At 40.1% G+C, this 144,179-nt stretch overlaps 1 protein-coding gene and 1 long non-coding RNA gene across 2 annotated transcripts in view; one reads left to right on the top strand and one right to left on the bottom strand.

Annotated features, from left to right (window-relative positions):
• The window catches only part of LOC136875104 (zinc finger protein 83-like), a 57,325-nt gene extending 50,470 nt beyond the window's left edge, over window positions 1–6,855 (top strand). Inside the window, exon 5 of the mRNA XM_068227900.1 lies at window positions 5,886–6,855. Coding sequence (XP_068084001.1) covers window positions 5,886–6,855 — 970 coding nt within the window. The remainder of the gene's footprint in view (window positions 1–5,885) is intronic.
• A 39,123-nt stretch (window positions 6,856–45,978) lies between these two features.
• On the bottom strand, window positions 45,979–102,833 carry LOC136875103 (uncharacterized). The gene is made up of 3 exons (XR_010860364.2): window positions 102,725–102,833; window positions 73,698–73,780; window positions 45,979–46,077 (listed from the first exon to the last, which is right to left on the bottom strand). It is a non-coding gene; the product is annotated as an uncharacterized lncRNA (long non-coding RNA).
• Window positions 102,834–144,179: the final 41,346 nt, after the last annotated feature.

Below are 144,179 nucleotides of genomic sequence, written 5' to 3'. Positions count from 1 at the left end.
AAACTATGTTGCACATTTGGATTTAGCCCTGTTCTTCCTGAGGCCAACCCTAGGTGGAGGGATGTAATCACTATAACATGTTTCTGTAGTGGTGTTGCAAAGTTTGGGCTGGGAAGGCTTGGGAGAAAGGAGACAAGCTGCTGGACTAAGTGGCATGTTCCAAGCTGTCAGTGGTGAGATGGCATGAGAGGAAATCAGTAGACGAATAAGTTTGGTTGGTGTCTTTAAAAGTAGGAAAGATCACAATGTGAAGATAAAGTTGGAATTCAAGAGGACAAATTGGGGCAAATATTTGTTTATAGGAAGGAGAGTTAGGGATTGGAATAACTTACCAAGGGAGATGTTCAATAAATTTCCAATTTCTTTGCAATCATTTAAGAAAAGGCTAGGAAAACAACAGATAGGGAATCCGCCACCTGGGCGACTGCCCTAAATGCAGATCAGTAGTGATTGATTGAAAGCAGAGCTGGAAATGGTTTGTAAATATTGAAAATATTCAGTGATATATTATAATTCACTAGCTGTAAATGTAAATGTGAGAGCTGAGCAAAGAAGCTTGTACAGTGTGAATATCAGCCTAATAATATGGCTTTCACTGCATTGGGAAAGGAACATCAACTGCAGATATGATATGTGGAGTTTAAAATTTACTGTCTCCACCTGCGAAATTTCAAGACTATAGCTATTGTCCCCATTTCTGCCATCAAGGTTAATTTTGCCTCAGACTAGTCAGCTGCTCCCACGCGTGCTCAGATCGAACTATCGTAAATAATGCCTAAAAATATATGTACACCCTGTTTTTCGATGGGGATCATATAAATATGTACAAGGTGAGATCATCTAAAGGCTATAAATAAAGCAAGGCGAAGCATGATGCCAGTTTAGAGGCAATATGTGTTTATAAAAAATAAACAGAAGAAATATGACAAATAGCAAAAGAACATATCATGAGGTTAACACGGCTCATAATATGGATTGAAGCCCCAATGGCAAATAGCCATTCACTAATATGTGTGGGAATGTCTTCTAAAAGATATTACAGGTAACTCCTTCAGGTGGGAAAATTGTTCTTGGGGGGTATTTCAGACAGGGTTTTACAAGAGACAGAATTATTCTCTCAGCTTGATAAAGTCCATCTTGAGAATCAAAATATCATACAAATATACCATTTTATGCCGACTAAGATGCTTAACATTACAAAGCAAAAATTCTTGAATTTCATTGATTTTAACACATAGGCTAGCGTGCTCGCACCACGCACCTGGCTTTGTCTTTGATAACACTTTCAACTGTAGATGAGTACATTCCCCTTTCCTGCACACTTGACATTGCAGTGGGGGTCCCTAACCTTAAGAAAAGACGTGATTTAATGCACAAGGGGAGACAAGAAGTAATCTAACTCTACAAAATATAACACGCTGATCGGTGAATCTTCCTACGCACAAATATATACATGTCAGTCATGAGAGACCACGTGAGCGCAACAAAATACTGTGGATGGGAACCACACACAATAACATCACAAAAATGGCAAATATGCACAATTTAAGAAAACATGATCATACATTCCAGGGCTCAACGAGAAGAGCATGTGGCATTTACGCAACTTTCTCTCACTCAAAGACTAGATGGAAAATATTAGGAAATCAATTTACACGTTAAGCAACACTTCTCATTACATGACATAAAATCAATCAACTGGTGGACGTTGCAACAACACACACAAATCAACGTGGATTCCTGAAATAAATTATATAACACAAATTCATAAAAATACCAAAATAGGCTTTAACTTTCAACACATAATTCAACCTTGGTCCCTGAGTAAGATTACATGACACAAATATTCCTCAGGGCGGTTATATCATTAAAGAAAATCCAGACAAACGTCGCGATATAAAAATCTCGCGTTCTGCAACAACTGTAGTGACAGGGTCAAAATCCAATAAAATCATCACGAAGTTCAGGCTGCTAAAATAAACTCTCCTCGGTAGACACACTTATCACTGTCGCCAACAACACGGCGGAATGACTCAGAAGCGGTGGTTAAGTCCCCCAAAATAATGCAGCAAATATAAGAAACATAGGGTTCACCTCTTTACACACGCTGCTCAACAGTCTACCCGAGGCAAGTCCCACAATCATGCAAATGCAGGTCTTTCAAATGAGGAATGCGTCCTCTTACTCATAATCACAAAAAGATCACATGTCCTAAAGTTGCCAAAAACAGATATAAATATAAATGACGTCGTTTAACATTCACTCAGGAGACCGCGCTGGTCATAAACCAAAGCACTCGCGCTCGTAAAGTAAAACTTGAATAATAACTGGCCAACTCGGTAATAATGCCATAAGTAGAAACTGACAAATCGATCATATCTGAACGTCTGAAAGTTACTGAAATATCTCCATATTCAACGTAAGGAATTCCCATTAAGAGTAATGATAGATTTTGAAGAACATTGATTCTAAATATTCGGAACTTGAAAAAACGAAACTACGTTCGAGGAACTCAGTCACTAATATACACTCATCTTTATATTCAAATAATCATGAAGATGACAATCAATCATTACTGATCTGCATTTAGGGCAGCTGCCCAGGTGGCAGATTCCCTATCTGTTGTTTTCCTAGCCTTTTCTTAAATGACGCTACCAACACTTGTGGATCCAAACTCCACCATCTCACACATTCCAATTCACACATCATGCAATAAATCCCAGAAAAAGCTGATGGCATGTTTCCGTACATTTTGAGTTCCCATTAATAATACTTTAATCTAGTCCTTCCTGACTTTAATTTAAATCCTTATTTACACTTAAATCTCCGATACTTGCACTGCGTCACAAACATCAAAGAAAAACAATTCAAAAATATATGAGGCTAAAACAAAACAGACTCATAAAGAGAATTACGTTAACCACTCGGCCAAAAATCTAAATCAAATGAAAAGAAAGCAAGCTGTGACCTCATGCAATCGGTCCACATATACGTTACAATAATATTTACATGTACAAGCTTCCAACCCTTTACTTCGTTGCTGGTTCTGCTTCTGGAGATTGTCTAAAAATCCCCTCATTCACGGTGTAGAAAACGAGGTCAATATTAACCTGCCAGTTACTAGAATGCTACCGCCGGTGTAATTTCAACTGACCGTGATTCAGCCACAGAACAACTCTCCTCATCTAACTAGTTCAAATGTTTTCCATTTAAATGCTGGACTGGAAATAGTGAAGTTTATGTCCTCGAACAATCTATTTACACAGGCAAGCATTGAAATGATTATCTGAAACTGTTCTTTCACTCTGGAAATCGAAATATAATTGCCATTCTCCCAAAGTTTAAAATCTTATATACTTAAATGCTGTCTGAGCGTCCTCAACAAAAGTTACACGTCCCCACACGATGAAGATAAATAAGTCCAGACCCGCGCTCGAGAATATAATACTTCATCTCACTACGTTACCTGCGCAGAATCTTGCCGAATAAAGGGCCCACACGCTAGTCGCTTTTATTAATTCGTCTTCTCAGATGCTGTTGTATGCACGTTTGGGGCCATCACTTACATAGACCAATGCCTAGCCAAAATGACTCTGACGCTATCAAATCATTGGTTCAACACATCGCGTACCTGACGCTTACTTAAAACACATCTTCCTATCTTTCCTATCCGCTCGCCGGGCCTCCAAAATGTTTTCCGCTGGTTCCACCGTTGAAGTTCCATTCTTTCCTTGTTCTGCTTTGTGTACGTTATGTCGAAATCCCATCGTCTAAACATAACTGGCGAGCAAAGAGAGCTGGGCTCCAAGCTTCCTGCAGAAATTGCGACATGTACTGCTGAATGTAGATGTTCTCTGCCAGTTACCAAGATTTAATGAAAAGGAAATATATGCTGCACATTCGGAAAATGACCAATTAATTAAATTTGCACTTCAATAAAGGCACACTATGTAATAGGTTCAGCTGTAGAAAATGTTGCATTTCATTCTATGAAAGATCAAGTTGAAGAATCAGTTGTGGCAAATGACTGTGATAATCCTCATGACCTCAGTGTAGCCTTCGATGGTACGTGGCAAAAGAAAGGATATACCCCTCATGATCGAGTATTAGCGGCCACTAATATTGACGCTGGAAAACTAATAGATATGTACATAATATCCAAGTACTGTGGATGAAAGATGATTGTGCTGCCAAGTTGGGTGATGGAGAAGGAGTGAGAACGGATTTCAGCGTTCCATCCAGTGACATAATATTCGATAAACCTGATGGCGATAGCAAGGTATATAATGACGTGATTATCTCAAATTGTATGGAGATACCGTAAAAATAAGCTAGAATTCCTGGGCCATGTGCGGAAAAATGGGACCACGACTGAGGCGACTGAAGGCAAGCATGAGGGGACAAAAGTTGACAGATTGCAAGCCAATCAGTGGTGAAAACACACTAACTGGCTCAGCTCTTGACCACCTTCAAAACTGCTATGACGTAGCAATCAGGCAAAACTTTGAAAGTTTTAATGCTATGAAAAGAGTAGTGTGGGCTCTGTATTTGCGCACACTGTCCTCAAATGAAGAGCTCAACCATGGATTGTGTGCGAGGTCCGGTAGGTTGGTGCAAGTATAATAGTAGCTTGATAACTATGAAAGAATATCACCTCTTGCTGTGATGGAAATACTAAAGCCGGTTTTTAGGGACTTGGCGCACCCTGATCAGCTGAAAAAACCTCTGCACGGCCGGACAAAGTCCAAATGAGAGTGTAAACAATGTCATCTGAGACGGATTCCCAAGACAGTGCTTATGGGTATTTATGCCCTACTCTGGAGTATTTGATGCAGTAGCAACATTGAGTGACGGAATGTAACAAGATTTAACGTTTTGAAAAACCTGGGTTTGGGTATCGGGAGCCGAACTGTGGCTACATTGCTATGATGCAACAAGGAAAGACCCCGAAATGCTAAGCGGAAGTTCGAGGAATTATCCAAACAGCCCGAAGAAGGCATAGAGCTGCCAAAAGAAATCCGGACAAATGTGAAGAGGAAGAAGATGACCCAACTTGTGGGACAGGCTTATTTTGACATTCTAAATTTGTACGCTGTTTTCTCGTAAATTTACGTTTTTAATTATTTTTTTCTCAGCTTCTGCAACATATAGGAGATTGAAACTATCACTATTTGTTTGTTAAAGTGTTGTGTGTATACTCAAGGTCTCTAAATACCTGGTTTCAAATATTTATTCACATTAATGTAGGCTAGGTTCTGCAGAATGTACATTTTTCTACCTAAGAATATATATTTATTAAACTGGAGGCGCAATTTAACTGAAATATGCTTCAGTATCTAGTCAACATAAATATCTTAAACACACAGAAATTTCATGCATGTGTCATGTGAAATCTTTGAAAACAAAGGTACATGAAGCATGAACCGGAGGGGCAATTTCACTGAAATATGCTTCAATATCTAGTCGACATAAATATCTTAAAAACACAGAAATTTCATGCATGTGCCACGTGAAATCTTTCAAAACAAAGGTACATGAAGCATTGATACTTCAGCATTGTGGGATGAGGCATTCTGGGTTCCCTTAAATGAGCTAGGCTGTGGGTTTTTCCATTACGAAATTATCAGATGATTATTGCACGTAATATCGTGACGTTAGGAATTGATAGATAAGACGCAACGCAACGTCGTAAGAAGTGAGAGATTTTTAAAATCAAGACTACACCCTGAATTTGAGCTCAATTTATGTTCAGTCTCAGGAATGTGATATTCATTAATAACGATCTCTCAGTAGGAAATCAGTGCGTGAAATGTTCAGCAGCTATTCATGTGAGTGAGACCTGACTGTTGAAATATTTTTCACATGGTTTTAATTTGTCACTGTAGATCGAGCCCGGAGGTGAGGTATCCAGATCATGCACATCCGGATGGTAGACGACATATCACGGGACACAATGAGGATCGTCCCTTCAGGTGCGATCACTGCGGAAAGCTTTTCAGTAGCGGAAGCAACCTGTCTGAACACGCCATGATCCACATGGACAAGTCGCTCCACGTTTGCGGAATTTGCCAGAAAAGCTTTGCTAATAGAAGCACGCTAACGGTGCATATGCGATTGCATAAAGGTGTCAAGATTTATCAGTGTTCAGTATGCGAGAAAATGTTCAATAGTTTGTGGCTCTTGAACAACCACGTGCGCACACATACAGGCGAGAAGCCGTATTCCTGCAATATTTGTGGCAAGGCTTGGAGCCGTAAAATCAACCTAACCGAACACATGCGAACGCATACAGGGGAGATGCCGTTCAGTTGCAACGTCTGTGGAAGGGCCTTTAGCCAGAAAGCGTACCTCACTCGACACAGTCTGATGCATACAGCAATGAAGCGCTGTCACTGCGATATCTGTGGGAAAGCCTTTAGCCATATAACCAATCTAACTAAACACAAGCTGACGCATACAGGCGAGAAGCCATTTTCCTGCAGTGTCTGTTATATGAGTTTTAGCGAGAAAGGCAGTCTAACCCGACATTTACGGACCCATACAGGTGAAAGGTCCCACCAGTGCAGTATCTGTTTCAAGTACTTTAGCCGGGACAGCGGTCTCAGAACACATTTGCGAATGCATACAGGAGATAGGCCATATTCCTGCAATATCTGTGGTAAGACCTGGAACCGGAGAACTAATCTAACTGATCACTTGCGAACACATACAGGCGAGAAACCATACCGCTGCAACGTCTGTGGCAAGTCCTTTAACAAGAATTCCAATCGAGCCAAACACTTGAGGACACATACAGGCGAGAACCTCTCCCCTGCCGTATCCGCCGGAAGTCCCCAAGCAGCAAATTCAATCTGAAGGAACACTTGACTCACACGGACGAGAAGGTGTTCGAATGGGCAGTATGCCAGAGATGGTAAAAGTTCTTTGCAATTAAACGTCCACCTATGGGTGCTTAGAGAAGCCGTATTGTTGCGATACCTGTGGCAAGTCCTTCAGCCACAAATTCCATTTAACCATGTCCTTTACCCAGAAAGTGATTCTAACCATAAATTTGTGGACGCAAATGGGCGATTAACCCACTAGTTCGAACTCAGCACCATGCTGTCCACCCACACAGGCGACAAGGCCAACGTTTGTTTATTTCTATTGCATAGGCAAATGTTAGAGTGTATTTTCAATAACATTTCTGGGCATTTGAATTAATATTCCAGGTTCGATGTGTCCATCATGCAGTGTTCGTGAATTTTACCATTGAGCATTTAATAATTATTTTAGTGTAATTTACGAGTTTATCTTTAAATATTTGGGATGTATGTTCGTGTTCTATTTATGCGTGATGGATTGTCGATGGTGTGCCCTGGAGTGGAAAATTAGGATAATGGTTGAAGTGCATGCAAGGGATTCTTGTAATTGCTCGGCCATGATTGGACCAGTGAATTAGAGTAGCTAACCCACTCCTATTAGATGAGAGGTGTTGATCCAAATTTGACACAGGGAGTGGGTAACACATAGAATTCCGTACGATTTAGCAATGCTGTACCATTAGTCCAAGGGATACCCATGTTTTAAGGTCAAGTTTTACATGTAGTAGTTATAATATTTTGTGTTCACAGTTTAGGAGGACGATTTTAGCAGATGTATTTGAACTCCCTGATCATTAATATTTAAGGCTTACCGAAGTGTCGAGTTTACTTCAATATTATTTAGGGCTTCATTTGGCGTAAAAACAGAATTATAGTAGCACAGGATTTATTTTCATAGGTTTTCATGGATTTATTCGAATAACCGACTACAACCTAACAATGTATTCCATGACAGAGATTATTTTTAATTAACTGTCGTAGGGAGATCGCCAATAGTTTAAAGATCACATAGTAAATCCAGGATCGTGTTTCTTTACCCATTAGATGTTAGTCTGATTAAAAATACAGTATATTCTCATTTTGTTGGAATCGGCTTGCGTGTGTTCAGTTACAAGTATTCAACTTGAAGTTAACCTGGAATTTACAATTGTCTGTGTATTAACTTCATTCATTCATTTAATTTAATTAACACTTGTTTTCTGTGAACACTCATTGTTGTAAATGCAGTGTAGAATAGTAATATTTATTGGCACTTGAAGTCCTCTTGCTGTGTGGGGATCACATTGGGCAGCAGCCACGTTCAGTTAACTTCGTGAAGTTTCACTTTGCTTATCAGACATGTTTACTTAATGTTAATTTTTAATTATAATGGATGATAAAGATAAGACAGTGATGTTAATTGGACGTTACTCAGATTCAATAAAGGGCCCAGGTAAATTGTCCTGTGCTGATTGTCAATTAGTGGACAGCCTTAATTTAAAAGAACATCTGCAGATCAGTTGCTTATATTTACTTATTCTAGAAATGGGGAGCTTACCCAACAGTTATTTACGGGTGCTGAGCAGACCGACTTCAAACCTGTCTTTGTTTCAAGGTTAACCTCAAGGTGGTTTTCTGATAAATAACCCTTCGGGAATGCTGTAGTGGTGAATATTATTAACATTCTGAAATCTTTGTTGACCTCAGACAACTGTTTATATTCATACTTGTAAACAAACCCGCCATCAGGTTTCTCTGTTTCTGATTGAATAAACATAGTCATATTAGAAAAGCTTCTTATTTAAGTAAGTAGCCCATCTTTGATACCTGATAGATATGCTTGCAAGTGACAATGAGCCATTAACCTCCCTGAGTCAAAAGAGTTAAAACTTCATGAGGAGACCTGGAACAGGTAAATATCCATACGACATGAAGAAAAGGATTCAGTATTCAGGATGTCTCTTTGACACTTCACCACTTGCAATGTTTGGATATAAGAGATATTTAGCGCCTGATTCTTGTTTTCATTAGTAAAACGCCAGTGGACATTTCTCTGCCATCAAGTAAACAAGAATAGAGCAACGTAGAACTAGTATACTGCAGATGTGGATATATGAGTCCTTACTAACAGATGCCCCCTCCAGCACATGATTTTCATGAATAGCTAGGGGAGAGAAGTTTAATTTATTTGCTTTCAGAACAGGTTGACAGACACAATGTTATTGTAGAAGGGCTAAGGGGGGATGTAGATTTCTACTACTGGTCTGCTCATAATTAAAGAAACAAGCAAGTGGCATGCAGAAAGGGTGAGCACAGGTGTACTAATTCTTCAACAACAATTTCTTTGATTTTCATACCCTATTATGACTTAATTCAGCAGTCATTTTCAATAGTTTTCTCCTGCACTTATGGATTCATCCCTGTTGTAAGATCCTTGTGTATCATCCAGGTTTTGTCTTATTCCTGCATCCAGATGGCCACTCAATGAGTGTTACTTATCACCCTTCTGGAGTTATGAATCAGAAAAATGGTTGCCCTGGGCTTAGAGCAAGCGGATGTAAAGGATCTGGGATTCATGACGAGATAACTCATGAAATGTCTTTGCTCCTTCCATACACAGAATGTTCTCTCGCTGGAAAATGGCGCAGAGGACCAGGTTGCTCTCTGGTGTACATCGTGAGGTGTGACAAGGGTGTTCTCTTGTGGCTGAAGAATGTACTCCCCTGGTTTACAAGTCATCAAACAAATCTCGCAATGGACGGCCTTTTACTCCAGCAAAAATCTGTCTATTATAAACGAATTTATTGGTCAACATGATTGCCATCACAAATAATAAACTTGAGTCTGCTGAGTTCTGCAGAATATGATATGCATTTCCCAGGTATTCATGGATTTATTAGAGTACTGAATGATCCTTCTGGACATACGAACCTATGCAATATCCAAACCATGGACATTACCACATTTCGAAACTTTGTGTCAATAAAATATTCACTTCGACATTTTTACAAAAAAAGTCTGTACATGCTACATAACCTCTGAAATATCTACCAGGAACATACTGTATTTTAAGTATTGAATAGGTGGAAATCTAAGTTTTATTATTCTCCTTTTAGTAGACTTTCAATATGAAAATAAGTGATGATAGTCTCTTGCAACGTACTGAATCTCACAAATTGAGTCGAATGTTCCATAACTTCATGGACAAACATATCTCTACCACCAACAGTTACCAACTTTCTCACTTCCAAATACAATATTGCAGATGCATATGTTACCTACTTCAAGGTGGACCCCATAGCTCACTGGACTGAACCTTGGTGTTATCACGTCCTGACAAATTTATCACAGAATGACGTTTCACTGATAAAAATATATCCCGCAGATATTAACTATTAGGTGTTCCATTACTTATTCCCATTATAAACAGATAATTGTTTTATATATTATTTATGTTTAGTGATGCAGCCATGCACTAAATAAATAATAGTTATTGTCATCAACAAGTTACAGGTTGACCAAAACTCAACAACTCAGGTACGCAACGGATTGTACATCTGTGGACATGAATACTCGAAATTAACATATTTCACGTCCTCTAACGTTCACTGTTCTACCGTAAGTATGATCGTGACTACGTCTGAACGAATTCCTTGAGAATGTGGCATATTGAACGCCCCTATCCGGAAGATAGTTATGACAAAATTTCTACTACAACGCACAACACAAGCTAACATCGCATATTTCTCCACGGGTCTTCTCAGCACACAAATAAGGAGCTGCAACTATAGTAAAGTACCACTAAAATAAAACAAAGTAAAACCAGCAAAATGTTAGCAAGGCAAAATGCACTGAACTACAGTGTAAAATTATTGGAATACTTGGACCTTCTTTAACTCATAGCTACTCCTATTTTAAGCTCACCGGCGTCCTCTCTTATGTTTATTTATTCATTATGAACTTACTGGTTTCCTGTACGTAAGTTCATATAAACTGCACCAACACAATATTTTTCAGACCAGGAAGAAAAGTTAAGTTCAGCTTACAGGGAAAAACGCAGTGGCTACATATTATGCCAGTAATCTATAAGGGGTTAATCCCAAACAGCCACATGCCACAACTTATCCTCCTTAGCTCCGTATTATATTAGAAATATTTCCGAACCACCTCTAAAATTTAAGTGTGAAAATTGTAATTAATTATGTACATTACAAAATATATTAGGTTATAGGTAGAGCCCTGCACATCCGCATCCGCGAGTGGTTATCCACATCTGCGAATGACTATCCGCGCATATTTAACTAGAGTATACGACACCCAAGGTATTGAAATGGATAGATCTGTTAACTTAACACAATAGCCCGAAACCTGTCACGAGAAGCCCTACAGTCGCAGGTTTATGGGGACTTTTTGCAACAACTACCGACGTATTGACCTTTTCGTTGACTGAGGGCAGGAGCCAGTTAGGCTTAGGTCACATTTACAGCTTTATGGTGTCAAGGCCCTTATTATATCACCATTTCCCCATACCAATATCATTGGTGGCTTGACCACAATAAATATAAGCACATATCTGAGTGAAAATCAATAAACTTCGTTATTTAGAAAGTATTTGCAAAATTATTCGCACTGCCATGCAGTTTGCACCCGCCAAGACAGTAACTTAGCGGATATCGGCTCTAGGTATAGGCCTAACTCTTTATTGTATCTGGTCAAAGGACGTAATTGGAAATGATGTTGATTTCTGCCCTCTTTCTTTCATTATTGTTTTGTTGATGTGAAAGATCAGTCTGAATTTAATAAATAAATACATACACACATCTTCATTATAGACTGTTATGCATTTCAGCATTCAGTCGGCAAGCGTCTGTGAATTTGATAATCACCACCACAATCCTCTGTTTGTAACTAGTCCTGAGGCCTTGCATACTTTTCTACCTCTTATAAATCGTTAGAAATTGAGTCTAACCAGTGTTGTCTTGGTCTCCCTTTACTTCTCCTTCCCTCCATAACGGAGTCGTTATTATCCTAGGTAAGCTATCCTCCATTCACATCACATGAAGCCAGCACCAAAGCCAGTTCATGCGTACAGCTTCATTTGACGAGTTCATTCCTAACATAGCCTTTATTTCTTCATTCTGACTACCCTTTGTTCCTACCTGTTTGTACCAGCATTCCTGCATTCCCATTATTTCACCATTCCAGGTCTAATTTCATTTATTCCTGCTACTTTATGCCAACGGAGTTTCTTTACCATCCTTTCCACTTCCTCAAGCGTAATATCACCAACATCAATGTCCTCCTTCCTATGTGCTCGGTTGTTTGCTATGTCAACGTGAAGATTTCCATTTACGTTGAGAAGATTTTTCAGTATATTCCTTCCACCTCTTCAGTGATTCCCTGAGATTACTCCCTAATATTACTCGTAGGAAGAGAGATCAGTAATGGGTTGTTGTACACTAGTGTCCAAAAGTTAAGCATAATCACTAAACGAGGCCGCATAGGAATGTCTGACGGATTGGCCAAGAAACGGAAGCAAAATCACACACACCTTGTCGAAAAACACAGTGTAAGAAAGGTTCTGATAGCTAAGGTACACCTCAACAACTAACAAAACTTGGCAATGTCTTACAAACAAAATATGCTGTTAATAGGGTGTATGGCCACACCTGCTTCGCGGCGACGTTCCTTGCTCTCTATCAGGTGGTCCAAGACTTCTTGTGGCAGTCGATTCCATTCCCCCGAAAGGAAAATGCGAAGATCTTGGAGGGTACTTGGTGGAGGCTGACAAGATGCAACTCACCTCAGGACAGTCCGTGCGATGCATGTCTTCCCCAGCCAGAAATTCATCCACTAGAGCAGCGCGGCGAGGTCGGACATTATCATTCATCAAGAGGATGTCTGGACCAACCGCACCTCTGAAGAGTCGAACATGTGGTCTCACTACCCCATCCCTGTATCTCCGAGCGTTAACAGTGTTCCTCGGACTACCCATGAAGATGTGCAGATCCGTACGGCCATTCAATATGATGCCGCCCCACACCATGACGCCACCACCACCACCATACTGGTCACGTTCCACGATGTTCCTGTTGTTTTGTCGGCTACCCGGTTCTCTCCAGATTAATGTGCGACGGGAGTCGTTCGGCAAACTGAAGCGGAATTCATCTGTGAAGAGCACGTGCCTCCATTCATTCATGGTCCAGCTTCGATATTGAGGGCTCCACAGTAATCGGGCCCATCTCTGTGACGGAATGAGCAGGCCGCACACCGAGAGCCCTGCTGTTGTGAGGCTCCGGTACACAGTTTTGAGGGAAACAGCAACCCCTGAGACGGCTGCAGGCTCCGCCGACAATTGTCTTGCAGATGCACTCCGTCCTGCTGTGGGGTCGACCTGGTACTGGCCGAAGACTAACATCTCCTGTGTCTCCAAAGCCTGGAAATGACACCTTGTGGCACATTCAAGGAGACGGCGACTTCGGTCTCTCTGTCCTGCTTCCAGGTGGCCGAGTATTCTACCCTGAAAACGGGGTCCAAATGGCGTCATAGTGACGCTGTCACGTTCAGCACGAGGCTACACCCCGCACACTATTACAGGGCAAACACGACTGAGGGAATATGGGGCTCAGGCACAGGTTGTGTTTACCTTGCGGTCGCGCCGCCTGTCAAAGCAGGGAACACTCCTTTCCTATACCGAGCGAACACATAAGGTTAGTAGGTGCATATGTTGTGCGATTTGCGGTCTATTTCCTGTTGCCCTGCTTACTCGTAACTCATGCTTAACTTTTGGACACTAGTGTACAAAGCTATCACTGTTGACATCTCTGGATATTGTTAGATTCATTTCCTTCCATTGGTTGCCCATTATTTTTAAGATGTCTTCTAATGTTGCTAAGATCATTCAACTACTACCGATATGCATTTAGGGCAGTCGCCCAGGTGGCAGATTCCCTATCTCTTGTTTTCCTAGAAATTGGAAATTTATTGAACATCTCCCTTGGTAAATTATTCCAGTCTCTAACTCCCCTTCCTATAAACGAATATTTGCCCCAATTTGTCCTCTTGAATTCCAGCTTTATCTTCATAAGATGGTTGAATGTGAGATTTCTTTCATTGTCAGTAAAATTTCATCTTTGTAGACTGCTGTTTCTGAGTCTTGTATGGTAGAAAGTTTTTGGATGAGGTCACTGATAAGGATTGCATTTTGAGACATTTCCCAGATATTGATGGCAAAGTGATTCCTCAATATCCTTCTACAGAGTATATCTGGTCTTGTTCCCTTTTTGGAATCAGTTTACCTTTTCACAGCATTTTGGGGAGCGTCGAAGAAGTATTTGTTTAGCTGGGTCATTCAGGAATTTGGAATTACAGTAGAACCCCTATTTAACGTTCTGACAGGGTCCTGATCTTTTAAACCTTAAATAGGGCTTTACCTTAAATCGAGGTTTCAGTAGAAAGCACACCTTTGCCTGTATTAACATAAATTGTACCGTCGTATATTACTTGCACAGTGACAGCAATAAAACAAGGAGGTATCTACCCTACACACTCTTCTGTAGGTACATTTTGTTCTACATTTTGACAGATTTTTGTCGATGAATGCATAACCAATTCGGTTTAAGGTTCATGTGACATTATACATGATTTTTCATGAAAGTCTGGAAATATACCAAACGCGCACAGAAACACGTAAAAATAAGTATGAAACAGCAATCGGTATGTTTAACATTTTTCCAAACAGCGGCTTACTCATTAGCATGTATTTTCTAATTCCAATAGTCTGAACACGGATATTCAGTTTCGTTCTTGGAAACTGTAATAGCATCATCCGGAGGCTTGTGTCAAACAGTTTCTTACGTCAAAGGCGATCACCTAATCTTATTATGAAAATATTTCAGGCTCCATGTAGAATAATGATAACATTTTCACAGTAATCTTACATGGGAACAGCCTTTCTGAAATGTAACAAAATGGGAAAGTACATAGCCTTGCCTCTGAAATTAGTTATGCACACTGTACTTTAAGTACGACATTCTTATTTTATTTCTGTACATAGTATTAAAATTAAGTAATCGTTTACTTCAGCCTTTATTTATAATGAGTTAACAACTGCTGTCTTTGCACTTATTGCAAAAACTTGTTATCCCAATGTTTGTTTACCCCAGTTGGAGTTGTGAGCAATCTCACTCAAGATCAACTCGGTCGCGCATGGCGAGGAATCGATACGGAAGGTGACCAATTGCATTCAGTATAAACGGTGGAATTGTGTGTATGTATAATGAAAACGGAAGGCAACTAACACGGCCGAATTTGCCTTTAATAGTGGATGAATCAGTAAAAGTGTTCTCATTGTAACCGAAGGATATTTCACAGATTAATATAGGAATGTTGAGAGGTTATAAGAACATTGGGGTTCTCTTCTACTAGAGCGGCCGCAGTCAGGTGTGTATCCTCTCACTGTAGACTGCGCTCTTCAGCAAGCTTATGACGTGTTCTCTTCTACTAGAGTGGCCGCAGTCAGGTGTGTATCCTCTCACTGTAGACTGCGCTCTTCAGCAAGCTTATGACGTGTTCTCTTCTACTAGAGCGGTCGCAGTCAGGTGTGTATCCTCTCACTGTAGACTGCGCTCTTCAGCAAGCTTATGACGTGTTCTCTTCTACTAGAGTGGCCGCAGTCAGGTGTGTATCCTCTCACTGTAGACTGCGCTCTTCAGCAAGCTTATGACGTGTTCTCTTCTACTAGAGCGGTCGCAGTCAGGTGTGTATCCTCTCACTGTAGACTGCGCTCTTCAGCAAGCTTATGACGTGTTCTCTTCTACTAGAGTGGTCGCAGTCAGGTGTGTATCCTCTCACTGTAGACTGCGCTCTTCAGCAAGCTTATGACGTGTTCTCTTCTACTAGAGCGGTCGCAGTCAGGTGTGTATCCTCTCACTGTAGACTGCGCTCTTCAGCAAGCTTATGACGTGTTCTCTTCTACTAGAGTGGCCGCAGTCAGGTGTGTATCCTCTCACTGTAGACTGCGCTCTTCAGCAAGCTTATGACGTGTTCTCTTCTACTAGAGCGGCTCACTGTAGACTGCGCTCTTCAGCAAGCTTATGACGTGTTCTCTTCTACTAGAGCGGCCGCAGTCAGGTCTGTATCCTCTCACTGTAGACTGCGCTCTTCAGCAAGCTTATGACGTGTTCTCTTCTACTAGAGTGGCCGCAGTCAGGTGTGTATCCTCTCACTGTAGACTGCGCTCTTCAGCAAGCTTATGACGTGTTCTCTTCTACTAGAGCGGCTCACTGTAGACTGCGCTCTTCAGCAAGCTTATGACGTGTCCCATAACCATAAATAAACATTTGAGAATTTTAACATTTCCCTAACTTCGCCCTTTTGTAAATCACGTTCAATCAAATATAAAATTCCATTGCTCTTATCGAATAATTTTTGAACTGGAAATTTTTCCGTTGAATGCGAGTTTATGCTAAATCGAGGTCATGTGAAATTGGGGTTGTCCTCAGTGCCACCTGCTCCAGACAGTGCCTTTCTTACATCCTGTACCTCATGTTTTGTGAAAACCATTCCACCTAGTGACCTGAACTCCAACATGCTGATATTAATTTTCTTGTGATCCATTATTCTTCACTGTCTTCAGCAGGGTTATTTTCCCGGGAAGAATTTATTTTTAATCTCTTTTTTAGTTTGCTTTACATCGCACTGACACACACGCGTCTTATGGCGATGATAGGATGGAAAAGGTTTAGGGGTGGTAGAAAAGCGGTTGTTGTCTTAATTAAGGTACAGCCGCGGCATTTGCTTAGTGTGAAAATGGGAGACCATGGAAAACCATCTTCATGGCTGTCAACAGTGAATTTGAATCCACTACCTCCCGAATGCAAGCTGGCCTTTACGTGGCCCAAACCACGCGAGCAAAAGCTGTATATTTTTTCTGATGTTGTTGTCGAACAATCTTGGAGAGGTAACGTTGTCACGTCACGCGCCTTATAAAGCTGCCTGTAGGGTTCGTGGTCCTTTGGTGGTTTCTGTGCCAAACATTCTGCTTGGCTTTTAAAAGTTCTGATTTGAAAGTAAAAAAGTTCTTATTCGTGTAACAGTCTGGAATATTTTATTTTTTCCTTCTTCTCATTTCATCTTTTCATTCTGCATTGTGTTCCATTACTTTTATTTTAAGGCATATTTGGTACTAAGGGGAATGCAATTTCGGTTAATTTCTTCTAATACAGGTCAGCTTGATCCGCCACATAGCTCGATGAAGCTTGAACCATGCTGCAGATGGCAGTGAAACAAACAGAAATGACACAGATCCCGTGGACATCATAAAAGAAGGAACATGCTGTGTGATCACTATGGAGAGCGTCTGTGAGGAACCTGCATGTATTATATAAATGAACGTTAAGAACGACACAGGGCAGGGATATTAATCGCTTACAATTAAAAAACCCTGACCTGGCAGGGAATCGAACCCGAGGCCGCCGGATGATAGGCGGACACGTTGCCGCCTACACCATGGGGCCGAATAACACCCATGAATGCTCTGCAGTGTGTTCCCACGCTGGCCTCAAGATTAGTAAGGAGTTCTTGTGGTAGGGCTTTCCATTCCTCCACCAGTGCGGTTCACAACTGCTGGATGGTCTTTGGTTCATGTCGACATGTCCCACACATGCTCGATGGGATTTAAGTCAGGGGAACACGTAGGCCATTCCGTTCGCTTTATACCCTCCCGTTCCAAGAGCTCCTCCACCTGCGCCCTAGATACATGTTTCCCTCGGCATTCTTAGGTGCAGCGGAACTAGGACCTGCTGGCCGGGTGTTAGGATGCTGGCACCAGAATTACATTGTTGTGGTTTCTAACCACATGGGTGTAGCTGATAAGGCTGCCAAAGAGGCCTTTGCCTTGCAGGTTTCCAGGCAGTCATATTTGCTCTCATCAGAGACATTTGGTTATGTCCCATTGGGAGGTGGTGTGGCAGGCCACTCCTCTCTCGAATAAGCTGACAGCGATAAAAAGAACTACGAAGGTATGCAAGACTTCGCTTCGGACTTCTCAGAGAGAAGCAGTGGTATTATGTCCTCTTCGGATCGGTCACGACATACCTACTGAAGGGTGAACGTACTTGCGGCGGTACACATCGTTATGGAGTGCGTGTGCCGTAGTCTAAAACCCCCGAGTGCACTCTCCCTTATCGTACGAGATGACGAGCAGTAAGCAGAGAGTGCTCTTCAACATTTACTCAGAGGCCTACCATAGGCATCGTTATCAACGGGCAACGTCTAAACAACCTCCGTTATATTGACGACACGGTATTGCTAGCAGACAAGCACTTCTTTATACCAGGCGAGTTGGCCGTGCGGTTAGTGGCGAGCTTGCATCCGGGAGATAGTGGGTCGAATCCCATGCTGCAAGCAACTTTCACTTTGTCTAATAACACTTGAAGGTTTTGCACAATGCAGCGGTCACCTGCTGCTGTGGTCGACCCCCTCCTCTCTTTCGGGCAGCGGTGCCAGTGGTTCGGAATGATCTCCGCGCACATGAAACAAAGACAGATAGATATTTATTTCAATAATTAATTCCAACGAGCCAAAGGCTCATACAGAGCAATTGTACAATGAATAATATATTATGACCTTACAATGACCTGTAGCAATATGTCGGCCGGTCATTGAAAGTCATAAGTGAAATGAAATGTGTATCAATGACTTGGAAAAAGGTGTAACGTGTCAATGTGCGGCTTACGCGCATATTTATAAAAGAACCGATACAACTCGTAAGTGTAGAATAGACATAATGGATGAGAGCCGGTGGATCGAACTCAAGACCCCGTGGTATATGTCGAATTACGTCAAGATCAGCTTCATCTACAAGCAAGAGCTCAGTACAATGTCAGCATCAGCTGAGAAGAATGTGGCTAGACATGATATCTAGTTTGAAGTTGTAAAGGGGGCCATGGATTAGCATGAAACTTCATATGGCAAATCATCTAATGGGCCCGTGCTGACGTGTTTCATAGTAAGAAGAAGAACAATAGTGTGTGTTTTCCTTTAGCAACTTCTATGATGAAGGTTAGAGTTGTTATTCAGTTCCTCAAATGTCAAAAACACATGTATAGCTAGCATAGGATTTCTCTGCTTATGGAAAGCAACTTATTATTATTGAAAATAGTAATGGAAGGAGTTCGTGTTTTACTTACTGATTACTGTATGAAGCAAGCTGAAAGATCTGGTTCTGTAATTGATAAACATAAAGAATAAGCCCAGATATAAGTTATATAATAGCCAAAATCATTTGCAAACCTCGAATTATATGTTTCCTCAGGCCAGTATCAAACTGGAATAGTGAAGATACAATTAGTGTGAAATTGTATTCCTAATTATATTGTACAAGTTTCAGGTGGCGGCCGGAGATGTTAAATCACTATCTGACCAGGGAATGTAAATGAACAACATGAAGTGCTAAACCAATATAGTGCCCTGGCGGACTCAGGCCTCTGCCGGAATGGACGGAATTACAAAAATGATGATTAAACCGCTGCGGAATTACCATGAAGAAGCCAGATAAGTTATTGTACTTGTCTATCTTTTGCTTTCCTAGAATGCTTTAGTAGCGTTAGTCCTTTTGTCAATGTCACGCAGGTGACAAGGGGGTGTTAACTTGAACGATCTAACAGATTTTCGGTTGTATTTGTCGGGTTGCGATTGATCATACGTGGGTAAATATTGTATGCCGTCAATTACCGTGGATGAGACGTTTTACTGCGTTGTGTCCGTATTATTTATCGCTGTGAAACAAAAATAATATCATTTACTACAGGTAAGTTGCAGTGTGACAGTGTGTGTGAAATATTGGTGCGTGATCTTGGTATAATTCCATGATGTGATATGGATGTTCATTAAGGTGTATTAGGTAATGTTCATGTATAATGTTAATAAGACTCTTCCTTAATATTGCTTGTGCAGTTAGGATGTGATGATTTTGTGCGGTATACAGTGAGATGACGAGCGTAGGGTCGTCATAAAGCGTGGCGGACACGAGATAATTTAGGTTGATTTTTATGGTTTACGTGTCGAATTATATTGAGTTTCGAGACGTGTTAAGTTGTTAATGGTGTTGTTAATAGAATTTCCGCCGCATATTTTGTGAGATGATTGACAAGCTAGTCCAGCGTTAGGCATTGGTATTGAAGAGAGTCATCAAGTACATGAATTAATAAATTAAGATTCGTAGTTGCAAGTAATGAAATGTTGGAATATGCGCACGATTAGGGTCTTAAAATGCAATTCAGTGATAGTTATGTTTAAGATGAGAGTCACCTATTGCGATCGATGTACATGTAGTAGATGCTTATAGTAGATTCATGCTGTAGTAGCATTTCAGCTGATGGTGAAGGCAGACCTCGACGCAGTCCAGACGGCACCAACTTATATTTTCATGCCAGTAGATAAAGATTCATTTCAGGTGCAGCCCAGCAGCTTGATGGGTGGAAACGACGTGCATTTTACTCATTTATGTGTATTGTGTTGCCATGTGTGATCATTTATAAATGCTGAAATCTGTTGGGGGGTTCAAGTTAACCGATATTTAGTTAGTCAGATAGGAACAATGATGACTATGAAAGGCAAGGCGGAGTAGACAGGTACAATTAACATTTGCGACGGCGAGTGAATGATATAATATGACCCGATAGACTTTGGTATATCCATAAGATTCTACATTTCTGTGAATTTGTGTTAAATAATTATTTCCGGTTTATGATGGACAATGCAAGATGGACTCGGTCCTTATTTAATGTTAATGAGTGCATATGATTTATTTTACGTTGTTCATTTCAGTTGTTCATATTCAATCAATTGATTTTTTTATATTAAAATGTGATCCTTCCAATTTCTGTTGCGATTTATTTGAAAACTTTGCCTTAGTGTAGAATTTACATTTTATGATTGGCAGTATCTATAGCTCAGTCGTCGTTATCTGAATGTGACCGAATACTCTTCGAAGGGCCATGCCCTGAGTGGAGTATCATGCGAACCTTCTGAATACTAGTCGGCAAATAATTTGATAGTTCATGGTTATCTACAAACCACGGCGTCCACGAACGGTCACAATATTCAATGGTGGATCTACAAACTCTGATATTTACAATGATATAATCAGGTGACTTAAACAGTAAAAGTGGAGACATCAATACAGAAAGTGTAAAAAATAAAATACCATTCTATAGTTTCTTGATTATACTAAGGTATATTTATTACTACAAGTGAGTCACATGCAACGAGATGATTGACAAAGCGGGGCGGGTGGTTGTTTTAAACATTACCTATCTATATTTCACCTATGATGTATCTATTCCATAGATTTTCCTTTGCCTTTCGTTTGGAAGTTATTAAAGTAGGGGCAATTTTTATGTCAGGAGGAAGTTTGTTGTGTGCTGGAATTGCTGAGATTTTACAACTATTCTTCCAATATTTTGAAGAATGGATGTGATACAAGGCCAAGTTATCTGCATGTCCAGTTTGATACCTGTGGTTGTCTGAATTGGTTATTAAAGTAGTGTTGTGAAATATTATGTTTCTGTTTATTTTATAAATTAGTATGACAGTATTAATCTCTGTAATTATGCTGAGAGGTAGAATTTTTCTTCTGAGTGTCCTGTTTTGTATCACCATTAGTTCATTCAAGGAAGACTTTATACAGTGGGACCAAATTACACATAAGTACTGCAAGTGGATATGTACTAGTGAATAATAAATATGTAGGAGGAGGTGTTTAGGGATTAAATATCTAAGTCTTCTTAATAACCCAGCAACTGGGTCGAATTTCTTAGTTACGTATTCAACATGATCATTCCAGGTCAGGTTCTCATCAGTAATTAATCCAATATATTTAACTGTATTTACTTTTTGTATTTCCGTATCATTTATGAGTAATTTGTCACTATTTGAGTGAAGGATTTTCTGTTTTGAAATAATTATGTATTTAGTTTTCTGTAGATTCATTGTCAGTTTGTTACCCTGCTACCAGTGTAAGAGAGTATGTCCTGCTGCATGTTTTCTAAAACTGTGTCCTTACTTTTGCCCTATAGAAGGTATTGGTGTCATCAGCGTATAATGTGATATAGCCATTTAGATTACATGAGGAAATATCATTTGTATAATTGAGAAATAAAACAGGACCCAGTATGGAACCTTGTGGGACACATTGGCAGAGCTCGAGTAATTATTCACGGTAACAAGTTGCTTTCGTCCTGTTAAGTAATTTCGAAACCAATTCAGGGCAAGGCCACGAATTCCAGCCTTTTCTAATTTTCTTAGAAGAATACTCTGACTGCTGTGAGCATATGAAGTTGCTTTGCGTCACACCGGTGGCGACAATGAAACCGGAAGGGGCTGTTTAAGGTACAGTCGCAGTGTTTGCCTGGTGTGAAAATGGGAAATCATGGGACTGCCGAAACCACAATCTCCCTAATACTGGATACTGGCCGCATTGAGCTCTCTCTGGGCCATGTTGTAATGATTAATACTACCACAGTAGACCGTAACAGCTAGCTGATTGACTCACCCTCTCTTTCCTTTTGTTGAACTGCCTCGTTTTGTGAGACCAGACCCATATGACGCTGACCTCACGCCAGGTGTCGGAGCAGTTGATATGTTACTCTAATTTATCTATATCATCCGTAAGTTTTGCACAGTAGTGATTTTAAGTGTCGAGCTTCACAGGAAAGGCACGAATGTTTCTACTTTTGTGTATTCGAGGAGTTGGAAGAGAGGGTTTGCAGTTCGATCGTACAGTGCGACCTCGGTTAGTCTTAATATAATATTGCAGCCTGTCCTTTCGCTGAAGGACCCTGGGTTCGACTTGCATAAGGTGTTTGCGTTTGTCTCAGTTCGCACTTCAGAAACATAATAGCGGATACATCCCTCCATATAGGAAGGGCATCCAGCTGTAAAACTTGGCTCAGTCCATACACAGTGCTGATGCCAAGGAGAGAACATTTTGTTAATATTAGTTTGGAAGTAGATGGAAACCCTCACTCATCTCTTAATGTTGTAATCAAACTATAATATATTTGGTTGCCTGTAGGACTCCTTTCTTCTCTCTTTTCTTCCAAAATTGGGGAGGTTCCGTTATGTGTGTACCTCATAAAAAACCCATTCTTGTAGGAAGGGCTGGGGGTTCAAAATAAGCTATTTGATTTTGTTGCTACATAATGTGATATTTAATTAAAATTAATAAAGTTTCCCCACGGACCTACTATGGTGTCATAGCAGACAGAGAGCAGATGGATAGGGTGGTACTCACCGGTTTACCGGCGGTCTTGAGCAAAATAAAATTGCTCTCGCGGACCAAACACTCTCCACAATCTCACTTTTTATCATATCATATTTCATTCATCACCTTTCCATATCACATCTGAATTGTAAACCCTGTCCGCGGTCAGATTATTGATCATTGGTCAGACCATAAACCTAGTATGGGGGTCTTCTATTGAAAGAATCCACCGGTTTGGACAGGTATTATATAGTCATCCAAGCGAAGATGCCATTTGGATACGGTGGGGTGTCAGAAGATTAAAGCTAGTCGGAGCGCCTAGAGACATAATGAACATTCATGTAGACTAGTCAAACTACGAAAGTACTCTTAAGTTCAACAAGCCAGGACATTCCTCGTATTTGGCAACATTAAATATCAAGTCATTGATGAAGTTTGGTAAGTTAAAGCACCTAATTGATATTTTGGATCAACGCAAAACCTGATCACAGCTCTTCAAGTATTACGTAATACTGATCAGAACCCATTTGATCAAGTGGGTACCGTGTCTACAAAGGACCTCGAAGTGAAAGAGTTATGAGGAATGTTCCTCAATTTGGAGTAGGCTTCTTGGTGTACAATAGAACTCTAGATTCCATTAGTGATTTTTCCTCAAATTCCCCACGGGTAGTATTGTTAAACATTAGAGTGGAAAACAAGATATGCACGTTGATAAATATTCATGCACTAACATATGAAAGAAACAGAACTGACAAGAAGGGAACAGATCAATTTTGGGATGAACTTGAGCAATTGGTAACGAATATGCCTGATACTAATATTAAAACTTTACTTCTGGATTTCAATGCAAACATTCGACGTGAGAGGAGACTTTGTGTAGTGGTCGCGCGCTGGTCTTCAACGGAGATGGATTAACCCTGTTATTGTTTTTTTTTTTTTGCTAGGGCTTTACGTCGCACCGACACAGATAGGTCTTATGGCGACGATGGGATAGGAAAGGCCCAGGAGTTGGAAGGAAGCGGCCGTGGCCTTAATTAAGGTACAGCCCCAGCATTTGCCTGGTGTGAAAATGGGAAACCACGGAAAACCATCTTCAGGGTTGCCGATAGTGGGATTCGAACCTACTATCTCCCGGATGCAAGCTCACAGCCGCGCGCCTCTACGCGCACGGCCAACTCGCCCGGTCTGTTATTGTTTAACTGTGTGCTAGGAATAAGATACGTCCACCGTATATTTGAAGAAATATTAGACTAAATTGTCTTGTATTTGCTGATGATCTAGCATTATTAGCAAATAGTATGGAATAAGCTAAATTTCAAGTAGATGAATTGGAACGATTAGCAGCGAAGGTTGGGTTGAGGAATCAAGTTGACACTTCGCATATTATGTTAAATTATCCTCAGAAAATAACGGTTGTAGACGAATTTAAGTATTTTGTTGAGATTATAACCTGGAATGATAACAAAAAAGCATCCATAGATAGTTGAACTCAAAATTGAGGTGTGCACACCAAATTACCTGGCCAAGTTACAAGATTAATACATTATTACTGCATCGTTAAGCCAGCAGCAAGTGAAACATTATTGAAACTGAGTATCCAATCACCAACAGACAAACTGCAGAAAGTTGATAGAAGAATTCTTTGGATAAGTATTAATAAATACCAGATCAATGGCCAGTGGAGACTTTTGCTAAATTCAGTACTTTACAGGGAAATGAATCGATCATTGACACGATGCAATTGCGTTCTTTGCACACAATACCGCTTACCAAATAGTAGACTCTTGAAAGCTGTTTTTGATTTATTTTGGAATAGTAAAACAAAAAACACATGGTTTAAATAAATACAAATATATTTGGATGAATTGTAAATTACTAAAAATCAAATAGAAAATATAGAAAAGATACTGATTCTAAATAACAAGTACACAAGACTATCACTTGAAATATCGCAACGTAAGTAGTACGTTATATCTGCAGAAGAACAGGCGCAACATCATCCAGAATGAAGTTTTGAAAAAGGAAAAATTGTCAAGTGTTAAAAGCTGAACCTTTTCTTTGAAGACATTGTAGTATAAGGTTTGATTTTGGTGCTCCAAAGTGGGCGTAAACAGTGTAAATTAATAAATAAAGTGTACATACTTCACCACTAACATCCCGTGCAGCGTCCCTTGGCAATAGAACAGGATAGCATGCATTTGGGATATAAATAGCTACTTTCTTCTTAATATTTTGTATGTTCATGCTTCACGGGCTGAAATATACATAGATCTTCATTACAGACTGTAATGCTTTTCAGCATTTGGTCTGTAAGCCCATGTTTATTTACTAACCTCCGCCACAATTATCTTTTTGTAACTAATTCTGTGGCCAATTTAGTTCTATATATTTTATTCTAAATCGTTAGTAACTGAATCTAACCATCATCATCTTGGTCTCCCTTTACTTCTCTTATAACAGAGTCCAGTATTCTCCTAGGTAACCTATCCTCCTCCACCTCACACGACCCCACTACTAAAGCCGGTTTATGCGTAGAGCCTCATCTGCTGAGTCCATTCCTAGCTTATCATTTACGTCCTCATACAGAGTATCTTCCTGTCATAGTTCTCACCTGCAATTGTTCTCGCTACTTTCTTGTTTGTTACTTGTAACTTATGAATAAGATATTCATAGCCCGCCCAGCTTTCACTCTTCTAAAACAAAATGGTCTTAAAACAGGCTGGTGTCCAGGAGCTGACTTCCTTCTTACAGAATACTGCATTAGCTTTACTTAGTGCTGACTCAGTTCAATACCTTCTCAGTCTGTCGAACATACAAGTTAAATATAACCATACCTGTAAAAAGGTACATTATTAAACATGGAATGAAATAAAAGTGTTCTTTCAGGAACAAAACATGTCATTATTTGCTAAATAGTATTTCTTATTTTATAATTGTTTTTCTACGGGTATCTCATAGAAAATTTATAAATCTCATTTTTATCCTGTATTGGCATCACCTCAACTAAGATTTAGGTTGAAGGGAGAATCCTACCTTCCGGTACTTCACAAACGTATATTCATAAGGTATTTCTCCATTCCTTTATTTTTCAAAAATATTTTTTTCTCTTTTTTTTATTACAGACTCTCTTTAGCAACTCAAAGCTTTCTACCAAAATTTAACCTCAACTTCAGTTTTCCTTAAGGACTTTAAGTCCATCGTTATCCAAAAGTCCTTTGGAGTACATACTGAAAAACTATAGCACCTTCTCCAGCATTTTGAAGAAAGAAGGTTTTATTATAGCTTTATTACAAACTATCAAATGTACCGGTGCTTCTCTACGGTATTCTACCTTGTATACGAAGTTCTACGTAAGTTATTGTACACGGAGTGAGTAAGATTTCATTAAATTGCATGTCTCTTAACGCTATCCGAGAAACAAAACGGGGAGGACCCCATACGTATTTTCCGATGTAAGGTGCATGTTGTGGGAATTTTGATGGTAATGGAACGTCACATTTTCTACAGCCATTCAAACCGAGTTCTGGAGTTTCTACAATAAAGGCAGGCTAACATGCCAAGTGCCATTCACAATAGAGATGGATAGTTTATTGTATGAATGACAGGTGCCATTTCCTAATACCCGTCACAATGGAGATCGAGAGATTTGATTATAATTGAGAAATGCTGCACCATCTAAAGTAAAAGGAATCGAGATACGACTGTAAGTCGTAGGAAGCCTGTAAACTTTGATTTAAAAAGAAGTTAGTAGGTTACGTCGGATGGGTCTGGACCACCTCAGACTCTGCGCTAGCTGCGGGCTCCAGCGCGCCTCCCATACCGGGGGCCTCTCACTGGCCAGGGACCTAAGCGCGTGTGGAATGTTAAATACACTTTGCAGAGTATAAGCATAAAGAGCCAGTGCCTTTTATTGTGTATGCTGACACGGAATGCATACTGAAACCTGTGTCAACTTGTTTTCCAAATGATAACACGTCGCATTCAACTCCAATGCACGAACATGTGCCATACAGCGTAGCATATTATTTACACTGTAGTTTTGACAGATTTGTGCTCTTTCAAACTCTATCGAGGTAGTGATTGTGTTAAATGTTTCGTAGATGAGATGTATAACTTAGTGGACACGCTTGCGCCCTATTATTTTGAAACGAAACCGATGTTACCATTGACTGTTGAGCAAGAAAAAATTCCTCTCGTCTACATTATGTCACATATGTGAGAAGGAAATCGCAGATAATAAAATTAAAGTTGGCGATCATTGCCATTTAAGGGGGATATACAGGGGATCACCACATCATTCGTGTAACTTACAGTATCGTAAAATTTCTACCTTGCCGTTAGGATTCCATAATTTGACTGCCTGTGATGGTCATTTTATAATTAGAGAACTGCATAGGAAGAGAGGGGATGTTGCGACGAATCTCGGAGTGAACATTAAACTGTTAGCAGTGAACATGGAGCGATACAAGGGATTTTCAAATTTTATTCGTTATAACCAAAGGCAATGTGTTGAACTAAGATTTGTAGACACATACAACTTCGTTGCTTTTTCGCTGGACAAAATGGCACTATTACTTAGTGAGGACTCAAAGCTTGTAACGAGACGGTATTTCACCGATGATTTACAGTTTAAACTCGCTTCTCGGAAAGGGATATTTCCATACGAATATGTTACTAGTATGGAGGTGTTAGACGACACTAGTTTACCGTCAAGGAGTTCATTCCTTAGCTCCTTAAAGGGTGAAACTGTGTCGGAAGAAAGCTAGTCGTTTGCTCACCTTATTTGGAATAACTTGAACTGTAAATCGTTGGGTGAATATTCTGATCTTTACTTGAAAATCGATACTTTACTCTTGGCCGATGTATTTGAAAACTTTAGATTGAGTGGAAAAGAGACATATGGTATTGATGCCGCTCATTTCTACACGGTACCGTCTATGGCATGGAGTGCTATGAAGAAAATAACAGCTGTCCAGCTAGAATTACTTCAAGATGTCGACATGCTCAGTTCTTCGAACGCTCTATACGCGCTGGTAATGTGCAGTGCGTTTCGCGGCATGCAGTAGCAAATAACAAGTACATGTTAGCATACGATGAGTCCAAACCGGAATCATACATAATGTACTTTGACGTGAACAATTTGTATGGATTCGTTATGCAACAGTTTCTTCCAACGGGCGGCTTTCAATGGGTAAAGAACGTTGAGAATTTAGACATTATGAATGTAGGAGATGAAGTAGATGGGTTTATGGTAGAAGCTGATTTAATCTACCCGCCAGAACTTCATGATAATCATGCCGATTATCCATTGTGTCCTGAAAAATCTACGAAACTAATGAGCATTCTTTACGAGAAACGGTATGTTATTCATTATAGACTATTAAAACCGTGTGTAGAATTAGGTATGAAAGTAGCTCGAATTTACAGAGCGACTCAATTTATTCAGAGCGCATGGTTAAAATGCTACATTGATTTGAACACAGGGAAACGAAAGTTAGCAAAAACTTTGATCGAGAAAATTTTCTATATATTAATGAATAACGCAATGTTTGGTCGTTCATTAATGAACGTAAGGAAGCTGCGCGACGTCAGATGGGTCACACAGTGGGAGGGTCGTTCTGGTGCATGTACGTTGATCTCAAGAGCAAACTTCAAACGTCGTATTATAGTAGACGACCAGTGTATGATTATCGAAATGAAGAAACTTCAAATTCTTCACAATCAACCGGATTACCTCTGTGCTACAATTTTAGATTTGTCAAAATGAAAATGAACGATTATCACTACAACGTTATTTTGAGAAACACAGATTCAAACTCACAACTACTATACACTGACACCGACAGTTTGATATACAATTTTTCATTTGATATATACGAGTTTATGAAGGAAAATTCAGTTTTGTTTGATACAGGAAATTATGATGAAAATAATCCTTTCCAAATTGAAAGAAAAAAATCAGGTGAAATAGGTTTAATGAAGGATGAAAACGGTGGAAGTATTGTTCAAGAATTTGTAAGTTTGCGACCAAAGATGTATGATATTAAGTTGTGTGAAAAAGAGAAACCTACTTGTAAAGCTAAGGGTGTTATAAAATGTTGTCGATCACCTTACAATTGATCAGTATAGACGTTGTCCGTGTGAAGGTGAGCGACTTCTACTTCTCATTCCGTGTTCACGGTTCGTCAGAATTAACTAGCACTCACAGGTAATGATGACAAAAGGTACATCACAGACAACAAAATTAATACATTACCATTTGGACATTACAGTCTTGCAGAGAAAATCTTAAATTAACAACTTATAACCAATGTATAGCAACCATTTTTGGAGGAGCTAACTTCCATAGTAGGCTCCCTTTTTTGTGAGCACCTCCTCCACTTCCACATCGGTTTACCCTTCCGTATGTAAAAATAATGTAATTTACTCTGTAGGTGATTATCATGTAATAGCAGGAGAAGCTCCTGTTTTTCCTGTATTTAATTTATCAATCTTTTTATTTTACAGAGAATTGTATTCTTATAGAATTTCAAACTAGGTAAACATTGAACTTTCTTTTTCTTTTATTCAATATATTGTACTCTATTTTTACTTTCTCTTTTAAAGTGCATTGTAAACCTTTATATTATATTTTCTTTTTTCGAAAAATAAAAGCCAAACTAGACGATCAAAAGTCGTTGGAAGTTTTCTTTCAACTATCCTCCGCCACCACTCTTTTATTCCTTGTACTCTGACTAAAGTAGGAGTAGGAGAATTGAAAAACATATATATTTCTTTTTAAATTACATTCTAATTTGTTGAAATATAAAACTACAGAATTTTTTAAAATAAGTTTTTGATAGAATCTTCATAACTGCCACCACGAAGAGAGACCTGCAGAGGAGAAAAAAAATAGTTGATAGCAGAATAAAACAGACAAGCAAGCAAGAAAAAGGAAACCATCATCTATTTTCCTTCACCTTAATAATTGTTGAATTAGTAGCTGATATCAAGCTCGACCTTTTTGTTGTTGGCTCCTGAATCCTGACAAGCATGGTGTAAGTTCGCCCTCAGATGATCTGGTAGATACTGCCTGAGCGCACTTAACTGATGTTCGTACATAGATAATATGTTTTCAGGGAAGAAAGCCCACTCAAATTTATTGAATCTGCTCACACCTTCTTTCTTGAATTTGTTTATTACTGAACACACTATTCTCATCACACCATCTGATGATTTTAACCAACTATGAACTGCGTGAACGTTGAACACAGCACAGCTGCCTGAATGTCTTGCAACATGTGGTAAATGACGTGGACAGTCAACAGGGAAACACTCGTTACGCATTGATCTTAAATCGGGTACACCTTCTATAGTGTTCAAGTCAATTATGCATGTACGAGGATACTAACGCAGTGCTAATAGACGTAATCCATTAACACAGTTGCACACAACCAGATATTGGTATTGTTGATCACTGAGAAGATTGAATAAAGACGTAAGCGTGAAATCTAAATTTGGTATACTCATACCTAATAGAGCTGTAGATAACACATCTGTAGACGAATCTATATTACAACAGGCTATCTCGTAACCTCCAGTAGGTAACCTCTGAATGTCAACTATCACTCCTCTGGGTTTTGCGCTCATGGTGTGCTTGATATCGAAGAACTGAAGCAGAGAATCCTCTCTCTCGTTTATATACACAGTTAGGAAAAAAGGAAGAAAAACTCACGCAAGATTATTGGAAGAAAAATACTTCATTCGTTAGTGGTTTATAATTTATTATGCGGTCATGAATAATAATGCAATGCAGATTAGTGTTGGCTGGAATAGGTTCCTTTGTTTCAATTTCAACGCGAACATCTACAGAGGAAGATTTTATCGATTCTAGCTGTTCCATGTAATTAATAACAACAATAGGACAATGCGATTGAAATTCACTTCGTGATATGTTCGGTTCGGAACGATTATCATCAAGCTGATAGTACGTATTTCGAAACATGATGAACATATCATACAATTCACTGCAGTCGCATTTGTTAAAATTAGCAATAGCTTTTTCATTGAGATAAAAGTTTGAATTTAAGAATACGGCAACGGGTCGAATATTACAGTGATCGAACTGAGAATAAGAAGCATTAATTTTCTTTCTGTCAGTTTGGAAAGCAGGCAGGAAAACTCTCGGTTTTTCTATTTGTGACGTAGTCATAAACGTCCAAATAATTTTCACTGAATTTGGATTAGTAGGCAACTCGTTATAACCCCACGATCGAAATGCTACAGGAATAGAAGGATTCTTTTAGTTCAACTTTATGCGTTTAACTTCTTCCTCGTCGGACAGTATTAGAGTTGGTAGCTTTATATACATTTTGCGTACTTTGACCTTAGATGGATCATCCACGTTTGCTGAAAACAGTGCATATTTGTCATCTCTAGAATAAAGATAAATTCAAGTTTACAGTTTATGAATGGTTTCCTGTAGTCTTCAAATAAACCGCAAAAACACGCAGTGGGGTGATTGTATGGAACAGCTTTGTAGTTGCGTGAGCAATATTAGCTTCGTTTGGTGGTGTAGAAATTGGGGGAAAATAACCGGCTTTTTTCAGCGCTAGCATTTCATTTTTAGAATAAGAGGCGAAAGCTTTTATAGCACTAGTCGTACCTACACGCCGAGTTCTTTCAATCTCTTTCCCATTTAGTTCAATACGAGTTTCATCGAAGAGATTTGCTGCAAAGTTTTGATCGGGAGCGGCTGTAGCTGAAGGTGTATTATCTGCGCTTGATCTAACTATTTCACCTTCGATGTGAACATCAGCTTCAGAAAGTACAGGAACTCGAATGTTATCGTTGTTTTCATATTTCGTGCCTGCATATGAACGATAGCTTCTTACCTCCTGCCTGGCTACTCCGTTATCAAATACAACTTTCTCTGTTACGTTAAACATATTTCTTGTTGATGTTACCTTGATTACACACGAAAAGGGAATAGAGTAGTTTCCGTAGGAGAAATAGAACTTATAGTAGTCAGTAGTCTAGCGATTGCAAAAAATCTTTATTATTTGCAGTTAATCTTTTCTTGTAACGTACACGCTGAGATTGTTTTTTAGCTTGACTCAATATTTTACTACTCTGGATGTTTCCTCTTTTAATCCTCGGTTTTTTGACTGGTTGTTGTAAATTACTACCATGATGTTGTTGTTCAACTGTTCCTTACTCGAATGATAGTACATAAGTGTACGCTTTATTTTAAATACGATTACTGTATTTTCACTGGACGAATAATTAACTCTACTGTTACATCCTCATTTTGTAAGTCGATTGGGTTTTCGAACTGATCTTCAAGTACGACGGATATATGTTGAATAACACTAGTGTTTACCGGTACGGTTGAACTACAATAGGATAGCCTGCTGGAACAAGCGGTTTAAAATTGTATAACGTATGTGTTTGTTTACCGTTGAGGTAGGAACCGGAACCTAACACGAGATTACAACATTCGCGAATCGAGTTTACGTTGTTAATTTTAATAATCTCCCCTGAAATATGTAATTTTTAGCTTCATATTTTTGACGTGAAAATCCTAACAAATCTGCAATTGAGTCGGGAACATCAAAGTCTACGTCTAGGTTTGAAGACATTTTACAGCGAAGATAGATCTTTTGATAAGTAATAGTAATAAGTTTACTATCTCTCCCTAGAGGCTCATTCTCCTCTTCGAGAACAGGAAAGTTGTTAATTATTGCTTCTTGAACTAGAGCTCCTATTTCCGAAAAAGTGTAACTACCTCCCGGTAATGTGAGTACAGTTGTTTTGTCTCCCTTCATTTTAATACCAATCTGGTTATTTGTGCTATTAACGTTCACGTTACCTATTTCATTCAGCTGCGATTCATGGTTAGCACATTTCTCATATACATTTAACAGATAACCTAAGCTAGTACCAACACTGTTCGGTACAATGAAATCAATGTCAAATGGAGAATGCATAGTAGGTTTGTTGTTAATAGTCGAGATGAAAAACTAAGTTTTGGTGTGTACTCCTGCAGAAATAGTTTCACATTTTTAATAGTTAGCAAACTTTCTATTTTTGCCACGAGATCTTCGAATTTGTAAACACCTTCTGCTACACTCAAAATGATTGTTATATTATTCAACTATATAGCAAACTTACTATTTTTACTAGTGACATTTCGAATACTATTAGATGTAAATAGTGCGGCAAGTACTATTTCATAGAAAGAAGCTCTATTCAAATAAATCGGGGTTTCTAATACTACATCAATCTTCGAGCCTCTACCCTCGAGTGTGATTCGTCTTTCATAAGGCATCGTGAACACTGAAAACAAATCCTACAGTCGTGCTTTATTTATACAGTATAAAAATAGTAAACACAGATGACCACAAATTGATGAATTAAAAGTTTGACAAGAATGAAAATTATACCGAATGTAACAGTTTTTAAATATTCTTTAGAGGGAGCAAAACAAGTGGATAAGGCGGCCGCCACCGCCACACACTCCTCCTCACGCTGGCTAAGAATGCGAGCCTAACCTCACATCCGCCATCTTGGAGGGGCTTAACCTAACTTTTTATGTGTAAGAGAGCTAGCCTAACCTCAGTTTTACGGCCGGATATCCTTCCTGGCGCCTACGAGAGTGGGCTTAACCTTAAATATGGTATTTTGGAGGGGCTTAACCTAACTTTTGACGCACAAGACAGCAAGCCTAACCTAATGGAAGAGCGTAACCTCAGTTTCACGGCCGGGTGCCCTTTCCAACGCCAATTGCAAAAGATGGCGGCTATACGTGGCTCCTTATGAGCCACCGCCTAACCTAACTATTAACGCACAAGGCAGCAAGGCTAACCTCATGGAAGGGCCTAACCTCAGTTATACGGCCAGATGCCCTTCCCGACGTCAATTGCACAAGATGGCGTCTATACATTACTCCTTAAGAGACGCCTTAAGAGTGCTTGTGCAAGAACTTTTGACACCCAAGACAGCATGACTAGCCTCATGGAAAGACCTAACCTCAGTTTTACGACCGGATGCCATTATCGACGTCAATTAAACAAGATGGCGGCTATACATGACTCCTTATGAAACGCCTTAAGGTGCTTACGAAAGATGGTGGTTGCAAGATGGCTGCTATACATAGGCTCTTAGGAGACTCCCTTGGGGGGCTTGCGCAAGATGGCGGTTGCTCTTATGAGACGGCTTAAGGGTGCTTGCACAAATGGGCTGCTGCTCTTATGAGACGCCCTAAGGATGCATGCGCAAGATGGCAGAAACAAGATGGCGGCTATACACGGCTCCTTATGAGATGACTTAAGGGTGCTTGCGCAGGATGGCTGCTGCTATTATCAAGAAAGCTAGCTTAGAGGCTAACGTGCCGTGCTGGTTCGATTCATTAAATTTGGGACTTAAATGCAAAATGTTAAATATCTCGAAAACGGTGCGTCGTGGAGCAAAACGGACAAAATGTTTCTGCCCAATACGTAGGTTCGCAGAATAAGGAACATGATAGCATAAGAAGAAACTAGTCTAATGATGAGATCAACGGTTCGGTTCCTACTTTGGCGTTAGCAGCTATCTAATTCTACAAGATGGAGGCTATACATAGCTTCTTATGAGACAGCTTAAGGGTGCTTCCACAAGATGGCTCCTGATCTTATGAGACTCCCTAGGGATGCTTGCGCAAGATGGCGGACACAATTTGGTGGCTGTACATAGCTCCTTATGAGACGGCTTAAGAGCGCTTGAACAAGATGGCTGCTATACATAGGCTCTTATGAGAAGCCCTAGGGGTGCTTGCGCAAGATAGCAGCGATTAGATGGTGACTATACACAGCTCCTTATGAGAAGGCCCAGGGGTGCTCACACAAGATGGTGGCTGCTCTTATGAAGAAAGCTAGCTTTGTGGCTACTGCGAAAGATGGCGGCTGGTGTTATGCATGCGGTGGAGGGCAATTTGAAATTCTACGTGCTCTTATTTGTAAAATTCCACGTGCTTTTTTGACAGCTCTCATCTTTAATCAACAGAGCATCGTGCTGGTATCTTTACAGCACTAAACCTCATACTTTTGAAATGTGGTGGGGGTAATTTGAAAAACTACGTGTTTTTATGACAGCAGCCATCATTAAACAAAAGCGGCTATACATGTGCTGTAAGGCCTCCTCTTATGTCAAGGCATAGCTTTATATCTCTATTGAAGAAGTTTAAACCTGCATCGCGAAGGTAAGAGTGTGCAGCGATAACATCATTATATATATTTAGACTTGCAGATGGCAAAATAAGTGATTGAAACATAACAAGACTAGAATCAAACGCTGTACTCGATACAACATGTGTTCAGAACATTGTTTGATGTGTTCAGAACATGTCAGGGGGTACATTTGTTCTAAGAAGATTAGATCGCAAAAGAAGTGATTGAAACATAACAAAACTAGAATCGAGCACTGTACTCGATGTCATTAACTTCAGCATGTGATTAGAACATTGATTGGTGTGTTCAGAAAACTAAGTAAGTGATCAAGACTAGAACAGAACACGATACACGATACAACACGTGTTCAGTACATGTTAGGGGTAACTTTGTTCTAAGAAGATAGATTCGAACAGAGACAAAAAATAAGACTAGAATTCTGAACAGCTTGCGCAAGATAGCAGCTGTTATAACGTCCCCTCCTCTTCCCGCTCGTTTAAGGCGTATCTCTATCGAACGTACAACGCGATCTTATGCATAAGGCAGTGCAATACTGCGTAGCCAACTCACTCGGTAAACGATAATATGAATACAACAAAAGTACAACTTCAAATGATTTGCATTCTATCATTTGTCTTGTGCCAAAAGCAGTCGAACAAGTTATCGCATAAACGTGTAACCTGAAATATCGGTTCGGAAGCTTATTGTTTCAATCTGTTTGCATGGGTTACAAGCATGTAGCTCATGCATAAAGTAAAATTAAACAGAACGGTTAGTGCTTATTTTTAAGTCCCTAGCATTTGAACAATTTACCACATAAAATATCGGTTCGGAAACATATTATTTCAATCTGTTGGCATGGGTTGCAAGCATGTAGCTTGTGCCCGCGAAGGCTACTATGTAAAATGCTGAACCGGAAAAATAATTGTGCTACACACATGATAGGGAATGGAACCCAAGGGTTACGTCTTATCAGAAGGGCAAATGGATGAAGGGACTCTTCCTCCTCCTTACCGCACATTGTGCCGAACCAAGCCTGTCTTGGTGGTGCACTTCCTTTATTCCTACTTCTCCTTGACTGTCGTTGTCGCCATTAGCGATAACATTACCCGAATGTGACGTGAAACTTATAGTTTCTCATTGAAGATGGCGCTCTAGCCATCTGTGTTCATACACAGTCTCGTTGACACAGTCTGTCTCTCGCTCTCCGAGTGTTAAGTTGGTCTGCTCGCGATGCCAACAATGGTCGGATCAAACATGATAAGCAGACTGGAACTTAATATGCGCTTCTTGATCTGCGAATTGCTATTATCGTGGATTTACTTGTTTCAAGGCTCGGTTCTCTGCTTGAAGTTATTATTTTGATTGAGGTATATATTTCGAGACTCCTGATTACTGCTCCAAGGTATTCGTTCATTTTATTTCATTTTCATGCCAGTTACAAAAACTGTTCTGTGTGATTGTATTTCGGTAGTCTTTTATCACCTGTCTTTGCAGGCTCTTTATTACTTCATTTTATGTGTGTGTCTTAATTTTTTCTTTCTTTGTGTGCACACGCGTGGGAACGGAGAGTGGTATTTAACTATCTGTTTGTTTGGGCTTGTGTGTGTTTGTGGGTTTTGAGACCATGCATTTTGTTTACTCATCATTCGGAATCATGGCTGAGCATTGGTGTATTGTGTGATTTGACGCTACGGGGTTTAATCCATGTTTGTCCACGTGAGGCAATTTGGATGTCCCGTGTAGCGGGTCGAAGAGTGTTGTGATTGCTACGATTATATTTTGCGGCGGTCCAGCATTGTATCTGCGGTGTTCGAACCATGCTCGTGAGCCCATGATATCCTTCGCTATCCTGTGCGATAGTATACGTCGCGTGCCTTTACACTCCGGCCTGATCTGGGTCGATTTTATATTGGGTCTCTCTTCTTGTTCATACGTGTGTGTGTGTGTGTGCGTGTGTGTGTGTGTGTGTGTGTGCGTGCCTGTGCTGTCTGCTTGTGTACGGTCTATAGTACTCTCCTTATCTCGTAATTTCAACTTTAATTTTTCTTTATTTTATTTTACTTTTCGTTTTAGTTGGCCGATTTGGGTCGTGTGTAGTGTGCTATTTTATATTTCTAGGCCATTATTTGGTCCATTGTCGGCGATTAGTTTTTGTTTTTGTAACTGTGGCAACATCTTCTTCTCCTTCGCTTCTGCTCCTTTTGGGAGGCTGTGCTTTGCTTTTGTTGGGACGCGCTGGCATCGAATGGACGCTCGCTTGGAGCGCGGATGCAAACTGTGATATGTGTGCGGCCTGTATTACCGCGACTGTATTATTCCTTTAGTGGTTCCATTTTCTGATTCCTTCGATAATGTGTTTCACGTCACATTATTTTTCTCAAACGAATTTGTAAATTCTATGTAGTCATACGTAGGTGTGTAGTGGGATCGTATGTACTGTCGGCGTGTTACACGAAACTCACTATGTCATTGAACGGGATACTACTTGATGTTTCAATTTTCTACAGTTATGTAAGTAATTTTTAATGCAGCCTCACATTTCTGTTTTCATTCTAATATTATGTGTGTTTATAATAAACCCCAGTTTCCTTGATCCATCCTTTTATTCATGGGGTTTACGGGTTCATGCCTTTCTGTCCTTTCGCTTCCCTTTGTCTACGCACGGATCCAGTTCCGAACTGTTTTAGCTCGTTCTAGTCCAACCACTGCAATTTACGAAGAGAGGTAAGCGAGGTAAGTATCTGCGCGTATTTGTCGTGTACTGTGTTGATGTGTAATGGTAGCAGGGTCTGGGGGTGGTGGAACATTCCTTGTAGGGCTAAGGGGCTAATAGGCTAAAGGACTCCGGTCTCTCAAACCACCATTTACAAATGGAACTTATTTCTACAGGGGTATTTAATACCTAACCTACTGGCCCTTCAGGGAAAAAGAACAGGTTAGATAACTGGCCCAAACACAAGTTGAATGGAGGCACACTGCGCTCCAAGATAATGAACACTTAAAAACCTGAAGGGCTCTAGGCCGATGAAACAGGGGCTATTCCCAAACTACTGAGGTGACTCGTATAGAATTTGCTTTAACAACTTACAGAAGAAAAAATTACAAAACGTAGGCACCTCAAACCAAGATGAAGGGGGGCTCGAGAGGGTAATTCACTCTCTATCCCCGATTTAAGGTTAAAGCTCTATGAAGTTTTCACATTAGCCGGAAGAAGATTTACATTTTAGAAAAGATGGTTACATAACTAAAGATTCGGACCTTTCCCTCGGATTAAACTGCGAGGTAGCAAGAAAGAATGAAGTTATGTGGCCATTACCTTACAGATGTTCTGGCTGCCGACAAAAGAGGCCGCCCATCTCTTGCTTAAAACACACACTCAGATAGACGACGATCAATTGGTCAAGAAACGTGAAAAGCCGCTATGAACCCTCCGGGAAGGTTCGAGATCATTCAAGACTAACCCAGCCACACCCTCACAATTTAATTGGTTAATCTCAAAGTTACACTCAGAATCGAACAAGAAACATGTGATAGGTTGAAAATTAACTACAGAAATTAGTGATTGGCTATATTGAAAACTGGCGGAAAGAAAAAGGAAATATTGCCAACCCAAAAATAAATGAACATCAATCCTTAAAAAAGAAATACAAAACTTCTTTAAATTATAAGTCCTTAGTTCACATATCAGAGTGCATGATCATAGTCTTTTGGTAGTGTCATCTATAGAACAATGTCCAAACTTCTTGACGAAATGGCAAACAAAACAAGGAGAAATCAACTGAGGTTAGGAAACTGCACAATAACAAAATTACAAAACATTTCGGTGGTGACATCTTCTGATTAAAGTTCTAAGTTCCTGTTGTAGTAGTTTCCACTTTACTTCGGTAGAGTAGTTCATTTAGGCGCTAAATTTGAATGCGCGGCCTTGAGGTGTACCTCCCTGTACAATTATTATTATTATTTGACTCATGCGTCCATAGACTGGTTTGATACAGCCCTCCATGCGTTCCTACCCTGTGCTAACTTTTTCATTTCTGCGTAACTACTGCATCCCTCATCTGCTCTAATCTGCTTGTTATATTCATACCTTGGTCTACTCCTACCGTTCTTACCACCAACACTTCCTTCAAAAATCAACTCAAGTCCTGGGTGTCTTAAGATGTGTGCTATCATTCTATCTCTTCTTCCCTTCAAATTTAGCCAAATCGATCTCCTCTCTCCAATTCGATCCGGTATCTCTTCATTCGGGATTCGATCTTTTCATCTCACCTTTAGCAATCTTCTGTAACACCACATTTCAAATACTTCTATTCTCTTTCTTTCTGAGCTAGTTATCGTCCATGTTTCATCTTTCTCGGTATCTGATCCCAATCACCTTCAGAATCTTAAACAGCTTGGTCAAATCGACATTATCGAATGCCTTTTCTAGATCTACGAATGCCATGCACGTGGGCTTGTCCTACTTAATTCGATTCTCTGAGATCAGATACAAAGCCAGGATTGCTTCACGTGTTCCTGCATTTCTTCTAAACCCAAAATGATCTTCTCCCAACTCAGCTTCAACTTGTTTTTCCATTCTTCTGTAAATAATACGTGTCAAAACTTTTCAGGCATGAGATACTGAACTATTGGTGCGGTAGTTTTCACACCTGTCAGCACCGGCTTTCTTGGGAATAGGTATACCAGCATTCTGCGGAAAATCGGATGGAACTTCTCCTGTCTCACACATCTTACACACGAAATTGAATAACCTTGCCACGCCGGTTTCCCCTAAGGCAATCAGTCATTCAGAGGGAATGTCATCAGTTCCAGGTGACTTGTTCCTATTTAGGTCACTCACAGCTCTGTCAAACTCTGACCCCATAATTGGGTCTCCCATTTCATCAGCATCAACAGCCTCCTCTTTTTCCAGAAACAAATTATGTATATCTTTACCTTGGTACAATTATTGGATATGATCCTGCCAACTTTTTGCTTTTTCTTCTTTCTCTAGAAGTGGCTTTCCATCTGAGCTCTTAATATTCATACACCTTGATTTCCTTTCTCAAAGGTTTCCTTGATTTTTCTGTGTGCAGCTTCCACCTTCCTAGGGCCATACAATCTTCGGCATCCTTGTACTTCTCCTTCAGCCATTCTTCCTTAGCTACCTTATATTTTCTAGCCAGTTCTTTCTTAATCGCCTATATTCTTTTTTGTCCTCTTAATTTCTAGCATTCTTGTATTTTCGTCGTTCATAAATCAGGTCTAGTATCTCCTGAGTTATCCACTGATTCTTAGTTGATACTTCTTCCTTCCTATCATTTCCTCAGCAGCCCTTCTAACTTCATTTTTCATGACTATCCACTCTTCCTCTATTGTGTTTCCTTCAGCCGCATCATTAGTCCTTGTGCAACATGTTCCTTGAAACAATCTCTTCCACTCTTTGTTTTCAACTTGTCTAGATCCCATCTTTTTGCATTCTTTCCTTTTTTCAATTTCTTCAGCTTCAGATGGCATTTCCTGACCAACAAGTTGTGGCTAGAGTCCACGTCTGCTCCTGGGAAGGTTTTGCAGTCCAACACCTGGTTTCTGAATATCTGCCTAATCATAATGAAGTCTACTTGATACCTTCCAGTGTCTCCAGGTCTCGTCCACGTATACAGCCGTCTTTTGTGATGTTTGAACCAAGTATTGGCAAGGACTAAATTATGATCAGTGCAGAATTAACCAGCCGACTTCCTCTTTCGTTCCTTTGTCCCAATCCGAATTCTCCTAATGTATTACCTCCTCTTCCTTGGCCTACCATTGCATTCCAGTCTTCCATCACAATTAGATTTTCGTCACCTTTTACATATCGTATTCAGTCTTCTATCTCTTCATATGTTTTTCGATTTCCTCATCATCAGCTGAACTAGTAGGCATATAGACCTGCACTATTGTAGTGAGCATTGGTTTGGTGTCTATCTTGACGACAATAAAGCTTTCACTATGCTGATCGTAGTAGCTTAACCGCTGTCCTATTTTCTTGTTCATTATTAAACCAACTCCTGCATTTCCTCTGTTTGATTTTGTGTTGATAATTCTGTAGTCGCCTGACCAAAAATCCGGTTCTTCCAGCCAACCTACTTCACATATACCAACTACATGTAACTATAGTATATCCATCTCCCTTTTCAGATTCTCTAAACTACCACAATGATTAAAACTTCTAACATTCCACGCTCCGACTCGCAGAATGAGAGTATTCCTCTTCCTGATGATCGCCCCCTCTCGTGTGGTCCCCACCCGGAGATCCGAATGGGGGACTAGATTACCTCCGGAATATTTTAACCGGGAGGAAGCCATCATCAGTACATCATTCATACAGAGAGTGCTGCATGTCCTCGGGAGTTAGTTATGGCTGTAGTTTCCCGTTGCTTTCAGCTGTGTAGCAGTATCAACACCGCTAAGTCATGTTGAGTATTACTACAAGGCCATATCAGTCAATCATCTAGACTGACGCCCTTGCAAATTCCGAAAGACTGCTACTGCCCTTTCGATGAGCCATTCTTTAGTCTGGTCTCTCAAAAGATGCCCATCCGACATGGTTGCACCTGAGGCTCGGCTACATGCTTCATTGGGACGCGCAACCTCCCCTACGCGGAAATATCACATGGTTATTATTATTATTGTTATTATTATTATTATTAGTATTATTAGTATTATTATTATTATTATTATTGCATTTCCAAATGCACTCGGTCTCTATATTGTTTAAAATTGCTACGCAATAATAGACATTGAACACTTAATCAGAGATTGTGTTATTTAAATTTCTCATCGTTGACCTTAAGCGACGCCAAATTCAATTCTTCTTGCGCACTCTGACGGCGTAAGGCGAAGCTTCGATTCCGACTTGATCTCTTATCCAGAAAGGAAGTACCGATTTAGTCTCCATGTTTCCCCCTTAATTTCGCTGTCAGTCTCGTGGCCTTCCCAAACACCACACTTGCTGGCAGGGTTCAATGCTGGGCTCTTTCCTGTTCGCTGGCCGCTACATGTTGGTTTCTTTTCCTCCACTTAATAATATGCTTAACTTGGAAGGGTAGTCTCGTCTGCATTGGGGTCGTTCATATTTTGAAGGTTCCATGGCCTCATTACCAGTACACACTTTCGGGCTTGCTGTAGGGAAAGGGCGGCGGGCACAGAGACGCTGCGAGGACTCAGTTTTGGTGTTGACTCGCCAGGATCCACCGAGGTGGAGCTCTTTTCAGGAGACCTGGAGCTCCCATCGTTGGAACGCAATGCCGTGCTCAGTTTTAGCAACCGACCCTCACCCAGGCGTGGTCCGCGAACGGAATGTGCGTTCGAAATGTCGATGTTCATGTATCCTGCAGTCCATATGTCGACGCACGAGCCGAGTGATCTACCGAGCATTGCCGTTATGTTCATTTTAAAGCCGCGACGTGTCCCCTCATACAATACCCCCCTCGACTGAGCGAGGGGGTAATTATCGAATGCCTTTCTGCTTAATAAAACGCTTAGGTAAATTCATCGAGTAGTCTCACACTGCGCGATTTATTTCAACGATCCATCGCCACACACACATTCTCACTTCCTAAGCAAGGGCGGTGAACTGGCGCCTGCAGACACAAAACCTCCCGTCACATGCTCTGTTGTGTTCTTGATAGGTCCAGCTCTTCCCAAGTGACGGGGCGATATAGATTCGGCCAAGATTTAATTATGTTTATAATTTAGTTCTTTATTTGATCGGCATCTGGGCCGACGAATATTGTTTATGTTAACTTGTAATTATTTCTCATATGCACGGTACACAGTGTTATTTGAATGACATTTTGCGTCATGTTTATATCTTATTTTATCATTTGACTTCGGATAGTATGAATATTTAATCATGTGCTTAAGTGAATAAATCTACTTTAACCCCTTTCTTATTCACAACAAATGCAACTATTTCCCATTCATATATACCACTGGCATTTACTTCTTAGGAAGTTAGCTTTTGACTGAACGAACTGCGGATCTCACCGAGCCTGGCGTGGGATGGGTTCGGTTGCAACAAGGATTCATGCTTCCGTACACTGAGACTTCACAATGACCAGTATCAGATGAGGATTTGATCAATGAACTTTGGGGCTCACCAATATAACCACGTTTCATGTTTGGTGTGGTGGATGAAACACGGAAAATAAAACTATTTTCACAGTTGCAATGAGGCCTGAGCAAGATGACGAAGAGACAGCAAGTTTGTAACAGAGGAGAGAAGTCTTTCTCAACCAATGTACAGGAAGGGGGAAGAGGTGGACTCAAGGAGCGCAGGAGAGGTATCACTGAAGGTAGATCAGCATCAGGGAGAAGAGGAAAGTAGTACATAGGAAGAGAGAGGTAGAGGAAGTGGGCTCTACAGGCATCAGGGAAGACGAGAAGTGGCAATCTTCCACGTTGGTACCAATAATAGTCGGGGATACGTGGGATCTAGTTACTGCAGCACGGAAGAAGTTTAAGGAAGCTGTGGGGTACTGTGTAGTAGGAGGGATACTGTCTGGAGGGTAATTACGGACTTAAAGAGACTATGGAACGGGTATGTGGGAAACTGCGAGCGAGATTTGTTGATGCTAATGGCTGGATAGGAGATAGAGATCTGCGCTCAGATGGCCCGCACTTGAACTTGTAAATTAGAAAGTTTCTTTAGAGACGTTAATGCGAGGTACGTTCAGGGAAGCGGGGTTGACCAGGGAACGGCGATAAGGGTACAGTGATCTGGACGTCGAGTAGGGATGACATAAAAATGTTAGTATTGAACTTAAGAATTACTGTAGAGAAAGCGATAGACTTAAACAATTTGATAGAATATACTTGCCATGTATAATAATAGGAGTTGAATCATGACTGAAAAATAATATCATGGATGCAGAAATTGTCTCACATTGCTGAGGCGCTTATAGTAGATAGGATAGGAACGGTATAAGCGAGAACATTCATTCTGGTGAAAGAAGAATTCGTAAGCTACTAAAATGTTAAAGATGACAAACATGAAATTCTTAAGTGTAAGGCTGCTCTCTAAAGGCAATAGGCAACTTGATGTTTTGGAGCGTACAGTCGTAAAAAGAATAACCTGGGCGCTGATTCGGAACTATTTGATAAGATTATCAGCTAGGTGGGAAACGATATGGAAGGAAACGTGATTGTGGCATGTGTTCTCAATTGGGTAGGTGATCCGAACGCAGGAAGCATGATCAAACAATTGGAAATAGGTTACTATGGGAAGGGCAGCCGATTCAGAAAGTGATGGAACCAACCAGAGGGAAGGCTCTTCTAGATGAGGAGCTGGAAATCCAGATGAGGTCTATAGAGAAACCCAAGTAATAGATGATACTAGTATGAAATGTCGTGTAGCCTCCGGAGAGGCCTGGTGCAATTCTTTAATTTGACGCCTGTAGGCGACCTGCGCGTGGTGATGATAATGAAATGCTAGAATGACGGCACATACACCAAGTCTCCATGCCAGGGTAATTAACCAATTATGGTAAAAATTCCCGACCCTGTACGGAATCTAACCTGGGACCCCTGTGACCAAAGACCAGCATGCAAACCATTTAAAGGTGGAACTGGACGGTGGTATTAGTCGTCACGAAGCTGTTCTTCTCGTTGTTAAAAATAAGTGATAGAAAGGACGGTCGTAAAATAGGACTATTAGGCAGTACCATATGGCTGGTAAGACAGGCATGAAGGAGTTTTGAAAAGTGTGATCAGCGGGAAACGGTAAATAAACATGTTAACAGTCTCTGGGATGGGTTTAATGCAATTGTCGAGGAATATGAAAAGAGCTTTATACTTTTAAATGTGGTAAGGAATGGTACTGATGCCCTATAACGTAACAAAGAAGTAAAGAGACTAGGAAGAAGGTGTAGGTTATAAAAAAAATGAGTTAGGCATTGTCGTGGAGTAAAGAAAAATTGAAGGAATTTATTAGAAAATTGAATCTAGCGAAGAAGCCAGCTAAAGATAACATAATGTCAAGCATAATTGACAGTCATACAAATTTAAGTGAAAGATATGGGTAGGGATTTTAAATAAAGGATGCAGATCTCTGCACAGGGTTATGCGGGTATTTAGGGGTTGTAGTAAGGCTGAAAAGGAGATACTAGGTAAACAACGGATACGGTATCTTCCATATGAGCGACTGCCCTAAATGCAGAACAGTGGTTACTGTTTGGTAGATATGTAAACACAAACGGAATAAATGAAAATATATATACTCTCGCAGAAACAGTGACGAAGTTTCGGACGCTATTGTCCATGAAACAAATAACACCATTTCAAGATTTGTACTCGACATTTTCAACATAAGTGCCTTTGTGGCAGTAGCGCATCTGTACATTTTTGCATTCACACTTCAGTTTTCCAGGATTCGACTGCTGAAAACCAGTATACCTTAATGTTCGCAGAAATAAATGGAAAACATTGTCGTATGTCATAGAAAATATGACCCTGGAGTATTGCCGAGTTCTCTAATTCAAAAATATATTGCACTTTTGTGACTGTACTTACCGGGTAGCATGGCATACTTCATTGTCGATGTGATGAAGTTTAATAAGGGTGAAGGAATGGGTAAAAAATAAATTCAACTTTAGAAACAAAACAGAATATCAGTTAAAATTCGTTCAATGGCACAATGTTAATCATAATAAAATATTGTTACAGCTGATCTCATCATCAAATATTAGCTAGCAATTATTTTTAACACTGAACACATCTCAATGCTTCATACTTCCGGCTCTGATTGCTTTGTCAAGCCTAACTGGAAACAAGAAAATAATTATTTCATGCATAACTGGAAATACAAAAATAATTATTCATATTCAATTAGTCTGTTCAATATTACAAGAATTATAACATATTTAAATCGCGGCTGATGGCATCATGAACACCATAAAATATCACACAATGCTAGCACTTTTTTAACATATTACATTTAATTGCAGGTAAATCAAGGCAAGACAGCTGTTTAAACATCCAAGACAGAATGAATCCTGGTAGAAAGTAGGCTTACAGATGTTTATTTACGTAAATGAAAGGAACATGAAAGCAGATGTCACAGTCCTGCTTCCATTAGAACACAAGCTATCCAATGAAACACTTTGTTACTTCTTGTACACGTACTACTGGCATTAACAACAACCACTATAGCACAGGGCAATGGTAAGAACACAGTCACATGTCTGCAACATACCACATACAAAATGCATCGACGATTCACATGAATATCGTAAATATCAGTATCATCCATACTATTATTACTCTAATTATTAGCCATTCACTGTCATATTAATGATTCCTTAATGTGATTATATTCACTGTTAGAGATCAGAAAGGCTATCATCATACGAGTGTGAGTCAATAAAAAAGTTGCAAAACAGAATTGAGGCAAAATTAATCAAAGTAACTTTCTGACATTCATTTCAGTTTTCCACATATTCAGCCTCTACATTCAGGCACTTATCCCAGCTCTTTACAAGTCCTTGAAAGCCAGCAGCAAGGAAATCCTTTGGTGTCTGTCGCAACGAATGTGTAATCTCATAGATTACGGCATCATCTGTATCAAAATGACCGCCACCCAAATGATTTTCAGGGATCCAAGCAGATGAAAATCAATCGTCACATGCCAATCATTACAGATGAGTTGAACCACACGCTGCAATGTGGTTGCAGTTGACACCTCCGCAGGACGACCAGGACGCTCCCCATCTCTGATGCTTGTCCTTCCCTGGTTTACCTTCGGGATCCAATTGAACACAGCTTTCCATGAGAAAGAGTTTTCACCATAGACGGGATGCATTTTACGATGCACTTCTACTGTGGGCAGTCCATTGGCCTACAAGAAACGCACAACTGCATGCCGCTTTTCTCGTGTATAGTCATGCAACAATTGTGCCATCGTGCACTAAAAGCCTCTGACTGAGTGCCTGCGAGATGTACGACAAGCATACATTTACTGCCATCTGCGTAATTTCAAATGGTATAAGGCTCAGATGTTTGTGACTTATTTATTGACTCACCCTCGTACGTTACTTGTGGCTAATTATAATGATTTATTAAATTTAGGCATAATAATTTATTTTTATAATGGTTAACATAATGGAGAGATACCATAATAATTATTATTAGCGTTGGTTAGTTACCATCCTGCAAACAGCTGACCTACTTTTGAACATTGTACCTCAGCGTAACTTAACTCAAGAATTGTGGAGGTCTGACCCGACACTGCACAGACTGGAGATAACACTACCAACAAGATCACTAACACTACTGTTTACATGGAAATAAATCACATAACCCAAACTTGGTGAGTGGTCTGGTGTAACATTCACAAAACCATCAACAGAATAGAAATAATATATGGTTTGGGAACTGTGGATCTCACTGAACAGGCATAAGCTAATCTAAGAGCTCATACCACAGCACAAGATTCCTAGAGAAACATTACGCACTACGTACAGGCAACTGGGACTGTCAAAATTGTTCATCAAAATAATGTACTATGTTTGATACTGAAATAATCAGGGTCTGGGGACATGCCAATAAGATATCTAACCTAGCCACAGGCTAATTTATATAACCTCTCAGCAATGACAACTGGTGTACATGGGTCAATATGTATTCAAGAACACACACAACCCAGCCTCATGTAAAAATAAGAAACATCTGGACATGCTGGGATTTATATCATACAAGGACATATTGGTCATCACCACTGGTGCCTATGAACAATCTTATAAACCTCATTAGGGTGCTTGCACTGCCTGCCCTCACACGTCGCATTATTCATTACTAAACTCAGTAGGGTTCACTACATCATCATAGACTCACATTACTAGCCTCACTAACGTCATCGCATATTCACATTACTTGCCTCACATCAATGAGTAACTAACATCAGCACAGATTCATATATTTAGCCTCACATCTAGGACGCACTAACATCATTATTTTACACGGTTACAGTTTACGGTGGGCAGACATCGGATTTTTATGCAAATGACGATAAGTACAGCTCCGAAACCGACAAGAAATTGCGATTGAAGGCAATATTCGACCAATTATTCAGTTTAAGTATGCATGTATACATTTATCTGAGATTAGTGCATGCATTGCAAATTTCGTACTTGATGTGCATGTTTTCGGCTTTTATTTTACATATTTTAACATGTTCTACAAATAATATTAAAAAGGATTAAGTAATTTACGCGTGAACACTTTCGGCAATGAAACAGTTCAAAGGGCACAGGTATCTATCAAGAGACATTCCAAAATCATACCAGGATTAATCAAGAAGTTAGAAACACGTGTATTGTGTTTTGGAAAACGTGATGTGTGAACTGAAAGGTTTCCCAGGAAACCTCAGATGGTGAGTATCTACCAGAATGCTTAACACCTAAACTTGCTCCCAAATTCAATTACTCTCCTGTCACATCCGTAGATGTAGAGATATCATTCTCCACACGGAAGCTAGTTTTAACAAACACCAAAGAATGGAAACAGAAGACATGGAAAAGACTGTTGTAGTGCACTGCAAAGAAAAGCAAAGCAAACAATAAGGACATGGATGTAATCATGCATCTGTTATATGTTAATAGTTTTGTAACACAAAATAAAGAGCGTACAACATCCAGAAGGTCGACGATGTTTGAATTTCTTAACATAAAAAGGAGAGTAACTACTTCTTAGCAAATTGACCCTCTATGTCCATATCTTAAGCAAAGGCACTTCATCAATGATATAGCTATTAGGTGAAACGGAATAAAATGCAACTTATATCCACCCAAAACAACTTCAAATGATCAACACAAACACATTCAGTAATACAATATATTTGTTAGTTCCGTCCAATATGAAATTATTATTTGCGAATATTCCAAATGTTCGAGTCCCTCAAACCATCAGTCTTTATTTGATCAATTCCGCAACCAGAGGTTTGGTTAGAGTATATTTTTAATCATCATTATCGACAACATGGTGCTGCGATCGAATGACTTGCCAAGAAAAATACACAGTGAGGCTTCTCGCCAGTGTGAGTCCTCACAGGCATTTTTCAGTTCCACGAGTGGACATCTTATACATTAATCAGCTCCTTTTTGCGTTCTAGAACGCTACCCCCCAACATGCGTACCTGGGTGAAGGCGCTGCTATGCCTTCTAACCTGCATGCAACCGCAAGTGTTTGTTTCGATTGCGTATCTGGCTAAAGGCCTTGCCACACGTATTGCAGGAATAAGGCTTCTCGCCTGTATGAGTCCGCAGGTGTCTGGTTAAATCGCTTTTATTGCTTGAGGCCTTGCCACAAGTATTGCACGAAAAGGGCCTATCACCTGTATGCGTCCGCAGGTGTTTACTCAGATTGCCTTTATGGCTTACGGCCTTGCCACAAACATAACATTCGTACCGCCTCTCGCCTGTATGCGTTCGAAGGTGGTCTCGTAGACCGGCTTTTTGTCTAAAGGCCTTGCTGCACATATTGCATGAGAACGGCTTGTCGTCTGTATGCGTTAACATGTGGTTAGTTAGCGCAGCTTTCTGTCTAAAGGCGTTACCACATATATTGCAAGGAAAAGGCTTCTCGCCTGTATGAGTCCGCATGTGGTAAGTTAGACCACCTTTCTGTAAAAATGCCTTACCGCATACATTGCATAAATGCTGCTTCTCACCTGTAAGCGTCCGCATGTGGATACATAAAACTGCTTTCTCGCTGAATGCCTTATCACATATATTGCAATAATTTTGCTTATCACAAGTATGCTTGGGCAGGTGCCTGGTTAGATCAGCTTTGTATCTGAAGGTCTTGCAACATATACTACACACATGCGGTTTATCATCTGTATGCGTTAGCATGTGTTTAGTTACATAGTAAACTTGGCTAAACTTCTTATCACAGATACTGCAGGAGTACGGCTTTTCTAGTGTATGTGTGCGTATATGATTCCTCAGATTGCCGTTCTCAGGAAACGACTTGAAGCAGATGATGCAGCAATGTGGTTTCTCACCTGAATGCCTTCTCACGTGCGTGATTAGATTGCTTTTAGAACTACAACCTTTGCCACAGACATTGCAGTAGAACGGCTCTTCTATATGAGTCCGCATGTGCGCAGATACATGGGACGAAGTTCTAAACATTTTCTGGCATACAGAGCACTGAAAGCTCTTGACGTCTGTGTGCAACCCCATGTGCACTCGCAGGTACCTACTTTTTGCAAAGCGTTTCTTGCAAATTCCGCACTCAAAAAACGCATGGTTCATGTGGATCATAGAGTGCTCAGACAGACTGCTTGGAGTACTGAACTGCTTCCCGCATTGATCACATATGTACTGACAATCCTCTCTGTGTTTCTCAAGTTGTCGTCCGCCATCCGGAGGTGGATGATCTGTGTTTTTCACCTCTGGGCTCGATCTACAGTGACAAATTAAAACCGTGTGAGCAATAGATCAAAAGTCAACTCCACTAGAAGTCTCAAACAGAGGAATGGTTACAGAACATTTCACTGCTATCCCTTGCTGAGAGCTCGTTACTAATGACCATCACATTCCTGTGGGTGAACATCACAAGTCAAATTCAGAGTGTAGTCTTGAATTTCAAAAGCACTTACTTGTTACGAGGGGGTGTTGCATCTTTTCACCCGAATGCCTAACGTCGCAATATACAGCGCAATAATCTTCTGACAAGTTAGTAATGTACGAACTCATGGACTACCTCATTTAAACAATAAACGAGAAGTGGTCTAGTCGAAAGGAGAAGCTACTGAAATTCGTAAAAGACTACTCTCCTACAAAAGGCACGGCATATGCTTTGGAGTTCTGGCGTTATTCAACCACAATGTGGTTTGTGGCAGGTGTGTAATAATTTACTCTACAATCCCTTCTCGTTTGAGAGAATCACAGTGTTGTAGGTACTAATACAGTTGAAAACGTTATTTAGCGACAGTCGGCCATGGCGAATAGTTTATACATATTATTTACTCTGACACAAACGTACTGTAACACACTCAGCTCGACCGCAAGACGAGTTGACTATCACTACGCAAAAAGTACGAAGAGACAGAATGTGCGGCGGTAATGAGAATAATCATTTGTCGTTTGTTTTGACTGTCATGCTGTATGCCAGGGTAAGGGAATTTATGTACCAGCGAATGAACGAAGATTTGGGAATTGTAAGTTATTTTGATTAAAATTATTATCGTGAATGTGTGAGTAGAGTTTTCTTTATGCTGCACCGACAAAGACAGGTCTTATGGCGAAGATGCTATAGGAACGGCCTAGGAGTGAGATGGAATCGGCCCCGGCCTTAAATTATGCAGAACACAAACATTAGCCTGGTGTGAAAATGGGAAACACCGGAAAACCATCTTCAAGGCTACTGACTGCTGCGATCGCACCCACTAACTCCCAAATGCAAGCTCACAGCTGTTTACCCCTAAGCGCACAGCCAACTCGCCCGGTGTATAGTTCTCCTGGTAGGGTTGTAATGAGAAAATATTTCTACGGAAAGGAAGCAGATGTATGTTATTTTTAACGGTACGCACGAATGTAATACTGCTGTCAGAAGTAGCATATAGTAGGATATAAGGAAGACAATACAAGGAATGATGGCATTGATGAAAGTGAGCTTGGACGATGTAAAAGTTGCCGATCTGAAGTGCGAACTGGAAGAACGTGATGAGGAACCAAGACCGTGTTACGGACAGCACTCCAAGCATTAGCAGAAGCAGCAGCAGGTAATAACACAGACAAATATATTCTTGTAACAGCGAGTGATGCTAACAGATTTCCACAGATTTTGAAAGTACGTACAAAGTTCTAACATGAAAAGCCGAAAATTTTACCTTTGTGGAGAAGAAGCTAGCGAAATGTTCTCAGAAGCAAGCTAAAAATTACAGATTGGTAGAATCCAAGATAACTGAAATTGATCAAGGACTAAAACAAATAGAATCTGATGTAGAGCTTAAAACAATGGCTACAGAGGACCGATTTGCATCACCAGAAAAGGAGTCCATATGACAGAACAGGCCTACCGCTGAATTCAGAACAAAGCCAGATATTGTTGCCGGGAAGGTGAGTGTGAAACCACCGCCTAATGTTTGGAAAACTCCGTTGTGTACGTATCGGAGGCAATATTAAGCCGCAGCCGCCACCTGTGGGTTGACTAGAGAAGGAAAAGGCACTGCCTTGGATATTCTGGAGCGAGGTGATGCGTTCGATATACTCCGAGCGATTCTAGACAGCGAGCGATCTAATTGCAATTCTCTGGTGGCCCGATCAGAGATAGGATACGGTGATAAAGACTTACAAGGATTTAGGCAGACATTGCGCGTCTTCCTTCTATCCTTCAGCTACAAACGATTTCATAGAACAGCTAAAATTATGTAGAGTCTTTTTTGATAGATATATCCAGCTGAGAATTCCAACGAGGCCTACGTCTGGCGCACCCAAATAGGTTAGATGATGCTCTGGCTGGTGCATTATAATTCGAAGTTGCTAAACAGACCTCGAATCTACAGGCGCAGCGTCGACGGCAGGTTGAAGAAGAGCCTCTAGGCGGAAAGATAAGGAGGATTGCTTTGATAACCCAGTCCAATGAGGATGGACAACCTCGAAGTCGGGGGATTTGCTGTTGGAGTTGCGGTGAGCTTGGACATGTCAGAAGCCGCTGCCATAAAGACTCAAAGTTGCAGGAAAACTAAAAAGGGCCGGTGCTATGGGGCAAGCACCGCGTGTCAGCCCTCCAGCCCAAGAAAGGTGGTATATATCGTTTCACTCGTGCATCGGTTAGACATTACTTTCGTCGACGGTAATGTGAATTGGTTTGCTCATACTTCGCTCCTGGACACCGGGGCCAAACCACACATATATAAGTAGGGGATTACTGAACCGTCTAGTAGTCAATGGACGTCACCGGTGGTTTTAGTGAAGAAAAAGGACGGGTAGATAAGTTGTTGGTAAGCTTTCTGCCCCTGCCAGCTGCTTTTGTGTTATGGCTAGAGCCAGATTGTTGGCTCAGCAGAATTTTCTGGCCGGAGTGTCAGAAAGGTGAGATATATACAAATTGAACAGTAATGGTCAATGAACGGATCGTAGGGTCAATCCATCGTTAAACTTCCTTTCCTTGCTCACCTAGCTTCCAAAGATTAACTGGAAATTCCAAACAGTCAACATATTATTAAGTCCAAGCAATGTCGAAGGTAGGAGTAAAGTCAACAAACACCACTGATGTTTTCAGGATCAAGGGACGCACACTATCAGCTAAGATAGACACACCGCAGCGCGAGGTCCAATTTGTTTTCCGCTATGAACTGAAAGTTCCACCAATTAATATCACAACGCGCAGTGTCTACTTTCTTCTCGAGAAGAATTAAAAAATTTCATATTCAGTCTGCACAATTCCAGCCATCAACCATGCAACATGGTTTGGTTACTTAATACACCAAGTACCAAATTCTCTGCTTAAGCTGATACAGTGTGTAGTCGATTCTTCTTCTAGAGAGTATCAAATACACACTTTGTTATTCAGACATTGTACATACTAGTACAATTTATATATGTGTCAGTTTACATTGTGTTCATTCTTAGTACTATGGCACTCGGTCCACAACCGTTATATATTACCAGGACCTACTGAATTCGACGAGTCAAAATCATACTGAAATTTTTAACCTACAACACAGAGCATCTCATTTGTACTTTTATTCCAGACTTTTTAGCATGTTTAGTGTACTTGTATTATTTATTGCTCACCTGTCACACGTAATATTTCAATTTCATTTGCAATATTTTGATCGCCATAGCTCTTGCCTAATTCAACCACACTTCATATTGTAAATTATATATTCATAAGATTCTTACTGCTTAGAAACATGTTTTAGGATTTCGTCAAATATTATGTATGTTTAATATGGCTGATGATGTCCCATGTAATTCAAGTAACATTGTAAATACAACTCAGTATCAAACTCTCCTGTGTGTAATTCATATGTTTTCAGGATGTAAGAGATACCACTTGGTCACGGCATTTATATTCTTGTCTGAAGCCTCGCTCATCAGATGGAAGAGCTTATATGAGTAGGTAAGAAGGGCTATGGGGTGACAGATTTCTCCCTAGTTGCTTAGTTTGTTAGGTTTCAAAATAGAAATGATCTTCACCTTCTTAATGAGCAGTCAACAGGATGTTGGTGAAGAATTTTGTCATTGTTCAGCACTTATTCGGTCATGAATAAGAAACTGAATCCAGGAGCATTTAGAGTCAATGTCTGAAAACGTGGAGCAACGTGCAGAATCGGATGTCGGAGATAAGAGTAATTTTCAAGTTGTGCAGCTGCTGTCGAATGTACCTGGTATTATGTTTCTTATCAGGAGATAGGAAACCTGTCTCATTTACTTTGATGACGTCTTTGCCATGTGTAAGAATTTGATGAAAACCTATCAAACCTGAACGAAGTCTTTAAGCGACTGAAGGGGGCCCAACCTGAAGCTGAATCCAAAGAAATGCCAGGTCTTCCGAAAAAAAGTCAGTTATTTGGGAGATGTCGTTTCCAAAGACGGTGTAGTCGTAGGTCAAGAGAAGTTACGTGCACTAAAAAACTGGCCTATCCCCAGAGATGTATATGAACTCCGGAGTTATTTACGACTATGCCCCTACTACGAAGTTTCGTGCCCGGATTTGCTAACAAAGCTAAACGGATGAACAGGACGATTGGAAAACAGATTTCTAAAGTTGTAGCCGACAACCAACTTGACTGAGATGAACACCTGATATTACTTTTAATGGCATATCGGCCTACGGTCCATGAAACGACAGGATAGAATCCAGCCTGTGGTCTCTTCACTAGGAAGCTGCGTTTACCCTGCGATCTGAAGTTCGGCAGTAGACCCGGCGAGCACCAGATGGCTGGGGATGACTACGTGAGGTGTTGGGTCAGATTCACGTCCTCGATCGAAGAAAAACAAAAGCTGCTAGTGGCCGAATGAAACATGATTACGACGCGCGGATTCGAAGGCAAGGAATTGATGTGGCTCTTTAATGCATGGCATCTGTAAGGAGGAAAAATCATCTGTCCGTAAGACTGGGCAAAACACAGCGACTGTGTAGTTACGTCCTTCCCAAAATGGCGACGGGGAAGGGTATTCATACGTAAATCTGGGCCCAGGATGGCGACAGTGTAGTCAGACCCCTCAAATCTGTGAGGAGAGAGGGCATCTGAGAGTAAAACTGAGCCCAAGATGGCGACTGTGTACATAGGGCCCTCTAAAATGGCGACGGGAAGGGCATCTGTCCGTAAAACTGGGCGCGGTGTAGTTAGGCCCCTTCAATATGGCGAAGAGAAGGGCATCTGTACGTAAAACTGAGCCAAGATGGCAACGGTAAAATTAGGCAACTCCAAAATGGTGACGGGAAGGGCATCTAACCGTGAAACAGGCACAGGATGGCGACTGTGTAGTCAGGTCAATCCTAAAAGGCGATAGGAAAGTCTTCTAACCGTAAAACTGGGTCCTGTGTACTTAGGCCCCTCCACGATGACGTCAGGAATGACATCAGGCCGTAAAACTAGGTTAGACCATATGTGCCCCCTCTGGTGGGAGAATTAATATGGCGTCGGGAAGGACATCTGTCCATAAAACTGAGCCAAGATAGCAACGGTGTGTTAGGCCCGCCAAAACGGTGACGGGAAGGGCATCTAAGCGTAAAACTGGGCGAAAGATGGCGACTGTGTAGTCGGGTACCTACAAAATGGCGAAGGTAAGGGCATCCTACCGTACAACCGGGCCCTGTGTATTCAGGCCCTTCCACGATGACATCGAGAAGGGCATCTGACCGTAAAACTATGCCCTGTGTTGTTAGGCCCCTTCATGAAGTTAGGCAGGTACTCTTACGCGAATCTCCCATTGCCCTACTACTCAAGATGGCCTCGTGAGCGTCCCCATTGCCCTACTACTCAAGATGGTGTCGGGAAGGGCATCTAGCTGTAAAAGTGAGGTTTGGCTCCTATAAGATGGCGACTGTGAGTTTAGGCTTGTCCTCTTATGCAAATTTCGCGTCGGGAAGGGCAATTGACCGTAAGGGTGAGGAATAGCCCCTCCAAGACGCCGACTGTGAGGTTAGGTACGGTCTCTTACGCAAAATCCCTGGCGGGAAGGGCAAATGGCCGTATAAGTGAGGTAAGTCCCTCCAAGATGGCGACTGTGTGGTTAGGCATGCTCTCTTATGCAAAATCCACGATTCGGCATTGCCCCACTAATATACTAGGGGTCAATGACCTCATACCCACGTAAAGCCACTACTAGGGGTCAATGACCAAGTGTGAAAATGCAGCACTCATTGTTTTAAAACATACATCGCCCTCCTACTCTCATGAATGTAACACGTATTATACTTTTACATTGTTATCATACCATTCTATTATCATGTCACAATTTGGTCATTCCTAAGTATATAGTTTTCATGCGCAATCAAACAGAGCTGCCTTGAATATAGTACAGTAGGATTATACAAGGAAGTACCATGTATTACTTCAGTCTATGCCTTAACTGCTTTCTTTAACAGAGGTCATATGCAACGTGGAAACTACTAATCCTGACGAAATCTTGGAGAAGCTTAAAGATAAAAAGCAGATGATGTTTAATTCCCTAACTTTTGACTTTTCCACAACATCTCCAGGTAATGCTGTCCTAGACGTTACGATGGCGACAAAGAACATGGCTTTTATTGCTAGTGGCTTTACGTGGCAAAGACACAGATGGGTTTATGGCGACGATGGGATATGAAAGGCCTATGTGTTGGAAGGAAGCCGCCGTGGGCTTAATTAAGGTACAGCCCCAGCATTTGCCTGGTGTGAAAATGGGAAACCATGGAAAACCATCTTAAAGGCTGCCGACAGTGGGATTCGAACCCACAATCTCCCGGATGCAAGCTCACCTCCTATCCTGAAATACCCTCTGAATCCAAATGCAAGTTGTCATGCCGATGATTATTCTTACAAGTGTTCCTTTGAAACTGCAGCTAAAAGGAGCACGAAAATCAAAGCTTAAACCACAATTCGATACAAGACACTGAAATGCACCGCAATGTCACATAGAATATATTGAAATATGTACACCAAGGAAATTACAGCTGCTATGGACAAAAAACATAGGAATTGTGAGCTGCCAAATATAAGCTATGAGTACACATAAACAGAGGAATTACCATGCAGATTAGTCCAAACGCGGCTGAATAATGTAGATTGGCTAGCAAATCCATTCAGTAACATTTAAATAAAGGAAATGAAGCACTCTACGCACCCATGGCAGTTCAGGTGTATTAAACAAGAAGGTCGATGAGTAACCTGTACTCTAGACTGAAACATCTTACACAGTGAGCATGTCAAATGAAGGCTGAGACAAAATTAACACTATTTTATCTGTAATGAACCATAAAGCATCCGCTGTTTACACCAATCCAGTACATTTTGCAGGGATCAGTTTCTTGTGAAATTCAACATCTTCTGGAACTGTCTCATTGTATAGAGAATCATCTTTATTTCCTGTCCAAGAATCAACCATAATAATAATTCTATTTCTGCCGAGCAAATCCGGCCATAACATTTGTTCCAGGAATACTTCCAAATCCAGTTTTGTCATCTTCGGTGATTTGATAGCATATGCTTTCGCAATGGGTAATTCAAGTGTCTGCTTGCTGTAAATTTCCCACTGGGTTCCGAGACGAGAACATACATCTGTGGGAGAAGGGTGCCATCCATTAAAATAACAGGCATTATCATGTATGAATGGGTGGTTGCTGCAGTGGTACCACAAACTGCATTCAAATCAAATCAAAACAAATCAAATCAAAATACTTTATTTGCAAATGAGGTATTTAACTTGGTGGCAAATGATACACAAAAATACATTCTATACAACTAAATTTTAAATCAAAAAGAAAAGAACTCATTTTCCTAAAATACCATACTATACAATTTACATCAACATTTTTCTATTAAACACGCAGCTCATCCTTAATATATTTTATTATTTACAAAATTCTACTCATATCTTCTGTACTTGCACACATAATCAACTGCTGTAAGATTAAATTTACATTGATTTTAGCCCATTTGGTACCTAATGAGCATAATGACCTGCTGCATCTTAATCAGAGACCCCTTTGCCAGTGCTTTCAAAGTTCCTCAGTCTCATGGCCCTCAAATAACCCACTGTTCTTCACACCTACAAGCAGTCCCCTACTTCAGCTGTCCAATCTCAATAGACAAAGGGAATGGAATTAATTTGCTAAAAAAATTCCTTATTTACAATAACCTACACAGGTCGAATGCCCTCCAACATTTCTATTCTCTGTTGCTGTTTACTGTTGTCTTGAATATCTGTACAGATTTGGAAAAGGATCAAACACTTCCCTAGGTAAACTGTTGCATTCCTTCACACCCTTCCTGATGAATGAAACTTTACCCCAATCGATTCTGCTAAAATATCTTATAATTTTATACTTGTGGTCAGTCCTGCCGATATAATTATTTTCCAACTGAAGCTTCTCACAGATTTCTCCCCATGCTTCTTCCCCTGTATAGGCTCTATATAATCCTATAAGTCTAGTTTTCTCCCTTCTCTTACTTAAAGTTTCCCATGCAAGTTCCTCTAACATTCCTGATACACTCCTTTTTCTCCTGAAATCCCCTGTTACAAACCTTGCTGCTTTCCTCTGCACACTATATGTTTCTTTTTATTACGTATTCTTGGTGAGGATTCCAAACATTGTTTGCATATTCCAATAATTGACGAACCATACTTAAGTAACTATTCTCTTTTAATTCTTAGTTGCATCCTTTAAGTAGCCTCATTATGACATGTAACGATCTGTATGCTTCCCCAACAATGTCATCAACATGACCCTTCCAGTGTAAATTACTTTCAAATCTCACACCTAAGTATTTGCACTTGCCATCTTTTGCGATAACTACCTCATCCACAGTATATTCAAATTCAGTTTAAAAATCCTGTTTGTAAATGTTGTAACAGTTGATTTGCCTCCATTAATCTTCATATTATTTTCTTCAACCCATTGTTAGATACTCTCAAGGTCCCTTTGTAATTCTGAAAAATCCTCAGTGTTATTTATTTCCCTATAAACAATTATGTCATCTGCATACAATCTTATTTTAGATGTTATATTCTTCCCTAAATTATTTGAGTATTTTAAGAAAAGTAACAGACCAATTTTACTATCCTGTGCAATTCCCTTCCAAACTTTCTTTTCCTGTGATTCATTATTTCCTACATTGAATTTTTTGTTTTCCGGGGATTTTTCGATGATACAGACCACTACCTGATCTCTAGGCCTAGAGTAAAGAAAGTGAAATCTGTCTGCAAACAAATAAGGGTAGAAAATCTCCAGGACAAGGAAATTAACAAGAAGTACATGGATACGATTAGTGAGAAGTTTCGAACAGTAGACAGTAAGCAGGTTCAGGATAGAAAGTGAATGGGTGGCATACAGGGATGCTGTAGTAGAAACAGCAAGGGAATCCCTAGAAACAACTGTGTGTAAAGATGGGAAAAGGCGAACATCTTGGTGGAATGATGAAGTGAGAGCAGCCTGTAAACGTAAAAAGAAGGCTTATCAGAAATGGCTCCAAACAGGGGCCGAGGCAGACAGGGATTTGTACGTAGAAGAAAGAAACAGAGCGAAACAAATAGTTGTTGAATCCAAAAAGAAGTCATCGGAAGATTTTGGTAATAACCTGGAAAGGCTAGGTCAAGCAGCAGGGAAACCTTTCTGGACAGTAATAAAGAATCTTAGGAATGGAGGAAAAAAGGAAATGAACAGTGTTTTGAGTAATTCAGGTGAGCTCATAATAGATCCCAGGGAATAACTGGAGAGGTAGAGGGAATATTTTGAACATCATCTCAATGTAAAAGGAAATCATCCTGGTGGTGTTGCGAAGAGCCAAGCTCAAGGGGAGGAGGAAAATGATGTTGGTGAAATTATGCTTGAGGAAGTGGAAAGGATGGTAAATAAACTCTATTGTCATAAAGCAGCAGGAATAGATGAAATTAGACCTGAAATGGTGAAGTATAGTGGGAAGGCAGGGATGAAATGGCTTCACACAGTAGTAAAGTTAGCATGGAGTGTTGTAAGGTACCTTCAGATTGGACAAATGCAGTAATTCCACCTATCTATAAGCAAGGGAACAGGAAGGATTGCAACAACTATCAAGGTACCTCATTTATTAGTAAGCCAGGCAAAGTATTCACTGGCATCTTGGAAGGAAAGGTGCGATCAGTCGTTGAGAGGAAGTTGGAAAAACCAGAGTGGTTTCAGACCACAGAGAGGCTGTCAGGATCAGATTTTCAGTATGCACCAGGTAATTGAAAAATGCTATGAGAGGAATAGGCAGTTGTGTTTATGTTTCGTAGATGTAGAGAAAGCATATGACAGGGTACCAAGGGAAAAGATGTTCGCCATACTGGGAGAATATGGAATTAAAGGTAGATTATTAAAATCAATCAAAGGCATTTATGTTGACAACTGGGCTTCAGTGAGAATTGATGGTAGAATAAGTTCTTGGTTCAGGGTACTTACAGGGGTTAGACAAGGCTCTAATCTTTCACCTTTGCTGTTCGTAGTTTACATGGATCATCTACTGAAAGGTATAAAATGGCAGGGAGGAATTCATTTAGGTGGAAACGTAGTAAGCAGTTTGGCCTATGCTGACGACTTGGTCTTAATGCAGATTGTGCCCAAAGCCTGCAGTCTAATATCGTGGAACTTGAAAATAGGTGCAATTAGTATGGTATGAAAATTATCCTCTCAAAGACTAAATTGATGTCAGTAGGCAAGAAATTCAACTGAATTGAATGTCAGATCGGTGATACAAAGCTAGAACAAGTCAATAATTTCAAGTATTTAGGTTTTGTGTTCTCCCAGGATGGTAATATAGTAAGTGAGATTGAATCAAGTTGTGGTAAAGCTAACGCAGTGAGCACGCAGTTGCGATCAACAGTATTCTGTAGGAAGGAAGTCAGCTTCCAGACGAAACTCACTTTACATCGGTCTGTTTTCAGACCAACTTTGCTTTACGGGAGCGAAAACTGGGTGGACTCAGGATATCTTATTCATAAGTTAGAAGTAACAGACATGAAAGTTGCAAGAATGATTGCTGGTACAAACAGGTGGAACAATGGCAGGAGGGTACTTGGAATGATGAGATAAAGGCTAATTTAGGAATGAACTCGATGGATGAAGCTGTAGGCATAAACCGGATTCGGTGGTGGGGTCATGTGAGGCGAATGGAGGAGGATAGGTTACCTAGGAGAATAATGGACTCTGTTATGGAAGGTAAGAGAAGTAGAGGTAGACCAAGACGATGATGGTTAGACTTGGTTTCTAATGATTTAACGATAAGAGGTATAGAACTAAATTAGGCCACAACACTAGTTGCATATCGAGGATTGTGGCGATGTTTAGTAATTTCACAGAGGCATGCAGACTGAATGCTGAAGGGCATAACAGTCTATAATGATAATGTAATGTAATGTATGTAATGTTGACTTTCTGAACCCTTGAATTTAGAAAAGTTCTTATCCATCGTGTAACCCTTACGTCCAATCCTATTCCCTCCAACTTCTTTAATAGTATTCCATGTTCCACTCTATCAAAGGCTTCGGAAAGATCTATGGCTATGCAATCTAACTGGCCTCCTGAATCTAACTGATCTGATATGTCCTGCTGAAATCCCACCAGTTGTGCCTCTCAAGAAAATTTCTTTCTAAATCCATACTGGCTCCTCATGAACCAATTTTTATCATCATATATCCCTCTGATGTACTTTGCTATTAAACTCTCCAGTATTTTACAAACTATACTGGTCAGGTTGATTGGTCTGTAGTTCTCTAGATTCCTTTTATCACCCTTTCCTTTATAAATTGGTATTATTATAGATTCCTTCCATTTCTTTGGTATTACACTGTTATATATGACATAGTCAAAGGGAAATTTTAAATAAGGCACTATGTACCACCCCATTGTCTTTAATACCTGCCCAGTAATTTGATCACTTCCTGCTGCTTTTCCTTGCCGAAGCAGTTGGATTTCTCTGAAAATATCTTCATTTGTGAATGAAAAGCTTCTTGTTTCCCTACGTGTTCATCCCTCTCTGTTTTCTGTTTCGGTTTCCAACTCCTGACAATCTTCTACTGAATCTCTGAATTCCCTACCAAATATATTTGCTGTCTCAATACCTGTTAAATAGTGTTCACCCCCTTCTCCCACCATTGCAGGAATTTGGATTCCTTTTCCTTTTTGATTCCTAATATATGAATACAGCATTTTCCATTTCCCTTTGTGGTCATTACCCTCTTGAAGTATGCCATTCATATAATTCTCTTTTGCTTCCTTTTTCACTCTATTCAGTTCCCTCATTAGCTGTTTTCTAGTTTATCTATTCTCCCTACCCTCTTTAATTTTCCTGTTTACTATTCTACATTTTCTTTCTAATTTTCTTATTTCCCTTGTAATATAAACAAGGTCATTTTACCCTTCTTAACAGGTACAAATCTCTTCTCTCCTTCCCAAATGATTCCTTTAAATTTAGCCCAAAGTGTATCCACATTACTCCCAACTGAATTGTGATTTAAGGGAAGTCCCAAGTTCATCAACTTTAGTTTTCTGTACAATTTCTTGTCTTGTGTGACTCTCTTATTAAGCCTTTTTGATACCAGTCCTACTTCCACTTTTATAGCCTTACGGTCACCTATTCCTTCAATTACCTACATTTTACCAATAATTTCCCATGGTTTAACCAAGAATACATCTAGCAAGTTATTGAGATGAGCTGGTCCTTGTACTACTTGTGTAAATCCTCCCTCCCAAATGAACTTATTTGCCAGTTTCTGTTCATGGACTCCACTTGCAGCTCCCTTCCATTCAAGTTCATGCATGTTTAGATCTCCCCCAATTATTACCATATCATTATTATTATTTTTATGAGAATAATCTATTATTATCTCAAATATTTCCATGTCTCTTTCCTCTCTTCTAGGCCTTTATATTCCTATAATTCCTACCTCTTTCATATTGTCACAAACTAATTTTATCCCTAATATTTCATTCCCTTCATCAGTACACCATTCCTTCTCCAAAATAAACACCCCCCTCTGACTTTATCTCCTTGATCTCTATGACAGACTGTGTACCCTTCTGGAAATACTTCTGTATTACCCACCCCTTCTCTCAACCACGATTCCACTCCTATCACCACATCAGTCTCATAAGATTCCATCAATGTACCAAATTTTAATTGTTTATTTACTACACTCTGACAGTTTACCAAGAGCAAGCTCAGACCCCCTTCCTCCCTAAAACTTGACTGTTGCAATTGGGTAACTTGAAATTCCTTACTTTCCTGAGTTTCATTTTCTATTTGACTGAGCCAGATTGAAGTACAGCTGGCTTTTTCTACTAGTTTTCCTGGTCAGTAATATAACACTAGGGAGTTGCCTTTTTTCCAGTACATATCCTGTAATTAATAAAATCTAGAACAATATTAGCTATCTTTCGTTTACCTGAATTGTGTAACAGTGTCTCTTGAAACTGCTGCATTCAATTTACCTGAGTATTACAAAAATGTTTACAAATTTTAACCATACCTGTATTAACTTTGTCCACTTCAATGTTCACACACGAGTCTCTAATCAAATCATGCCTGTGGGGCACGTTCACTACAAAGATGCTAGATTACCTAGTGTACATGTAAGTTGAGAAATGATATTTTTAGCGTTGTTGTGAGCTACATTGTTCGTCCCGCCGATGATCACTACTGCATCACGACTTCCGAGATTTCTTGCTGCCTGCTCCGTGTTTTCCAATACCTTCTTGATTGGGACCCCAGGATAGATGATGGCCAATGTTGCAATATCTTCATTGTTCATTTCCTTTGCAATTCCCCTTGCTTGGCTATCACCAAATATAAGAAGGTCTAACTTTGCCACATCTTGTAACGGAGTTTGTGCTATACGTTTGACTGCCTCCCATACGGATAAGGCTTGCATATTGCTTACTTCCCTCAGGGCTGAAAATCTATTTTTTGTATCAATTACAAAGTTGTCCTTATTTAACTGTACACTTTTCTTCCTAGAATCTGAAGCAACTTGACACCACGCACTAGAATCCAGGGAATCACCTGTGTTCTGAGTGTTTACTGGTACTTCTGATTCCAGTAAACATACCTTCTTCTTTAACATCTCATTCTCCACTTTTAATGCTTGTAAATCCTGTTGCAATAAAGAGAGAATAACAAGTACATTATCATCACCTCTATCCTCCCAAGGAATGTGACGCCAGCATTTCGTTGACTTTGTAGGCCTAGGTTTGTTGCCACTATTCAAATCGCACTCATCACAGCTCACAAAGTTCCAAGTACCTTCATTTTAAGCAAAATCAGCACTACATATACACTCAAAATGGTACCAAATTAAACACTTTTCACACAGGATACCATTTTTCACTTGCTTCTTGTTTACACCACACTTATTCCCAATCATTTCGCTTACATCCTTTGTGACACCATCTTTTTTTTTTTGCTATGGGCTTTACGTCGCACCGACACAGATAGGTCTTATGGCGACGATGGGATAGGAAAGGCCTAGGAGTTGGAAGGAAGCGGCCGTGGCCTTAATTAAGGTACAGCCCCAGCATTTGCCTGGTGTGAAAATGGGAAACCACGGAAAACCATCTTCAGGGCTGCCGATAGTGGGATTCGAACCTACTATCTCCCGGATGCAAGCTCACAGTCGTGCGCCTCAACGCGCACGGCCAACTCGCCCGGTGACACCATCTTGCAACTCAGCCAACTTGTCTTTGCTCCCTTAATGGCAAGAGTTCTCCCAGAATTTAACTGTTTACAAAACCTTGACTGATCTGCATCAATTATCTGCTCTGGTGTAAAATTATACTCATCAATGAAACGCTTTACTTCCGTAAAATACCAGTTTTCTCTTCTGTATCAGCGGCAGATCTGCTGCCAACTTTATGCGTGGTCTTGCAAGAAACAATCTTGTTTTTCTCTTGAACTACCACAGCCATGATTTGGAATCCTTGAATGTTAAGGTTTTGCTTGCATCAATTTATAATTTAAAAGACATAGCCCAGATTCCCAGTGTTCGGTCGAGTATAATTCCATATTGTTTTCGCACAGCAATGAACTGATCAGGTAGCTCGTTATTTATTCTTTCTAGTGGCATCTTCATGTTTCTGCCAAGTCATATCAGCACCTTTTCGAAGTTTTGCAAATCTGTCTTTTTTTTCTTTTTTGTCCTATTTTGTCATTTCTGGAGTGAACAAGACCCAAAGGATAATCCAGGAGGGGAGCACTGTGGAGGATTATATCCTCTTGACAGCTTTGTCTGGATTTTGTAAGCATCAGCCAAGTAACCTTCAGGAAAATTTGTTCCAGTCTTCTTTTATGGTGAGTCACATATTCTTCAACAAGATCGTCCTCATCAAGGAGCTGCTCTGGGTCTAGTCCTCCATACTCCTCTCTCTCTTCCAGCAGTCCGTAGTGCGGCAAATTGCACCAATAATAGTTTCTTATGTTCTGAAACATAAATAAACTGATCTCGTCAGCAACAACAGTTGCAACTCTTCCATGTTAGCTTCTGCTGGGACCTGACACTGATCTCTCACACCGCCCTAAACTTTGTAAAATGTTAAAATCATGGTCTCCTCTACTTTCACAGGAAAGAAATGAAAAGCTAATAGCAGGACTCAAGGGGTATTGAGAAAAAAATGAGCATCCAAAAAGAACTAGTCATAAGCGCTCCCTACTGGGCTTAAATCACTGACAAGAAATAATGATAATAATATTACACTAATATGTTTTTCTCACAACTATAATGAAACCTTATTTCATACATCTTATTAAAAATGATCTTAAAACTACCCCTAACTAATCAGCAGGCACATGCTCATTCATACTTCAACCACTCAGTCAGCTGTCCTCAGCAGGTAGTCTCAGCATGGAACTTCACACCTTGAAGATGAGCTAGTTCCATAACATTAGCTGGCAGGGAATTCCACCATCTGGTGCCGGTCACCACAAACAGTCTGTTATCCTTACTTATGTGGTACACAGAAATATCAAGGAAGGAACACAAATGGAAAAAGGTGGATTTAGAAATAATGTAAAGTGGCTGCATTCCAGCCAACAATCTAAACACCATTGTTAAAATGTGTAGCTGCTGAGAGCCGGAGAGTATAGGGCGACAGACCTGATTGCTGGTGAGAGTTCAGTGTTCACTGGTGTGAAGTTGTTTGTCATATTAACTAAAATGTCACAATAATCAAGACTAGGGAGAAGCGGTGCCTGTATTAGTTTGGTCCTTAGCACGTATGGAGTTACATCTTGATGGCGTTCAATAGGGTGAAGCACTTCATAAATCTTTAGATGGATTTATTTTACACGATCAGAACAATCAAGTGTTGAAAACATTTCTATACGGTTTCATGTCACGAATATTGTTAGCATTCAGCAGGATAGGTGGGATTGCTGTATTGTTTATGCAACTCAGTAATCTCTGTGATCCTATTTTGATTGCCTGAGTCTTTGTGGCATTTAGTATAAGAGAATGTCATTGTGCAGATACACTGAGTAATCTGAGTGGTCATTATTAATATTTTCTATTGTTTCTCCAGTGCAGGGAGAGGGAGCATGTTGTTTGCCATCACAGATGGAACATCATAAACGTAAATACCAAAAGTACGGGGCCACTGAATTTCATTTTCCACTTAGAGGCTTCCTCGCTTACTGTTACCTGCTGTCAATGGCAACTCAAATAAAAACTTAAACAGTGCTGCATTGAAATTTAGTAATTGCATCTTCCCTATCATAGTCCAAATTTCTATAGCTTCAAAGGCTCTACTGAAGTCAAGTATAAGTACAGTGAGCAGTTGTTTGTCCATAGCATTTCTGATGTCCTCACTAACATTCAAAAGTGGAGGCACACAACCGTGACCTTTCTTAAATCCAAACTGCATTGCGTCAAAAAGAGCATATTTGTTTAGGTATTCCAGAAACTGCTCATATAATAAATGTTCAAAGGCTTTAGAAAGCACAAGGATTATGAAAAGATGATATTCAGACAGTGACTGTGGGTCTCAAATTTGAGGAACCAGCATAATATTGGCTGTTTTCCAGGCAAGAGGAATCACTATTTAGGAAATAATTTAGAATGTATATCAACAGAGGCAGGACAGCACCCATAATGTTATGTATGAAAATATTAGGAATATCATCTGCACCTGGAGCATGTAATTTAATACAGTACAAGACCTTTTTAACATGACTCTCTGTGAGACAGCAAAATGTGAATGATGTATGGAAATTAGAGGAGGGCAGTGAGTCAGTGCAGTTAAGTGAGACAGGTTAAATTGTTCAGTTTGGGAAGTGGTTTGTCTGTCACTCTAGATGTTCCCTATTCTCAGGCCATGAAGTTCATCCCAAGTGAAATTAGAATTTAAATTGTTAGCTAAATTATGGAAATATCTATATCTTTTATTTCTGATCACTGTTTTGTGCTGTTCTTATAAACAAGGTCAAGAAGAGTGAGTAAAGTTTATCCATTGTTTAGGTAAATTGAAATTCCTTACTTTCCTGAGTTTCATTTCCTATTTGACTGAGCCAGGTTGAAGTACAGCTGGCTTTTTCTACTAGTTTTCCTGGTCAGTAATATAAGTCAAGGGAGTTGCCTTTTTCCAGTACGAGGATGGTTTGAAAAGTTCTCGGAATCACAGCTAGATGTCAGTGCTAGAGCAACGAGGTTCCTGCGCAATAATCACACATCCTTTGTGAGTGAACACGTGGTGCGTCAGTGCTCTAGCTGCAGGAGTGTGGTAGTGACGACTCTTTGTTGTTGTTCCCACGTAGTGATTTGTGACAATGGAAAAAACTGAGATTCTAGCAGTGATTAAATACTTTGTAAGGAAAGGTATGAAAGCAAAGGAAATTCATGCCGACTTTCAGAACACACTAGGGGACTCTGCTCCTTCACTTTCAACGGTTGCCAAGTGGACCAGCGAGTTTAAATTTGGTCGGGAGAGCTTGGATGATGATCCGCGTAGTGGACGGCCAAAAAGTGTTACGACCCCAGCATTTACTGTAAAAGTGCATAAAATGGTCATGGAGGATCGTCGACTGAAAGTGCGGGAGATTGCTGAAGCTGTAGGGATGTCCTCTGAATGGGTATATTATATTTTAACCGGAGAATTGGCTATGAAAAAATTATGCACAAGATGGGTGCCGTGGCTCTTGACATTGGACAATAAACGCACCAGATTGGAAATGTCCGAACAAAGTCTGGCCCGTTTTCAATGCAACCAACAAGATTTTGTGCGCTGGTTTGTGACTAAATATGAAACTTGCGTCCACTACTATACCCCAGAGACAAAACAGCAGTTAAAGCAGTGGAAACATGCTGATTCACCACCACCAAATAAAGCAAAGGCAATGCGTTCGGCCGGAAATGTCATGGCCTCAGTTTTCTGGGATGCAAAAGGCATTCTGCTGATAGATTATCTTCCTACTGCCCAAACAATTACGGGGCAATACTATGCAAACCTCCTAGACCATGTACAGGAAATGATACGCAAAACAAGGCCTGGTTTGGCAAGGAAAAAGGTCATCTTTCATCAGGACAACGCTCCGCCGCACACAAGTGTTTTTGCCATGGCAGAACTTCATGAACTCTAGTACGAATTGTTGCCACATCCACCTTATTCACCTGATTTGGCACCATCATACTTTCATCTATTCCCCAAGCTGAAAATTTTCCTCGGTGGACGGAGATTTTCTACAAGGGAAGAACTGACAGCCGAATTGGAGAGGTATTTTGCAGGCCTGGAGGAATCTCATTTTCAAGATGGGATCAAGGCATTGGAACATCGCTGGACCAAATGCATTAGTCTACAGGGAGACTGTGTTGAAAAATAAAAGCAGTTCCACCGAGCTAAGATACATAATTCTAGTACATTCCAAGAACTTTTCAAACCACCTACGTACATATCTTATGATTAAGACACATTAAGATGTTTCATTTAGACATTGTATATTGCCCAATGGTAATTGATAACTGACAGTTGGTTTAGTTAAGTTGGTACTCTGGTACTCTCAGAAAACAAGAACAATAATCACCATCACCACCCAACCTGCTAGGAGTCACCAAGGTTTCAGAAATGCATAGATTTCTCTTTCAGTGCTAGAATTTCAACATGATGCATGGAAGACAAAGGGATTTTACAAGGCCACACCGCAGGCTGTGTGAAGAGTATGACAATGGCAAGAGAGTAACTGCTAAGGTCATATCCAGGAGCACAATAGCTGTCTAGCTCAAGAATGAGCATTCCAACAGGTAGGTCATCAGAGAATACATGGTGTATAAAAAAGGCAACTCATCTCAACTTCCTTGAGAAAGAGACAGTTGACTATCACTTGCTGGCATTTGCACACACATTCACAGATTCTTAAGAACTCTATAGCAACATTTACAATAAACATTGCTTTTATTGCTGTCTCATTTAAAATTTAAACTTTTCAAGTTTGTATTTGGGGTAATAATCTCGGAATGTTGATGTTGTTGCCATCTGGAAGCAGGTGTCTGTCTCGTATCCACACATTTTTCATGCGACATCAGATGACTTGAACTGACAATCGGCTAGAAAAATACCAAGACAGGTTCCAATTGCTACAATCAATTCTTGAATCTGGCAGTTGACGAGGGATCTGAACCAGCACTGATCATACAACTGGTATACAAACTGAGCAAGGTTACATGTGCTCCACAGTCCCTCAATCCTCAGCACAGCCTCTGTTGAACGGTTTGGCATAGAGCTGGACGTGCGCAGTCTGAAGTAGGCAGCTTGTTCCATTTTTGTACTGCATATTTGCACCTGCCATGGCCTATTCTGATTCTGTTCAGGGAAGTCCAGGTCTTGCAAGGTAGCTGAGATACACTTGCAATTTAGCACCTGACAATATGTTAATGCAGGTGCACTTCTCTTGCTACTCCCTGTCAAACTTTTCATTCTTCAAGAGATTTTAAAGACCTGGCAACCATATTGGCAGCATCACACAGAGTTTGATGACATAAGTGTAGCCTTTAAAAATGTAAATGTGGCAGGTCCTTATGTGGGAGTCCACAAGACCTTTTGGAATTCATTGATAAGGAGAGCAGATCTGCAAAAATCAGGTGGGATTATATCCATCAACAGAGAACCGGAGTGATCGGATTACACATTGTGGTGTTCAGCTGGGTGTCAACAAGCCTTATTGTCCAATGGTCTTCTACCCATTTATACTGTACAACAATACTTTAGAACAAAATTAGCTGGTAGTGTATTCTTGCTAAGATCTCTCATGACAGAATGTTTAAAAGGTTTTATATATCGTTCCAAGGTCAGTAGTATGTTTTTAACAGCTGTTGAGATATAATTTTTTTAAAAAGGAAATTTTATATGAAACTTGGTGCTATTGTTAATTTTATGCACAGTTACACGCATTTAACAACGCTAGGAGATATAAATGTACAGAGCTGTATATAGAACATTTTATGTCTTTTCTAGAACCTTATAAGGAGGTATTTAGCCTTTGTTTTTCAACTATCCAAATGTTTTATGATATAACACAACTATAAATATTTTAGGAGGTTTATGTTTGTACATACATATATTATAAATATTCTAATGTAACTAGCTGAATGTACTTGTTACTTCATCCTAGGCTGATGATGGCAAATACATTGCCGAAACCGGTACCTATATATGACAATGAAAATGTGACATTGTAATTATTTCACATTTTTTATAGTATTGAACAGCTGCAAAGTCCTATCCTTATCTTTGACTGTAAATAAAAATGGAATCGTTAATTTGTTACACATGTTGTACAAGCTCGAGAGAGAGGGGATCAGTTCATCTCTGGAGATGACTTGTGATAAATTGAATGTCATTTCTGCTCACGGTGCTTCGACTGAACTCAAGTTGGGTTACGCTGTAATTAGAATCTCCCCTGCACAGCTGTGGGACCAGGCCTTATGGAACAGGAAACACTTCCGAGTCATAAATCTTGTTGGCCAACCACGTCTCAGGTCACATAATACTGCACATACTGAAGGTGAAAAGTGATAGATGTTTATTTACATATAAAATTATTCACTAAGTCACTATGCATATCACTGTTGACTGTAAAGAATGAGCCTGATAATAGCCAGCAAAACCATGCCCTGGAACCGTTCTTTATTTTTCTGATATCAGACATTGAAAGCTTTGAGTAAGTTCTATGGCCATTTAGTGAGCAGCTATTACAGTGCACAAATAATCGGTTCCTCTTACCACTATTTCCACAAACTGTGCACTACTTAGGGCTGGGATCAGTTTGGTGTCCTCACTTAGGTCAAGCACCAACCACAACAGTGGCTGATCAGCTATGGGCAGTCCGACCACACCGCTCACATCCCTCCGCTGTGACCAACCTATGGCTGCCAGCTCTAGGCTTTCAGCACCGCACCATAACAAACAGTTAAGAGTACATTTTCCACTTACCACTAGTTTTTTCAATAGAAGGTTTATCTGAAGTGATTATAGCACATTTGGAGTATGTACTGCAATCTTTACCATCAAAAATATAATAATACTGTGCATAATACACAGCATCACCTTTGCCATCCTGCTCGGCAATGGAGCGGCCAACAGAATTTCCATGCATTGTTTTCAGTGAAGCTTTCAAAACAATTGTATTCAACAACAATGACACTCCAACAAAGATTTCGTGCAGTAAATATCGAAACATTTTGGTATATGTTGAGGCACTTCACACATTTTGGGGTCTCAATATATTTATGATTGCTCTAATATATATAGATATAAAGTTCATGAAGCTGGCCCCATGGTGTAGGGGTAGCATGCTTGCCTTTTACCTGGAGGACCGGGTTCGATTCCCGGTCATGTCAGGAATTTTTACCTGAATCTGAGGGCTGGTTCGAGGTCCACTCAGCGTACGTGATCAGAATTGAGGAGCTAACTGACAGTGAGATAGCGGGCCCGCTCTAGGCCGAGGACCATCAGGGCTGTAGAGCCATTGGGTTACGTTTCAAATTTTATGAACCTGGAATATCAGAATGCAGAGAGTAAAACAGGCCTTATTGCCGTCCTCATTAGTGTCAAACCACTTGACATCATGTATTCTTTTCTTTTCCTATCTGGGTCCAATAATTGATCCGTAGTGTAAACAATGGTTTCCCGTGCAACGTGGGAAAACTACAGGTATATAAACTCCAAAATGACAGGCGTTTCCGATACAGAATTATCTAAATATTTGTCTCTCAGTTCGCCAACACTCCTAGAGAGCCTGTAAAGTGATGAAGAATTAGCTGTTTATCACTATTACAAACCCACAACCCAGACATTATGGTTTGCTTTCGCACACGGAACTTTCAATACGATTTCACAGTAACTTTTACCAGAAGAACTGTCATTTGCACTTAAAATGTCTTCTTCATTAACATGATAATTGCCATAACTGTCCTCCAAATCATCTTCAATAACTCAGCAATAGCATTGCTGTCACTAGCCTTTACTACACCTGGAACTGTGGCTAAGAGACTGACTGACACCTGTGCTTTCAAAAGGCTACAACTGGGCAATGCATCATGGTACAAGTTCCCAGAAGGAGAGCTGTACATAAGCCACATTCCTGTTCTATTTATAGATCACAAAAGGGAAACTCTTGCAGGGGTGATCAAAATATAACCTAGTACATACGCCATGGCGCACGAATGTCTCATCATTTGAGTTGAAGGCCTAGCCAATATTCGCATGAACATCACGTCACGGTTGTTAAAATTGGACAGAAATGCAGTGCTACAGCCATAACGGGGCCTACCTTGGACTACCGAATGATCACTACTCAGTATCAAGCCCTACACATTATGAGGTGATTCCCGGTCAGTGCAATCAATCTTCTCAGCCATTATTCTGACTTTATCAACCTGGGCAACCATCTCACTGCCAGATAGCTTCCCAATTGTAATTAGATAAGCTGAGTGGCCTCTCAACCAGTTCTTGGATTAACATAAAAATACATGACCAGACAAGCAATCGAAACCAGATCCACTGTGTGATAAGCAGCCATGCAGGACATCTGGCTGGCTGCTTCACTCTAAGGTCACTAGACAGCAAAGTACACCAAATCAGCAGCTGAGTTTTCATGAATTTGCTGACATTGTACAACACAGTTTGTCCACCTTTCAACAAAATAACTACCCGGGCCTTGGGATCCCGAGGCTGACTTGCACACTGAGGGAGCTAGTGTTAGTGGTGTAAAATATAAACTGTACTTACTTCTCCTCTTCTTTGAAACACGGTACAAGTTGGTCAACTGTATGTTCTTGTGTGATTAGTTCATCCTTTACATCTGCAGAAAGCTATAAGAAATACGGAAAGTAAGTTAAGTAAAGAGGTAACAAGAATAAGAATGCAAAAGGTGTCCCATATTCCTACAGGAGGTGAACGCTATAAGGGTGATTCCTATAATAAATATCCAAAACCAATACCTGTTGATATAAGGGCCATCCTGCCTGTGCCGAGTATGTGTAGCATTCTGTGATGTAGACTGTCTTCCTGTTGAAGTTCATTGTTCATTTCTGATGACTGCATTTGCAGTGCACTGACTGGTGGTACCGGTACAGTTGAGGTTGTGCTGCTAGTACAGTAATGAATCAGAGCAAAACTGCATATTCTGTACAGAGTGAATGACTTAAATAGTGAAACTGAGCCTTACTATTTCTTGAAGGAAGTGGTGGACATGGTATTCCCCTATCGGTTAGTTACAGGCCTGTGTCATGTACAATGAACAACATCCACAAATCCACATTCCTTCTGCAGTAATATTCAGCAGGCTATTCTGCTGACTTGCAGACATGCAATTATTCGCAGCTTGGAGAACAGATCCAGTAGGCTGGAGTCATACAGTCCACATGCTGGAGTTGGAGAAGCTTGTGTTGCAACTTAAAAAACATGATTCTTCAACAACAAGTTTGTGAAGAACTGACGGTACTGAGGATAACCACAACATTGTGTGGTCAGTTCTACACAATCGGTTACTTTATCCTTTTCTTATCCAACATGTGCAAGCTCTTTGACGACCACAAAACTATGTCAGGAATTACAGTTCTGCCACTGGTTCCTAGCTAGGACACTGAAGATATACAGTTCACAGACAGCATTTTAATTTGCCAGAACACGTCCGTGCAGGCAGATGCAAATTCTCGAGCAATCATTGTGATATGGCATTAGGTTTGCTTCAGTATCAATGTGTCGGCAGTAAGAGAGACCCGTAAGACCATACGTTTTACCACAGACATTAACAGGTACTGAGTATCATCAATTTCCAAACCTACAATGAGTTAACAGCTCTATTGGGGAAATTTAAAATTGCAGAAAGATAAGAGACATATTCCATGCACAAAAGGCTATTACTTCAATTTCTGTACCTTGTGCAACAGCATCTAAACCAAACATTTCTGGGTGAATGATTAGTTGAGGAGATGCCAGTAACAGTTTTCGTATTCACCTGCCCTGACTCCTTTCAATTTCTGCCTATGGCAACACTGCATACATGGGTGTAAGCCCAACCTATCCACAACATGCATGTTACAGGAGCGTTAATAATTCACGCGACCAAATCTGAGTGTACGTATGACCTCAAGAGTTCATGAGTTGCTGACAAGAGGGTCAGAAGGTATAAGGATGCATGGTAACCACATGGAGCTCCTCCTTAGTATCTGCACATACGTAATACACAGATGGGTATCAGATAATAAGACTGGCCACAATCTCAACAGGTGACAAAAAAAATTTATTCTTCTGCAATAAATTCAGTATTTTACCATCAAAGTTAAATTTTAAAAATGGAAATGAACCAACGAGTACTGTGTTGTTAGGGCTATTAGCTGCCCTACATTCTATGGTCCATACTGAATTGAGATTCACAAAGTAATGAAACAAGATCAATACTAAAATATGTGAGAGATCATTAAGTCATCACATATTCATTTATTTATGCTTGTACCCGTCCCGTTCATTTAAATCAAGCACCTTGTGAAATGACATCTTACACATAAAACATTAAACTAGAGCAAGAAGTTCGGACTTTGGTCAACAGATGTTGGTACTACAGTGATAAAGTAAGTTTGTATTCCTACGTTTACTACACTCAGCTGATTGACTTTTGACTTGGTATGTTAACGTTGTCAACACTCTGACCTCCTTTTGCCAACTTCATAATTGGCCAACAGAAAATTTCCTGTATTTCATTTTCAACCGATTGGCGTTTGTTTCTACATATTTAATTATCCAATAAAAATCTGGGAGTAAGCTGGCAACTTTTCAAGCTACCTTGTCTTCTTGACCATCCAGTGTACTGAGAGCGCGCTAATAGTGGAGGCGGGAGCATTTTGCCCTTCATCAAACAGTCCAGCCCAATAAGGTAATAGCAGCCTGTACTAATTAGGTGATGGCCTCTGAAAGCTAACCTGAGAGGAAGCTTTCCAGTCTTTAAGAATGTAACTTTCAATTTCCCATCACCAATAATGTAAACCTTTTCTTCAAATGCAAATCTCTAAACTAGCCTAGAAACTTAGGGTACAGAAAATGTTGCTGACAGACTAAGCTGTATGTTTTCTAATGATGTGGAGATCAGTGAACAGGAAGATAGTTTTGTCTTTCCATTCCCATACCTTCTACTATGCTATTCCATGACAATGAGGAATATCAACAAGATCATCTCCAATAGTGGAAACCCTTTCTGCTGGGGAATAAGTTGTCCCTTGTGTACTGAGGAACAGGATTTTGTGTTGCCCTTCAAGGCGTGATCAGAAGATGAAAATTGTTGTGGCAAAAGTTCTCGTGCTGGTGATCTTCAAATACTATCATTTAGGCATCTTCTAAACCAGAGACATGTTTATCTGGAAGAATATGGATGGTAAAATCAGAGAAATGGTAAAAGCATGTAAATCTTGCTTGCTTAGTAAGCCCACCGCCTCTTGCCCCATGGAACGTTTATACATGGACTACGTCGGACCCTTCCCCAATCGAAGGGGAATGGAAATAAATTCATTCTTGGATGCACTAGATTTTCATGGCTGATTCCGACTAAGCTGCCTACCGCTCAGTCTACTACTTCTTGTCTTAATACTCTCCTTTTGGCCTCTGTGAATATATAGTTTCCGATAATGCAAAGTCTTTCACACCTAACTTATTCTGAAAAGTTTGTTTCCATCTGTCCATATTCCATGTAACAACTTCTGCTTATTACCTTCAACAATCTCTTGGCTGAGCGGGTCAATCGTATCTTCGATCTATGTTGATAGCTTTTCATCATGAAGTTCATTCCAGGTGGGATCCTTCACTGCATTGGTTATCTTTTGCTTTAAATTCGGCTGTTCACGAGTCCCAAAAGTTGACCCCTGCCTCCCCCATGTTCAAATTTGTTCTCAACACGCAGCTGTCTAATCTTTGGTCACTCAATGACATATTACCTGAGACAATAAATCCTGATAATATCAGAGACCTATGGACGAAGGCGAGAAATAATCTTAGAGTTTCCCATGAAAACGTTAAAGAGAGATATGATTGTGGACAGAGGCCCTCCAATTTAAAGGTTGGAGATCAAGTTATGGTTAGGAATTTCATACCTGCAGGTAAGCTTGCCCCCAAATTTAATGAACCATGTATTATTTTGGACTTTTTAACACCTCTCCCTCTGTTAGTGAGCAACTCAGTCACTGAGAGAATATTTAGAGTACATAACACTCAGATTAAACCTGCATAATATTCTTGATTTACTATATAGGCCATTAAATCATGGCAGTTGGAAATGGTTATATTTCTTCTTTAAAACAGTCTTGAATGTAAAAAATTCATTAGGTAAAGTAGAATGTTAAAGATGGAGGCTTCCTTTCCTACTAATAGATTTTGTCTTTCACCTCTTATTCTTCTACCTATGTACAAATCTTCCCCTCTAATAAGGCTTACGTTCTATTCACTGGTAGCAATTACCTTATCCCCCACCTCCAACACCAAGCCTGCAACCACACACTCATCCTCTATGCAGCCTGCCTCATCTGAAGCCAAAATGTAGAAAATAAACAACGCTCACTCTCTACAAACAATCTCTGTGGCCAAGTAAATTACTGTTTCAGTGCCCTCTCTGACATCAGCAGCCGTGTCATAACATCTGGCAAGCGATGCTGAAGCAACATCTTTTCTGGCGAGGGCTGAGGTGCGGTAAGTCAACTGCCTACCCATATTGGTGCAGTATCTCTACGTCTGGTCTCCGGCGACAATCGCCATGGCTACCACTGTCAAAGTAGTGAGATAGGTGTATCTGATCTGAGGGTACTTGGGGGGGGGGGGCAAAGGACGCCACCTCATATCGCAGACATCTACGACTTCAGGAAGACTTCAAGAGTAGTTTTCAATTAAACTAAAGGAACTTTTTCAAGATGTCTTTAGTTTCAAGAAAACTTTTATCTGCAAAAAAATTATTTTTTGTGAAAAGTTAATTTCAAAGTTTAACTGTGAGGAGAGAGGTTCACCTGCCTCGCTTCACCTTGTCAAAAATGTTCGGACTTTGGTCAACAGATCTGCACCAGGAGGGTACACCTGCCGAGGAGAGAGGTCTCTACCAGGAGGGTACATCTGCCGAGGAGAAAGGTCTCTACCAGGAGGGTACACCTGCCGATGAGAGAGGTCTCTACCAGGAGGGTACACCTGCCGAGGAGAGAGGTCAGTACCAGCAGGGTACACCTGCCGATGAGAGAGGTCTCTACCAGGAGGGTACACCTGCCGATGAGAGAGGTCTGTATCAGGAAGGTACACCTGCTGATGAGAGAGGTCTGTATCAGGAGGGTACACCTGCCGAGGAGAGAGGTCTCTACTAGGAAGGTACACCTGCCGATGAGATAGGTCTCTACCAGGAGGGTACACCTGCCGATGAGAGAGGTCTCTACCAGGAGGGTACACCTGCCGATGAGAGAGGTCTCTACCAGGAGGGTACACCTGCCGAGGAGAGAGGTCTCTACCAGGAGGGTACACCTGCCGATGAGAAAGGTCTGTATCAGGAGGGTACACCTGCCGATGAGAAAGGTCTGTATCAGGAGGGTACACCTGCCGATGAGATAGGTCTCTACCAGGAGGGTACACCTGCCGATGAGAGAGGTCTCTACCAGGAGGGTACACCTGCCGAGGAGAGAGGTCTCTACCAGGAGGGTACACCTGCCGATGAGAGAGGTCTCTACCAGGAGGATACACCTGCCGATGAGAAAGGTCTGTATCAGGAGGGTACACCTGCCGATGAGAAAGGTCTGTATCAGGAGGGTACACCTGCCGATGAGAGAGGTCTCTACCAGGAGGGTACACCTGCCGATGAGAGAGGTCTGTATCAGGAAGGTACACCTGCTGATGAGAGAGGTCTGTATCAGGAGGGTACACCTGCCGAGGAGAGAGGTCTCTACTAGGAAGGTACACCTGCCGATGAGATAGGTCTCTACCAGGAGGGTACACCTGCCGATGAGAGAGGTCTCTACCAGGAGGGTACACCTGCCGATGAGAGAGGTCTCTACCAGGAGGGTACACCTGCCGAGGAGAGAGGTCTCTACCAGGAGGGTACACCTGCCGATGAGAAAGGTCTGTATCAGGAGGGTACACCTGCCGATGAGAAAGGTCTGTATCAGGAGGGTACACCTGCCGATGAGAAAGGTCTGTATCAGGAGGGTACACCTGCCGATGAGAAAGGTCTGTATCAGGAGGGTACACCTGCCGAGGAGAGAGGTCTGTATCAGGAGGGTACACCTGCCGAGGAGAGAGGTCTGTATCAGGAGGGTACACCTGCCGATGAGAAAGGTCTGTATCAGGAGGGTACACCTGCCGAGGAGAGAGGTCTGTACCAGGAGGGTACACCTGCCGATGAGAAAGGTCTGTATCAGGAGGGTACACCTGCCGATGAGAGAGGTCTGTATCAGGAGGGTACACCTGCCGAGGAGAGAGGTCTGTATCAGGAGGGTACACCTGCCGATGAGAAAGGTCTGTATCAGGAGGGTACACCTGCCGATGAGAAAGGTCTGTATCAGGAGGGTACACCTGCCGAGGAGAAAGGTCTGTATCAGGAGGGTACACCTGCCGATGAGAAAGGTCTGTATCAGGAGGGTACACCTGCCGAGGAGAGAGGTCTCTACCAGGAGGGTACACCTGCCGATGAGAGAGGTCTCTACCAGGAGGGTACACCTGCCGATGAGAAAGGTCTGTATCAGGAGGGTACACCTGCCGATGAGAGAGGTCTGTATCAGGAGGGTACATCTGCCGATGAGAGAGGTCTGTATCAGGAGGGTACACCTGCCGATGAGAAAGGTCTGTATCAGGAGGGTACACCTGCCGATGAGAGAGGTCTGTACCAGGAGGGTACACCTGCCGATGAGAGAGGTCTGTATCAGGAGGGTACACCTGCCGATGAGAGAGGTCTCTACCAGGAGGGTACACCTGCCGAGGAGAGAGGTCTCTACCAGGAGGGTACACCTGCCGATGAGAGAGGTCTCTACCAGGAGGGTACACCTGCCGATGAGAGAGGTCTCTACCAGGAGGGTACACCTGCCGATGAGAGAGGTCTGTATCAGGAGGGTACACCTGCCGATGAGAGAGGTCTCTACCAGGAGGGTACACCTGCCGATGAGAGAGGTCTGTATCAGGAGGGTACACCTGCCGATGAGAAAGGTCTGTATCAGGAGGGTACACCTGCCGATGAGAGAGGACTGTATCAGGAGGGTACACCTGCTGATGAGAGAGGTCTGTATCAGGAGGGTACACCTGCCGAGGAGAGAGGTCTCTACTAGGAGGGTACACCTGCCGATGAGAGAGGTCTGTATCAGGAGGGTACACCTGCCGATGAGAGAGGTCTGTATCAGGAGGGTACACCTGCTGATGAGAGAGGTCTGTATCAGGAGGGTACACCTGCCGAGGAGAGAGGTCTCTACTAGGAAGGTACACCTGCCGATGAGAGAGGTCTCTACCAGGAAGGTACACCTGCCGAGGAGAGAGGTCTCTACCAGGAGGGTACACCTGCCGATGAGAGAGGTCTCTACCAGGAGGGTACACCTGCCGAGGAGAGAGGTCTCTACCAGGAGGGTACACCTGCCGAGGAGAGAGGTCTGTATCAGGAGGGTACACCTGCCGATGAGAGAGGTCTGTATCAGGAGGGTACACCTGCTGATGAGAGAGGTCTGTATCAGGAGGGTACACCTGCCGATGAGAGAGGTCTCTACTAGGAAGGTACACCTGCCGATGAGAGAGGTCTCTACCAGGAGGGTACACCTGCCGAGGAGAGAGGTCTCTACCAGGAGGGTACACCTGCCGATGAGAAAGGTCTGTATCAGGAGGGTACACCTGCCGTGGAGAGAGGTCTCTACCAGGAGGGTACACCTGCCGAGGAGAGAGGTCTCTACCAGGAGGGTACACCTGCCGATGAGAAAGGTCTGTATCAGGAGGGTACACCTGCCGTGGAGAGAGGTCTCTACCAGGAGGGTACACCTGCCGATGAGAGAGGTCTCTACCAGGAGGGTACACCTGCCGAGGAGAGAGGTCTGTATCAGGAGGGTACACCTGCTGATGAGAGAGGTCTCTACCAGGAGGGTACACCTGCCGATGAGAGAGGTCTGTATCAGGAGGGTACACCTGCTGATGAGAGAGGTCTGTATCAGGAGGGTACACCTGCCGATGAGAGAGGTCTCTACCAGGAAGGTACACCTGCCGATGAGAGAGGTCTGTATCAGGAGGGTACACCTGCTGATGAGAGAGGTCTCTACCAGGAAGGTACACCTGCCGATGAGAGAGGTCTGTATCAGGAGGGTACACCTGCCGAGGAGAGAGGTCTCTACCAGGAGGGTACACCTGCCGATGAGAGAGGTCTGTATCAGGAGGGTACACCTGCTGATGAGAGAGGTCTCTACCAGGAAGGTACACCTGCCGATGAGAGAGGTCTGTATCAGGAGGGTACACCTGCCGAGGAGAGAGGTCTCTACCAGGAGGGTACACCTGCCGAGGAGAGAGGTCTCTACCAGGAAGGTACACCTGCCGATGAGAGAGGTCTGTATCAGGAGGGTACACCTGCCGATGAGAGAGGTCTCTACCAGGAGGGTACATCTGCCGAGGAGAGATCTGCACCAGGAGGGTACACCTTCCCCGCTTCGCCTTGTCAAATGACATCTCACACTTAAAGAAGTTTGGACATTGGTCGACAGATGTCACTACCAATGTGATAAAGTAATTTTGTATTCCTAAGTTTACAACACTCAGTTGATTGTATTTGGTTTTTGATATGTTAATGTTCTCAACGCTTCGACCTCCTTCCGCCAACTTCAGTAGTGGCCAAGAGAAAATTTCCTGAATTTAATTTTCAACCAATCAGCGTTTTCTTCTACATATTTAATTATCCAATAAAAATCTAGGGGTTGTGTCGGCCCTTAGTCCAGATCTCTCTCGAACCTTCCTCTCAGGTATAAAAGCAGGCCATTTCTCGAGCTACCCTCCTTCTTGATCATCCAGTGTACTGAGTGTGTGCTAACAGTGGAGGCAGTGCAGTGCAATAAGGTAATGGTAGCCATGCACTAACTAGGTGACAGCCTCTGAAAGCTAACCCGAGGGGAACGTTTCCAGTTATAAAAAAATGTAACTTTAAATTTCCGATCTCCAATGAAGTAAACTCCTTCTCCAAATGTGAATCTCTAAACTATCCTAGAAACTTAGCTTAAATTCGTGAGTAGAGAGTGTGACACACTCTCAAGTTCCATATCAACTTGTATTTGAGGTGACTGTGTTTTTGTAGCCATCTAGTCACCTCATGGCTGACGGACGTGCGTGAGATCAGCTCCTCAGTCAAACTTCCTAGTAATATATATCAAACACTGTTTGAAAAAGTGCAAACATAATCTCAAAGTGTTTAAAGTGAAAGTGTCTCCCTGTTGTGGCCATATTTTTATCAGTTCATTAAAATCTTTCATTGTGAAACAAGATGACCAGGAGCAAGGAAGCCAACGTCGTAGAAGTGACCGCCACGAGACTCTCAGCTCGGGTAAGTTTCTGGACAGAATTATAGAGGCGATATCGGAGTGAGTGACCACACTTGTCGTTAAGGAACTAGAGAAATCTCTCCAGTTCAATGCTGAACTTGTTGCGGATTTAAAGAACAAACTTGAGTGTCGGGACAAGGAAATCCAGGCACTTAGGTCAGAATTCGAAGCTAGAAGCGACTGTCTCGAACAATATCGAAACCAAACCCAATGGCACTACAGCCCTTGAAGGGCCTTGGCCTACCAAGCAACCGCTGCTCAGCCTGAAGGCCTGCAGATTACGAGGTGTCGTGTGGTCAGCACGACGAATCCTCTCGGCCGTTATTCTTGGCTTTCTAGACCGGGGTCGCTATCTCACCGTCAAATAGCTCCTCAATTCTAATCACGTAGGCTGAGTGGACCTCGAACCAGCCTTCAGGTCCAGGTAAAAATCCCTGACCTGGCCGGGAATCGAACCCGGGGCCTCCGGGTAAGAGGCAGGCACGCAACCACTGCACCACGGGGCCGGCATTCTCGAACAATATAGTAGCAGAAATAATCTTAGAATCTTTGGAGTACCGGGCGAGTTGGCCGTGCGCGTAGAGGCGCGCGGCTGTGAGCTTGCATCCGGGAGATAGTAGGTTCGAATCCCACTATCGGCAGCCCTGAAAATGGTTTTCCGTGGTTTCCCATTTTCACACCAGGCAAATGCTGGGGCTGTACCTTAATTAAGGCCAGGGCCGCTTCCTTCCCACTCCTAGGCCTTTCCTATCCCATCGTCGCCATAAGACCTATCTGTGTCGGTGCGACGTAAAGCCCATAGCAAAAAAAAAAAGTCTTTGGAGTGCAGAAGAGCTCACAAACTTGCCGCAAATATCTGCAGAGATATAGGCGTGAGTAAGTCATCGTGTTGGGCCTAAATCAGTAGGGAAAACTCGGCCTATCATTGTCAAGTTTACTTCCTATCGTACACGACAAGAAGTATTCCGTAACAAAAGGAGACTAAAGGGCACTCATGTTACCATCCGCGAAGATCTCACGTCCACTAGACTCTCCATACTGAAGCCCGCCATTCACCGTTTCCATGTAAGCCACTGTTGGACTGCAGACGGTGATATCATCATTAAGAAACCCGATGGGGGCAAAGTGCGCATTAACCGGCTGTGTGACTTACCGGAGGATAGAGATAGCAGCTAAACGGACAATTCACTTGACTGTTCTGATCTCTATATACTATACTTCATTTTATTTAAATACCACCTTTGTGTAATTTAATTAGATCAGCTCACTGCAATTAGATTATTTCATTCACATAATTATTAATTTTTTCTTAAGGTGGCTACGAGAACTAATGGGTCACTCTCCTCTGACAGTACTGGACATTCCTTCCCAGCCACAATCCCTTTCAAGGCCTCACTCACATCTCCACTCTCCACAAACAGAACACGACCTTGTGACAACTGTCCACTTACCCCTCCTGGAATTACCCCCCTTCCTTCTCTCACAACTAGAGACCTGCTCCTTTACCTAAAGGTCTCCATATAGATCATCTAAATGTACATTCATTGTCTGCCCATTTCCACGAACTCAAAGAACTTGTCCCGGACGTATTTGATGTTTGCCTTCTCACTGAAACCTGGCTTCATGATCTGATCCCTTCTAAGACTTTCAACATACCCGGCTACTGTTTACTTCGGAACGACAGAGCAAGAGAGAGGGGAGGAGGTGTGGCAGTGATAGTCAAAACCAGTTTAAAGCCTAGGATAATTGCATGTTCGGATAGCGAATACAATAGACGACCTGAGTTCTTGATCTTGCAAATAATCGTAGCCCATCAGAAATGTGCTGTCTGTGTGGTGTACAAGCCACCTGCGATTGGACATTTGGAGGATGATGAGAATGCATTGTTACGCGTACTCCCGCAATATGAACATGTAATTGTGATGAGCGACTTTAACACAGACACCGGAAACAACAATGCCGAGTGTCGGCAGCTTATAAACATGACTACGTCTTGCAATATGAGCATTTTGCAAACACTCCCTACTCACCACACCGCCACGTCACACACGACAATCGACTTATGATTGTCAAGAATACAGACGAAGTACTACAACACGGACATCTGTACCAGGAATTTCAGCTCATGACCTAATATACATATCGTACTCCTTAAAGATCCGAAAGACAAAACCAAGGACTCTTACATTCAGAGATCTCTCTAAAATTGACTGCAGTATGTTCACTGAAGTCGCACTAGATGTTCCATGGCACCATACACTAACAGTTGACGACATTGACGTTAAAGTAAACATATTTAACGAATATCTGACAGCGCTCTATGATCAACACGCCCCGCCGAAAACAGTACGGGTAACGCGAGCCCCAGCACCGTGGCTAAACTTAGAGCTAAAGGAGTTAATGGCAAGACGAGATGCCGCTCATAGAAAGTTTAAGCGACAACCGACACAAAACAATTTTGACGCATTTAAACGGCTACGAAATAAAACATCGCAGGCAGTACGTAACGCTAGAATTAGACATTCACATACCCTGCTAAAACAAATACTAGACCTGCTATGGCTTGGAAAGAACTAAGACACATGGGAATAGGTAAACAAAGAGACGATCATCCTATTGACATATCCCTGGACTCCCTCAATACATATTCTACCACTCCCGGACATACCACTGATAGAAAAAGGAAACACAGAAGACTATACAGCAATTATAACTCACCTGCACCTGACAGAGAAAAATTCTACTCTTCACATGTGACACCATCGCAAGTTAAACAAGCAATATTTAGAATAAAATTGAAGTCCAAAGGGATAGACAGCATAGAAATAGAACTTATTAAGACAATAACTGACATAATTTTACCTACTATAACTCATATCTTTTACCATTCACTAATGACTGGCGCATATCCCTCCTTATGGCAGTGGCGAAGCTATTAGTTAATTAATGGGTAGGCAGGAAATATTACCTTAAAGTTTCTTGTTAGGAGTTCCATAAGTCGAGTTTTCTTGGTTGTAAAATGGTCAATCACACGGTCCTTCAATTCTTGATCACTCATCAATTCCTTCACAAGCATTTTCTCGATAGAAATGGCACTAAGACTGCTGAGTCTTTCAATGTTCATTGAATTACGCAGAATTGTTTTTATCCTCTTCAGAGTGATCATACTCCTTACAGAGGAAGCCGTGGCTACAGGAAATGTTTTTTTGCTAGGGGCTTTACGTCGCACCGACACAGATAGGTCTTATGGCGACGATGGGATAGGAAAGGCCTAGGAGTTGGAAGGAAGCGGCCGTGGCCTTAATTAAGGTACAGCCCCAGCATTTGCCTGGCGTGAAAATAGGAAACCACAGAAAACCATCTTCAGGGGGCTACCGACATTGGTATTCGAATCCACTATCTCCCGGATGCAAGCTCACAGCCGCGCGCGCCTAACCGCACGGCCAACTTTCCCGGTGCAGGAAATGCCAATATTAAATTAATCAATTTGACACTTCCTCATACACTGGTTCATGGTCATTGAGGACAATATAATGTAATTTTTTTGAGGGGACAAATGTTTTTCTATATCGGAATAAATGTTAATCAATTAATTTTCCAATATTTCCCTATTAAAAAGGGATAAATGTTCATAAGACTGCTCAGTTCAATAGCAGGGAAGCTCTCTTTGTGAACTATGAACTGATTTGGATCTAACAACTCAACAAACCGGATGCTTTCAAAACCGCCAAACCGTATTTCCATTTGCATAATTAAAACAAAACACACGTGTAACGAAAAAGGTTCTTGGTTTCGGAACAGGCTGTTAACCACGAATATCGTGTATATCAAGAAAATTGAAATTTCCTCGCTACTTTACCGTCAACATAATTAATTTAAAAACCAGATTAGGCATACATCTTTTGTATTTGGATTCACACTTCTCTTCGTAAGTTTTAAAGAGTTCAAAAGACTCGTTAAGTTCCCGAAGGGGCCTACATCACATATCATTTCAACTCGATTTTCAACCGGATGATGTCAGTCTCGTTTTACGCAACTAACAGTCCATGTCTGAATTGTTACAAATAAAGCCAATAACCTAATGCACGGATTTCCCACTAATTTCAAAGAAAAACACACACTTAACAATAGGGTAGCGCTACTTGATTGTCACCTTTGCGCTGGGAATTACTACGCTCTGAAATAACACATAAGGCTTGCCTCTCTGGGGTCTAGACCGAGTGCGGGCGGTAAACCTATCTTCCCTCCACCACCCCGCGCCTGTCTCAAGCTGACTGAAAGGAAACAAAACAAAACATCCTGGGTGAGACAACTTACAGACTGCCTCCCAGCAAGAACAAGTGGTCTGCTGCCGCCATCTAGCGGGGCGATCAGCGAAGCACATCATCTTCTGTCATCATGTAGCACATATAAAAGAGATTATTGTTGATTTAACACAATAACAACGGCAGATAAATTTGTTACGATATTTATGTTTAATCGTATTTCATAGGGTAGGCATTGCCTCAAATGACTCCAAGTAGTTTTGCCACTGCCTTATGGAAAGCTGCCGTTGTCATCCCACTCGATAAAAAAATCACCGCCTGAAGACGTAACCGACTATAGACCTGTGAGCATATTATCGGTCCTTTCAAAAGCCCTAGAATTCATTGTACACCAACAAGTCTCCAACTACTTGCAAACACACGATATTCTTCACGAAAACCAGTCTGGTTTTCGACGTAACCACAGCACTAGTACTGCACTACTTAAGGTTACAGACGACATTCGCAATGCGATGGACAAAAGACAAGTTACCATACTAGCTCTTCTTGACTTCTCTAAAGCTTTTGACTCAGTTGACATAGACATTTTACTTTCCAAACTATTTAAACTCCAGTTCTCGACAAACAGTCTTCAGTGGATGAATTCATACCTCCGCGGTCGTCTACTGTGTGTAAGAAATAATGATAATGAATATTCATCCTAGCAATCCGCAGAGGTTGGTGATCCACAGGATTCTGACCTAGGACCGCTTCTATTTTCTGTCTATATCAATGATATTACGTCTTCGGTAAACAGCTGCAGACACCACATGTACACTGACGATATACAATTATACCTCCACTGTGAACCGGAAAGACTAACCGGTGAAACTGAAACTTTCGATACAGACTTACAAGAAATCTGTAACTGGATTGCCATGCTTGGACTTAGATTAAATAACGTAAAATCTCAAGCAATAATAATTTTACATCCTCCGCTTTGTTCAAAAACCATAAGCAACTTCACTTTATCAAAACTCTACCTACAAAATTCACCCGTTGATTTCAGTAAATCTGTCAGAGATCTCAGTGTTATGATAGAAAAACATCTGTCTTGGACGTAGCAGGTTTCCAGCATCTCCAGGAAAGTATTTGCGACAGTTAACTCACTTAGAAGAATCCGCAACGTATTATTTTCGAGTATTAAAAGAACGCCTCATTTGCATTCTGGTATTACCTCATTTCGACTACTGTGATGCCGTGTACAACGACCTGACTGCTACTTTTAAGGACAATCTACAACGCGCGCAAAACACCTGTGTTCGTTATATATGTGACCTGCATTACTTTGACCATGTTACACCTGCGTACGATGAACTCGGTTGGCTAAAACTCAAACAGCGCCATAATCTCCATGCTTCATGCCTTCTTCATCGAATACTCTCCTCATGCTCACCTCCCTACTTGTACAGTCATCCAATCACAGTTTCGGAACACTGTCAAAATCTGATACACTCTTATCTATTCCACCTCACCGCACCACACGGTACACGAACTCATTTGTTACTTCTTCGGCACGACAATGGAATGCACTACCCGTCTCTGTCAAAGGAGCCTCACCTGCTACTTTTAGACAACTTTGTCACCGCTATCTACTAAGTAATACGTAGATCAAGTCCTAAATTGTTATATCGTATGTTATGGAAATATTGTAGATTTAGCCTTCTTCAAACTCTTGACTTTATATAATCTCACTGTTATTACCAAGGTTAACAGAAATGAGCTAGCCGGGCTGTGTGGCTCAGACGGTTGAGGCACTGGCTTTCTGGCCCCAACTTGGCAGGTTCGATTCTTTTTTTTTTTTTTTTGCTAGTTGCTTTACGTCGCACCGACTCAGATAGGTCTTATGGCGACGATGGGACAGGAAATGGCTAGGAGTGGGAAGGAATCGGCCGTGGCCTTAATTAAGGTACAGCCCCAGCATTTGCCTGGTGTGAAAATGGGAAACCACGGAAAACCATCTTCAGGGCTGCCGATAGTGGGGTTCGAACCTACTATCTCCCGAATACTGGACACTGGCCGCAATTAAGCGACTGCAGCTATCGAGCTCGGTAGGTTCGATTCTGGCTCAGTCCGGTGGTATTTGAAGGTGCTCAAATACGTCAGCCTCGTGTCGGTACATTTACTGGCACGTAAAAGAACTCCTGCGGGACTAAACTCCGGCACCTCGGCGTCTCAAAAACCGTAAAAGAAGTTAGTGAGACGTAAAATCTTTAACATTATTATTATTATTATTATTATTATTATTATTATTATTAGAAATGAGCTAATCATGTCATAATTGTGTAAATAATCATCTTCATCGTCAACATCATCATCATTCTCCTATTTTTTCGTATTTTTATTTTTACCATAATGTACTGTTTAGTAGTTGCAAGATGTTTCAAATGTAAGTGTATTTATTTTAATGTAATTACTGTATTTTCTAGTTAGATGGGAGGGAGGGCCAGACAAAGTAAAGTGAGCCCTACTGGGGTTAAGTGTCAGTGTCTGACATTTTAGTAACTTGAACCTTCCCAGCAAGTATTCGATACTCCTGAAAACGTTTCGTTTTTATACATAATGTATGTCATCCTCGGGCGGCTTACAAGGAAGTGCCGCTGTGTCTTCCTCTACTAATATAATATCCAACGCTTGTCTACGGAGAAACATGTCCCTATAAAATAGTGTTGTAACATTATGATTTAACAACATAAAACCAATTGTATTGAAAAGGTGGGAAAATACCACAATATTGTAAGCATGTTATAGCAAATTTCAATACGGGTCTCATGAGATTAGTTACATGTAAAATAATACTAATGAAATTCCAAGCAATCACTCTGCTGACAGCTCAGAACATACCACTTAGTTGAGCAGCTCGTCTTCTTTCTCTCTGTTCTTCCCAACCCAAACATCGCAACATTTTTGTAACACTACTCTTTTGTCGGAAATCACCCAGAACAAATCGAGCTGCTTTTCCTTGGATTTTTTCCAGTTCTTGAATCAAGTAATCCTGGTGAAAGTTCCATACACTGGAACCATACTCTAGTTGGGGTCTTACCAGAGACGTATACGCCATCTCTTCTAAATCCTTACCACTACCCCTAAACACCCTCATAACCATGTGCAGAGATCTCTACCCTTCATTTTAAATCCCATTTATGTGATTACCCCAATGAAGATCCTTCCTCATATTAACACTCAAGTACTTACAATGATCCCCAAAAGGAACATTCACCCCATCAACGCACTAATTAAACCTGAGAGAACTTTTCCTATTTGTGAAACTCACAACCTGACTTTTAACCCCATTTATCAACATACCATTGCCTGCTGTCCATCTCACAACATTATCAAGGTCACTTTGCAGTTGCTCACAATCTTCTAACTTGTTTATTACCCTATAGAGAATAACATCATCTGGAAAAAGCCTTACCTCTGATTTCACTTCTTTACTCATATCATATATATATATATATAAGAAAACATAAAGGTCCAATAATACTGCCTTGAGGAATTCCCCTCTTAATTATTACAGGGTCAGATAAAGATTCGCCTACTCTAATTCTCAGAGATCTATTTTCTAAAATATAGCAACCCATTCAGTCACTCTTTTGTCTAGTCCAATTGAACTCACTTTTGCCAGTAGTCTCCCATGATCCAACCTATCAAATGCTTTAGACAGGTCAATCGCGATACAGTCCATTTGACCTCCTGAATCCCAGATATCTGCTATATCTTGCTGGAATCCTACAAGTTGAGCTTCAGTGGAATAACCTTTCCTAAAACCGAACTGCCTTCTATCAAACCAGTTATTAACTTTGCAAACGTGTCTAATATAATCAGAAGGAATGCCTTCCCAAAGCTTACATACAATGCATGTCAAACTCACTGACCAGTAATTTTCAGCTTTATGTCTATCACCCTTTCCTTTATACACAGGGGCTGCTCTAGCAACTCTCCATTCATTTGGTATAGCTCCTCCAACCAAACAATAATCAAATAAGTACTTCAGATATGGTACTATATCCCAGCCCATTGTCTTCAGTATATCACCAGAAATCTTATCAATTCCAGCTGTTCTTCTAGTTTTCGACTTTTGTATCATATTGTAAATGTCATTGTTATCGTATGTAAATTTTAATACTTCTTTAGCATTAGTCTCCTTCCCTATCTGCACCTTATCCTTGTAACAAACAATCTTTACATACTGCTGACTGAATACTTCTGCCTTTCGAAGATCCGTACATACACACTCCCCTTGTTCATTAATTATGCCTCGAATGTCCTTCTTGGGACCTGTTTCTGCCTTAAGATACCTATACATACCCTTGCATTTATCACTAATATTTGTATGATGGCCCATTATGCTTGCCATCATGTTATCCTTAGCTGCCTTCTTTGCTAGATTCAATTTTCTAGTAAATTCCTTCAATTTCTCCTTACTTCCACAGCCATTTCTAACTCTATTTTCTTTCCAATCTGCACCTCCTTATTAGTATCTTTATTTCTGTATTAAAATAAGGTGGGTCTTTACCACTCCTTACCACCTTTAAAGGCACAAACCTGTTTCCACATTCCTCAACAATTGCTTTCAACCCATCCCAGAATCTGTTTCCATTTTTATTTGCCGTTTTCCACCGATCGTAATTACTTTTTAGAAACTGCCTCATGCCTGCTTTATCAGCCATATGGTACTGCCTAATAGTCCTACTTTTAAGACCTTCCTTTCTACCACATTTATTTTGATCTACGACAAAAACAGCTTCAAGATCACTAATACCATCTATTAGTTCGGTATTTTTATGGAGCTCATCTGGTTTTACCAGCAACACATCCAGAATATTTTTCCCTCTAGTTGGTTCCATCACCTTCTGAATCAGCTGTCCTTCCCGTATTAGCTTATTTGCCATTTCTTGGTCATGCTTCATGTCATTCGCAATTCCTTCCCAACTGACATTCGGTAAATTCAGATCTCCCGCTACAATCACATGTTTCTTTCCATGTCGTTTCCCACATAGCTGATTATCTTATCAAATAATTCTAAATCCGTGTCAGCGCTACCCTTTCCTGGTCTGTACACTCCAAAGAAATGAAGTTGCCTATTATCTTTAGAAATCAGCCTTACACCTAGAATTTCATGTTTCTCATCTCTAACTTTCTCATAGCTTACAAATTCTTCTTTCACCGGAATGAATAATCCCCTCCCACCAATCCTATCCTATCTCTATGATACACTCTCCAGTTCTATGAGAAAATTTCTGCATCCACTGTATCATTTCTCATCCATGATTCAACTCCTATTACAATATCTGGTAAATATATATGCATAAATTTCTTAATTCTCTTCCTTTCTTAACAATACTTCTACAGTTCAACACTAACATTTTTATATCATCCCTACTTGACTTCCAGATCTCTGTACCCTTCTCACCGCTCCCTAGACAACCCCGTTTCCCTGAATGTACCTCCCTATTTTCCTTCCAAACAAATTTCCTAACTTATATGTAACACTGTGGTTTAAGTGAAGGTAGTTCTTTCAAGGAAATATAAGTTGCTTAACTGTATAAAGCACTCGGCTGGTACTTGACAAACTTAAACAATGAATGATTTAAAATATTCTTACATCCTTTTATGGGTAAATTATGACTTATTTTGTCTATCTATCACTAGTAATATTGTGTATACAGATGACAGGTATTCCTTATATTATAAAATAATTGAATTCACAAAAACAGGCTTGATTCAATTACATCTCCATAAGTATTGTAGCCAAATTTAGTGTTAATAGACTGATATGAAAGTAAGCAATGTTCTTGATAGAAGGTAGTTCTCCAAGGAAATGTAAGCTGGGTAATTATATAAAGCACTAGGCTTGAACATCATGCTAAGATGTATGATTGTAACAGAGGAATGGATCCTATAGAACAGATTTGTTATTACAGGTGTTGATCTGGATTGATCTCAATCCGAGACGGAACCTACAAGAAAAATAATGATTAACGAATTAGCGTTATGAATGAAGAAATGGGGGGGAAATGTTTTACAGATAGAAGACTCACCTCGGGTGACATTTTGGTGGTAGTAATGTTGAAGAGGAACTAGCAGACTGATCTTACAGGCAGCAGACTGCCGGAGGGAGCAGGGAAGGGCGGGGTATACTCGCTTGGAGGAGGGGAGGGCGCAGTAAAGGAGAAAGTGTGGTCGGGCAGGCGTGGACAGCGGGGGGGGGGGAATATGCAAGCATATTTTGTATTACTTGAAAAATTGATTGATTTTTAGGTATTTTATTATTGTTTAATATTTTATTAAGGTATCAAAGAGAATTTTAGGTTTTTTGGAAAAATCATTGAGATTAAGATTTGAATTTTAATATTGATCAAGGGGTAAAATAAAACATTGTTCAGTTAAGTCAAGTAGAGAGCCCTTATTTCTTATTTCAATAATATCTAAGTCATGATCTATGCTGTACAATTTGTGTTTGTAGTTATTAACATGTTGGCCTACTGCAGAGAATCTTTTGTATTTGATTGCGTTCACATGTCCCCTATATCTAATTTTAATTTTTTTTTTCTAGGGGCTTTACATCGCACCGACACAGATAGGTCTTATGGCGACCATGGGATAGGAAAGGCCTAGGAGTTGGAAGGAAGCGGCCGTGGCCTTAATTAAGGTACAGCCCCAGCATTTGCCTGGTGTGAAAATGGGAAACCACAGAAAACCATCTTCAGGGCTGCCGATAGTGGGATTCGAACCTACTATCCCCTGGATGCAAGCTCATGGCTCCACGCCTCTAATTTTAAATGACCTACAAGTGTGCCCAATGTATGTGTTGTTGCAGTCATTGTGGTGGAATCTATAGACCTCATTTTTCGAAAGGTTACAAGCGTTAGTTAAGTTGGAGTTATGCAAAAGTCTAGGTTTCTATTGTTGGTTCTAAAGGAAATTTTAACATTCTGCTTCTTGGATATGTTCATGACTCTATAAATACTGCAGTTAAGAGTGAAGGTTGAGAAAATTTTAGACTTAATATTTTTTTGAATGAATTGGATATTGGGCGGTGTTTGAACTTGTTTATTATACGTTCTATAAAGAACCTGCAACCTTACCAATTAGTAAACAAAACATCCAAATGAAAAGCACAAACATCAAGAAGAAAACAAGCACTATACTTACCGTAAGGGTCGTAGCATAAAATATGAAGCGTGGAGGGTAAAGGCGAGAATTAAAAGACCAGGGTCTTACATAACTCTGACAGGTTGCCAGGTAAATATTGCTAGCTACTAAATGACACACGAGATAAATTTAAAATGAAGAAAATTTACTAAGTAAATGTAATTTGAAAATGGTATAAAATAAGAACAATAAATATATATATATATATATATATATATATATATATATATATCTTTTTCCAAAAATTTAAAATGCAATTAAACTAAATGAGAGAAACAGTATTTTAAAATAAAGTTGAAATTAAGATGAAATGAAGCTCGCATTAACATAGGTTTCCACCAAAATTAAGGTTTGAAAATTCATTACTAACTCATTACCTTACATACAGAAAGATTAAAATTTATTTTAAAATTTGGTTGCAACCGATATGCGGGCCTGCGATATAAAATCTCTTTAAAATTGAAATTTGCTACACTACTAAAATGCTAAATTACAAGACTCACACAAGGACACACGAAAAAGGAAAAAAAAATAATGGCTCCAACCGCAAATTAACATTACACCAAAGAAACGAGCTAGATGAAAACGCAATAAAATAATACGGTAGCGCACAGCAACCCCAACAAAATGAAGTATATGAAAGGAAATTTACAATTAACTGTGCGCACATAATAATAATAATAGAACACTGAAGCACACAACAGGAGCTACCACTTACCGACGCGAAGCCAAGATCCCATTATAATCATCAAAGCCACCCAAAAAATAACGTATCATCAGATTAGATAAGAAGGGATGACATGACGTAATAAAGACAAAAGCAAGGAACATAAACAATGGGAGAAATGTAATAAGACAACGAAAGAAGACCCCCATTATTAAAATTTCGACCAGCAAATTTCAATTTTAAGATTTTAAGTTATTAATAATAATAATAATAATTATCATTTATCCAAGAGGTGATAGTACCAGTTTACATTAACTTTAGTTAATCAATTCCCCTGCGGCTTACATACTTTAGAACAGAGGGGGCCCTGGACTGCGCTACGATGCGAATATGAGGTGTCATTAATTAACGCCCGGAACAATGCAATAATAATCACGTACAAATAATCAGCCACGAAGGCAATAGGACTAAAATCAGACAGCAAATACCACCCACCAGGGAAAAATTAAGGGAGAAAACATGCACCGAAATGAATTACTAAAAGAATAAAAGTAATAATAATAATAATATTCATCATCATTATGAACATCAAGAAGAACAGTTGGCAATAATGCACACCGACAAAACCATAAGATACAATCACTTACACAAAATACCACCTCATAGACGCATAACTAGCAATCCCGATCTCCCTACATTACATTAATTTTCTTTTTCCAACGGATTCAGTTCAAATATATATCAAATTTTGCTTACAAGGTTACACTATACCAAAAGTTGCGTTTATGATGTTGGTCATGTCCACGATGAAATTACTCACTCTAGTGTCTGAACGAATGGAATCCCTTCAATAAATTATAATTTTCAGTACTTACTTGGAGTTAAGATATCCAACTTACAAGACACTTAAAACTTTTCATACCGATAACGGTTAACTCGCAGCACCAAGTTTACATGTTACATTAAGAAAATATTAAGGTTGGAGCACACTGGATAACTTTCAAAAGAATAACAGGGCCTAGCCCTAACATCATCATTTAACCAGCGAAGTCAGGCTCCATTGCAATTGCTTTCCCTTCTTGCCAAGCCATCCACTTGGGAGCTTCACACAACACAGCCATCTTTGAGTGTAGCGGCGACCAGACTACCGAGCTCACACTGAGCTGGGGAAGTAGCCAGTCCCATGATTCAACGCGTGCACCGCGAAGGTGCGCAGAAGTCACAAATGATAATTCAGACATAGTCCAGTCAAATGCGTGACAATAATGGATAAGTAACTTGAATTAAATTTGTCTGGTAACCTCCACAGTTAGGTAACAGTTTCAACAATGGCCGATAATATTGATAAGGGCTCGATACACAAGTCGACATGACAGATGAATAAATAAATACTCTTAGATGCTTTGATGTTATAATTCAGTTATGTCCAGTAAATATTAGTTCCCATTTTCACGTCACAGAACCTATTGTAACCATTGTGAAATGCGGTATTGTGTATAGTATCTAACTCTTTGTGAAGGTCCGATTTCAACGTAGGGATTTTAAAAGCACAGTACATTAAGGTATTATAGGTGGAGCGTTTATGGTTAAGAGGGTGTACAGAATCTTGTTTGATTATGGTCACAGTGTGCGTGGGTTTCCTGTAAATTTTATACTTGATAGAAAACAGAAGCATGGAGGTAGTTAAATCTAAGAAATAAATGGCATTTTTGAATTCAGATTCTACTGTGAATTTGATGTCCACATTGATACTATTAAGATATTTTAGAGTAGTAGCTGCATCAGGAGAACGTTGGTCTAAAATAATAAATGTTTCGTCTACATATTGGGACCCAAAGTGTATGTTACTAAATTTTCCATCTTTATCTATTTTTGTATGTTCTAGAATGTCCAAATATATTTCGCCTGATATACCGGAAGCGGGTGACCCCATAGCTAGTCCGTTTTGTTTGTACAATATCTTGTCAAGTATGAAGAAGTTATTGTTAATTAAGAGCTTCAAGATGGACATAAAATCAGATATTTGTTGACTATGGGTATTTAAATTCCTAGAAATAATGTGTAACAGTTTTACTTGTAAACATGTTAGTAATATTGAAGGAATGTATGGGATGGTATGGTTGGAGTTTAAAATTATCTAACTGCTTGAGAAGTTCTAACGTATTTTTAAAGGATTTGTTTGTCTGAATGGTGAAATATATTTTAAGAAAGTTTTGGACGAATTGTGCTGTTTCATATAGGGGACCTGGTCTAAAATTTACAACTGGGCATATAGGAATATCAGTGTGCCTTAACAGTGGATAGTCCTGGGTTCGTGTTAATGAGTTTATTTTTTTCAATGCCAGTTAAGAGAGAGGATGTATTTTTTAGTGTCTGTTTAAGTTGGCATTGAATGGATTGGGTAGGGTCTTTTAAAATTATTGTGAAGGTGCTATCTGCAGAAAAAATAATTGTTTTAGTGAAGTAATCTGTTCTATCCATTATTGCAGTGCTATTACCTTTATCTGCCTTGCTAATAATAATTTGTGTATTTTTATTTTATTTTTGAGTTGAATGATCTTTATTCTGTCTGCAAGTTTTGATTTAGTTATGTTAAGAACTGGCAAACTGAAGATTTTATTTAGTTGTTTCTGGACTTTGTGTCTCAGTATATCTTCAGTGTATTAGGGCATTTTATTACTGGCTGCTTCTGTTTCTATTACAAGTTTTTTGGTGACATTTGATGTGTTATAGATAGGCCAGTTCTGCTCGGGACCTTTCGAAAGTATTGCAATCTCTTTGCCATCTAACCTTGTGTTAGATATGTTGATGAATAGAGGAAGAAATTGGGTTAAGTGGTGATTAGGTGTGCTTGGGGTGATCGGATTTTTAGATGGTCTGTTGGCTGTAATAGATTTGTTAAAGAACATTTGAAACTTGTTATTTAAGGTGAACTGCTTTTGAGAAAGCAAACTAGATAATCTGTAATAAAATTAATCTTGGATGATGTTCCATTGTGCATTTGATAGCATTGTTGTTCTCAAAACCAGCTCACCTTAAATAACAAGTTTCAAACGCTCCTTGACAAATGTATTGCAGTCAACAGACCATCTAAAAATTCAATCAGCCCTAGCACACCTAATCACCACTTAACCCAATTTCTCCCTCCATTCATCAACATATCTAGCACAAGGTCAGATGGTGAAGAGATTGCAATACATTCAAAAGGTCCCGAGCACAACTGGCCTAACTATAACACATCGAATGTTGCCTAAAAACATGTAATAGAAACAGAAGCAGCCATTAATAAAATGCTCTAATATACTCAAGATGAACTCAGACACAAAGTCAAGGTCAAGAACAAACTAAATAAAATCTTCAATTCACCTGTTCTTAACATAACTAAATCAAAACTTGCAGACAGAAAAAAAAAATCATTCAACTCAAGAATAAAATAAAAAATACAAAAATTATTTTTACCACCGTAATAATGTATAAAACAGATTATATCACTAAAACAATAAAATTTTGCGGATAGCACCTTCACAATAATTGAAAAAGACCCTACCCAATCCAGTCAACGCGAACTTGAATAGACACTTAAAAATACATCCTTTCTCCTAACTGATATTGAAAAAAAAATATACTCATTAAAATGAACCCAGGACTACTCACTGTTAAGACACATTGATATTCCTATATGCCCAATTGTAAATTTTAGACCAAGTCTCCTATACAAAACAGCACAATTCATTCAACAATTTCTTAAAATATATTACACCATTCAGTCAATCAAATCCATTAAGAATACGTTAGAACTTACCAAACAATTAGATAATTTTAAACTCCAACCATACCATTCCATACATTCTTTTAATATCACTAACATGTATATGAGTATTAAACCAGTAAAACTATTACATGTTATTCCTAGGAATTTATATACCCATAGTCAACTAAGTCAACTAGAAATATTTGATTTTATGTCCATCTTGAAGCTCTTAATTAACAATACTTCACATTTGACAAGATATTGTACAAAGAAGACAGACTAGCTATGAGGTCACCCTCTTCAAGTGTATTAGACAAAATATATTTAGACTTGCTAGAACATACAAAAATAGATAAAGACAGAAAATTTAAAAACATACATTTTGGTCCCAATATGTAAATGATACATTTATTATTTTTGACCCATGTTCTACCGATGCAGCTACTATTCTAACATATCTTAATAGTAATGATGTGGACATGAAATTCACACTAGAATCTGTAATCAATAACGTCATTAATTTCTTAGATTTAACTATCACCAGGCTTTTGTTTTCTTTCAAGTACAAAATTTACAGGAAACCCATGCATAGTGCGACAACAATCAAACAACATTTCGTACACCCTCTTAACCATAAACGCTCCCCCACAACAGCTTAGTGTACCATGCTTTTAAAGGTCCCTATGTCGAAATCGGACCTTAACAAAAAGTTAGATACTATACGTAATATCGATTTTCACAATGCTTACAACAGGATCTTTATAGAACGTATCATAAACAAACTCTGCCCAAAATCTAATTTAATCAAGATTCACAGTGACGAACATATTCAAGAAGCAGAATGTTAACATTTGCTTTAGAACCAACAATAGAAACCTAGACTTATGCATAACTCCAAATTAATGTTTCTAACCCTTTCAAAAAATCAGGTATATATAGACTCAGCCACAATGACTGCAACAGAACATGCATTGGACAAACTGGTAGGTCATTTAAAATTAGATACATGGAACATGTGAATGCAATCAAATACAAAAGATTCTCTGCAGTAGGCCAACATTTGAACGACTACAAACACATAGATATTATTGAGGGCTCTCTACTCGACTTAACAATATTCAATTACCTAATAATCAATCAATTTTTTTGAGGTAATACACAATACGCTTGCATATTACCCCTATCGCTGTCCACGCCCTCCTGACCACACTTCCTCCTCCACTGCACCTTCCGCGCTCTCTCCAGTGGTCTGCTGCCTGTAAGATCAGTCTGCTAGTTCCTCTTCAACATTACTACCACAAACTTGTCACACAAGGTGAGTCTTCTATCTGTAAAACATTTCCCCCCCCCCCCCTGTTTTTTCATTCATAACGCTAATTCGCGAATTATTATTTTTCTTGTAGGTTCCGTCTCGGATTGAGATCATTCCATATCAGCACCTGTAATAATAAATCTGTTCTATAAGATCCATTCCTCTGTTATGATCACACATCTTAGCATGTTCGAGCCTAGTGCTTTATATAATTACGCAGCTTACATTTCATTGAAGAACTACCTTCTATCAAGAAACTTGGTTGCTTTCATATCAGCCTATTAACACTAAATTTGGCTACAGTACTTACGGACATATAATTCAATCAAACCTGTTTTAATGAATTCAATTATTTTATAATATAAGGATTTCCCCGTCATTTGATTGATAGACAAAATGTCATATTTATAAAAGGATATAAGAATATTTTGAATCATTCATTCTGTATTAAAGTTTGTCAAGTTCGAGCTGAGTGCTTTATACAGTTATGCAGCTTATATTTCCTTGAGAAAATATCTTCTATCATGAATCTTGATTGCTTTCATATTAGCCTATTAGTACTAAATATGGCTACAATACCTACAAACTCACAATTGATCAAGCTGTTTAATGAGCACAAACAATGTCAGTTGTACATACTACTACTAATTGATAAAACCTAAAAACAAGCCATATTTTATCACAAAGTGTTTATTTAATCAATCACTCAAATTTTAGTCTGTCAATTTAATTTTAATTATATAAATGTTAAGTAGTAAACCAGAAAATGTAAATGCTCAATGACTATCATGTAACACTTGAAAGTAACATTTTTCAGCTTTTACATGGATATCCATTTTAAGTTATTACTATATATTAAATATAAGAGTCACATGTTAATGTAATTCGAATATCTTTGTAGAAATTTCCTACGCTAAAGATGCCGAATCTGGTAAAATAAATAAAAGAATGTATGATGACTTAATAATCGCTTACATAATTTAGTACTGAATAAGTGGATCCTAATATCTTCTTTCATTACTTTGTGCGATAGATGTGTCATGCAGTTGGAGGAGAAAACAATGAAACACATGTAGAAGTACCTTTTAAATGTACAAGAGTTTGTTTCTCAAAAAAAAGAATCAAAATCTCTTTATTTGCAAATGAGGTGTCTACCTCGGTGGCAAATGGTACACTAAAATACATTATTGTCAAGCACTCAATTTTAAATTAACAAGAGAAGAAGAAAATTTTCCTATAATACAATATTATACAATTTACACTAACAATTCTTTCTGTTAAACACACAGCTCATCCTTAATAAATTTCTATTGTTTACAAAATTCTACTTATAATATCTCCTGTACTTACAAACATAGTCACATACACAGTATGTGGAATTACTTCAAATAATACTATACAACTGGTGTAAGATTAAAATTTACATTGCATTTATTTACTTATTTATTTTTTACCCATTTTGGAACCTAAGTAGCATAACGACCTGATGCGTTTTAACCACAGCCCCTTATGCCACCACTTTTCAGAGTTCCTGAAGGGCCTTCACAGCTACCGTAGCGGTCCCAGGGCCCTCGAAGTCCCCGCTGTACTTCACCCCTACAGGCAGTCCCCTACTTCGGCTGTCCAAACTCCTTAGACCAGGGGATGGAATTAATTTCTTCACACACATTTTTTATTTACAATAACCTGCACTGGTCAAATACCCTCTAACATTTCATTTATTTTCTCTGTTGCTGTTTATTCTCTTCTTGAATATCTGTACAGATTTTGGAAAAGGATCAAACACTACCCCTGGTAAACTGTTCCACTCCTTCACGCCCTTCCCAATGAATGAAAATTAACCCCAATCGATTCTGCTAAAATTCCTTCTAATTTTATACCTGTGGTCAGTTCTGCTGATACAATTATTTTCCAACTGAAGCCTCTCACGGATTTCTCCCCATGCTTCTTCTCCTGTATAGGCTCTATATAATCCTATAAGTCTAGTTTTCTCCCTTCTATTAGTTAAAGTTTCCCACCCAAGTTCCTCTAACATTCCTGATACACTACTTTTTCTCCTGAAATCCCGTTACAAATCTTGCTGCTTTCCTCAGCACACTATCTATTTCTTTTATTAGGTATTTTGGTGAGGATCCCAAACACTGTTTGCATAGTCCAATAATGGACAAACCATACTTAGGTAACTTTTTTCTTTTAATTCTTTGTTGCATCATTTAAGTAGCTTCATTATGACATGTAATGATCTGTATGCTTTCCTAACAATGTTTTAACATGACTCTTCCAGTGTGAATTACTTTCAAATCTCACACCTAAGTATTTGCACTTGCCATCTTTTGGGATAACTACCCCATCCAAAGTATATTCAAATTCAGTTTTAAAGCTCCTGTTTGTAAGTGTTGTAACAGCTGATTTGCCTCCATTATCCTTCATATTATTTTCTTCAACCCATTGTTGGATACCCTCAAGGTCCCTTTGTAATTCTGAACAATCCTCAATGTTATTTATTTCTCTATAAACAATTATGTCATCTGCATACAATCTTATTTTTGATGTTATATTGTTCCCTAAATCATTTGTGTATATTAAGAAGAGTAATGGACCGATTATACTACCCTGTGCAATTCCCTTCCAAACTTTCTCTTCCTGTGATATGTTATTTCCTACTTTGACTTTCTGAAACCTTGAATTTAGAAATGTTTTTATCCATCATATAAACCTTATGTCCAATCCTATTCCCTCCAATCTCTTTAATAATATTCCATGTTCCACTCTATCAAAGGCTTTGGAAAGATCTATGGCTATGCAAGCTAACTGGCCTCCTGAATCCAACTGATCTGATATGTTCTTTTGAAATGCCAGCAGTTGTGCCTTACAAGAAAATTTCTTTCTAAATCCATACTGGCTCCTGGTTTCTTATTCTGAATCACCTAGAATAACCCTGAGTGTTCACTAATTAAAAGAGTAGGATATTAAATATTTCAGTTCCAATATATAACACAGAAATGTTGAACAAGAATTATATTCCAGTCATTATAAATTAATCTGGAAGGATACTTACGAATGATGTACTTGCTTTTTCATCAAACAAGACCGGTTCTTCCTTGATCTCGACTTTCACGTCCATTTCACACAGCAACTGAAGTCTTTATTACTTCCACTAACTTTCTACTGAAACAAGGAACAGAAAATATATCATCACCACCTTCATTATTGGTAGGGCCACAAGTTCATAGACTAACCAAGCAAGGAAGCAAGCCTGTAGCTTTCCATGACTGTCAATTTCTTTATCACAGCCACACAACATCTAGTCATGCATGGAATCCAAATCACAGAGACACATGGCTTTTATTTCAAACATAATACATGCACTGGTTGAGAATGAATCATAGGCACATTCGTGATAAACTGTTGATAATGCTAACATATTACCAGTAACACTCCTAATCTGAGGACTGGTTTGATACAGGTGTGCATGTTACCATATCCTGTGCTAACCTCCTCAATTTCCTCATAAGAATAGTTCCACATCGACTATAATGTGTACGAATGCCCTATTTAATCCCCACCCTATACACTTCCAAAAAAAATCTAAATCTCTTTATTTGCAAATGAGGTGTCTACCTCAGTGGCAAATGGTACACTAAAATACATTTTTGTCAAGCACTAAATTTTAAATTAACAAGAGACGAAGAAAATTTTCCTAGAATACAATATTATACAATTTACGCTAATAATTTGTTCTATTAAACACATACATCATCCTTAATAAATTTATATTGTTTACAAAATTCTACTTATAATATCTTACAAACATAGTCAACTCATATACAATATGTGAAATTACTTCTAATAATAATATACAACTGGTATAACATTAAAATTAACACTGAATTTATTTACAAATTTATATTTTACCCATTTTGGAACCTAAGTAGCATAACGACCTGCTGCGCCTTAACCAGAGCCCCTTTTGCCACCACTTTTCAGAGTTCCTGAAGGGCCTTCACAGCTACCGTAGCGGTCCCAGGGCCCTCGAAGTCCCCGCTGTACTTCACCCCTACAGGCAGTCCCCTACTTGGGCTGTCCAAACTCCATAGACCAGGGGATGGAATTAATTTAATCACACACATTTTTTATTTACAATATCCTGCACTGGTCGAATGTCCTCTAACATTTCATTTATTTTCTCTGTTGTTTATTCTCTTCTTGAATATCTGTACAGATTTTGGAAAAGGATCAAACACTACCCCTGGTAAACTGTTCCACTCCTTCACGCCCTTCTCAATGAATGAAAATTTTCCCCAATCGCTTCTGCTAAAATTCCTTCTAATTTTGTACTTGTGGTCAGTTCTACCAATATAATTATTTTCCAACTGAAGCCTCTCACGGATATCTCTCCATGCTTCTTCTCCTGTATAGGCTCTATATAATCCTATAAGTCTAGTTTTCTCCCTTCTCTTACTTAAAGGTTCCCAACCAAGTTCCTTTAACATTTCTGATACACTACTCTTTCTCTGGAAATCCCCTGTTACAAACCTTGCTGCTTTCCTCTGCACACCATCTAGTTCTTTTATTAGGTATTCTTGGTGAGGATCCCAAACACTGTTTGCATATTCCAATAATGGACAAACCATACTTAAGTAACTTTTTTCTTTTAATTCTTTGTTGCATCCTTTAAGTAGCCTCATTATGACATGTAACGATCTGTATGCTTTCCCAACAATGTTCCCTAAATCATTTGCGTATATTAAGAAAAGTGACGGACCGATTATACTACCCTGTGCAATTCCCTTCCAAACTTTCTCTTCCTGTGATATATAATTTCCTACTTTGACTTTCTGAACCCTTGAATTTAGAAATGTTCTTATCCAATGTATAACCCTTACGTCCAATCCTATTCCCTCCAATTTCTTTAATAATATTCCATGTTCCACTCTATCAAAGGCTTTGGAAAGATCTATGGCTATGCAATCTAACTGACCTCCTGAATCCAACTGATCTGATATGTCCTGCTGAAATCCCACCAGTTGTGCCTCGCAAGAAAATTTCTTTCTAAATCCATACTGGCTCCTCATGAACCAATTTTTATCATCACATATCCCTCTGATGTACTTTGCTATTAAACTCTCCAGTATTTTACAAACTATACTGGTCAGGCTGATTGGTCTGTAGTTCTCTGGTTTCCTTTTATCACCCTTTCCTTTATAAATTGGTATTATTATAGTTTCCTTCCATTCCTTTGGTATTACACTATTATTTATGACATAGTCAAAGAGAAATTTTAAATAAGGGACTATATACCACCCCATCGTCTTTAATACCTCCCCAGTAATTTGATCACTTCCTGCTGCTTTTCCCTGCTGAAGCAGTTGGATTTCTCTGAAAATATCTTCATTTGTGAATGAGAAGCTTCTTGTTTCCCTACGTGTCTCTCCCTCTCTATCTTCTGTTATGGTTTTCAAGTCCTGACAATCTTCTACTGAATCTCTGAATTCCCTACTGAAGAGGTTTGCTTTCTCAGTATCTGTTAAATAGTGTTCACCCCCTTCTCCCACCATTGTAGGAATTTGGATTCCTTTTCGTTTTTGATTCTTAATGTATGAATACAGCTTTTTCCATTTCCCTTTGTGGTCATTACCCTCTTGAAGAATGCCATTCATATAATTCTCTTTTGCTTCCTTTTTCACTCTCTTCCCTCATCAACTGTTTTCTAGTTTCTCTATTCTCCCTACCTCTTTGATTTTCCTGTTTACTACTCTACATTTTCTTTTTAATTTTCTTATTTCCCTTGTATAATAAACAGGGTCTGAGGTCATTTTACCCTTCTTAACAGGTACAAATCTCTTCTCTCCTTCCCAAATGATTCCTTTAAATTTAGCCCAGAGTGTATCCACATTACTCCCTTCACTTATCCAACAACTGAATTGTGATTTAAGGTAAGTCCCAAATTCATCAACTTTAGTTTTTCTACATAATTTCTTGTCTTGTGTGACCCTCTTATTAAGCCTTTTTGGTACCAGTCCTACATTCATTATTACAGCCTTATGGTCACCTATTCCTTCAATTACCTCAGTTTTACCAACAATTTCCCATGGTTTAACCAAGAATACATCTAGTAAGTTATTGAGACGAGTCAGTTCTTGTACTACTTGTGTAAATCCTCCCTCCCAAATTAACTTATTTGCCAGTTTCTGTTCATGGGCTTCACTTGCAGCTCCATTCCATTCAACTTCAGGCAAGTTTAGATCTCCCCCAATTATTACCATATCATTATTATTGTTTTTATGAGTATAATCTATTATTTTCTCAAATATTTCCATGTCTCTTTCCTCTCTTCCAGGCCTGTATGTTCCTATAATTCCCACCTCCTTCATATTATGACAAACTAATTTTATTTAAAGTTAAAAACTTAATTATTGTTCCGTATTGAATAGAGAAATAAGATGTACAATATTATAGGTTAGGATCCACCTTTCAATACTCCGTAATAAGATGGTAAAAAGTAGTTACAACCTGTTTAATGGGACCGGTTTCAACACATTTTAAGTGTCATCATCAGCCAATTTGCGAAGATCTTAAAACAACTAGCACATTGAATACAGGCAAAAAATTAACATTGTATCATAACGTAGCAATTCAGTAAATGTTCAAAACACAATAATCACAGTCAAGAGAGTAAACAGAACATCACTATCTTGCGCCGAAAACAAATATAGCTGAAGTTCATAAGCAGGTCAAATATTCGCTTATGTAAAGTCGTTGCTAGGCAGGTCTTGTAGGCATTTGTTTCTCCGGCCGAAGAGCAAAAGGTGACGTGAATGAAGTCCTAGGAAAACAGTGTAGGATTTAATTTCGTCAAATTTCAAAGTGGATATATAGGTTTTATAAAATAATTTAAAACGTTAAAAAAGAATAAAGCCAAATAAAAAATATATTTAAAAAATAGGAAGAAATAATGAAAGAAATACGAGGTTCAACTCGAAACAACTTGCCGTAGTAATTGATAAAGAAATGATAAATAGAGAAAGGGGGGGACGTTAATTAGAGGGTGGTGATGGTGGTGGTGGTGGTGGTGGTGGTGGTGGTGGTTATTGTTATTAGAGGAAATACAATTGGGCAACAATCCTTAATATAATACTAATTCGAAGAAAAAAGAAAAAAAAGAAAAAGAACCGACACTTCGAAAAATGAAGATATCAGTTAAAGGAAGACAAGGGCCACGAAGGGCGTGAAAATGAAAGACTCCCTAGCCCTCGCAAACCTAATAGCATCGGGGTCGGAAAAGAACAAGAATTGACCAAGGGAGGTCGGACAGGATAGATGAAAGTGAGGAGCCTGGCACAAGTAAGTGGAAGCAATGCCAGGACTCAGCTAAGGGCCCCGTGGTCGCTAACCCACGCTCTGAAGTTCAGAGCCCCTTGATCCTCCTCAGTTCTCCCCCTTCTCACCCAAGGGGCTCTGAACTTCGGAGCGTGGGTTGGCGACCACGGGGCCCTTAGCCGAGTCCTGGCATTGCTTCCACTTACTTATGCCAGGCTCCTCACTTTCATCTATCCTGTCTGACCTCCCTTGGTCAACTCTTGTTCCTTTCCGACCCCGACGCTTTTAGGTTTCCGAGGGCTAGGGAGTTTTTCATTTTCACGCCCTTTGTGGCCCTTGTCTTCTTTTGGCTGATATCTTCATTTTTTCGATGTATCGGATCCCTTCCATTTTTCTTTCCTTCCCACCCTCCATCCCCCAGAGGTTCTGAACTTCGGAACGTGGGTTGGCGACCACGGGGGTCCTTAGCTGAGTCCTGGCATTGCTTCCACTTACTTGTGCCAGGCTCCTCACTTTCATCTATCCTGTCCGACCTCCCTTGGTCAACTCTTGTTCCTTTCCGACCCCGACGCTTTTAGGTTTCCGAAGGGCTAGGGAGTCTTTCATTTTCACGCCCTTCGTTGGCCCTTGTCTTCTTTTGGCTGATATCTTCATTTTTCGAAGTATCGGATCCCTTCCATTTTTTCTTTCCTTCCCACCCTCCATCCCCCAGGGGCTCTGAACTTCGGAACGTAGGTTGACGACCACGGGGGCCCTTAGCTGAGTCCTGGCATTGCTTCCACTTACTTGTGCCAGGCTCCTCACTTTCATCTATCCCGTCCGACCTCCCTTGGTCAACTCTTGTTCCTTTCCGACCCCGACGCTATTAGTTTTCCGAGGGCTAGGGAGTCTTTCATTTTCACGCCCTTCGTGGCCCTTGTCTTCCTTTGGCTGATATCTTCATTTTTCGAAGTATCGGATCCCTTCCATTTTTTCTTTCCTTCCCATCCTCCATCCCCCAGGGGCTCTGAACTTCAGAGCGTGGGTTAGCGACCACGGGGCCCTTAGCTGAGTCCTGGCATTGCTTCCACTTACTTGTGCCAGGCTCCTCACTTTCATCTATCCTGTCCGACCTCCCTTGGTCAATTCTTGTTCTTTTCCGACCCCGATGCTATTAGGTTTGCGAGGGCTAGGGAGTCTTTCATTTTCACGCCCTTCGTGGCCCTTGTCTTCCTTTAACTGATATCTTCATTTTTCGAAGTGTCGGTTCTTTTTCTTTTTTTTCTTTTTTCTTCGAATTAGTATTATATTAAGGATTGTTGCCCAATTGTATTTCCTCTAATAACAATAACCACCACCACCACCACCACCACCACCATCACCACCCTCTAATTAACGTCCCCCCTTTCTCTATTTATCATTTCTTTATCAATTACTACGACAAGTTGTTTCGAGTTGAACCTCGTATTTCTTTCATTATTTCTTCCTATTTTTTAAATATATTTTTTATTTGGCTTTATTCTTTTTTAACGTTTTAAATTATTTTATAAAACCTATATATCCACTTTGAAATTTGACGAAATTAAATCCTACACTGTTTTCCTAGGACTTCATTCACGTCACCTTTTGCTCTTCGGCCGGAGAAACAAATGCCTACAAGACCTGCCTAGCAACGACTTTACATAAGCGAATATTTGACCTGCTTATGAACTTCAGCTATATTTGTTTTCGGCGCAAGATAGTGATGTTCTGTTTACTCTCTTGACTGTGATTATTGTGTTTTGAACATTTACTGAATTGCTACGTTATGATACAATGTTAATTTTTTGCCTGTATTCAATGTGCTAGTTGTTTTAAGATCTTCGCAAATTGGCTGATGATGACACTTAAAATGTGTTGAAACCGGTCCCATTAAACAGGTTGTAACTACTTTTTACCATCTTATTACGGAGTATTGAAAGGTGGATCCTAACCTATAATATTAAACTAATTTTATCCCTAATATTTCATCCCTTTCATCGGTAAACCATTCATGTGAACAATAAGTTTTCTTCACCAGAATAAACACCCCCCTCCCTTTTTATCTCCTCGATCTCTACGATAGACTGTGTACCCTTCTGGAAATACTTCTCTATTACCCACCCCTTCTCTCAACCATGATTCTACTCCTATCACCACATCAGTCTCATAAGATTCCATCAATGTACAGAATTTTAATTGTTTATTTACTACACTCTTGACAGTTTACCAAGAGCAATCTCAGACCTCCTTCCTCCCTAAAACTTGACTGTTGCAATTGGGTAACGTTTGACTCATGAGTTGAGAACGTCCCTGGAACCCAGATCTTTGTACATAGATCTTGATTTAAGGGTCTGGGTTTTCTGGCAAGTTTCCCTGTATGTGCCAGTTTAGTGGTATGGGTTTTCTTAAGTACAGATTAGTTTGCAAATCTCTGTTGATAATTGTAGCAATTTTTCTACAGAGATTTGCTTTTCCATTACCATTCAGATGTAACCCATATCTAGTGAACATTTGCCTGCCAAGACCTAAAGTATCTACTACATAGACATTTCTAAAACTCTTACATAATCTCTTGATTTTTATATTTACATCATGTACAGCTTTGTTCACACATGAGTCCTCTAAAAGGTCATACCTAGGTGGCACATTAACTACAATTACTTTTGAGTCAGGTAGTTTGGAAATCATAATTAGTTCCTCACCTTCATTTGCAGCAATGTCATTTGTACCACTCACAATTACCACATAATTGTCGTTCTCTAACACAGGATCACAACTTGAAAGGACGTCTTCAGTTTTGGCACCTGGTTTTATTAGCCCTAAAACCTCAGTTTCTGGATTCTGCAGCTCATCCTTGATGCCTTCTACCATACCCCGCCCTTGACTGTCTGCGTAGAGATGAATCTTTGGCGATCTTGACTTTCGGTTGGTTTTCTTCTTCTGTAGGTTACCTCCACTGGATTTAAAATTATTTGGCAAACTTGGTATGTCTTCTTCTGGAACTTGCTGAAGTAACTGAAATCTATTTTGGCACTGCAAAGAGTTTTTTCCCGGTTTTAAGTTGTACGTAGTTTCTCCCATATGTTTAACATTAGGCCTAAAATGGCTACGCGTCACTTCCGTCCACGGCGATCTTCCTTCTCCAATGTCTTCTTTATCTTCCAGTTTCTTTATTCTGTCCTTTAAGCTTTCATTTTCATGTTTCAGAGCGCATAAATCTTGTTGTAGCACTCCTAAAATCTTAATTATAGTTTTGTATGTCTCTCTTTCTTGTTGTTCTGCCTCACTTTCAGTTTGTTTACACTCAGGACACAGCCACTCACTTTCTTCAATATCAGTCCTATTTACAATATTTGCACAACGAAAATGGTACCATTCATCACACTTATGACACAGAATCCCATTTTTAACTACTCTTCTGCATTTGCCACATTTTTCACTGCATCTTACACCATTATCTACTACGGATATCACAGACTCACACACAGTAGTCGCCATCTTACTTCCAACTTCTCTGAAGTCAGCTGTAAGCTCCTGGGTTTCTCAGTATGCATCCTACCAATATTATTTTTTCTTTCTACATGCTGCTTTATGTCGCACTGTCACAGAGAGGTCTTATGTCGACAATGGGGTAGAGAAGTGCTAGGAAGCTGAAGGAAGCTACAGTGGCCTTAATTATAGTACATCCCTGACATTTGCCTGGTGTGAAAATGGGAACCACGGAAAACATCTCCAGGGCTGCCGACAGTGGGGTTCAAACCCGTCTCCCTGTGCGCTCCTAACCACACAGCCAACTTGCTTGGTACCAATCTCTTCTTAAGGATTTTTGCTAATCTTTCTTCTCTTAAGAACCTTATTTACTACCTATTTATTTGCAATATGAACTTTCAATATGACGTTCGACATATTTTGGTATCGGCACATATCAGAGGTTTCTTTTATTGTTCTTTCTGTATATCAGCTGTTATCCATGTTTATCCACATACAGTGAACGTTACACTGTAATGTGTTCAAAACATTTTTATGGGTATCTGTATTTGAGGTGAACAATGGTTTTCTACTATTACTTTTTAATTTATCACAAGTATGTGATATTAGACTTTTCTTCAGTGAGTATCAGCTCTAATTGCTCCTTATGAACAGTGTACGAAGAGAGTTGGTGTGTTTATTTGATCAGAAGGAGGCTCCTGATGTCGCACCCTAGTGTTCTCACCCTCAACATGGGAAAAGGAAACAACAAAGAAATGCATGAAGTATGTATACCGCAGAAACAAGGAACAGAGTCACTAGTTTGTAATCCCATCAGTGTACCATATGGGAGAGCATAACCATGGGATGAGTGTTACTGTACAAGTGGTTGTGTGAGGAGGTCTGCATAGGGATCCCTTACCTAAAGCTGCGTTTACATTAAGCGCAATTTCCTCGCAAAATATTTTCACGAGGGAGTTAAGCCTAGTGTAGATGCTCTCCCACCCCTGAGTAATTGTGGAGTGAGGGCCCTCACTGCGAGCCGGAGCTCAGTCGGTTTTTGTCCGCGCATCAAACAGTTTCGCTCATCGAATTTCGTTCAGTGTAAACGTGGTCCCCATAGTTGCACGAGGGACGAATCAAGAACAGTGCTTGCAGCTCATCAAGCTCTACAAAAATCAATATTTTATGTGGAATCCGAAAAACAAAACCTATTTCAATTGCAATGAAAGACATGATGCATGGAAGGAAATTAGTTCTCAACTTAAGTACAGTGAAAGGGAAGATGAAAGCGCTACTGAATCAGGTAAGCAATTACTATTGGTTTATAATGCAAAAGTGTGTCATTTCATTACTTTTCTGGAACCAACCTGTACCTATTTTGAAGCATTCTTGGGTCACTGTGAAGAACTTACACTGAAAAAATGCAACATTTCAATTTCTTACAAAAACTGATTTTCTTCTTCTCTTTCTTGATCAAAATTGACTTTGATAGAATGGAAAACATGGCTGCAGTGGCTGGAGGGACAAAGCAAGTTTCCATGTTGGCTGCAAAACCAGAACTGAAGCTTTTAGGCTTGATGAAGGCGGCTCACCCCAGTCGCGCTATTTTTCGCTCTGAATTGCGCACTGTTTTGGGAAATGCACGGACTTGGTCTATACTTATACAGGTATCATGTGTAAATATATGGAAAAAGTTATGTCTGCCTGCCAAGTGCAGAAATTATGAGAAATTCCTAGAGTTTGGAATGACTGTAAGAAATGAATAGTGAAGATGCTATGCATCACGATTATATGCACTTAAGAAAGGGCATAGGAACAGAGACTGGTGCTGAAATAGTTTGATGAGCGCTCTAGTAAGTGGAAATACAATATTTACTTACTACTAGTAGCATACTGTCTTGATGGAATTGAAACTGTGGTGGTGAGTTAGTCTGGTTACATCTGTTGAGCAAAGACAGGAAAGGACTTTCCTTTCTATAGCGAAACTAAGTATAATATGAGCATCATCTACAACATACGGAGGATTCCATATTGCAGGAGCAAAAATTAAACAAAACTGTCATGCTTATCACATAAGAATAAAAAATGGAGCTTATACAATGGATATTAATTACCTGTATAATCACAGGAATTAATTCCTTCAAGAAAACAATGCCTTGAAGACAACAAATTAGTGTTACATCCTCCCAAATAATAATAATAATAATAATAATAATAATAATAATAATAATAATAATAATAATAATAATAATAAGTTAATACTTAATATAGCCTATACATTTTATTATTGTTATTTTCTTTTTCTGTATTTTGCTTCTTTCAAGTGGGACATTTATGGCTCCTTGCCCTCTCTTATACTTAACCCCATCTACTACTGTTATCTGAAGATACATGAATGTATAATCTTTTTTTTTTTTAAATATTTGCTTCACGTCGCACCGACACCGATAGGTATTATGGTGACGATTGGATGGGAAAGGCCTAGGAATGGGAAGGAAGTGGCCGTGGCCTTAATTAAAGTCCAGACCCAGCATTTGCCTGGTGTGAAAATGGGAAACCACAGAAAACCATCTTCAGGGCTGCCGACAGTGGGGTTCAAACTCACTATCTCCCGATTACTGAATACTGGCCGCACTTAAGCAACTGATCCCAGCTGAGCACCATGCAATGAGTTACAAGTCATTTCTATAATAAAGTGTTACTCGACCCCATTTCCTCTCACTGGCTCTGTCCCAGCGGACAAGTTCATAGCAATCAAGTGCTGGTTGGTAGATGTGAGCCAACTTTGAGAAACATATAGGACGTGTAGCTGCCCATATTTCATCAGTGTGTGCAGGAAGATAGACAACATTGTAAGTACTGTGATGTGATTCAATAGAACACCTGTGGTGATTGGATGGGAAGGATGGAAGGCCAGAACCAGGTAGTGGACATGGTTCTAACTGTTTGGTAGAATATTGATAGTCACAATGAACACTCGCCTTATCTTCCTGGAGAAAGAACACACACACACACACACACTTAAAGAAAATATAAAAATGATCAAACACATGGTGAACCTAAATCATTAAATCCATCATCCTTCAGATTCCATTACTTTATTCAGTTTAGACACTGGGCAAATATTACCTTTGGTTTCACTTTAAAGAATTACAATGCAGCCATACTGTATCCAGACTTCAGTAATGCCTAACGATCCCTAACTGCATTTAATAGTAAACAGCCATTTGGTACCCCTGAGTAACCTCTTTGCTTATCATACCGTTCACGTACAATGTAACAATGAAACTTCACCATTCTGGCCGTTCACCGCTAGCTATCAATTCATATGTTGACTGATGACGCCTTCCAAATCAAAGACAGTGGTCAATATTGTTCATTGAAACATCAATATTTAATGAGATTTAATACACTGAACACAGTACATGAGCACACGTCAGGTCTAATTGTCACAAGCTGGAAATATATGCGTGTCTTCTGGTAAACATGAAGGAGAGTGTTAACAGCTCCTCATACTGCTGCTAGATGGGACAACTGAACATTACCATATAGAATAAGAATGCTCGTTTTGAACATGTGTTCCATGCACTTTGTTTTACTGCCCATTTCACAGTCGTTTGATTCCCTGTGATAAAGACTCTGATAAATAGAACATAAGGCATGACCTACAAGAGTGGGCAAATTTTTCTCAGAAAAGTAATTAAAAGAGACTGAAAACTATCGAGGAAATAGTTGAAATGATATTGCAAAAGCTGCAACACCACTCTCTGTTTACCTAAATATTTATACTTCAGCACAGGCAGTCAAAATTATCTTGAACTTTTCACCCCAGCAAAGTGAAAACATATGCTTTGGGGACAGTAGCCTACGATGGCTGGCCATGCCCGCTGTATGGGATACTTTCCACTCTCCATTATCTCACGTTTATGTTACTGAGACACAGGTTGACAAACTTCTTTTAAAATATATACACTTCAGTCAAATATATTTGCACATGGATTAGTTGTTTTCATTCATCTAAAACTTCCCATAGTTCTTTTAGATCCATAGCTTTGCTTTTTTTTGCTAGTTGCTTTACGTCGCACCGACACAGATAGGTCTTATGGCGACGATGGGATGGGAAAGGCCTAGGAGTTGGAAGGAAGCGGCCGTGGCCTTAATTAAGGTACAGCCCCAGCATTTGCCTGGTGTGAAAATGGGAAACCACGGAAAACCATTTTCAGGGCTGCCGACAGTGGGGCTCGAACCCACGATCTCCCGGATGCAAGCTCACAGCCGCGCGCCCATAGCTTTGGACACAGATTTGGCCGAGTCTTAATTTTTCTCAAACTACTACCTGACTTGAAGATAAAGCTTCACCCACAGTACATAGCTTTTCATGCATTATAAAATATTTTACTACGATGCGTTGAAGGTACCTATAGAAGCGCTAATACATTGGCCATGAGCAAGAATTACATGGGACATGACAAGCAGAAATGTCACTCTAAACCTTACACTCTGATTGTCCCTGTCATCTAGTAGGTACCTCTAATAGTCGCTACAGACTCTTGGAACAACCGTTAGATATCTTAAAGGTCAAATTTCTCCAACAGTCTACCATACAACACAACTGTTACAGCAGGTCACCAGAGTGAAAAGATTAACTGGGACTGTAGAAATTACCAATCACCAGTGGCGACGTGTGATGTTTGAAAAGTGTTACCACACTCCTTCTGTGAGTATACCATCGCTCGCACTGCAGCAATTTTATGAGCAGTACAGATATCATTTCATCAAAGTGAAAGACTTGATAATTGACATTACTTTTGTACAACTAACAACTCTCATTATTCTTCCGTATTAAAGATGACACTAGGCATAGAATCTCAAGGATAATTTAATAAAACCACCTATTCAACAGTTTCCACGTTTCAATACTTTTCAACGTTTAATATTTTCCAATTTAAATGTGGAAAGTATTGAATAGGTGGTTTTATTAAATTATCCTTGAGATTCTATGCCTGTTACTTTTGTATACGATAACATAATTGGAAAATAATGAAATGGCACATAATATATTGATCACCTAAAGTTTAAAATTCATTTCTAACAAAGCTTCAAGGCTTAGCTCAGTAGTTCCTATTTGTACTTGAGCTCAATACTACGGCATGTTGTGACATCAAAAATATCTACCACAGCATCGTAGAAATTAGGCAGCTTCAGTATGTCACTCAGAAATTTCTTCTCAATCACAATCAAAGAAAGTGCAGAGAACCTGTCCTGTACTTGTGAATTTCTTTGGAAGGTCTGTATCCCCTCTATGGCCGAGAAGCTTGTTTCAGCAGAAGCTCTAGTTGCCGCGATGGTGAGAATGATATCAATCAATTCCGTTGCTTTTGGACATGCTTTTTTAAGACCAATGGTGTGCAAATATTGGTAGAGGTCATATGCATTATTTTTCACAACGTTCGACTTCATGCAGAGGACAGACAGTTCACTTTTAAGTTTCAGGCAGTCAAAATTTAGTCCATAGGTCTTCACCACCAACTGATACGCACTATTTGCGAACTCCTTCGCGAAACTGTTAAACATGATATAGATGTGTTGATTCCCACAGGGAATCTGAAATATTTGTCCCGAATTAGTAAATTTATAATACCAATACAAATGTTCCGTTATTCGATATTATAAATTTTCCAGCTAACTCAGTCCTAGTTGCCAGCGTTTTGCCCTTGTGTGCTAGGTTGGGCTCATCAGTTGGTACCTAGCACACATACCAAGACGCTGGCTAGTGTATACCATGGAGGCCACTGCGTAGGCTACTTGGAGCCACCAGCAGTACCAATGCACTATGAGAGAATTTGTCTCTTTACAAAAATTGATGCCTGCATGGCTATCAGATGATATACATGTTGATCCCCATTGGGAATCTGAAATATTTGTCCTGAATGAGTAAATTTATAATACTAATAAGGTCTGTTATTGGACATTATAAATTTTCCGGCTAACTCATTCCCAGTTTCCAGAATTTCGCCCTGGTGTGCTAGGTTGGGCTCATCAGTTGGTACCTAACACACCTACCAAGACGCTGGCTAGTGCACACCGTGAGGCCACTGTGAAGGCTACTTGGAGCCACCGGCTGTGCCAATTCACAGTGAAAGACTTTGTCTCCTTACCAAAAACTGATGCCTGCTTGGCTATCAGATGATATACATGTTGATTCCCATAGGGAATCTGAAATATTTGTCCTGAATGAGTATTTTTATAATACCAGGATAAATGGCCCGTTATTGGACATTAAAAATTTTCCAGCTAACTCATTCCTAGTCGCCAGCGTTTCACCCTCATCTGCTGGGTTGGGCTCATCAGATGGTACCAAGCACACCCACCAAGACGCTGGCTAGTGCATTACCGTGGAGGCCACTGTGTAGGCTAATTGGAGCCTCAGGCAGTGCCAATGCACTACAAGAAACTTTGCCTCTTTAACAAGAATTGATGCCTGCTTGGCTATCAGATGACATAGATGTTGATTCCCATAGGGAATCTGAAATATTTGTCCTGAATGAGTAAATTTATAATACCAATATAAATGGTCCATTATTGGACATTATAAATTTTCCAGCTAACTCATTCATAGTTGCCAGCGTTTCACCCTCATGTGCTAGGTTTGGCTCATCACTTGGTACCTAGCACACCTACCAAGATGCTGGCTAGTGCATACCGTGGAGGCCACTGCGTAGGCCACTTGGAGCCACTGGCAGTGCCATTGCACTATGAGAGACTTTGTCTGTTTACCAAAAATTGATGCCTGCTTGGCTATCAGATGATATAGATGTTGATTACCATAGGGAATCAGAAATATTTGTCCCGAATGAGTAAATTCATAATACCAATATAAATGATCCATTACTGGACAAAAAAATTTCCTGCTAACTCATTCCTAGTTGCCAGCGTTTCGCCCTCGTGTGCTAGGCTGGGCTCATCAGTTGGTACCTAGCACACCTACAAAGACGCTGGCTAGTGCATACCTTGGAGGCCACTGCGTAGGCTACTTGGAGCCACCGGCAGTGCCAATGCTCTATGAAAGTTTGTCTCTTTACCAAACATTGATGCCAGCATCTTGGTAAGTGTGCTAGGTACCAACTGATGAGCCCAATCTAGCACACGCGGGCAAAATGTTGGCAACTAGGAATGAGTTAGCTGGAAAATTTATTACGTACAATAATGTACCATTTATATTGCTATTATAAATTTACTCATTCGGGACAAGTATTTCAGGTCCCTATGGGAATCAACATCTATATCATATATTATTGTCAAACTTGTCAATATCAATTAACTGACAGAACTCAAGCTTGTGAATATCAGAAAATCTATCTGATAGCTGCACGGATATGATGTAAATTATTTTTTTTCAATACAATCGGAGATACAATGTATTCTTAGTTCCTATAAAATCAATTCTCTGGCACTTTTGAGGGTAATCTTCCCTCCCTTCATGGTCTTGCAACATTGACCACATAGTTTCAAATTATTTCTGGTTGTCTGCAAGAACACTTTAAATTGCTGGATCTCTTTGAAGCAGAAGGCAGTATCACATATTTTCTTCTGAAGGATCTGATACAGAACATCAGATTGAGGAAGCTCTTCAGCAAATATATTTAATAGGAAATAGAAATCAAAGTCTTGCAGGGTAACATATTAACACTTAGCTTGAATTCTCATTCCACCGTCCCATTCATCAGGGTTATCTTTCATTTCCCTGAAGAGTTCAAGGAGATCTGTATAGAGAGAGGACACAACTTCAACGAGCCTACCAGCATATATCCATCGGGTAGGCGCTACTGTTGGTAATCATCTCTGTATTACTATGTTAAGAGCAGCGGCCCTTTTAGGGGATGATAAAAGAAATAAAACGTGCTATCCCGGACAAGGTTTGAAAAAATACTTTGCATTCCTTGATGTAGCTAACAGATTGCTGCAATACTAAGTTGAGCCTATGACCGTAGCAGTGATCAAATATAGTCTGGTCGTATTTATCCATGACTAACTTCTGCAACTCACTGTGCTGTCCTGCCATCACTGCTGTGCCATAAAATGATTCTGCTACAAACTTTTCATCACACTGAAATTCTTGTAACACTCCAAAGAGATGTTTAGAGAGGGAAACAGCAAAACGGTCACCGCTTCATCACTGTATCTCAAAAATCTCTTTCGAATTTCACCTCCGGGTCTAACATATCTAAACACAGTCGAGAGTTGTGCTGTGTTAGAAACATATGCACTTTCATCCAAAATAATGGAAATAAAGTTTGCTTTGTTAACCTCGTCTTTAACTTTGCTGGTCATAAAAGTACCTATGGCTTCAAAAATATGATTTTTTTTATATCAGATGAAAGTCCTGATGAAACTGTAGATGTTTCTAAGTTGTGCCAAAATACATCATCCTTCTTAGCAATTAATGCTAGTAACTCCCTGTTATTACCTCTGTTATCAAATTCTTCAGTTTCCTGATGAACCCTGGAAGGTAATCTCTGCTTTGAAAGAAAACACACAGTATCTATTAAAGTGCTGACAATATATCTAGTATTTCTCATTAGCTTATTACGCTCGTCAACTTTCTTTCTGTACGTTGTACTCAAACTGAACTCTATTCTGGACTTTCCGAACTGAATTATATGAGCAAAAGCATTGATGTGTGCTTGAGGCACCTCATGGCGTCTCTTTAAAACTCTGAAACTATCTAAATAGTCCACACCATCTTTATTCCAAGTATTATTTTCTGAGGAAAATAGAATACATGACCAAGAGTACAGTTTATTCATTTTTGCACAACCACATAACCAGTCCTGATTTATGCACCACAAGTCATGAACATAGTGTACTCTTCTTTTCAATTCCTTGAATAAATTTTTAAGGGAAGGCGTGGTCTACCTTTTTCAATTGTGTTTTCTTTTCTTCAAAAGTTCTCAACGAAAATGGCATGTTCATTAAGCTTTCTATTACACATGAATATTCTGGGCCTGCCAACTCACTTATTGTTGAGGTGCAAGTGACAGCATTCATTTTAATGCTTAATGTTTAATACATTGTCCTATAGGCTATCCTTACCTAATATAAATATAAATTCGCACTTTAACAAGAGAAGTCACATCGTATTATAATAGAAAATAATAACACAATAATAATGGATGAAACAGCTCAGCACCAAGGTTATAAGCTTTTGCTCCCACTTTCCACTGTAGTAACACGAGCAGAGAACGTAGTAGGATACATCTCAGTATTGAGGGGAAAGGGGCCTTGCTTGGCGAAGCAATACTCGCCTAGCTGTTAGAAGAGATTCAACACGTAACCACTGCATGAAGTGGAAAAAGCCTCTTGTTCAGCTTTCACGGTGGAGGACTGTTGCAATAGAGATTTTGCGACACGTCCAGGTGAAGACACAAAAATATTAAATATTAATATTAAAGAATATTCAATTTTTATATTTTCAGACTGTTACCAGTGATAATGCTAATGTTAAATACGAATATGCAGAAAAGAATACATATATGATTTGAAAGAAAATGTAAAAAGTTTGAAATGTGAAAAATATTGGCCTCCTTTCATACTGCAGTGTCAATAAAAAAAGAACCAAATGAGGTCAGTGGTGAGATAAATAACTATAGTTTTGGATTCAAAAGTAATAATTTATATACTTCGCTAAATGTTGATGTTATAAAGACTCGAAATATGTCTAAAATATGCCAGAGTTCAGTGTATTAAATACATCTGTCACTTTGAAATACATATCCAGTTTGCAATTCTGTGTCTCACCCACTGAAAGAGAAGACATTTCTCTGGTTGTTTTTATCAGCTTCATCCAGCAGATCACGTTAACAATCAATTCGGAATTCCAATTCTTCTTTCAGTTCTTCCTGATCAGATGAGATGACAACCTTAAATTCAGTAAAATCACAGGGGTGAGTGAGACGAGAGACTCTAGTGGTTGGTTGGCTGTGCTGGTGACTGCTGCAGCCGTACTTTGAAAGTTCTAAAGATAACTTTGAAAGCAGCTATTCTGGCTTTTTTTTTTTTTTTTTTTTGGCTGCTTATGCATATATGAGGCAATATACTACTCATATGCATGCGCTAAATACGAGGTTGGATCTGCAGGATAAGCAGAGATCATGCAATATGCATAGCCACGTTGACTCGCTTATTAGGTTGTATCGAGTGCATCTAGTACATATACATTATAGAACAGTACTATACACCTCATGTCACATGATGACAGCATTCAGGCAGCCTAAATTGTGCTCACTTAAAATTCATGCACATGGTAACCGAGGTGGTCTGGCACATTAGAGGTTATTTTCGTAGGAAAAAAGTTAAGAACACCACAATTCCTTAACGGAGCAAACCATACAGAAATAACATATTTGACACAACAAAACTGCACAAAGTATGATGATAAGTCCCAAAAAACAAATCTACCGGGCGAGTTGGTCGTGTGGTTAGAGGCGCACGGCTGTGAGCTTGCATCCGGGAGATAGTGGGTTCGAACCCCACCGTCGGCAGCCCTGAAAATGGTTTTCCATGGTATTCCATTTTCACACCAGGCAAATGCTGGGGCTGTACTTTAATTAAGGCCATGGCCACTTCCTTCCCACTCCTAGGTCTGTCCTATCCCTTTGTCGCGATAAGACCTATCTGTGTCGGTGCGACGTACAACAAATAGAAAAAAAATCAAATCTATATCAATATTAAACAGGGCCGATGACCTAGATGTTAGACCACAATCAATTATATACAACTCTGAGCTCTGAAAAGCCGTCTTAACTGGGGCTCTGGTTAAGACGCAGCAGGTTGTTAGGTACCAAAATGGGTTTTTAAAAAAGCAATGTACATTTAAAGCAGTAGTGTATAGTGATTCCACACACTGTATATGAGTTGATTATGTGTGCAAGTACAGAAGATATTATGAGCCGAATTTTGTAAACAATATACATTTATTAATTATGAGCCGTGTGTTTAATACAAAAAAATATTAATGTAAATTGTATAATACTGTATTTTAGGAAAAAAATATCTTCCTTTCTTTTTAGCTTGAAATGTAGTTGTTGAGAATAATGTATTTTTCTGTATCATTTGCCACCGTGGTAGAGACCTCATTTGAAAAGGATTTTGATTTGATTTGGACAATCCGACCACTTCAAAAATGAACCTTTTACAGGTTGGACATTTATAACTACAGTATAACAGTAGGCCTACTCTTCATCCATACGAATGTTGAGTACGAAGAGGAAAGCATCAGGAATAAATCAAAGCAGGAACAATTAATAACGACCAGATAATAAATGGAGACGAATTCTGCTGATAAATATTCTCCACAAAGTTTGGTGATACACAGGCTGGAAGTGACGCATACGCGCTATTTCATTGGAATAATGGTGAACTATACAGTTAATTTGGCAGGAAACGACTGACTTTTTTATAGTAATAAATATTACTGATGTGTTATTTGCTTCACGTACCACTAACTAATGTTACGGTTTTCGGAGACACCGAGGTGCTGGAATTTAGTCCCACAATTCTTTTATTTGCCAGTAAATCTAGCGACACAAGGCTGCCGTATCTGATCACCTTCAAATACCACCGGTCGCAGTTTTAATTAACTTCGAACATTTATTGCACTATAATTGCCACTCACGTATTTATTGCCAGCTTACTTACATGTGCAAAGAAATACTAGTTATTGTTGTTGTTGTTGTTGTTGGAGAAGTTATGGGCTCAATTATTTCACCCAGTCGCAACACTTTTTATTACGATAAGACACTGATAGTGCTAAAATAAATCACACCCAATTTTTCACACGATGAAAGTCCCAAAAACAGAGTTGAACATCATGTCTATGCACACAAAGAGAATGTATGCACACATCTAAATACTATTTTTAAAAAAACTGAGAGTCAACTCAAGACCTTAGCGGTCCCTTTGATGTTAGTCAGACTTCTGGTCGGTGAATAGGCTTCCGCAGCGCTAAATAGTTCCAGGTTTGTTACTTGTTCCTGAAGTCAGGAGCTTTCTTCAGTTCGGTTAGATATTCTGGTGAACTGACTTGACGAATTAAAAAATTTTGCCCTGTATAAATACGGAAAATATGTTGTATGTTGTATGTTGTATGTTATTCGGGTTCGTTACCAACTCTTATATTTCATACAGAGATGGCTATGAATAGTTATGGTTCTCAGTGGTGCATGTAGCAAAATAATAATAATTTAATATGATATTGACATCCTATTGCACTGTGTACTTAGTAAGCTTTTTTCTAGTTCATTCCATTGCTGATAAATTCGCATAATATGTGCAACGTTGAAGATGTATCCAAGAAAACTGTTGGCAATACTGGCTGCAATGCAACAGCATGTTCAGTATTCATAATGGCTGCCAGCTGAGAGGAACACGTGTCTGATGCTGTGGCGCTTCAGTCCCTTTTGAAATACTTTAAAGCTAACAAAAGTGGAGAAAAATTAAGTAGGAAATCTATACAAATTGTTTTAAACGTTTACAGTAGCCTACGAGATTAGAATCCGCTGTGGACTGTGGAATACGTGATGAATAACACCGCGCAGCGGACCGGCGTTTCTGTGTGCAGTGTTTACGCCGCTCGCGTGGAATTTAAACTCCACGGAAAATCCAAGTCTCCAGCAAAAGGTCGATGTGTCGGCTCAGCACTTGCCATAAATAAAGCAGGAAGGGCCTTAACACGGTATGGGAATAGGATCCTTGGCGTATTCGATGATGATGATAATAATAATAATAATAATAATAATAATAATAATAATAATAATAATAATAATAATAATAATAATAATAATTTGTACTTTGCTTTATATTCGTAACCGCCCTCTACCTGCAGAAATGTTGTCATGAAGAGATCATGAGTTTGTTTTTACCTTCCGAATGACAAGACTACAATATTTACAACATTCCTGGAAACATTGTATTTTGCAATCCCACTCACAGGTGGGTTTTTCAGCTTGTTGAACTGCCACTGACAGTCGTAGCACGAGAGCAGAATCGTATTATTATGTTGCAAGTTCCCATGTGCCTCACACAAATTGCATTATGAAATAAAAATAAACCTTGCTTCTCTTGCCTCGGTATTCGTCCGTTATCTGTAGGTTTTACATGGTCAATGAAGGAATACATAGGTATGGTACGTAATCAAAGTACAGCTATGTGAAAGGATGTGATTTTGGTTGATGCGTCAGTAATAGTATAGTTGGCTGGTTCGGCGGCCTCCTCCTCCTCCCGCGGGAAATTTGAATTCTGGCGGGAAATTTGAATATTTGGCGGGAAATTTAAATATTGGCGGGAAATTTGAATTTTGGAGCGAGCTTTGAATTTGTAAACAAAGCCACGTGCTTTTTGACAGCTGTCATCGACAACAACGCATCGCTAACCTCACTGCTGCCATCTTGACGGGCCTAAACCTCAGTAGTGCCAACATAACCTAACTAGCGCGAGGTAAGCAAAGCCACGTGTTTTTTGACAGCCACGTGCTTTTTGACAGACAACAACGCATCGCTAACCTCAGTACTGCCATCTTGACGGGCCTATACCTCAGTAGTACGAACTTAACCTCACTAGCGCGAGATAAACAAAGCCACGTGCTTTTTGACAGCTGTCATCCGCCATCTTTAAACTACAGAGCACTGTGCTGCCCTCTTTATCGTAGTAGATGTAAATTCGTCACCTGTCATCGGCAGTGCTGCTATCTTGGCGGGCCTAAACCTTAGTGCTACCAACTTAACCTCACTAGCGTGAGATAAACAAATCCACGTGCTTTTCTGACAGCTGTCATCCGCCATCTTTAATCCATAGAGCACAGTGCTGCCCTCTTTAGCTACTTACCTTTGAACTGTGGTGGCGGATAATTTGAAAAATGCTTTTTGACAGCAGCCATCTTTGAGCACCGTGCTGCCCTCTTTAGCTACTTACCTTTGAAATGTGGTGGCGGTAAATTCCACGTGCTTTACAAACCTATATGTTTTTCTGACAGCTGTCATCCGCCATCTTTAATCCAGAGAGAACAGTGCTGCAATCTTTAGTTGAAATGTGGTGGCGGCAATTTCCACGTGCTCTTGTTTGGAAACAAAGCCATGTGCTTTTTTTTGACAGCTGTCATCCACCATCTTTAATCACCGTGCTGCCCTCTTTAGCTACTTACCTTTGAAATGTGGTGGTGGTAAATTGTACGCGCTCTTCTTTGGAAACAAACCGGCAATTTCGTTAGCTGTCATCCGCCATCTTTAATGAACAGAGCACCGTGCTGCCCTCATGCGGGGCAATTTCGTTAGCTGTCATCCGCTCGCATACCCGCAGTGATGCATGTTTAGACTTGAACACACACATACTACTGTTCAAAACTTATTACAACTTGAACTGCATACTAGTGTTCGATGTTGTTGAACACTGCATTGTATAACTAGAATCGAGCACTGTTTAGAAAGAAAAACAAAATATCTTCTCAACATACTTACTAACTGCTCTTCTTCCTCTATCAAGCTACATCTCTATCGAACGTGCATTGCAAAAGCAAGAGTATTGCAAGTTTAGACTTGAACACATACTACCGTTTATAGTTCGATGTTGTTGAACACTGTATTGCAATCAAACACTGTTTAGAAAACGAAAAAGAATTCTCTTCTCAACATGAGCTAGACAATAACATACTTACGAATCTGCTCAACAACTTCTTTCTTGCTTTTCTTCTTTGGGTAATAAACAAAAACTCTATCTTGCAAATAAGGAGCGGGAGGAAGGTAATACCTAATCTAAAATAAAAGAATATGCTAATTCTACATTATTTATTTACATCTTGTATGTACAAGTTTTATCTCGAATCATTTACCCTAGTGATGTTTGCGTACTTGTTTTACAGCCGGATGCCCTTCCCGACGTAAAACTAAGATTTTAAATCGCAAGAATTTGTTTTAAGACTGGTTGCCCTTCCTGATGCAAAACTGGCAGTATCTAGCCTCTTACATCATACACTATTGTTTTCGACCGGTTGCCCTTCCTGACGTTTAAGAACTCGGATTAAGAATCTGTTTTACAACTAGATGCTCTTTTTAACACGAGAATCAGGGTTTTACAGCTAGATGCCCTTCTTAGATTTTAAATCGCTGTATCATGAACTATTGTTTTACAGCCGGATGCCCTTCCTGACGCAAAACTAAGATTTTAAATCGCAAGAATTTGTTTTAAGACTAGTTGCCCTTCCTGACGCAAAACTGGCTGTATCTAGCCTGTTAAATCATATACTATTGTTTTCGACCGGTTGCCCTTCCTGACGTCAAAGAACTCGGATTAAGAATCTGTTTTACAACTTGCTGCCCTTTCTAACACGAGAATCGGGGATTTACAGCTAGAAGCTCTCCTTAGATTTTAAATCGCTGTATCACGAAATATTGTTTTACAGCCGGATGCCCTTCCTGACGCAAAACTGAGATTTTAAATCACAAGAATTTGTTTTAAGACTAGTTACCCTTCCTGACGCAAAACTGGCAGAATCTAACCTCTTACATCATACACTATTGTTTTCGACCGGTTGCCCATCCTGACGTCAAAGAACTCGCATTAAGAATCTGTTTTACATCTAGTTGCCCTTTCTAACACGAGAATCGGGGATTTAAAGCTAGATGATCTTCTTAGATTTTAAATAGCTGTATCACGAACTATTGTTTTACAGCCGGATGCCCTTCCTGACGCAAAACTAAGATTTTAAATCGCAAGAATTTGTTTTAAGACTAGTTGCCCTTCCTGATGCAAAACTGGCAGTATCTAGCCTCTTACATCATACACTAATGTTTTCGACCGGTTGCCCTTCCTGACGTCAAAGAACTCGGATTAAGAATCTGTTTTACAACTAGATGCTGTTTTTAACACAAGAATCGGGGTTTTACAGCTAGATGCTGTTCTTAGATTTTAAATCGCTGTATCATGAACTATTGTTTTACAGCCGGATGCCCTTCCTGACGCAAAACTAAGATTTTAAATCGCAAGAATTTGTTTTAAGACTAGTTGCCCTTCCTGACGCAAAACTGGCTGTATCTAGCCTGTTAAATCATATACTATTGTTTTCGACCGGTTGCCCTTCCTGACGTCAAAGAACTCGGATTAAGAATCTGTTTTACAACTAGTTGCCCTTTCTAACACGAGAATCGGAGATTTACAGCTAGATGCTCTTCTTAGATTTTAAATCGCTGTATCACGAACTATTGTTTTACAGCCGGATGTCCTTCCTGACGCAAAACTAAGATTTTAAATCACAAGAATTTTTTAAGACTAGTTGCCCTTCCTGACGCAAAACTGGCAGTATCTAGCCTCTTACATCATACACTATTGTTTTCGACCGGTTGCCCTTCCTGACGTCAAAGAACTGGGATTAAGAATCTGTTTTACAACTAGTTATCCTTTCTAACACGAGAATCGGGGATTTACAGCTAGATGCTCTTCTTAGATTTTAAATCGCTGTATCACGAACTATTGTTTTACAGCCGGATGCCCTTCCTGACGCAAAACTAAGATTTTAAATCGCAAGAATTTGTTTTAAGACTAGTTACCCTTCCTGACGCAAAACAGGCAGTATCTAACCTATTACATCATACACTATTGTTTTCGACCGGTTGCCCTTCCTGACGTCAAAGAACTGGGATTAAGAATGTTTTACAACAAGTTGCCCTTTCTAACATGAAAATCAGGGATTTACAGCTAGATGCTCGCCGGATGCCCTTCCTGACGGCATAAGTTGCCAGGATTTGAATCGCGGTATCCATCATTGTGTCTGACTTGCGTGTATGCAAGCTCACGCGTATTTTTTTGCTGAGATATCATGCTACTTCCGTTCGCCAGCTATAGCGGAAACTCGCAGTACGGCGTCTATTTCGTCTTACAACTTGGAGGAGACAAACATGTGTACATATAATTTATGATCTTTCATCCCCCCTATTCTTCTTAAAAAAAACATGTAAGTATGTAGTATCTCGCAACATTCTTATCCGTGTGTGTATGTGTTTCGAGAAAAAAAAGAGTAACGTGTATCAGTGTTCCAGTCGTGTTGCAATTACTAAGCGAGTGACCGAGCGAGTTGGCTACGCAGTGTGCTTTCTTGATTTTCGTATGACATATATCAGTGTATTTGCAATTACTAAGCGTCTTAGCAGTGCGATGAACGAGTTAGCTACGCGGTATAGATTTTTTATTTTCGTACTAAGCAAATCATTTGAATTGTTGCCGAGTTAGCTATGCGATATGTGCACAGTGTGTTTTTGATTTTCATACTAGACAAGTGATAGGCGAGATAGCTATGCGATATGTGCACAGTGTGTGTTTTTGATTTTTACACTAGGTAAATCATTGAAGTTGTACTTTTGCTCTGAACACATCAAACAATGTTCTTACAGTGTTCGATTCAAGTCTTGCTATGTTTCAATCTAATTTTCTTAGAACAAAGGTATCCCCTAACATGTTGTATCGGACCACATGTTAAGGTTATCTGCTTGTTTAGTGATCTGAACACATCAATCAATGTTCTGATCACATGTTAAGGTTAACGACATCGAGTGCAGTGTTCGATTCTAGTCTTGTTATGTTTCAATCTAATTTTCTTAGAACAAAGGTATCCCCTAACATGTTGTACAGTGTTCGGTTCTGCTTGTTTAGTAATCTGAACACATCAGTCAATGTTCTGATCACATGTTGTATCGAGTGCAGTGTTCAATTCTAGTCTTGTTATGTTTCAATCTGATCTTCTTAGAACAAAGGTATCCCCTAACATGTTGTATCGAGTACAGTGTTCGGTTCTAGCCTTGTTATGTTTCAATCTAATTTTCTTAGGACAAAAGTATCCCCTGACATGGTGTACAGTGTTCGGTTCTACTTGTGTAGTGATCTGAACACATCGATCAATGTTCTGATCACATGTTTAGGTTAACGACATCGAGTGTAGTGTTCGATTCTAGTCTTGTTATGTTTCAATCTAATTTTCTTAGAACAAAGGTATCCCCTAACATGTTGTACAGTGTTCGGTTCTACTTGTTTAGTGATCTGAACACGTCAATCAATGTTCTGATCACATGTTAAGGTTAACGACATCGAGTGCAGTGTTCAATTCTAGTCTTGTTATGTTTCAATCTGATCTTCTTAGAACAAAGGTATCCCCTAACATGTTGTACAGCGTTCGATTCTACTTATGTAGTGTTCTGAACACACCAGACAATGTTTTAATCACATGTTGAAGTTAACGACATCGAGTGCAGGGTTCGATTCAAGTCTTGTTATGTTTCTTTCGTAATCCGCAAGTCTAAACATGCATATCGCTGTACACTCTTGCCTTCGCGATGCGTGTTCGATAAAGCTATGCCTTGACAGAGGAGTAGGAGGAGGAGGAGGATGAGGCGGAGGTGGTAGGGGGGAGTAGGAGGAAGAGCAGGAGGTAGAGGAGGTGTCGTATAGTCTCCTTCAAGATAGTAGATGAGAGGTTAGGTTAGCGAATGCACTAATGTTTAATGATGATAGCTAACGGAATTTCAAATTATCCGTCACCACAATTCAAAGGGGTAGCAGCACGGTGCTCTGTTGATTAAAGATGGGATCTAGATAGAATTTCAAATTGCCGCCACCACATGTTAAATGTATGTAGCTAGAGATAGCAGCACGATGCTCTGTTGAATAAAGATGGTGGATGATGGCTAACGGAAGTTTTTTTCAAATTATCCGCCACCACATGTTAAATGTATGTAGCTAAAGATAGCAGTACGAAGCTTTGTTGATTAAAGATGACGGATGACAAGTAACAGAACTTTTCAAATTGCCCGCTACTACAGAGAGCAGCACGGCGCTCTGTAGATTAAAGATGGAGGATGACAGCTGACGAAATTACCCGCATGATAGCAGCACAGTGCTCTATTGATTAAAGATGGCGGATGATAGCTGTCAAAAAAGCACGTGGCTTTGTTTACTAAACAAGAGCACGTGGAATTTGCCGCCACCACATTTCAAAGGTATCTAGCTAAAGATGGCAGCACGGTGCTCTCTTGATTAAAGATGGCGGATGACAGCTGTCAAAAAGCACGTGAGTTTGTAAAGCACGTGGAATTTGCCACCGGCATAAAAAGGGCAGCACGGTGCTCTCTGGCGGTTGACAGCTGTCAGAAAAGCACATGGGTTTGTTTCCAAACAAGAGCGTGTAGAATTTACCACTACCACATAGAGGGCAGCACGGTGCTCTCTAGATTAAAGATGGCGGATGATAGCTGACAAAAATGCGCATAGGTTTGTTTCCAAACAGGAGCATAAAGAATTTTTCAAATTGCCGCCACTACATTTCAAAGGTATCTAGCTAAAGAGTGCAGCACTGAGGTTTGCGATGCAAGATGGCGGATGACAGCTGTGACGTACCACATTTCAAAGGTTGGTAGCTAATGAGGCCAGCACGGTGCTCCCTGGGTTAAAGATGGCGGATGACAGCTGTCAAAAAAGCACGTGGCTTTGTTTCCAAACAAGAGCATAAAGAATTTTTCAAATCGCCACCACTACATTTCAAAGGTGTCTAGCTAAAGAGTGCAGCACTGAGGTTTCGGATGCAAGATGGCGGATGACAGCTGTGACGTACCACATTTCAAAGGTAAGTAGCTAAAGAGGGCAGCACTGTGCTCTATAGATTAAAGATGGCGGATGTCAGCTGCACGTGGATTTGTTTATCTCACGTTAGTGAGGTTAAGTTGGTAGCAATAAGGTTTAGGCCCGCCAAGATGGCAGCACTGCGGATGACAGGTGACGAATTTGCAGCTACTGCGATAAAGAGGGCACCACGGTGCTCTGTAGTTTAAAGATGGCGGATGACAGCTGTCAAAAAAGCACGTGGCTTTGTTTACCACGCGCTAGTTAGGTTAAGTTGGTACTACTGAGGTTTAGGCCCGTCGAGATGGCAGTACTGAGGTTAGCGATGCGTTGTTGTCTGTCAAAAAGCACGTGGCTGTCAAAAAGCACGTGGCTTTGTTTACCTCGCGCTAGTTAGGTTAAGTTGGTACTACTGAGGTTTAGGCCCGTCAAGATGGCAGTACTGAGGTTAGCGATGCGTTGTTGTCTGTCAAAAATCACGTGGCTGTCAAAAAACACGTGGCTTTGTTTACCTCGCGCTAGTTAGGTTAAGTTGGCACTACTGAGGTTTAGGCCCGTCAAGATGGCAGCAGTGATGTTAGCGATGCGTTGTTGTCGATGACAGCTGTCAAAAAGCACGTGGCTTTGTTTACAAATTCAAATCTCGCGCCAAAATTCAAATTTCCCGCCAAAATTCAAATTTCCCGCGGGTGGTGGAGGGAGCCCTGGGAGCCCGGAGGAGGTGGTTGCCGCCGAACCATCCAATTATACTACTTACCAGATCATGCGGAAGCAGCACGTTAACAGGTTAGTGATACTATAGCGCGATGTGTTCACTCTCTATATAGTCTATCCCTTGCACAAAACCAAGCAAATTTTTCAAGTTGAAGTCGAGCCAAGGACTACGATCCAAAGGCATGATAGGCTACAAGCAGCAGCAGAAGAAAAGCCTGCTGCAGGCAGATGCAATCTCTTAGTGTTTCTGAATGCAATGCTGGCCCAGAAGCAACATGTTGCTCTTACTCTTAAGGCAGTTCGTGAGCATAAGTCAAGTACTGGGCTCAAATGGCGAACCAATCTAATAGCGGGATACTACCTTTGTATTCCAGCTACCTCTGTCCCAGCGGAGAGAATGTTTTCTGCGGCCAGACAAATAATCACAGCAAGAAGAAATGTTCGATCGCCAGAACAAGCAAACACTTTGCTTTTCCTAAATGGAAACTCTAGAAAATTCTTCAAGTAACGTAGGTAGCCTTGAACTTCGTTTCTTCTTGACTGAAACGTTTATTTATTTATCTGTCTATCTATTTATTTATTTATTTATTTATTTATTTATTTATTTATTTATTTATTTATTTATTTATTTATTTATTCAATGCTAGAACAGGTCGATAATTTTAAGTATTTAGGTTGTGTTTTCTCCCAGGGTGGTAATATAGTAAGTGAGATTGAATCAAGGTGTAGTAAAGCTAATGCAGTGAGTTCGCAGTTGCGATCAACAGTATCTGTAAGAAGGAAGCCAGCTCCCAGACGAAACTATCTTTTCATCGGTCTCTTTTCATATCAACTTTGCTTTACGGGAGCGAAAGCTGGGTGGACTCAGAATATCTTATTCATCAGTTAGAAGTAACAGACATGAAAGTAGGAAGAATCATTGCTGGTACAAACAGGTGGGAACAATGGCAGGAGGGTACTCAGAATGGGGAGATAAAGGCTATTTTAGGAATGAACTCGATGGATGAAGCTGTACGCAAAACCGGCTTCGGTGGTGGGGTCATGTGAAGCGAATGGAGGATGATGGGTTACCTAGGATAATAATGGACTCTGCTATGGAGGGTAAGAGAAGTAGAAGTAGACCAAGACGACGATTGTTAGACTCAGTTTCTAACGATTTAAAGATAAGAGGTATAGAACTAAATGTGGCCACAACACTAGTTGCAAATCGAGGATTGTGGCGACGTTTAGTAAATTCACAAAGGCTTGCAGACTGAACGCTGAAAGGCATAACAGTATATAATGATAATGTATGTATGCAATTTATTTATTTATTTATTTATTTATTTATTTATTTATTTATTTATTTATTTATTTATTTATTTATTTATTTATTTATTTATTTATTTATTTATTTATTTATTTATTTGGTGTATGACTGTGTGTCCGAAATAATTGGGTGCATTTATTATGAGGCTGCCTTTTTATAATATACTTCTCTTTAATATACCAAAAAATTATGAATTACTGTTACATTAAATGATGTATCGGTATTATATGATATACGGTAGTTTCTTCATTCAAAACAACACTACTACATCTGTTGCTTACAAACGGTACCATACGTAACAGTCCAACGGCTTGGCCGCGTTGACACTCTACTTAAAATAGGTTACACAAAAACAAACGCCTCCGCTCCTTTCCTTGCATAACGGTTTTAGCGGAGGAAGCAGAGGCAACGGAGGTAATCGGAGGTACCGATTCATGTTGCGCGAACAACTGCTCCGTTCCTACCAGTCCTTTATCGGCACTACTAGTTACTACCAATGTCTTCTAGATCTTCTTCTTCCTCTCCTTCTTTCACGAGGCTTATGGACTCTTTTACTGTTACCCAGTCACTATACTTTTTAATAAACGGGGTCACACGCAAAATAGGGGCGTTATGCACATATTGAAGAAGAGATATAGAGTTCATGAACATTGTTAAGATTGTCAAGTTATTCACAGATCACGCACGAAAAGGATCTTGCACACAGTTTAAAATGGAAGCCAGAGCTTACTGTCTGATTGTTAACAAATGAAGTATGAAGGTTACAAAATCTTCATCGTCTGGTAATTTGAACTTGCTTGTTACTTGTCACCCTGGTCCAATACATAAGTATGAAACACTTCACTGCACTATTAATCCATTAATGTCCAGAAAATATTTTTTTCGAGTTTTCTTGTACGTTTTTCAACATTACATCTATAACCGATCCTTGGAGCAAGAATACTTAAAACATCTGGATATTTCAATTTTAAGGACCATTTTTTTGGCGTATGATATATCATACGCTGGGCAGTAGGTGGTGGTGGTCATTATTGTTTTAAGAGGAAGTACAACTAGGCAACCATTCTCTATATAACACTAATCAGAGGGAAAAAAGGAAGGGGTCCGATACTTCGAAAAATGAAGGTATCGGCCAAAGAAAGACAAGTGCCGCGAAGGGCATGAAAATGAAAGACTCCCTAGCCCTCGCAAACCTAATAGCATCGGAGTCGGAAAAGAACAACAGTTGACCAAGGGAGGTCGGATAGGATAGATGAAAGTGAGGAGCCTGGCACAAATAAGTGGAAGCAATGCCAGGACTCAGCTGAGGGCCCCGTGGTCGCCAACCTACGCTCCAAAGTTCAGAGCTCCTGGGCCCCTTTTAGTCGCCTCTTACGACAGGCAGGGGATACCGTGGATGTTATTCTACCGCCCCCACCCACAGGGGTAACATATTGCACCAAATATAGTTATGATTTACTAAGAACAAAAATAATTTATTGCAACATAAATTAGAACTAGAAACAGAATACTGATCTTATAGATGGAATTTAAATAATTCAAAACTCTCTGGCGCAAGAAATACTCGTAGGGAAAGTCCCTACTTCCCACCTATCATATGATGTGTTAGCATGATCTGAAGCGAACTTTGAAGCCTACTGTTGTTTTTGTAATACAACAGAAACTTATTAGTAACAGTAACCACAGAAAACATTGTATTGTTTGTTTTCATAATTCTCTCCAACACCATTTAGTAATCACTTCATCATATGGAACTGAACAAAGCACTGGAGTGAACACTCCACTCTTGAACGCATGATGGTTCTGGCACATCTCTCTCTGTAAACTTCACTGACTTCTTAAGCTCCTTGTTTACCCAATTTCTTACTTTCCTTACTTTCTTTTGTGGAGTCCTGAATTTATTCCATTTGGAAAAGACATCAATGGATTCTGTAATTGTAGGAGCCTTCTGTAGTGGTACTTGATTCTCATCAGCTGCAGTAAATACTCTCTCTGAATTTTCAAAAATGCATACATCGAGTCACTCTTCTAAACCACACGGAGTTTTCTTTACCCTCTGACCTCGATTTCCTGTCTAAGTACACCCTTCCCTACATCCCAAACTGTAGCACAATCATCATCATCACTAGGCCCATCCTCTTGATCACTGTCATTGCCATCAACAGCTCCCATAAGCACTAATCATATTTCATCTGCTTCTGAAAACGGGTCATTATCACAATCACCATTTCCTAAGCTGTCCAGAATGTTCAGAATGGCCTCCCCATCTGTTATTGTGTTTTATCTGAAATTGAAAATTTTCATCTTGCGAATGCCCAGCGTATGATATTTCATACGTTAAAAGATATTTGTGTTTGAATGCCACCTCAATCAGTGAAGATAGTCACTATCATACTAGGTCAAATCCTCATACTATTCCCGTAACAAATATACTGAAATTTCGTCGCCATAAGACCTATCTGTGTCGGTGCGACGTAAAGCCCCTAGCAAAAAAAATACTGAAATATGATTAATTTTTCATAGCTCAATTCCACAATAATTATAAATACTCGACGGTGCGTTATTTTTGTCAGCCTGCTACGCTACCCGCACTTTCTTGCCAACTATCATCGTAACAGGAGGAAAACAACAATGCCATTAGCTAGGAAACATTATTTGCATCCCTGATGCGCTAAATGATACCTTTAAAAATTGCAAAAGAGTCACGGCGACTTAGGTATTACGCAATTTGGAAAGCATGTTTTGCGTATGATATATCATACGGTGGGCATTAGTGGGTTAACCAGAATTTGTTCTGGGTGATTTCTGACAAAAGTGTAGCGTTACAAAATGTTGCAAAGTTTGGGCTGGGAAGAACTGGGAGAAAGAAGAGGAGTTGCTCGACTAAGTGGTATGTTCCGAGCTGTCAGCGAAGAGATGGCGTGGAATGACATTAGTAGACGAATAAGTTTGAGTGGCGTTTATAAAAGTAGGAAAGATCACAATATGAGGGTAAAGTTGGAATTCAAGAGGACAAACTGGGGCAAATATTCATTTATAGGAAGGGAAGTTAGGGATTGGAATAACTTACCAAGGGAGATGTTCAATAAATTTCTAATTTCTTTGAAATCACTTAGGAAAAGGTTAGGAAAACAACAGATAGGGAATCTGCCACCTGGGCGACTGCCCTAAATGCAGATCAGCACTGGCTGGCTGGCTGGCTGGCATTTATGTGTGTGACAAAACTGCAAAAGTCTGGGTAAATGATGTATACGGGATCCCTAATGAGAACGTTGTATTAGAGCAACTATGCGGAAAATAGTATGACCCAAGGACCTCTACGAGTAGTAGTAATTAACACATAGTCATAAAGGTAAAGATACATAGGAAAAAGCACATGGGCACAAAGGTACTAGTCTTCACCCCGAAGTGATCCATCTTGGCGTCTTATTTCCATACGTACATGACCGTATCAACAATTGGTAGTAACGATAAGACATGGATCAAAAACATTACAGCAGGTCCTCTTAGGGAGGGGAAAACACTAATAGGAGGGTGAAAATTTAGGGCGTGATTAAGGACTATGAGAAAAATATCGGAAGGGTGGGTTTTTAAAATCGACATGATAACCTAAAACCGTAACGCGCGATGTTTGATCGGGTTGACCACCAAAACACGTATGATAGGAATCAAAGAGAATGAGTAGTAAGAAAGTCAAAAGAAGTGGTCAAATGCAAGACTATGAGCAAATAATGGTTATAAAATCAATTGAGCGTCGTAAAGAAATGTAATAATAACGATTGTGGTGGTGAGGAGAGGTCCGATAACAAACAGGTAATATTAGTAGGGAATTTTCAGCCGTGTAAGACTAGTGAGTAACTTACGACGAGAGAGAAAATATGCAGGGCTTTGGAAAAATAAATGATCAAGATCTCCGTCTGAATCACCGCACACACAATTAGGTAGGTTAACTAAATGAAAACGGAACTTGTATTGCGGGGTAAGAGCATGATTGAACCTTAGTAATATGTCGCCGTGTATATGTGCTCTTGGAATGTAAGGTTGAAGTACCTTTATAACGTGCGGATTGGTTCCACTCGTCTTGCCAGGAAGGGCAGGCAGTTTCTTTAAGACTAGGATAGAAATCAAGAGGTGGGGTGTGCAGCAATATCCGCTTGATTATTACCGGTAATGTTCCAGGTGTCTATACAAGCCTTATATATACTCCACCTTGTTCTAGTTGATAGAGTAGAGATTTGACAGTATATAAATGACGATAATGCCTGTAAAACTCTGTATAAATGTCAACTTTTGAGAAGGAATGTTGTTGTGTATAAATTAAAGCTTGTTGGATGGCAAACAACTCAGCAGAGAAAATAGAAAGATTAGTCCGGAGATGTAATCGTTCAATCGTGCAGGAATTGCTAATAAAGAAAGGAGCACCATCTCCTTGGGAGTATTTTGATCCGTCAGTGTAGATATTAACACCACGAGCAGAAGGGGTCATTCGTAGTTTTTTCGACGGGGAAAAGGGAAGATCAGAATTAGAAATCGATTCAGAGAATAAGGACTTATGAGAAATTATAATATTGGGAGTATAGTGTAGGCTAGTATAGGGAATGGAATACATTGGTAGTGAAGGAGTCTTGAGAAGCGAAGTTCGCAATCTGTTTAGAGTAATATAAGCAGTGTGAATAGCAGGGAATCGTCCTGAACGGGGAGGGCATTGTTGATAGTATTCCTGTAAGAGCTGCAACATCGGTATTAAAGGGGAAGGCGAGAAGGCAAGACGTTTAAGCAAGTATTTCTGTGCAAGCATGTGCCGTCTAATTACCAGTGGGAATTCACCTGTTTCTGCTAGTAACGCGTTGCCAGGAGTAGTCTTAAGGGCCCCAGTGCAGAGACGTAAGACGTGAAATTGTAAAGTATTAAGCGACGTAAGAGATGTGAACGATGCAATGGCTATTATGTGAGCGCAATAATCCATAGAGGTGCGGATAGCCGCTTTATTTGATGAGTGAGCAGTGATGGGATCCGCGCCCCATTGACGACGTACGACAGTTTTAAGAATTTTGAGATATCCGTCAGCTTTTTGACATATCGATGTAATATGCCAAGCCAAGTGAGTTTTTGAGCATAAATTATACCAAAATATTTATGAGTAGTAAAGGAAATACAATAGCTATCGAAAGTTAGTGGCGAACGGTCATGAGAGCGCTTACGAGAAAAAAACATTGCAGTACACTTAGCAATAGAAAGCTGGAGTCCATTATCATGAAATCTCGTATTTACTTTGCCCATTACCTCTCCCATCAGTATTCGTGCATCATCGATGCCATCATGAGATGTATATAAAACTATGTCGTCCGCGTAAATAAACACTCGGGCATACTGCGAAATATACAGTGCAAATAAAATTCCACTTAATATGTCGCCCTGGGGCAAACCATTACAAGAAGAGCGACTAGATAATTGATGATGTGAAGATTTAATTATTAATGAACGATATGTATACAATTTTTGTAAGATGACTACAAAGGCGGGAGGTAGGCTTTTCGCAACGTGTTTTTCCCATAGAAGATGTAGAGGGACAGAGTCGTAAGCACTTTTTATATCTATAGTCAAAATATTGATGGGATCTTCCTTTTAGGAAGACGTATTGGTACTTGGGAATTAACTTATAATATTCTATAGACCACAACAACCGTTGTAGTAAGATTTTTAAGAAAGTTTTGCGAATACATGATCCTAGGACATTTCCACGATAACTCTTCGTGTTCGTAGGAGGTTTTTTTTAGGTTTGAGAATAGGGATTAGGAAAAACTCATTCCACTGCAGGGGAATATGAGTCGTGATATATCGTTGTAAAGATGGAGAAGCACAGTCTGTGTGCTCGAAGGTAATGAACAGAGCATGTGATATGTAATGTAGTCCGGACCGGAGGAAGATGTGGATGCTGAATGAAGGACAACTTGTACTTCACTTAATTGGATGGATTTTAAAAGTGTGGGGTATTGATTATGTGGATTATAGGTGGTGAGTTCAAATATTGGTAAAGAATCATCAGGGGTCAAAGAATGAAGAAAAGGATAATATCACGTGGTATGACCCATTGCGCTTTATGTTGACAGGAGTAGTACAATAGGACAGTTCGGGCGCCGCCTCCGCCTCAGGGCTCCCAGGGGCCCCTCCGTCTACGCCTCACGGGAGGCCCTCCCAGAGGTCCCCTCCGCCTCCGCCTCACGGGGGCCCCTCCCAGAGGCCTCCTCCGCCCCCACCTCCCGAGGGGCCTTCCCAGAGGCCTCCTCCGCCTCCCGCGAGAAATTTCAATTTGTAATCAAATCCACGTGCTTTTTGACAGCTGTCATCGACAACAACGCATCGCTAACCTCACTGCTGCCATCTTGACGGGCCTAAACCTCAGTGGTACAAACTTAACCTAACTAGCGCGAGGTAAACAAATCCACGTGTTTTTGACAGCCACGTGCTTTTTGACAGACAACAACGCATCGCTAACCTCAGTACTGCCATCTTGACGGGCCTAAACCTCAGTAGTACCAACTTAACCTCACAAGCGCGAGATAAACAAAGCCACGTGCTTTTTGACAGCTGTCATCCGCCATCTTTAAACTACAGAGCACCGTGCTGCTCTCTTTTATCGCAGTAGCTGTAAATTCGTCACCTGTCATCCGCAGTGCTGCCATCTTGACGGGTCTAAACCTTAGTGCTACCAACTTAATCTCACTAGCGCGAGATAAACAAATCCACGTGCTTTTTTGACAGCTGACATCTGCCATCTTTAATCTATAGAGCACAGTGCTGCCCTCTTTAGCTACTTACCTTTGAAATGTGGTGGCGGATAATTTGAAAAATGCTTTTTTGACAGCAGCCATTTTGCATCGCAAACCTCAGTGCTGCCCTCTTTAGCTAGATACCTTTGAAATGTGGTGGCAGACAATTCCACGTGACAGCAGCCACCTTTGAGCACCGTGCTGCCCTCTTTGTGGTGGCGGGTAATGTTTACGTCACAGCTGTCATCCGCCATCTTGCATCGCAAACCTCAGTGCTGCGCTCTTTAGTTAGATACCTTTGAAATGTAGTGGCGGTAATTTGAAAAATTCTTTATGCTCTTGTTTGGAAACAAAGCCACGTGCTATTTTGACAGCTGTCATCCGCCGTCTTTAATCGACAGAGCACCGTGCTGCTATCATGCGGGCAATTTCGTCAGCTGTCATCCGCCATCTTTAAACCACAGAGCACCGTGCTGCCCTCATGCGGGGCAATTTCGTTAGCTGTCATCCGGCATCTTTAATGAACAGAGCACCGTGCTGCCCTCATGCGGGACAATTTCGTTAGCTGTCATCCGGCATCTTTAATGAACAGAGCACCGTGCTGCCCTCATGCGGGGCAATTTCGCTAGCTGTCATCCGCCATCTTTAATGAACAGAGCACCGTGCTGCCCTCATGCGGGGCAATTTCGCTAGCTGTCATCCGCCATCTTTAATGAACAGAGCACCGTGCTGCCCTCATGCGGGACAATTTCGTTAGCTGTCATCCGCCATCTTTTAATGAACAGAGCACCGTGCTGCCATCTTTGTGTTGGCATCATTATTCTTTGACATGTGGTGGCGGTAAGTTCTACATCCACAATCTGAGAGCACCGTGACGTACTCTTCGTTGTGGCGGACAATTTAAAAAAGAATATGTCAAGGAATACCTTTGTTCTAAAAGAAAACAAGACTACGGTTCTGAACGGCTTGCGTAAGATAGCGATTGTTATAACCTCCTTTTCCTCGCTCTGTTAAGGCATAGCTTTATCGAACATACAACGCGATCTTACACATAAGACAGCATACATATCACGTACCTGCAAGTTTAGACTTGAGGACATAATACTGCTTATAGTTCGACGTTGTTGAACACTGAATTGCATGACTGGAATCGAGCACTGTTTAGAAAGAAAAAAATATCTTCTCAGCATACTTACTAAGCTGCTCTTTTTTCTCTATCAAGCTACATCTCTATCGAACACGCATTGCAAAAGCAAGAGTATTGCAAGTTTAGACTTGAACACATACTACCGTTTATAGTTCGATGTTGTTGAACACTGCATTGCAATCAAACACTGTTTAGAAAAAGAAAAAATTCTCTTCTCAACATGAGCTAGACAATAACACACTTACGAATCTGCTCATCACCTTCTTTCTTGCTTTTCTTCTTTGAGTAATAAACGAAACTCTATCTTGCAAATAAGGAGCGGGAGGAAGGTAATACCTAACCTAAAATAAAAGAATATGCCAATTCTACATTATTTATTTACATCTTGTATGTACAAGTGTTATCTCGAATCATTTTACCCTAGTGATGTTTGCGTACTTCTCCCATTCTCGATGCAATTCTTTTTTTTTTGCTAGGGGCTTTACGTCGCACCGACACAGATAGGTCTTATGGCGACGACGAAGCAATTCTTGTATGTACAAGTTTAAACTTGCCGTACTACGCTCTCAGGGTACCTCTCGCTATCTTTATACAATATGTACAGTGAATTGTGATGTAAGACAGCGTAACGTAAGTACACACCTCTAGCATAATGTTTACACACATCTGCTTTATGTAAAGTAGTACCTATCAATACTACTATGCCCCCAGGCTAGAGTGTTGGTAGAATTTGGAATGACAAACCGTTTGCAATCAACATTATTAAGGGCTACCTTACTAATTAAATGAGTGTACAACTTGTGCTTCTTGCTTCTAATGACAGACATTTGCTTATGCAAAATAAGTGGATTACTTTTAATGCAATTGTTATAGTTTTCAAAACTTAGCTGATTCTGAACTACATTCTTTTTAACCCCCTTCAATCTCATTATTTGTAGTTCATTTAAGAGTTTTGTGCAATATGACTTGGATTTAGTACCTACAAATGAATCGATAATATTCCCAGCACATTCATCTTTCATTTTACCTAGAACCTTTTTGTTCACTAGCGGTAGATGATATTGATTATTTGCAGGATAGTTACTTGTATCAAACCTACCCAAGTCTGGCTTTATACCATTGTAATAGTCATCAGTTTTGATTTGATAAATAAACGAATCAGTATCTGTGTAGAGCAAATGCGCATTACGCGCGTACTTCCTCATCATATAATCGTAATGGAATTCATACATGAGTGTTTTAGCCAATTCAAGTACTGCAAAGCCGACGTAGGTAGGTTTGTCGTACTTAACCTTAACACGATTCATCTGTATAATAACTAAATTCTCATGTATGATGGTGCAGCTGTGGAAATTTGGTTTACTTATTAAATAGTTAGCACCATACCTTTTCTTAATATTTTCCCAGTTTGTAATCAATTTTACATCAACGCGTTTGTCAACATTTTCCATAGTCTTACCAAACACACTGTTATTCACGAGCTTGTAGAAATCTTTTTCAAACTCGTTAACCGCATTCGTTCTTAAATTATTGTTCAGATCGATATATGGCTTTAGCCACGGTGACTGATTAAATTCTAGTACGCGATGAATTTTAGATAACTTCAAACCATGCTGCAAGCACTGTTTTAAATTTCGGTAATGAATGATATACTTAGATTTATCACACAAATTAGCAATTAGCATTTTCGTCGTTGATGCGATGTACGGGAACTTCACATTTTCAGGGCAGAAAGGTAAGTCATGAGAAGTGTGTAACTCTTTAGGATACTGTAAGTCAACTTCGAGGAAATAGCCTTTATCAGCTTCATCGCCTAGGGCGTGCAGCTGTAAAGCATCAATTTCGCACTGCGTTAGCCAGCGGAAACCACTCACCGGTAGGTGCTGACTCATCGCCCACCCATACTGATTATTAGCATCGAGATAAACGATATACTGAGATTCCTGACTAGAATCGAAACTCGGCATATACTTATTATTTGCTTTAGAATACCGCCCGCTGCACTGACTTAGACCGCCTAGAATAGATAATTTTATAAAGTGCACAATATCAATATCAGTTAGCAGTTCCAAATTCACCTGCGTGTATTTTAACATCGCATCCCAACTTAACCCAGGCGCAGTAAAATACTGACATGGGTCAAGGCTGTAGGTTTTCTTACAAACACAGCGAAAATTTTCAAAAACATCAGCTAACAAAAGTACATCCGTCTTTAAATATAAATCGGGGTATTCACCCAGCGTTTGGATGTGGAACTGCTCCCAGATATGTTGTGCATGTAAATAGTCATCATCACTAATATCCTCTGAATTCAGCGAGCTGTAAAAGGATTGTTTCGATGGTAAGGCACGTTCTTCGAGGCGTTCTAAGCAGTCAAGATATTCATAACAAAAAACACCCTTACGCCGAAGTAAATTAAACTGCGCTTCTTCAGGAAAAACGCGTCGAATTTCCGTAAATTGTTCTGGCTGTAAATGACTAGAAAGTTTATCGAGGCTACTCGCCATAAAGCGAAACGAGTCAAGGAATCTGAGTTCTATAGAATGCTCCGCATCTACTTTTACAGACTTTGCAAACGCAATGTACCGCTCTTTATTCTGAGGGATTATATCTAATTTTTTCATCTGAAGCTCCAAATTGTGAAATGATGAAATGAGAGTCGTAACCAGATAAGTTATGAAAAATTACAGGGATAAATTTAGGAACTCTGTACTTAAGATTACAGCTATAATGAGCGGCACATCTGTAGAAACCAGTTAAATGATCATGATCAAAAACTTTAGGGTCATTTTCGGAAAATTCCCCATCACAAATGCTACACTTTGTAGCACGTTCATGATCATTTAATTGAATTTCGGTGAGTGGCTTCATAGGAATATTACTATTTAGAATACGACCAAGACGAATTGCATCACTTTCAAGTCTTTCTAAAAATACTTTAGCAGCATCAGGTCCTCGATACAGCTCTAACTTGTTAAGCGTACTATCATAACTACACTTGATGTAATACGCGAAGCTATACGGGATATGCATGTGCGTTGTATTAGTGAAAGAGTTGTCAGGATTATGTAAGCATGTGTTGCATGGCGTGAGGATGGCTTCAAAGTCTGCATAAATCACGAAAGGTACCCACATCTGCTTGTGAAAATTTGTAAATTTTAAAACATCATTGCCTGTAGTAGGTATCTCTGTACGTACTGTGACCGTTCACAACGTCACCTATGGTATGTCATGATATCCAGGAGATGAAATATGCCGTTTTCCGCGTCACTCTACGATAAAAACTGCCGAAGTTAGAATTTTTCCACCCGCTCCAGGACTCGATTTGCAGTATCTAGAGTCGCGCGACCGAGCTCTAGTTGCTGGTAATTAGCAGCAAGGCGGTGCAAGAGCGCTTGTACTCGAAGTTTTCTCACTCCAACCACGAGCGAGATGAAAGGATACGCGTTATCACGTGACAGAGAATCTAGGTCACTAGCTGAGCCCAGAAAGTATGTCCAACGTGAAAACTAACATTATACCCTGTTTTCCTCGCTTATTCACCACTGTCAACTTAACGCATTCAGCTGTTTTATTTCTGTTAATATTTATAAATCGCAAAATACCCAATGGATAATTAAGCGCAAACATTAATTTGAATCAGGGAATTTTACGCATAATTATGAGACCGAGAAGTGCTCTACTCAACTGACAGAGCGGTAACTACGCTGTAAACAAGGGCGCGTCTTAATGACTAACAGATGTTGGACCCTAACCGTGACAGCGAACACAAGGAATCCCCTGTGCTCGTCATCATTCACCGCCAGAGACAAAAGGACGCTTTTGAGATTGCTTGAGAATCTACGAAGCTATTTCAAGAACAGTCACTCAGTGGAGATGGGAATACAAGAGCTACGTTTTGATATCCTGTTCGTCACTATACGTTGCGTATTAGCGGACCAACGTGTGAGAAAGGATTGCATTTTTCCCCCACCCTCAGCATTCGGGTCTCTAGCGTAGCTCGCCTATATATTCATGAGCTGAGGGGGAGACACTACCCAGTGCATTTTCAGTGTAGCGCCAGTACGGTAGTATTTCGTCGTGGTTTGTGTGTGAGTCGTTTGTGAAGAAATAATCTTGTAATTTGAGC

The sequence above is a fragment of the Anabrus simplex genome, chromosome 5 (assembly GCF_040414725.1).
Source record: "Anabrus simplex isolate iqAnaSimp1 chromosome 5, ASM4041472v1, whole genome shotgun sequence".
Lineage (NCBI taxonomy): Eukaryota > Metazoa > Arthropoda > Insecta > Orthoptera > Tettigoniidae > Anabrus > Anabrus simplex.
This window is presented reverse-complemented; position numbering and strand designations above follow the sequence as displayed.